Raw genomic sequence first — 114,532 nt, forward strand, 5'->3', positions numbered from 1 at the left:
ACTGCCTTTTGGGATTATCTCAGCCCAAGACGAGTTTCAGCGGAAAATCGACGAAGTGTACGAAGGCCTCGACGGAGTTGTGGCAATTGTGGACGACATCCTTGTCTATGGTCGAACCAAAGAGGAGCACGACCGAAACCTCCGCGTAATGCTGCAAAGGTCCCGCGAGAGAGGAGTCCGGCTCAACCCCGAGAAGAGCACAGTCGGCGCTACAGAGGTCAGCTACTTTGAACATCTTCTTACAGCGACTGGAATCAAGCCAGATCCACAGAAGATCTTAGCCATAAAAGAAATGGAGCCACCAAAGAACCGTGCAGAGCTGGAAACAGTGCTTGGCATGGTCAACTACTTAGCCAAGTTCGCACCCAGCCTCTCCAATGCTAATGCACCCCTGCGTCAACTGCTAAAGCAGTCCAGTGAGTTTGTCAGGGACAAGCAACACGACATTGCTTTCCAGAATGTGAAAAACTTGATCACGAGAGAACCAGGACTAATCCTTGCCTACTACGACCCTGACAAAGAGCTCAGACTCCAAGTGGACGCGTCGAAGTATGGACTAGGTGCAGTGCTACTGCAAGAAGGAAAGCCCATCGGCTACGCTTCCAAATCTCTCACAGACTGTGAAATCAACTACGCTCAAATCGAAAAGGAGCTCTACGCCATTCTGTTCGGATTTAAACGTTTCCATCAGTACATATATGGACGACAAGTCATTGTGGAATCCGACCACAAGCCCCTTGAGTCAATTATGAGGAAACCACTAGCCGCAGCCCCGCCAAGGCTACAGAGAATGATCCTTCAACTACAAAAATACGACTTCACAATCACTCACCGTCCAGGCAAAGACATCCCTGTCGCAGACACACTCTCCAGGAAGTTTCTTACCTATAAGGACAGCAGCCTCAGTGAAGGTATGGACATGTAAGTGCACACGGTGTACAGCAACTTACCAGTTAGTGACACAAAACTGAAGGAGGTCCAAGCAGAAACAGAAAAGGACTCGCAACTCGCACAGCTGAGGAAAGTCATACAGGATGGATGGCTGAGGAGAGGAGAAAATGCCCTCAGAGCGTCTCAGAATTCTGGAACCATCGTGATGAACTATCACAGATCAACGGAATAATTTTCAAAGGAGAGAAAATCATTATTCCTACCAGTCTCAGAGAAGAGATTTTGACAAAGATCCATGCTGGACACATGGGCATGGAAAAGTGCAAACAGAGAACACGGGACATTTTGTTTTGGCCCAGAATGTGCAAACAAATAGAGGACATTGTTGGTAAATGCGCCATATGTCTTGAACGACGCCCCTCAAACACCAAAGAGCCAATGTTACCTCACTGTATCCCAGACCGACCCTGGCAGGTCGTGGCAACCGATCTGTTTACCTGGAACAACGAGGACTACATCGTAACAGTGGACTCCTACAGCAGATACTTCGAACTCGACAAGCTTCACAGCAACACATCTGCAGCTGTGATACACAAGCTGAAAGCAGCCTTTGCCAGGCATGGCATTGTAGAGACTTTAATATCTGACAATGGGCCCTGTTACAAATCAAATGAGTTTGAATCCTTCACAAAAGCATGGGAGTTCACACATGTCACCACAAGCCCGCATTACCCTCAAAGTAATGGCCTTGCTGAAAAATCTGTGCAGATTGCTAAATCACTCATGGATAAAGCAAAAGCAGACAAGAGAGACCCCTACCTCAGTCTCCTTGAATACCGCAACACTCCAGTTGACAACATCAAATCACCAGCCCAGCTGTTGATGAGCCGCAGACTTCGCTCAATCCTTCCCAGCACCAACCAGCAGCTGCAACCTGAGGTCGTCAGCTACAAGGAAATGCATGGAAAACGTGCACAGAGACAACAACAACAAAAGCGATACTACGACAGGTCAGCTAGACCACTGCCACCACTGATCGACGGAGAGTCAGTTAGAATCCAAGAGCATGGCCTCTGGAAGCCAGCAGTAGTCATCCAGCCAGCTGACACTGAACGTTCATATCACGTCCGCACCGCAGAAGGAGCGGTGTACCGCCGCAATCATCGTCACCTACTGAACACAAAAGAACAACACACTGATGAGATGAACTGTTCCCCTGAAAGAGAACGTGATGGACTAAACACACACAGCACAACATACATCATACTTACCTGCAACACCACAAGAGATGTTGACTGACACAGAAGCATGCTCAGCATCATATCGCACAAGGTCAGGAAGAGAGTTCAAGCCCAGAGCTGTCCTAGACCTGTGAAATGTCAAAGGGTGTAGGCGGATCGCTGCCCTAAAAGAGTTCCAGACTGTAAACTTGTTATTGAAAGTTCACTTGAAATGCTTTGGTATTGTATTTGTTTGAAATGTTAAGATGTATTTCTACTGTGAAAGCTGAGTTGCTGAGAATCCCTTCTTTGAAAAGTAACAGTATGTTGGATCATTGTTTCAGAGTCTATGTTGATTCAGTTGGTGTAGTATGCAATATAAATGGTTGCTTACCTTGAGTTCAAACTGCAGAGCATATTTTCAAAAGAAACGCTGAGAATATGTAAACATTTTTCTTTTGTTTTAAAAGAAGGGGGATGTAATATTCATATGTGTAAACATACTGAATTATAATTGGATGCATTTTACCGCCGATGACTCTATGTACAGTACATAGGGCAGCAGTCTCTGAGGTGCAGGGTAGATTACTGGGTGGTAGCCGGCTAGTGATGACTGTTTAACAGTCTGATGGCCTGGAGATAGAAGCTGTCTCTCGGTCCCAGCTTTGATGCACCCTGTCTCCGCCTTCTAGATGGTAGCGGGGTGAACAGGCCATGGCTCGGGTGGCTAAAGGTCCTTGATGATCTTCTTAGCCTTCCTGTAACACCGGTGCTGTAGATGTCCTGGAGAGCAGGTAGGTTAAGGGCGGGCGGTGCAGTTCCCGTACCAGGCGGTGATACAGCCCGACAGAATACTCTTGATGGTGAATCTGTAGAAGGGTTTATCATAGTCCAAAACATGTATGCGTATGCACAGTAGTGTTCTAAAATATTGGACTGTTGGCTTTCATACTTTTCTCATTCTCAGTGCAGCTCAAGCAATTTCTCCAACTGGCAACACATTCAAATTAATAGAGAAAGCTTACTGGAGCAACACTGATTGGAAATATGCTTCTGTGCATCTCTGCTAAAATCTAGGTAAAAGATTGAAAGGAATGTGAGTCTTATTTAGTACATTTAGTTATTGCTTGCTTTTCTAAAGTCTACCAACCTTGCCAGCAGGCATGACAGCTAAAATAGTAATCCAAGCTAGCTACTCTAACTTGATTGTTAGCCTGAAATGGCTTCTTGGTAGATAGGTTCCCAATCTCTTAACCGCATAACTATCTGGGCTAGCTAGAGCCTACTTAATAAAATTGCTAGGTGGCTACTAGTAGTATTTATTACAGAGAAACAACAACAAAAGTTTTTTTTTTAATTTAACAGGACAAATCTGACAAGGTACATGCCCTTGTGCCCTCTATTGGCATGACGCCACTGTATCCAGGTGTTGTAAGGCCTGGGCAGAGGAACCCGCCCAAAGGCCTGGGCAGAGGAACAGGCACTCCTTCCATATAAAGTTGTTTTTGTCACGATTGTCATTATGAATGGACCAAGGTGCAGCGTGGTAGGCGTACATATTCTTTTAATAAATGAACACCGAACAAAAACAACAAACTACCAAACGAAACGTGAAGCTAATAATAGTGCTGACATGCAACTATCCATAGACAAGATCCCACAAAGCACAAAGGGGAAATGGTTGCCTAAATATGATCCCCAATCAGAGACAACGATAAACAGCTGCCTCTGATTGGGAACCATAACAGGCCAACATAGACACACAAACACCTAGATGACCCACCCTAGTCACACCCCGACCCAACCAACATAGAGAATAAAAAGCTCTCTATGGTCAGGGCGTGACAGTACCCCCCCCAAAGGTGCGGACTCCGACCGCAAAACCGACTCAATAGGGGAGGGTCCGGGTGGGCATCTACCATCGGGGGCGGCTCCGGTGCGAGGCGAAGTACCCACTCCGCTCGCAGATACGTCTTCCTCCATGGCGGCTCTGGTGCGGGGATCGTCGCCGGAAGCTCCGGACCATGGGTCGTCGCCGGAGGAACCGGACCGTGGGTCGTCACCGGAGGAACCGGACCGTGGGTCGTCGCCGTAGGAACCGGACCGTGGGTCGTCGCCGGATATTCCGGACCGAGGATCGTCGCCGGGGACTCCGGGCCACGGTCCGGAGCCTCCCGTCGCAGGAGGTTCCGGACTGGGAACTGTCGCCGGAAGCTCTGGACTGGGACCTGTCGCCGGAAGCTCTGGACTGGGACCTGTCGCCGGAAGCTCTGGACTGGGACCTGTCGCCATAAGCTCCGGACTGGGAACTGTCGCCGTAAGCTCTGGACTGGGAACTGTCGCCGTAAGCTCTGAACTGGGAACTGTCGCCGGAAGCTCTGGACTGGGAACTGTCGCCGGAAGCTCTGGACTGGGAACTGTCGCCGGAATCTCTGGACTGTGGAGGCGCACTGGGGGCCTGATGCGTGGGACCGGTACAGGTGGCACCGGGCTGATGACACGCACCTCAGGGCGAGTACGGGATGGAGGCACAGGACGTACTGGACTGTGGAGGCGCACTGGAGGCCTGATGCGTGGGACCGGTACAGGTGGCACCGGGCTGATGACACGCACCTCAGGGCGAGTGCGGGGAGGAGGCACAGGACATACTGGACTGTGGAGGCGCACTGGAGGCCTGATGCGTGGGACCGGTACAGGTGGCACCGGGCTGATGACACACACCTCAGGGCGAGTGCGGGGAGGAGGCACAGGACGTACTGGACTGTGGAGGCCCACTGGGGATACAGCGCGTAGAGCCGGCGCAGGATATCCTGGTCCGAGGAGGCGTACTGGAGACCAGGAGCGCTGAGCCGGCACAACCCGTCCTGGCTGGATGCTCATTTTTGCACGGCAAGTGCGGAGAGCTGACACCGAGCGCACAGGGCTGTGAATGCGCACTGGAGACACAGTGCGTATCACCGCATAACATGGTGCCTGAACGGTCACACGCTCCTTAAAGCGAGTGTGGGGAGTTGGCTCTGGTCTGAAACCTGGCTCTGCCAACCACCCCGTGTGCCTCCCCCCAAAAGTATTTTGGGGCTGCCTCTCGTGCTTGCGTCTTAGTTGCGAACCCCGGTGTCGTCGTTGTTCCTCCCTTGCTGCCTCCATCTGCTCCCATGGAAGGCGATCCTTTCCAGCCAGGATCTCCTCCCATGTCCAGGATCTCCTCCCATGTCCAGGATGTCTGCTCCTCCTGGCCACGCTGCTTGGTCCATTTGTGGTGGGATCTTCTGTCACGATCGTCATTATGAATGGACCAAGGTGCAGCGTGGTAGGCGTACATATTCCTTTAATAAATGAACACCGAACAAAAACAACAAACTACCAAACGAAACGTGAAGCTAATAATAGTGCTGACATGCAACTATCCATAGACAAGATCCCACAAAGCACAAAGGGGAAATGGCTGCCTAAATATGATCCCCAATCAGAGACAACGATAAACAGCTGCCTCTGATTGGGAACCATAACAGGCCAACATAGACACACAAACACCTAGATGACCCACCCTAGTCACACCCCGACCCAACCAACATAGAGAATAAAAAGCTCTCTATGGTCAGGGCGTGACAGTTTTTGACTAAAATGAAAACGTATCAGTTTGTCACTTTCACGAGGTGTGAGTAATAACATGTTCAGCTACTTAAGACATTGGCTCGAATCTAGGTTGTGCCTTTAGATTTCAAGAAAAAGTACAACTAAAGGAAGAATTTTACACTTCTCTCATTGGGTGTGTTTAAGTGGATCACTTTTGTCAAGTCCTTCAAAGTGTGTCAAATACAGGCTTCAGCTGAGACTGGAATGATACAGTTGGATCCGTTGGTTGGACCACTTCCCAATTCAGCATCTCTTTGGACGTGTTCGAGCGGATCACTTTTGTCAAGATGGTCATTGCCTTTAAATGTTTGTTTCATTATGGGGATACAAATTGTCCGGCTTGCGCAAACATGTTGACTGCATGAACTTGACAAAAGCCATGTGATCAAAGGTCATGAAGTTTTGACTGCAGCGACTGCAAGTTTCTGCAGTTGCTCTTCACCAACTTCATACTGCAGCTATCGTCTGCATAGTGTGAAGCGCTATTGTCAACCAATCATTAGTGTGTTTTTGTTAGACCTATGTGAAGGTGACCATATATATGACTGAAACAGGAACCAAATTTGTCGCGATTCATGTATATAGTGAATATATATACAAATTAATGTGACATTTGAGGCTCTGTCTCTCATTTTTCCTTGAAATGCACAAGTTCCTCTACTCTGACAATTAATCGACAGATAAAAGGGTAAACTGAGTTTGTTTCTAGTAATCTCTCCTCCTTCAGGCTTCTTCTTCTTCTTTGGACTTTATATGGCAGTTGGCAACCAACTTGAAGGTTCATTACCACAACCAACTGGACTGGAGTGTGGACCTCAGTTCATCTTTCAATCACCCACGTGGGTATATGCTCCTTAAAACCAATGAGGAGATGGGTGAGGCGGGACTTGCAGCTCGTCACAAATAGAACCAAGTTCTATGTTAGCGCCTGGCAACGCAGACGCTCGTTGACGCGCGTGAGCAGTGTGGGTGCAATGATTGAATAACGTATGTGTACATTTATTTTGCGACGCGAGCGGTGTGGTCAGCATGTTAGCCTTACCACTCAAACGTGCCCATATACTTCTCAAACCTTGATCTGGTCTACAGTCTGCTTCACAAGCGTTACCGGAAGTCTAGTGATGTTGGGCCTCGGTTTAGAACCGAAAGTCTAAACGGAATCCTTTGGACGTCCGAACTTTGATGTCACTCCCACTGAAGTTGGCATTTAAACGGTTAGGGTTAAGTATGGAACGCCGTTTGGACGTTCCAAGGATCTCGGATACCACTAACCGTTTAAAAACTCTTTGCCAAGATGGTGGAGTTACAGCAGAGCCAAAATGCTTGTTTGATTGGTAAGGCGAAAGCAACCGACCGTAGACGCAATTCGATGAGTGTGGGAGGTGGATCTGCGATAGCCGAAAGTCGGACACTGATCAGGTTTTCCAACAGCAAGGCTCAGTGCAAACTGCAGTGTTGCCATTGTTTATAAAAGTTGTTCTTTATCATGTTGAAATAACCATATCTTCAACCCGCATGTCATACACTCCCTCACAAACTTAAAATATATGTGTGTACATTGTACAGTCAATTGGTGAAAGAGAGACTCATATCATAATCATTTGGATCCAAGATAGCGTAGCAGCAGGACGTGTGTGTTTGTCTTTGTCTTATCCCGTGTAAATAGCCAGTCTTTTTTGTATATATCTTAATCTCACTTTCTATCTACGAACTAAATATACTTTCCTGCAACCCGCCTCACCCAATGTGGTACGGATCTGCTATTTTTATTCCTTATAACTGGAACTTCCACCAGAAGCTAGCCAGCTAACTAGCTACTAGTCTTTGTTAGCCACAGCTAGCGGTCTTCACCTTTTTCTCGGTCACCAGCCAGCCTTAGCTCGGACAACACCTGCCAGTCTGCTCTTTTGCTGCTCTTTTGAGCCTATGATCACTCGGCTACACAGCTGATGCCCCCTGGACTGTTTCAATAATACGGTACCTCATTTTGTTACCTGTCGGCCCCAGCCTCGAACTCAGGTCCTGTATGTACCTAACTGACCCGCTCTGCCCATTCATCGCCATTTACCAGTTGTTGTCTTGGCTCTCCTGATCAACACCTGTAATTGCTTTATGCCTCTCTCTAATGTCAATATGCCTTGTCTACTGCTGTCTTGGCTAGTTCTTATTGTTTTATTTCACTGTAGAGCCCTCAGTCCTGCTCAAAATGCCTTAGATAGCTCTTTTATCCCACCCCACACACATGCGGAGACCTCGCCTGGCTTAATTGGTGCCTCCAGAGACAAAACCTCTCTCATCGTCACTCAACGCCTAGGTTTACCTCCACTGTACTCACATCTTACCATACCATTGTCTGTACATTATGCACTGAATCTATTCTACCATGCCCAGCTCCTTTTATTCTCTGTCCTCAACGCACTAGACGACCAGTTATTTTAGCCTTTAGCCGTACCCTTATCCTACTCCTCCTCTGTTCCTCTGGTGATGTAGAGGTTAACCCAGGCCCTGTAGCCCCCAGTTCCACTCCTATTCCCCAGGCGCAATCATTTGTTGACTTCTGTAACCGTAAAAGCCTTGGTTTCAAGCCTCCCCCCTAAGTTTGTTTTATTCACTGCTTCAGCACACTCCGATAACCCTGATGTCCTAGCCGTGTCTGAATCCTGTCTTAGGATAGCCACCAAAAATTCGTAAATTTCCATCCCAACTACAACATTTTCCGCCGAGATAGAACTGCCAAAAGAGGCGGAGTTGCAATCTACTGCAGAGATAGCCTGCAGAGTTCTGTCATGCTATCCAGGTCTGTGCCCAAACAGTTCGAGCTTCTACTTTTAAAAATCCACCTTTCCAGAAACAAGTCTCTCACCGTTGCCGCTTGTTATAGACCCCCTCAGCCCTCAGCTGTGCCCTGGACACCATATGTGAATTAATTTCCCCCCATTTATCTTCAGAGTTTGTACAGTTAGGTGACCTAAACTGGCATATGCTTAACACCCCGGCCGTCCTACAATCTAAGCTAGATGTCCTCAATCTCACACAAATTATCAAGGAACCTATCAGGTACAACCCTAAATCTGTAAACACGGGCATCCTCATAGATGTCATCCTGACCAACCTGCCCTCTAAATACACCTCTGCTGTCTTCAATCAGGATCTCAGCAATCACTGCCTCATTGCCTGCGTCCGTAATGGGTCCGCGGTCAAACGACCACCCCTCATTACTGTGAAACGCTCCCTAAAACACTTCAGCGAGCAGGCCTTTCTAATCGACCTGGCCCGGATATCCTGGAAGGATATTGACCTCATTCCGTCAGTAGAGGATGCCTGGTTATTCTTTAAAAGTGTTTCCTCACCATCTTAAATAAGCATGCCCCATTCAAAAAATGTAGAACTAAGAACAGATTTAGCATTTGGTTCACTCCAGACTTGACTGCCCTTGACCAGCACAAAAACATCCTGTGGCGTACTGCATTAGCATCGAATAGCCCCCGCGATATGCAACTTTTCAGGGAAGTTAGCAACCACTATACACAGTCAGTTAGGAAAGCTAAGGCTAGCTTTTTCAAACAGAAATGTGCAACCTGTAGCACAAAAAGTTTTGGGACACTGTAAAGTCCATGGAGAATAAGAGCACCTCCTCCCAGCTGCCCACTGCACTGAGGCTAGGAAACACTGTCACCACCAATAAATCTACGACAATCGATAATTTCAATAAGCAGCTGGCCATGCTTTCTCACCTGGCTACCCCTACCCCGGTCAACAGCTCTGCACCCCCCACAGTAACTTGCCAAAGCCTCCCCCATTTCTCCTTCACCCAAATCTAGACAGCTGATGTTCTGAAAGACCTGTAAAATCTGGACCCCTACAAATCAGCTGGGCTAGACAATCTGGACCCTCTCTTTCTAAAATGATCTGAGATCCCTAAAGATTGGAAAGCTGCCGCGGTCATCCCCCTCTTCAAAGGGGGAGACACTCTAGACCCAAACTGTTACAGACCTATATGTATCCTACCCTGCCTTTCTAAAGTCTTCGAAAGCCAAGTTAACAAACAGATCACCGACCATTTCGAATCCCACCGTACCTTCTCTGCTATGCAATCTGGTTTCCGAGCTGGTCATGGGTGCACCTCAGCCACGCTCAAGGTCTTAAATGATATCATAACCGCCATCGATAAAAGACAAGACTGTGCAGCCGTCTTCATCGACCTGGCCAAGGCTTTCGACTCTGTCAATCAACGCATTCTTATCAGCAGACTCAATAGCCTTGGTTTCTCAAATGACTGCCTCGCCTGGTTCACCAACTACTTCTCAGATAGAGTTCAGTGTGTAAAATCGGAAGGCCTGTTGTCCGGACCTCTGGCAGTCTCTATTGGGGTGCCACAGGGTTCAATTCTTGGGCCAACTGTTTTCTCTGTATACATCAATGATGTCGCTCTTGCTGCTGGTGATTCTCTGATCCACCTCTACGTAGACGACACCATTCTGTATACTTCTGGCCCTTCTTTGGACACTGTGTTAACAAACCTCCAGACGAGCTTCAATGCCATACAACACTCCTTCCGTGGCCTCCAACTGCTCTTAAATGCAAGTGAAACTAAATACATGCTCTTCAACCGATCGCTGCCCGCACCTGCCCGCCCATCTAGCATCACTACTCTGCACGGTTCTGACTTAGAATATGTGGACAACTACAAATACCTAGGTGTCTGGTTAGACTGTAAACTCTCCTTCCAGACTCACATTAAGCATCTCCAATCCAAAATTAAATCTAGAATCGGCTTTCTATTTCGCAACAAAGCCTCCTTCACTGATGCTGCCAAACATACCCTCGTAAAACTGACTATCCTACCGATCCTTGACTTCGGCGATGTCATTTACAAAATAGCCTCCAACACTCTACTCAGCAAATTGGATGTAGTCTATCACAGTGCCATCCGTTTTGTCACCAAACCCCCATATACTACCCACCACTGCAACCTGTATGGTCTCGTTGGCTGGCCCTCACTTCATATTCGTTGCCAATGACTGCCGTTGGCTGGCCCTCGCTTCATACCACGCGCTCCAGCAGGTATATTTCACTGGTCATCCCCAAAGCCAACTCTTCCTTTGGCCGCCTTTCCTTCCAGTTCTTTGCTGTCAATGACTGGAACAAATTGCAAAAATCACTGAAGCTGGAGTCTTATATCTTCCTCACTAACTTTAAGCATCAGCTGTCAGAGCAGCTTACCGATCATTCAACATGTACACAGCCCATCTGTAAATAGCCCACCCAACCCATCCCCATATTGTTTTTTTCTCCTTTGCACCCCAGTATCTCTATTTCCACATTCATCTTCTGCACATCTATCACTTCAGTGTTTAATTTCTAAATTGGAATTATTTCACCACTATGGCCTATTTATTGCCTTACCTCCCTAATCTTACTACATTTGTACACACTGTAAATAGATTTTTCTATTGTGTTATTGACTGTACGTTTGTTTATCTCATGTGTAACTCGGTGTTGTTTGTGTCGCACGGCTTTGCTTAATCTTGGCCAGGTCGCAGTTGTAAATGAGAACTTGTTCTCAACTGGCCTACCTGGTTAAATAAAGGTGAAATAAAAAAATGTAAATACAATTTTGCACATATCCACTGCATACATGCCATGCGGCAAAGTTGGTTCCTGTTTCAGTCACATTTTTGGTCACGTTCGCGTAGGTCAAACAAAAACTCCATAATGATTGGTTGACAATAGATCCTCCCACACTGTAGGTAAATGGCTGCAGGATGCAGTTTGTTAAGAGCAACTGCAGAAACCTGCAGACGACTACAGTCAAAACTTCATGATCTTTGATCACAGACAATATCCCCATAATGCAACAAACTTTTAAAAGCGATGACCATCTTGACAAAAGTTATCCGTACGAACACGTCAAAAGAGATGCTGAATTGGGAAGTGGTCCAACCAACTGTATCATTCGTCTCAGCTGTAGCCTGTATTTGAGATCCCAACGATCTCGGGTAGCACTAACCGTTTAGAAACTCTGTGCCAAGATGGCAATGCACAGCCTGTGTGTGTGAGAGATAGAGAGATATATTTTCTTGAGGTGACACAACTATTCCTAGTTATGTTATTTGAATAACCTACATGGCATTCTGTTTGTTATTTTCTCATAGCTCTCAAGCTATCAATAAAAAAAACAGACTAAAAATGGATCATACAAAATAAAATTGCTATTCATATTGTTTGGGAACCTGACGACAGTGACACAAATATCATGCATAAATAAAAAAAAATATATGCAGAGATGTAGATAACTTCATTAACATTGTCCAGAGATTTTTCCTGCATTATTATTTTTGTGTATTTTATGCCACATGGTGACGCTGTTTCATCATTTTTAATTATTTTGGTGAAACGTGATCGAACTACTTCAACAGGAACTGACGTTTATCTGCGCGAGCGGGTGGATGGATGGAAAACAATTGCAGCTGCAGGAAAATGATTACAAACATCGTACCGCTCAAAGGTGAGAAATTATATTTATTTACCGAAAATATATGTATTTAAAAGTTAAGATACCGAGAGCTATTGGCAGATATCCGTAAGGTATTCGAGCCTTGCTCGTACTCAAAATCCTGCGTTTCTTCCTTCTTGTGTTTCACTTTGTTGGCAGGTCACTGAGTGCTTTAAATGATAGAACCAGTGATGCGCAAAGTTCTGTTCATCGAAAATAAACATTTGACGCCTCGAGCACATTATTCCAAGACAAATGGCACGTAGTTATGCCACGCGTGTCCACATTGATTCGACGTTGAAATATATAGATATATTTGAACTTATCCACTGAAGCCAAACTATGTTGACAACACTTTTATTCACTAATCAGTTCTAGCTAAGTTAGTCAACTTTCCCAAAAAATTATCTGACTAGTCTTCAATTTACATGTGTGTACAACAAAGTCAAAGCAGGGAAATTATTTGTGGTAGAGGAATTCAATTGAGAGCTAGTAGGCTTCAAAGTGAATTCAGCTCGAGTCCGGTGTGCCTTATTTTTTTAAGCACTGGTGGTATACACTTACCCCAATGTAGGCCCCTATGTGGATAGTTGAGATAAATATGTGATCTGTAGCCCAGACTGTTGGAGAATGAATTTGTGCCAACGGAATGAAGTGTCGATGTTTGTCTCAATCAAGTCGCAAATCCAAAGCCCTTTCAACATCAAATTAGAAGTTGCTGAAGTTATTTTGCACATTCCCCAGTGAAAATATAACTCAAACTTCTCACAGTCTGTAGTGTTGTTCTTTGCTATTGCTGACTGCCTGTTGCATCCTGCTTAGTTGTTATCATGGCTGCTGCTGATCAGGGGGTGAGCTTCCCAAAAACATGAATATACTTTTTAGAATTACGATCATCATTCCTCCATTGCCTATCAATTATTTTAGTGCCAAAGATGATCTTTGTTTTTGGGGAAACTTACTTCAGTATAGTTTGTAGTGTACTACAGAAAGACTCCTTTGAGTGGTCGATATCTATTTGCCCACTCCCAGAGGGAAAGGCTGGATGTCTGTGAGAGATTTTGCAACTGGTAACCATGAGCATGGAAGTGCATTTACCGGTATTGTATTGAGTTTATGACCTGACATTTGTAATGGGGAGTTAGCCTATCATCAATTGCCACTTTGTTTCCTACTTTTACTTCAAATTGCATTTACATGGACAAAATTTGACATAGTTGTGTTTAGGTTATTGGGACTCTACTGTCAAGCATGGACACTATGAAGTCTTGCCAGTTTCTTTTTATAGGCTAGATGTTAATAATATAGCAGACACCTTTATCCAAAGTGTGTGGGTGGCCCCTGGAATCGAACCCACAATCCTGGCATTTCAAGCACCATGGTCTACCGACTGAGCCATATGTTCTGTACAAGCTCTCTGTTCGACCCAAAGCAGCAGGAAGATCAGCATTTGAGATTTGTCCCAGTCATTGGCCATCATTGTACAAACTGAATCTATAAAAGCTATAAGCATGACTTGGTTACTTAGTCCTGTCTTAAAGATGTTATTTTGTACCTTGATCCGCTGCCCGGTATGTCTGCTTCAGATTGGTAGTGGCGGCCTGCTACTTGCATTTTTATTAGGCAATTTGTAAAGAGACCATTCTACTCAATCCAGTGAACAAATTATCTCTGAAAGTTCCAAACTGACCCCTGCATCCTTAAATTATTCCAGTCAAGCAGACATTTCCACTGGAGAAGAATGGTAGTAGCTAGCTCCCAGCATCGCCTGTCTTTTTAGCCCAAACTACTTTGAGGGGAAACTAACAATGTTCTCAGGTCCGTTTAGAAGTCGTTAGGGGAATTTGTCCAAAAATTGTTTACAGCACCATGGATATATATATATATATTTTTTTTTTACTTTGAGCTATTCCTATTCCTTTTCTCCAACTTTTTAATCTTTTTACCCATTGCCTTTTAAGGGCTTCTAAAACATGATGGCATCTCAGGTCAGGACCCTTTGTTCTGGGGATTAGGTTTAGTGGCTGAAGGTTTAGCCTGTCTTCCTGTAGCCACTCATAGTAATATGTAGGCTAAATGTAAGAGACATTTGGGTACATTAAGTTTTTAACTCTATTGGTGAGTCATGTCCACACATTTCTATGGCATAGGCCTACATTCTCTCTTTCTTCTTCAATGACCCTTCATTTGAATGGGATGGGTAGTTCAAAGCTTCAAGATGAAAAATGTATATAGGCCTGATTCCTCACTATATGTAGCCAAGCCTATAACATTTACAGATACCATTGTCCACTGCATCTACTCAGAGTAGGGTTTAAGCTACTGTTTGAAGGGAAGACTGAGGTCAAAACTTGACACGCTGCAAATTTGAGGCAGGGTTACATGATGATGAAGAATCCAAAAAATGAATCCAGTACCACTACAGTCTGCCTACCTCTTTCCTTTACCCAGATCAAACTCAGTTGACGTCTGTCTGGCAGAATGTGGCTTCACTAAGCTGCTAGACAAATGTTTGAGCGCTGCTGCCGTTGGTTTTCCACCACCGGAATCTCTGCCCAGGCTCTGATATTAGCACAGCTGATAAGACACCCTTGGGCCATAGAGTACACAATGCTACAGAGAGAGAGTGAGAGACCCGCCTGGCTGCCTTACATGCCAAATTCCTCACACACATTAGTGCTAGGCTAGCTAGAGAGAGCCCGGGCTCAGCTAGCCTTCACCACAATGGGAGGTGGGAGGGAAACTCAGGAGAGGCCTATGTCGCCTGATAGAAAGTATCTGACTGAGGGACTGGGTAGTGATATGAGTTTGTTTATTTAGTTTTAGATCTGTCGTTTGAGGAACTCGATAAATGCACACACATGTTGCCGGTTTCTGACAACACATAGTCCTGAAGATGTTCTACACCCACCCACCTGCACCATATTGCTTGGGGCGGCCTTGGGGCGGCAGGGTAGCCTAGTGGTTAGAGCGTTGGACTAGTAACCGAAAGGTTGCAAGTTCAAATCCCCGAGCTGACAAGGTACAAATCTGTCGTTCTGCCCCTGAACAGGCAGTTAACCCACTGTTCCTAGGCCGTCATTGAAAATAAGAATTTGTTCTTAACTGACTTGCCTAGTTAAATAAAGGTAAAATAAAATTGCTGAGATCTTTTACAGAAGAGAACAAACTGTATTTTGAAGAGCTTTTGTAGATAAGAAATAGGCTATATCCAATATTTTAAGAAAGTCTTTAAAAAAAATTCTAAGGCACTGGTGTCATGGTAATATAATTTAGCCTGTGTCAGTGAAGTTTCTCATACGACATCATTTCATTAACTACATACCCATATCATTATGTTTGTTTGATCATAAACTGTGATGTCAGTTTTCACAAGAAACAATGCCACTAATGACAAGGCCATTCCTTGCTGCTGTATGAGACAGACAATAATTTTCAATGAAAATGGCATGCAGTTGATGTGTGTTGGCCTACAGTGTGAACTGATTCTCGACTCATAACACACAGGCAAAATAAGTAGGACAAACGCAATACGCATAACAGTCAACCAATACATAGATCTGTATTGTAGCTACAGCCAGTCAAATCAATAAGGAGGAGGTTCTTATTTCGAAACACATTGTTCTGTAGTGTACAACCCATGTGACAGTCCTTGTGCTAGCCAGGCACACTAAACTTTAACAGGCCTTTTATGGACTCCCCTTTACCCTGACTGTGCATAATTTTGTAAGTGGGGTTGTCATGGATTTCTGAGGCAGCATGACTCAAGTAGATTTAAATTATTTTCCCTTTCCTCCCTGCTGTCGCTGGTCATTTCCATGTACAAGGACCCATTAGCAGAAACATGTGATATTTATAGGAGCATATCAAATTTGGTGTCAAATGAATGCCAATAGTGTATATTTTTGAGAAATAAAGGCATGATATGTTTTTCAACCATTTCCCACCCTAAAAATGTGTAATAAGCAAAGGCTTTGATTTCTGGTCACACAGATAGTCTTAAAAAAAAAAAGTCTTAAGGTATTAGAAATACACCAAAACACAATAATGTTGAAGTGAAGGCGCCTGCCAACTAATTTCAACAGCAAAGATACAGGTGTCCTTTCTAACTCAGTTGCAGCAGAGAAAGGAAACCACATGGATTTCACCATGAGGACAATGGTGACTTTAAACCAGTTACAGAGTTTAATGACTGTGATAGGAGAAAACTGAGGATGGATCAACAACATTGTAGTTCCTCCACAATACTAACCTAATTGACAGAGTGAAAAGAAGGAAGCCTGAGAAGAAGAAAAAATATTCCAAAACATGCATCCTGTTTGCAGCAAGGCACCAAAAAAAATCCAACACATCACTGAGTACCACGCTTCATATTTTTAATCATGGTGGTGGCTGCATCATGTTATGGGTGCGCTTGTCATTGGCAAGGACTAGGGGTAAAAATTACTTTAGGATAAAAAAATAAACGTCTGCTTTCCAACAGAGATTGGGAGACATTCACTTTTCAGCAGGACAATAACCTAAAACACAAGGCCAAATATACACTGGAGCTGCTGACCAAGATGACATTGAATGTTCCTGAGTGGCCGAGTTAGAATTCTTACTTAAATCATCTTGAAAGTCTATGGCAAGACTTGAAAACGCAAAATGGTTAGGCCTATATCGGTTATCGTGATATTTAGAGTAGCATATCATAGAAAAGGTCTCCCCATATATCACCCAACCCTATTAGTTATAGTATTTTTGCTGCTAACAATTTTGTTTATGATTAATGCAGCCCCCCGCACCTCTGATTCAGAGGGGTTGGGTTAAATGCAGAAGACGCATTTCAGTTGAATGCATTCAGTTGTACTGACTACGAGTCCCCCTTTCCCTTTTCTTTTCCAAAATCAGTAACAGAATGGCCAAAATCAGTAACAGAATGACTGCAATTGAATTGGCCACAATGGGAAATCAGTCACAAACCACAGTTGCAGTACAGTAAAGTACAGTAAAAGTAGAGTATCGTTCAGTACTGTACAACATATTGATTCTCCTTGACCTGAGTGCTGCTTTTGACACAGTGAGCCATCAGATCCTCCTCACCGGGCTTGAGGGTCTGGGTGTTGAGGGCACCGCACTCTCCTGGCTACAATCATACCTCACCAACTGGACACACTACATCTCTCTCAATGGCCACACCTCAGCTGCAGTTGTACAGGTTGTCCCCCAAGGCTCTGTGCTGGGTCCCTTACTCTTCATCATCTACATCCTCCCCCTTGGTCAGATCCTCCGTCACTTCAACCTTGACTTCCACTGCTATGCCGATGACACCCAGATATACCGTGGCACCAAATCCCTCCTCAACCTACCTCTGACCCACATTGAATCCTGCCTCTGCAATAAAAACATGGATACAACCAAACTTACTCAAGCTCAGCAGTGATAAAACGGAACTCCTCCTCATAGGCACCAAATCTAGAAACTTCACCCTCACTGTCTCTCCCTCCCTCCATGCACACAACCTTGGAGTCATCCTGGACTCCATACTCTCTTTTGACCATCACATAAGACAGACTGTCAAATCCTCATAATTCCACCTCTGCAACATTGCCAAAGTCAGGTCTTCCCTCTCCTGTCCTGCCGCTGAACCCCTCATACATGCGTTCATCTCCACCCGTCTTGACCACTGCAGTTCACTACTCTCCGGCATCAACTCAAGCTCCCTCCATAAGCTTCAAATGGTTCAAAACTCTACAGCCGGCTCCTCACCCACACTAAGTCCTGGTAGCACCCCCCCCCCCCCCCCCCGTCGTGAACTCCACTGGACCCCAAACCCCCACACACGCACTCCATTCCACCACAGCAGGCCACCTTGCCCCCACTTCATTATTATTAATAATAATAAAAAATTGTGTGTAGATCAGCTTTAATATTGCAGATAGATTGTGGCTTCTTTCAATGTAATTGTCTGCATTTCCAATCCACCATATATTTTTTTGTGTATGTATTTTATATATACACTGCTCAAAAAAATAAAGGGAACACTAAAATAACACATCCTAGATCTGAATGAATGAACTATTCTTATTAAATACTTTTTTCTTTACATAGTTGAATGTGCTGACAACAAAATCACACACAAATTATCAATGGAAATCAAATTTATCAACCCATGGAGGTCTGGATTTGGAGTCACACTCAAAATTAAAGTGGAAAACCACACTACAGGCTGATCCAACTTTGATGTAATGTCCTTAAAACAAGTCAAAATGAGGCTCAGTAGTGTGTGTGTGGCCTCCACGTGCCTGTATGACCTCCCTACAACGCCTGGGCATGCTCCTGATGAGGTGGCGGATGGTCTCCTGAGGGATCTCCTCCCAGACCTGGACTAAAGCATCCGCCAACTCCTGGACAGTCTGTGGTGCAACGTGGCGTTGGTGGATGGAGCGAGACATGATGTCCCAGATGTGCTCAATTGGATTCAGGTCTGGGGAACGGGCGGGCCAGTCCATAGCATCAATGCCTTCCTCCTGCAGGAACTGCTGACACACTCCAGCCACATGAGGTCTAGCATTGTCTTGCATTAGGAGGAACCCAGGGCCAACCGCACCAGCATATGGTCTCACAAGGGGTCTGAGGATCTCATCTCGGTACCTAATGGCAGTCAGGCTACCTCTGGCGAGCCCATGGAGGGCTGTGCGGCCCCCCAAAGAAATGCCACCCCACACCATGACTGACCCACTGCCAAACCAGTCATGCTGGAGGATGTTGCAGGCAGCAGAACGTTCTCCACGGCGTCTCCAGACTGTCACGTCTGTCACGTGCTCAGTGTGAACCTGCTTTCATCTGTGAAGAGCACAGGGCGCCAGTGGCGAATTTGCCAATCTTGGTGTTCTCTGGCAAATGCCAAACGTCCTGCACGGTGTTGGGCTGTAAGCACAACACCCACCTGTGGACGTCGGGCCCTCATACCACCCTCATGGAGTCTGTTTCTGACCGTTTGAGCAGACACATGCACATTTGTGGCCTGCTGGAGGTCATTTTGCAGGGCTCTGGCAGTGCTCCTCCTGCTCCTCCTTGCACAAAGGCGGAGGTAGCAGTCCTGCTGCTGGGTTGTTGCCCTCCTACGGCCTCCTCCACATCTCCTGATGTACTGGCCTGTCTCCTGGTAGCGCCTCCATGCTCTGGACACTACGCTGACAGACACAGCAAACCTTCTTGCCACAGCTCGCATTGATGTGCCATCCTGGATGAGCTGCACTACCTGAGCCACTTGTGTGGGTTGTAGACTCCGTCTCATGCTACCACTAGAGTGAAAGCACAGCCAGCATTCAAAAGTGACCAAAACATCAGCCAGGAAGCATAGGAACTGAGAAGTGGTCTGTGGTCACCACCTGCAGAACCACTCCTTTATTGGGGGTGTCTTGCTAATTGCCTATAATTTCCACCTGTTGTCTATTCCATTTGCACAACAGGATGTGAAATTTATTGTCCATCAGTGTTGCTTCCTAAGTGGACAGTTTGATTTCACAGAAGTGTGATTGACTTGGAGTTACATTGTGTTGTTTAAGTGTTCCCTTTATTTTTTTGAGCAGTGTATATATATTACAGATTTTTGCCTTGTCAGCTCGGGGATTCAATCTTGCAACCTTTCGGTTACTAGTCCAACGCTCTAATCACTAGGCTGCCTGCCGACCAGACCATGACGGACCCTCCACCTCCAAATCAATCCCGCTCCAGAGTACAGGCCTCGGTGTAACGCTCATTCCTTCGACGATAAACGCGAATCCGACCATCACCCCTGGTGAGACAAAACCGCGACTCGTCAGTGAAGAGCACTTTTTGCCAGTCCTGTCTGGTCCAGCGACGGTGGGTCTGTGCCCTTAGGTGACGTTATTTCCGGTAATGTCTGGTGAGGACCTGCCTTGCTACAGGCCTACAAGCCCTCAGTCCAGCCTCTATCAGCCTATTGTGGACAGTCTGAGCAATGATGGAGGGTTTGTGCGTTCCTGGTGTAACTCGGGCAATTGTTGTTGCCATCCTGTACCTGTCCCGCAGGTGTGATGTTCGGATGTACCGATCCTGTGCAGGTGTTGTTACAAGTGGTCTGCCACTGTGAGGAAGATCAGCTGTCCATCCTGTCTCCCTGTAGCGCTGTCTTAGGCATCTCGCAGTACGGACATTGCAATTTATTGCCCTGGCCACATCTGCAGTCCTCATGCCTCCTTGCAGCATGCCTAAGGCATGCTCACGCAGATGAGCAGGGACCCTGGGCATCTTTGGTGTTTTTCAGAGTCAGTTGAAAGGCCTCTTTAGTGTCCTAAGTTTTCATAACTGTGACCTTAATTGCCTACCGTCTGTAAGCTGTTAGTGTCTTAACGGCCGTTCCACAGGTGCATGTTCATTAATTGTTGATGGTTCATTGAACAAGCATGGGAAACAGTGTTTTTAAAGCCTTTACAAGGAAGATCTGTTTAGTTATTTGGATTTTTACGAATTATCTTTGAAAGACAGGGTCCTGAAAAGACAGGGTCCTTCTTTTTTTGTTGAGTTTATATAACGTAGGTACATGACGTAATAAAGCCGCGTAACATTTTGCGCTACACGTGCCTCACAGCATTAAGTGAAATAAATATTTTTTGATTATGTTTTACTGGTAATGGGGACATACGTAAATGCCAACAAAATAACTTTTTGATGTGTGTGTAACCTTTATTTAACTTGGCAAGTCAGTTAAGAACAAATTCTTATTTACAATGACGGCCTGGACGACGCTGGGACAATTGTGCGCCACCCTATGGGACTCCCAATCACAGCCGGATGTGATATAGCCTGGATTTGAACCAGGGACTGTAGTGACGCCTCTTGCACTGAGATGCAGTGCCTTAATCCGCTGCGTCCATGTGTGTGTGTTAACTATTTAACTGTACTAGAATGCTTACATTTTTAAATATCGGTTATCGGTATTGGCCAAGAATGTAATGTTGGTGCATCATACATACATACATACCGTTCAAAAGTTTGGGGTCACTTAGAAATGTCCTTGTTTTCCATGAAAACATACATGAAATGAGTTGCAAAAGTAATATGAAATATAGTCAAGACGTTGACAAGGTTATAAATAATGATTTTTAATTTAAATAATTGTGTCCTTCAAACTTAGCTTTTGTCAAAGAATCTTCCATTTGCAGCAATTACAGCCTTGCAGACCTTTGGCATTCTAGTTGTCAGTTTGTTGAGGTAATCTGAAGAGATTTCACCCCATGCTTCCTGAAGCACCTCCCACAAATTGGATTGGCTTGATGGGCACTTCTTACGTACCATATGGTCAAGCTGCTCCCACAATAGTTCAATGGGGTTGAGATCCGGTGACTGTGCTGGACAATCCATAATTGACAGAATACCAGCTGACTGCTTCTTCCCTAAATAGTTATGGCATAGTTTGGAGCTGTGCTTTGAGTCATTGTCCTGTTGTAGGAGGAAATTGGCTCCAATTAAGCGCCGTCCACAGGGTATGGCATGGCGTTGCAAAATGGAGTGATAGCCTTCCTTCTTCAAGATCCCTTTTACCCTGTACAAATCTCCCACTTTACCACCACCAAAGCACCCCCAGACCATCACATTGCCTCCACCATGCTTGACAGATGGTGTCAAGCACTCCTCCAGCGTCTTTTCATTTTTTCTGCATCTCACGAATGTTCTTCTTTGTGATCCGAACACCTCAATCTTAGATTTGTCTGTCAAAAACACTTTTTTCCAATCTTCCTCTGTCCAGTGTCTGTGTTCTTTTGCCCATCTTAATCGTTTCTTTTTATTGGCCAGTCTGAGATATGGCTTTTTCTTTGCAACTCTGCCAAGAAGGCCAGCATCCCGGAGTCGCTTCTTCACTGTTGACGTTGTGACTGATGTTTTGCGTGTACTATTTAATGAAGCTGCCAGTTGATGGGTCTGTTTCTCAAACTAGACTCTCATGTGCCTTTCCAAATCATGTCCAATCAATTGAATTTACCACAGGTGAACTCCAAGTTGTAGAACCATCTCAAGGATGATCAATGGAAACAGGATGTACCTGAGCTCAATTTCGAGTCTCATAGCAAAGGGTGCGAATACTTATGTAAATAAGGTATTTGTTTTTTATTTGTAATACATTTGCAAAAACTTTTAACTTTGATTATGGGGTATTGTGTGTAGATTGCTGAGGATTTTTTATTTTATTTAGTCTGTTTTAGAATAACGCTGTAACGTAACAAAATGTGGAAAAAGGGAAGGGGTCTGAATACTTTACAAATGCACTGTATACAATGTCGGTATCAAATGTCTTAGAGTGATGGACTGTGCCTTCCCCGTGGCCTCTGCGATGGATTAGTCCAAAGAGACAGGCACGAATCAGACAATTGTATTGTGCACCATAAGAAGAAAATAAGGATTGCGACTGCTTAAATAAAGAAATCTCAATCTCGGTCGACCAACAGCTTATCGACCAAACAAACGACCAGTCGACTAAATGGTGTCAGCCCTAACGTGTATGGTTTGTTAAACGGTGTCATGTTTTTTTGCTTGGCATACATTTGAAAGTGAAAAAGTGAGTCTCGGCGTCACTCTGTTACTGTGGAATTTCCCCCCCCCGTGTTAAAGGACGGTCATACTTCAGGATGTCAGTTGGTCTTGTGCTTGGATATTTGTACAAGCCACAGTCAAAGGTCCACTGGTGTTTAAAACACAGATATATCTTGGTAATAGATTTGAAACAGCCAAGCTGTAATTATATAGGGAGCAATACAAATGCATTAGTATCAGCTAGTTTTTAGTCGTGCAGACGTTGCCATTAGCTATGGACATCGCTCACTAAATGCAGAACAAATGCCTGTCAGACCACTTCATGGTTGTGCAATGTTCCTGGTGTTGTCTGTATTGTGACTTGTGGTCGTTTCCCATCCTCTCCCAGGTGTTTGAAGAAGCAGAACTCCTGTCTGACCTGTTGACACCAGAGCTGAACTACAAACTCTGCGTACATGGCACCCTCAAGTTGACACCATGGCCCAGATATCCAGTGGTAATGGGTTCAAGCTGGATGTGGCCCAGCCAAAGGGGGTTGTGGGTAAGGAGGAGGCCCTTCGTATGGAGGCGGAGGCCTTAGCGAAACTACAAATGGAGAAGAGACAGACGCTCCCGGCGACCTCCTCTTCCACCTCCTCTTCTGCTTCCTCACAAAACAAACTTCATCCTGCCGCCGCTCCCAGGCCTACTCCTGCCTCCAGCAACCGACCGGAGAAGGATCTCATCGTCTTCCCCGAGGCCAAGACGCAGGCAGAGAAGGACAAGTTCCGGGACATCGACATCGACAAGCTGACCAACCAGGAGCTAGAGAAGCTCCTGCTGGACGACAGCTTTGGGGCCAACAGCAGCAAGGCCTCGCGGCCCTCCTTGCTGCTGGGGTTCAACCTCAGCGCTTCTTACCCGGGGGGCTACGCCACCTGCAGCCCCTCGCCCTTCCACAGGGGCCAGTGGACGCCCTCCATGCTCTCCACGCCCTCCAGTTCGGGCGTGTCCACACCCACCCACCAGCAGGCTCCCATGTTCCCTTCTGCTCCGTTCCCTAACCCCGAAAACTTCTCCTTCCACAATGGCTTTTCACCGGCCATGCCGCCCTACATAGGCCTGCCCGGCCCGCAGACCTCATTCATGGCCTTCACTCCCATCCAGCAGCCCGGGGCCATGGTGTTCCAGCAGCCCACCGTCACCCTGGAGATGGCCAAGCTCTTCGACAAGATCCACAGTACCTCGGAATACTTGAAGAATGGCAGGTCGGCCAGCACTGACCTGGATTCTTCGTCGACCAGCGTCGCGTCCCTGGCGCCCAACCCACCACAACCTGCCGTGGAATCCCCTGCTTTCAGCCGCTTCGAGTGGCTGGACCTGGACCCACTCAACAAGCGCAAAGCCGAGGGCGAGGAGGGCTCCTCCCTGGCATCGCGCGGTACAGTAATGGTGGTGGGAGGGCCAGCTGGAGGGGACCCCTGGGATGCCGTGCTGCTCGACGAGACAGAGAGTGTGGCTGGTGGCAGCAGTCCACCCGTGGAGGTGACGGGTCAACTCGCGGGTCGCTCTCAGCCCCGGAGGTCGTCGACGGGGGCAGCGATCACCAGGAACCACTCCCTTACCATCCCAGCGTCCTCATCACAGCAAAAGCCAAACAATCAGGTACGTCTAGTCATCTAACGGTAAAAAAAATCGTACAATCTCTCTCCAAAGCAAATCTGTACACTACCACACCACAGCCTAAACAGGCAGTCATAACACAGCCAAAACAACCAAGTTCTACCATGGCTCATTCAAAATAACCCAACGTAATTAACGCCTAAACAACTGGGTACGATTGTAGCTGAACTAAAATATCAACGGGTTTATCAAAAGCCCAGCCAAAACAACCAGGTCAAGTCACACATCAATGACATCATACCGGCACTGCCAAAATATCCATTTTGGTTTCCAAAGCACATACCTTTAGCCAAGTAAACGTTCCACACCTCGCAATGCCCACACCTTGTGAGGGCGATTCTAAGCCAGCAGTAGCAGAAAATATTTTTGGTATTTCAAATTATTCTGGCAATTCTAACATATATAAAATGCTATAGGAGGAAGGTGTTTTATATTCGTTTAACATTTGTATCACAAACAATACAAATTAAAAAAATGCGATTAAAAATTTTAGGACCTTTTTAGACCTATACATGCCTCCTGTAAGACCCTATAATCCTTGAACCATACATGATACAGGCAACATCTTGGTGACATTATACCCCTTATATTGTGTGCTCTCCAATATGGAGTATGTTTAGATTCTAAAATAAAAATGTTCACGTTCATTTATACATCTCAAAACTGTTCTTTTATGGGGTTTTTTCATGACTGTCACAACCCTGTGTGTGTCCCCATGTGTGTCACCCAAGCCTGTCTGCCTCGCTGCCAGGCAGCAGTACTTGGTGTTGGTATAGCCTAAGCAGGGACAAGATCATACAGCTCCCCAACATGCCCCACGGCGGACTCATCTGACAAGCCCCAGAGCGACCCAGTGTTGCCATGGCAGCAGGCGCTCTCATTTAGACCGAGTGTGAGACTGAGTGTGGCCGGGCGAAGCACTACTCTCAACCAGCGGGGCCAGCACAGAGATACCTTCTACAGACCCAGTCACCCCTTATCGGTTTCCAGCCCCATAGTAATCTTTCATCAAACGTGTGTTTGTGGGCGGCTACAGTGCCTTCAGAAAGTATTCACACCCCTTGATTTTTTCCCCCACGCATGAGAGGAAGGAAACCGCTCAGGGATTTCACCATGAGGTCAATGGTGACTTTAAAACAGTTACAGAATTGAATGGCTGTGATAGGATGCATCAACAACATTGTAGTGACTCCACAATACTAACCTATATGACAGAGTAAAAAGAAGGAAGCCTGCACAGAATAAAAATATTCCAAAACATGCATCCTGTTTGCAATAAGGCACAAAAGTAAAACTGCAAACAAATATGCCAAAAATGAACTTTGTCCTGAATACAAAGCGTTATGTTTGGGGCAAACACAGCACATCACTGAGTACCACTCTTCATATTTTCAATCTGTATCATGTTATGGGTATGCTTGTAATGGGCAAGAAATCACAAGTTTTTTAGGATAAAAATAAACGGAATAGAGTTAAGCACAGGCAACATCCTAGAGGAAAACCTGGTTCAGTTTGCATTCCAACAGACACTGGGAGACAAATTCACCTTTCTGCAGGACAATAAGCTAAAACACAAGGCCAAGTATACACTGGAGTTGCTTACCAAGACAACATGTAATGTTCCTGAGTGGCCTAGTTACAGTTTTGACTTAAATCAGCTTGAAAATCTATGGCAAAACTTGAAATTGACTGTGATCCATAACCAAAAGAATAATGTGCAAATATTGTACAATCCAGGTGTGCAAAGCCCTTGGAGACTTACCCAGAAAGACTCTCCGCTGTAATCGCTGCCAAAGGTGATTCTAACATGTATTGACTCAAAGTTTCACCATATTAAAACGAGAGTTCAGTTCACGCGACAGGGTTTCCGTTAAAATGTGTTATAATGAAAGCAACAAAATAACAAAGGCTTTACAATGATGGTGAACACTTGGATACATCTTGGGGTTAAGTGGGTTAAAATCTTCAAGGATCTTACAGGGAGTGCACAGAAGGATGTCAAAATGCTGAATTTTGGCGCTTTATCAAGTCTTTTAATATTAAAAATCTGTTCTTTCATACACTCTGTGGTGGTGGATAGATAGGCCTACAGAGTGACATATATGGCTAAAAGTAAACTCAGTGACTCAAGTCACTTATCTCGGTCTTCTCCACCCCTTATCTTTCACCCTGTTTAGCCACAACAAACAGGAAGTGCCTTGTGGGTGGAAATTGTAGTTGAGAGCCAGACACTATCGGAATCCTCTGAATCAGCTGATTTAAGTCCTAGATGATAACAACAACCGCAACCTTTGTTGAAAAAGGACATTTCTATAATGTCACAGGGATTCCTCTGTCCTAACCTCCACTAACTTTCTGATTGAAAGAGGAAGTCAAACTTTACTTGGTTTACTGGTTCTCCTGATGTAGCTTATGCTAGAAAGTGTAAACCAGGAAGAATTAAATTAAATTGTTTTTCATATGCGCCGAATACAACAGGTGTAGACTTTACCATAAAATGCTTACTTACCTTCCTTTTCCCAACAATGCGGAGTTAAAAAGTAAGGGAAGTTGCTAATAAAAATAGAGAAATAATAACAGCATAACTAACAATAGTGAGGCTATATAGGAGTACCAGTACCAAATCAATGTGCAGGGGTACGAGGTAGTTGAGGTAATATGTACATGTAGGTAGGGGTAAAAGTGACTAGGCAATGAGTATAGATAACAGAGTAGCAACAGCGTACAGTGCTTTCGGGAAGTAGTCAGACCTCTTGGCTTTTTCCACATTTTGTTACGTTACTGCCTTATTCTAAATTGGATTAAATCGTTTTTTCCCCGTCATCAATCTACATACAATACCCAATAATGACAAAGTAAAAACAGGTTTGTAAAATAAAAAAACATACCTTATTTACTTAACCTGTCTGGCTCTGGCGTTCCGCCAGCGGAACTCCTCCCACATTCCACTGAAAAGGCAGAGCGCGAAGTTCAAAAGATATTTTTTTGAAATATTTAACTTTCACACATTAACAAGTCCAATACAGCAAATGAAAGATACACATCTTGTGAATCCAGTCAACATGTCTGATTTTTAAAATGTTTTACAGCGAAAACACCACATATATTTATGTTAGCTCACCACCAAATACAAAAAAGGACAGACATTTTTCACAGCACAGGTAGCATGCACAAAGCCAACCTAACTAACCAAGAACCAACCAAACTAACCAACAAACAACTTCATCAGATGACAGTCTTATAACATGTTATTCAATAAATCTATGTTTTGTTCGAAAAATGTGCATATTTCAGGTATAAATCATAGTTTACATTGCAGCTACAATCAGAAATTGCACCGAAAGCAGACAGAATAATTACAGACACCAACGTCAAATACCTAAATACTCATCATAAAACATTTCTGAAAAATCGATGGTGTACAGCAAATTAAAGACAAACATCTTGTGAATCCAGCCAATATTTCCGATTTTTTAAGTGTTTTACAGCGAAAACACAATATAGCATTATATTAGCTTACTACAATAGCCTACCACACTACCGCATTCATTCATCAAGGCACGTTAGCGATAGCAATAGGCACGTTAGCGATAGCAAATAAACCAGCAAGATATATAATTTTGACTAACCTTCATAAACCTTCATCAGATGACAGTCCTATAACATCAGGTTATACATACACTTATGTTTTGTTCGAAAATGTGCATATTTAGAGCTGAAATCAGTGGTTATACATTGTGCTAACGTTGTGCATCTTTTTCCCACAACGTCCGGATATTTTTCTGACTCTCACATATTCTGACCAAATAACTATTCATAAACATTACTAAAAAATACATGTTGTATAGGAAATGATAGATACACTAGTTCTTAATGCAATCGCAGTGTTAGAATTCTAAAAATAACTTCATTACGACATAAGGCTTACGTTATGGCGAGCGAGTGCCCAAAACCTGGGCGCAAAACTAATAGTACACAGTTCGACAGATATATGAAATAGCATCATAAAATGGGTCCTACTTTTGATGATCTTCCATCAGAATGTTGTACAAGAGGTCCTTTGTCAAGAACAATCGTTGTTTGGATTTAGAACGTCCTTTTTTTCCTCTTGAATTAGCAAGCGCACTAGCCAAGTGGCGCGAAGCTCTCCTTCCTGAACAAAGGCACACAGCGCAACACGCCTAACGTCCCGAATAAATTTCAATAATCTAATAAAACTATATTGAAAAAACATACTTTACGATGATATTGTCACATGTATCAAATAAAATCAAAGCCGGAGATAGTAGTCGCCTATAACGACAGCTTTTCAGAAGGCAATTCCAGGTCCATCCTCGCGCTTTCCAGAAAACAGGAAATGGGTGACACGTCATTCCAAGATGATTTATTCCACCTCAGACCAAGATAAACACTCCATTTCTTCTCTCACTGCCTCTTGACATCTAGGGGAAGGTGTATGACGTGCATATATACTAATACGTATCATGCCCATTTATAGGCAGGACCTAGAACAGAGCAACGTTTTCAGACTTTCCACTTCCTGATCAGGAAGTTTGTGCCAAATGAGTTCTGTTTTACTCACAGATATAATTCAAACGGTTTTAGAAACTAGAGAGTGTTTTCTATTCAATAGTAATAATAATATGCATATTGTACGAGCAAGAATTGAGTACGAGGCCGTTTAAATTGGGCACGATTTTCCCCCAAAGTGAAAACAGCGCCCTCTGTCCTCAACAGGTGTTAAGGCGGCAGGTAGCCTAGTGGTTAGAGCATTCCCCAAGCGGACAAGGTAAAAATCTGTTGTTCTGCCCCTGACAAAGGCAGTTATCACGCTGTTCCTAGGCCATCATTGTAAATATGAATTTGTTCTTAACTGACTTGCATAGTTAAATAAAATATATATATTTTTATTTTTATGTGAAAGTATTCAGTATTGAGATGTTTCTACAACTTGATTGGAGTCCACCTGTGGTAAATTCAATTGATTGGACATGATTTGGAAAGGCACACACCTGTCTATATAAAGTCCCACAGTTGACAGTGCATGTAAGAGCAAAAACCAAGCCATGAGGTCGAAGGAATTGTCTGTAGAGCGCCGAGACAGGATTGTGTTGAGGAACAGATCTGGGGAAGGGTACCATCATTTTTGGGCAGTATTGAAGGTCCCCAAGAACACAGTGTTCTCTTCATTCTTAAATGGAAAAATTTTGGAACCACCAAGACTCTTCCTAGAGCTGGCCACCCGGACAAACTGAGCAATCGGGGGAGAAGGGCCTTGGTCATCTCTGCAGCAATCCACCAATCAGGCCTTTATGGTCGAGTGGCCAGACGGAAGCCACTCCTAAGTAAAAGGCACACGACAGCCCGCTTGGAGTTTGCCAAAAGGCACCTAAAGGACTCTGACCATGAGAAACAAGACTCTCTGGTCTGATGAAACCAAGATTGAACTATTTGGCCTGAATGAGAAGTGTCACGTCTGTAGATAACCTTGCACCATCCCTATGGTGAAGAATGGTGGTGGCAGCATCATGCTGTGGGTATGGTTTTCAGCGGCAGGGACTGGGAGACTAGTCAAGAACGAGGCAAAGTTGAACGGAGCAAAGTACAGAGATCCTTCATAAAAACCTGCTCCAGAGCGCTCAGGACCTCAGACTGGGGCGAAGGTTCACCTTCAAACAGGACAACGACCCTAAGCACACAGCCAAGACAATGCAGGAGTGGCTTTGGCACAAGTCTCTGAATGTCCTTGACTGGCCCAGCCAGAGCCCGGACTGTGCAGTGACGCTCCCCTTGCAACCTGACAGAGCTTGAGAAGAATGGGAGAAACTCCCCAAATACAGGTGTGCCAAGCTTGTAGCTTCATACCCAAGAAGACTCAAGGCTGTAATCGCTGTAAAGTACTGAGTAAACGGTCTGAATACTTATGTAAATGTGATATTTCAGTTTGTTAAAAAAAAAAAAAATGCTGAAATTTCTTTAACGGTTTTTGCTTTGTCATTATGGGGTATTGTGTGTAGATTGAGGGGGGGAAATTATTTAATCAATTTTAGAATAAGGCTGTAATGTAACAAAATGTGGAAAAAGTCAAGGGGGGGGTCTGAATACTTTCCGAATGCACTGTATGTGGAGAGTGAAGTTGTGAGTGAGCATGTGGACTTGTTTAAAACACACTTTTTAGCTTTGCTTTTCCTTCGGGTGTTTTTTAGCCATTCAGTTTTTGTTTTTATTTTATCTTGATCCTCTTATGTAAGTTGTGTAGTAAATATTTCAGCTTTATTTAATAGTTTTTTTGTTTGTATTTTCCTGTAAAGCACATTGTTGTATTCCATGTCTTAAATGTGCTGTATAAATAACGCTTGATTTGATTTCTACTACCGGGACATTTTGTTAGTCCCCACAAGGTCAAATGCTATTTCTAGGGGGTTTAGGGATAAGGTAGAATTAAGGTTAGTTTTCGGGGTTAAGGTTAGGTTTTGGGGTTAGGGGGTTACCCAATAAGGTTACTTAAATGAGTGTGTGTGTTGGAGTGTGTGGGTAGAGTCCAGTGAGTGTGCATTGAGTCAGTGTAAGGTTGAGGAAAGTAGAATAGACTCATGTCAATGGAAGTCTACAGTATTAGCAAACCACTAAAAACCTGGGCCAGTGAAGTAGGTACCATTCTAGGACTGTATATACAGGCAGCAGACCGGCACAAGCCTTGGACCATGAAGTGGTGTATTGTACCAGTTTAAGACAGACCCAAGACAGAGGAGCTGTTAAGCAGACCGGACCTGACTCAGAACAGTAGGGTGACTAGACCAAAGCCAACCAGAACAGATGAATGACGTGAATGGTGTGAGTCACATGGGCCATACCCATCCCCTCAGGCTCCAGTACCCCCCCCCCCCACCACCCCCCCATTAAAAGCTGCTCAGAGGATGAAATGGAGAAAACAAAGACAGGCCTGTGTAACTGTACAGCCTGGTGTCTGTCCTGTGTGTGTGTGTGTGATCATCTCCGCCTCATTGGATTATCTCTGCGTGTTTGTTTTCGATGAAAGGATCTTGTCTCAAAACACGAACACAGCTAATGCCTCTCACTCTTTTCCTGCCAACTGGAGACCTGGCTAGCTGGGATGTACAAGTTTTCTCGGAGAGCGAGAGATTGCCATCTCAGCCGTGTCAGAGCTACAAACACACTGATTTGTAGATATGTATCAGTTTTGTGATATTTTATGTCAAAACAAGAATGTGTTCGTCTCTGTAAGGGTTCTCCGTAAAATGGGTCGTGTTGATTAGGCAACGCAATGGAAAACGTTTTAAAACGCTTTGCGATGGAAAACAACAAAAAATGAGCATTTTGTTATTGGACAAGTCCAGGTAGTCCCTCCATAGTTAAGTCCGTTTTCTTCCTTTTGGTGCCTAATGAACACAACCCTGATGCCTTTGCTTGTGGAGTGAAGTTTTTATAGGAACCGCTAAGCTGAGCAAAGTAGCTCATAAAATAATGCTAAATCTCCCGTCGTCGTTGTCTCTCTTTTTGTTCTGGCCACCAAAAATGACAAAACATAAAGAGGGCAAACTGATATGTTGCGATATATCATTAACGTTGTATTTCTCATGAAAGCAATTACAAATAGACGCAGTCATGACATCCTATTAACATAAAACATCTGTAAAGATGTGACTTTTTCTGAAAACAAAACTAACATTACATTTTTCCCCATGAAGTGTGTGTGTGTGTAGGCTGTGTCGATCAGTGGGTGTTAAAATGAGGTTGTGTGTGTTTTATTATTATTTTTTTTTAATATAAGGGTAGTTCCACGAAATGAGTCCCTTTAGGGTAGTGTAGCTTGTTGAACAAAAATGACCTGTGTTATTTCACAAAATGTTTACATTCTGTCATGATGAGCACATGTTCAACTTAATAAAAAAACATGTTTTCCTATCGCAAGAGGTTAAATAAATCAGTGTCTGTAGTAAGTGCCAAGTAAAGTAAGTGATCATCACAATATTGACGATTTCATCTTAAATCAGCCATGAGTCTCTTTGTGACAGTGGGAATGTAAGCTCATTGTGTGCAATAGGGAGGACAATTAAATGCCAGCTTCACCAAAACATGTACATTGTTAAAAGATTTCTAGCCTGTCTATTTATGGCTAATAGGGTTGACGTGTTATGCTCGACCCATTCAGTTTTTCACCACGAAACACCAGAAGTTTGGGAAAAAGAGTAGAACACATGAAGTGTGTGTAGATCATGTTTAGATGGCTGTATTTTGCATAAACCTCAGCGTACGAGTCACTGAAGTGTAGAATGGGTCAAGAAGTGCAGTTACTTTGACAGTGGTAGCTATGCTGTGCAGTATGCCCCGAAAAGCTGTGCTATGTTGGTGAAAAAGATGATTGATCACTTTTCATAAGTGCACTAGAAAGCACACATTTGTTTCATGCGTTTTTGTTTTCAAATGTCTGCAACAAGTAACAACACACGAAAGTTACTCTGCATACCAGGCATTTTTGTAACCCTTCCCTATTCCCTCAGAGCAGAATCAGTCTTCCTCTGTGTGCATCGTGATGTCATTGAATTCCAACGCCTGTGTGTGCTTTTCTGCTGACTCACAGCAGACCAGGGAGAAGAGGCGGGATTTTAACTAGTAATTTCCTGTTGCACAGGAAACACATTCTTAGCCCTAACTAGTTAGTCAAATTATGGGGCGTTCCTCCTGCCAGTTCCCGGCAGCTTTTTCACTGCATCCAGGAATCTCTGAACTCAATTCCTAGAGGGGCCCATTTAGTGTGTGTGCGTGTGTGTTTACCTTTTCCACAATAGGAAAAATTCACTTGATAGGATTCATTGCTTTCATATATCAAAATGTGTCTGTTATTTTAGGTGCCTGCATACACCTCACTTACTTAGCACAATGCACAGGACTAAATTAATCGAGACTCCGTCAGTTTGTATAATGTGTAAATGTACACTCACCGGACAGTTTTTATTAGGTGCACCCTTCTAATACCGGGTCGGACCCCTCCTTTGCCTCCAGAACAGCCTCAATTATTCGGGGCATGGATTCTTCAAGTCGAAAACATTCCACAGGTTAGTTGGTCCATGCTGATGCGATGGCATCACGCAGTTGCTGCAAATTGGATGGCGGTACACCACTGCCACCAGCATATACCGTTGACAGCAGGCAGGATGGGTCCATGGACTCATGATGCTTATGCCAAATCCTGACTCTGCCATCAGCATGACACAGCAGGAACCGGGATTTGTTGAACCAGTCTATGTTTTTCCACTCCTCAATTGTCCAGTGTTGGTGATCTTGTTTTTAACTGATAGGTGTGGAACCCGGTGTGGTCGTCTGCTGCAATAGCCCATCCGTGACAAGGATCGACGAGTTGTGCGTTCCGAGATGCCGATCTGCACTCCACTGTTGTACTGCGCTGTTATTTGTCTGTTTGTTGCCAGCCTATTAGCTTGCACGATTCTTGCCGTTCTCCTTCGATCTCTATCACTAACGAGCTGTTTTCGCCCCCAGGACTGCCGCTAACTGGATGTGTTTTGTTTGTCGCACCATTCTCTGTCAACCCTAGACACTGTCGTGCGTGAAAAGCCCAGTATGCCGGCCTTTTCTGGGATATTGGAACCAGCGCAACAGGCACCGGCGATCATACCACACTCAGTCACTTGTTTTGCCCATTCTAACGTTCAATCGAACAGTAACTGAATGCCTCGATGCCTGTCTGCCTGCTTTATACAGCAAGCCACGGCCTCGCGACTCACTGTCTGTAGGAGCGATCCATTTATGTGAATGGGGGGGCGGTGAGTGTATACGTGCGTAGGTCCAATTAGGTGTTAAGGTCTTACTGCAATTGTACTTTTTGTATTTAATGTGTACCTTCCTAAACGAATACCAATTTAATTCCAGTTCCATATTAATTTAACACCAGTAAACCTATACACTTCCTCAATTGAGGTTGGCTCATGCACCTACTTCTTCTTGTTTTGCTCACCATTTTGTCCCCTATGCTTTGTCTCATTGTCTCGCAGCACGATAAGGGAAGTGGGAAAGCACTGGCAAAGTACACCGCCCTGGAGGAAAAGGAAGCCCAGAACCTAGAAGTTGTAGCCTTCTGTGAAGACGTAGCAATGTAAGCTGTGTGTGTGTGTTCAGTATGTGTGTGTGTTCTGAGCACACACCTTAGTACTGTGTGAGTGTACGCAAAGGAGTGTGTGCACGCACAGTACTGTGTGTGTGCTGTAATTGCATGTTTGTGTGACTGGGTGTGTAGCCTCACTCCAGTCCTCTGGGTGGAGTGGTGATGTAGCTTTGCTCTGGAAATCGCTCTCCAGCATGGTGACATAACAACACCAACAAAGCAGTACACCATACACGCACACACAGTGTAAAAGCTGCCCCATATACCCCCATCCCTAATGGGAAAGCCATCGTTATAGACCACGAAGAGTCTTCACATGTAAATGAGAAGTATAGAGGCAATTGAGAGTAATCTCGATGACAGTTCAGTAAGCATCAATACATTAGTTCCTGAGTAATTATTCAATTCCATTCAGTAATGCTTTATTGGCAGAAAACACAGTACATGTGCAGCAAATATCACCAAAGCAGAAGAGTTTTAGAAGAACTTTAGATCCCATAAGGAAGTACGGGACGGGGGAAGTTAAGTAGGAGAACTAATCACAGGAATTGAGTCAGTCCGTTATCTATTAGTTTATGCATGTGTAATAGGCCAGCAAACTTCCAGATTTGCAAACTAAGGTAATAAAAAGTACAGAATCAATTCTATGTAAAGGTGACGTACTGGATTTCAATTGGCTGATTTTGTATTTTTTTTTCAGACTGAGGTCAAAGTTTGCCCACGATGACCTCCACACCAACCCGGGGTACGTGCTGAGCGCGGTGATCCCCCAGAGGGACGGGGGAGGGGACAACGGCTGCAGCGTCAAGGTGTCCATCGAGATCTCTGAGTCCCAGGAGCCTGTCACCTTCACCTGCGACGGTAAGGACATATCACAACACCCTTACTAGGCTTGCTAAATTCTGATACCTCGGTTGGAGAATTCCAGGATTCAGGACCGAACACGACCCTGGGTGTGCAGGCTGGTTGCTAAGATGCCTTTATAACCATAAAAGTAGGTTATTACTACATGCAATGACATCAAGGGGCCTCTTTAGAATGGAGCTCTCCCAGGTCTAATTAACCCAACTGCAAAAAAAAAGACAGAGCTCTTCAGATGACAGACAAGAATACTGGGCCAGAGGTCCAAAGGAGGAAGCAGCATTCGGGACAGAGTTTTTTTTTTCTTCTTTCCTTTTCTTTTTTTTGTGGAAACACGCCACATTCCCTCTCCTCACAAATAAAAGGTTGTGCCACTGCCCTGGAGCAGCTATGTCGGCCAAAGGGCTTCTCTATATTATGTTCACTCATTCGCCCACTGGGCTTTTGGTTTGATCTCTGGGGGTGCGTTGTCATTGGCTGACCCCAGGTTCGTAGCGCCGCCCCTGGATCCACCCCTCCAATGCCAGTCACTGATCTCTCTTGGCCTGGCCCCCTGTGACCAAGTTCTCTAATGGAGTCTGCTCTGAACTCCCTGGGTCCTGGCAGCGAATCAACACCAGCCTTTTGTGTGTGGATTCTATCTTTCCTTAATTGCTTTTTTATTTTAAAACCAAACTGGTATTGCTTACTCGTTCCTGTGTGTGTGTGGCCAGTCCCACTAACCCAGTCTCTCTGTAACCACACCAACTGGTCATGCTGCCTCTTCTTTCTCATGCACTGTACAGCCAGGCCTGATTCGCTGTACAGTACATATTCCCCCGATTGGCCACAATGGGAAAAGCCAGGGTTGTATGTCGGCACACAGGAACAATGGCCTTCTCTCCCTTTTAGGAGGGGGGGAAGTGTACGGGGGGGTACAAGAGCAGGCTGAAAATATATTTTCTTTCCCTCTTTCTTGTGTAATCTGTCGCGTTTCTCTCTCGGTCCTCAGGCAGGCCCCTCTGTTCCACTTCCACCCACATTCCACCAGCTTCCTAAATTTGGCGTGTGGAAAATTCTACCGGGGGTGAACAAAAACGCATTCCCAGATGACTCTTTCCCCAACTGCTACTGTTACAGCTTCTCTGCTCTGCTCTGACACTCTTACTGTATTTAACAGCCAGACAGAGACGAGCTAGCTTCTGTTACCGGGGAGAAAAAAAACAATTAGTTCTTTCTTAGGCTAGAATCTTCAACTGCACGATTTAGGTTAGAGATTCCTTGCATACCTTGGCGTGGGGAGAGAGGAAACCCAGGGAACTGGCTGAGGTGGATGTCTGGTGGCTTTGAGTGTGTTGGATGTCACCTTAGTCAAACCCCTCGTTTTTAGCTCTGTCTGCTGCAGTTCTCTGATCTGAAATGCCCCGCTCTCTTTGTCTTTTGATCTCTCTTGCCATCATACTCTCGCTCTCACTGTCTTGCTTTCCCTTATGTTCTCTCTCTTGCTATGTTGCTCTCTTTTTTTCTCTAAGTGCCTTTTTAAATCTGATGAAGAAGTAGACAGTAAAACGCAGAAATGGAGTTGTTTAAATTCCCTCTATTGATGATGAGAAATGCAGTTGTTCCTGTCCCCGTTGGTGCTGAGGTAATATGTCTGGGTTCTGCTTTGCCCTGGCAGGATCGCCCAGGACCTGGCCCCTTCCTGGCGGCTGATTGGATGTGAGCCCTCAATTGACGTCACTCATTGGCTGGGTATTCAAGTGCAAGCTAACGAGTTGCTAGAATCCTGCTGTGTTTCGAGACTAGTATTGTAATCATCGACACCAGTCCTGTCATAGACTGTTCTCCTTGCTACCGCAAGGCAAGCGGTACTGGAGCGCCAAGTCTAGGTCCAAGAGGCTTCAAAACAACTTCTACCCCCAAGCCATAAGACTACTGAACATCTAATCAAATGGCATCCCAGACTATTTGCATTGCCCCCCCCTCCCTCTTTTACACTGCTCCTACTCCTACTATTATCTGTCCATAAGTAACTTTAATAACTCTACCCACGTGTTTATATTACCCCAGTTACCTCGACTAACCGGTGCCCCCGCACGTTCTCTGTACCGCTGTATATAGTCTCGCTATTGTTATTTTACTGCTGCACTTTAATTATTTGTTACTTTATTTCTTATTTTTTTAGGTATTCTTCTTAAAACTGCATTGTTGGTTAGGGGCTTGTAAGTAAGCATTTCACTGTAAGGTCTACACCTGCTGTATTCGGAGCATGTGACTAATAACGTTTGATTCGATTCTCCCGCTTTAGACCAGACCCAGCCCCTAAGCACCTACGTTCGTGTGCGTGTGTGACCACGCAAGTCGCAAACATTCCAGCACCATGTGTGAGTTCGTAGCGACACGCAAGAGGGCTTTTTTTCAGCACACACTCTCTGGAATGCCAGCCTGGTCCCAGATCTGTTTCTGCTGTCTTGCATCCTCCAATGACCATAAGAGGCAAGACAGCACAAACAGATCTGGCAACATGCTCCCAAAATGCCCTCTCTTCGGTTGTTGACCAGTTAGCCTGACAGGGATCCTTAGAAAGCCACCTCACAGCACCCACCCACTACCAAGATGTGACCAATCATAACGCTCTCTAAATTCACCAATAGGCCTTCTAGTATTGTTTCCTTAATACTAAGTCCAGTCCATTCCTCTGTAGGGTGTGGGGTTGTTATTGCTGGAGAGCCCAGGGTGGTCTGTGTGTGTGTGCTGGCATCAAACGGAGGAGAAACCAAGAACCCCCCCCCCCCTTCTAGAAGTGGCAGAACAATCTGTTTTGTGTCAGGTTACACATGCGTACACACAGTCACATACACACGTTTCATTCTCCGCCAAATATTTCCCAGGAAACATGCCCATGTATACGAACATAAGGCTTTTCCAATAACACAGTATCGTAATGCAGCCTGAGATCATTCACTGAACCGTTTTAATTCGATTAAGATAGGGGAGATCAAATTAGCCTGGTCTCAGATCTGTTTGTGCCATCTTGCCAACTCATATACGCTCATTGTCACGCCAGTGACTAGGAGTGGGCGAGACGGCACATACAGATCTCGGACCAGGTTAGGTATGAATATAGTTTGACTTGAACCACCCACACTGTAATCCTATCTGAGAGGATCTTTGCGATATTGTTTTATGAAACTGCTATCTGGACAATTATTGACTCCTCCTTTTCCATCAGCGATAGTTTCTGACCGTTCCGTCGGGCCTCTTGGACTTGAAATCATCACTTTATTGGGTGGATCAGAAGCTCTTGATTCCTTGTTTATTGAGAATCTGGCTGCTGCTTCTTCTCCTACCTGTGGCCTAGAGGTGGACAAACGGCACCTTGCTTTATTAGTGTGGTGGTGTCCTTGTGTTCACCTGTCTAATCAATGATTCCTTCAAGGAATGGAGGAAGGAAGGATGCACTTTTAAAGAAATTGAACAGGAGACTTTGTATGCCATTGTGCTTGCTGTAACTCTCACTCACTCTCCCCACCTTTCTCCTCCTCCCTTAGTGAGTTCTCATGTAGAGCTCCTCATCATGCAAGCCCTGTGTTGGGTCCACGACGACCTCAACCAGGTGGATATCGGCAGCTACGTCCTCAAGGTCTGCGGCCAAGAGGAGGTGCTGCAAAAGTGAGCACACACACACACACACAAATGTAAAACCCTGGCCTCCACATTTCCCACAATCCTACACGCACACACACAACCACACACACACTGGCACACAACCCCACGCTGACACCTGCGTTTCCCACAATCCTGCCTCTAAGTGTCCTCTCGCCCTCGCAGAGAGAGGAGAAGAGGAGCGAGATTAAACAAGAATATCAACAAGCTCACTGCCAACATTCCTCAAGCAGGGAGCCATTTGTCTTTAATTGTGTAAGGAAAATGTTTCCTTTTGGCCATTTTGCCAGTTCTGTTGCAAAAGCAACAGTCAGGAGGGCAGGGGCTGCTTTTACTAATTAAGAACAGAGGGGTTGCGCAAAAGCAGGTTTTGTTTTAAAGACTTCTTTGGCATAAATACTCTTAGGTCAAGTGTGTGTGTTGGTGATGTGTCGGGTTGACTCATAACCCGCAGTTATATCCACTGGGCCGGGCAGGTTTAGGGTAGTGAAATATTGTGCGGCTGATGGGGTGCGTGGGTGACGGGCAGGTTGAATAAAGCGCAAACTGTATTATAAATGTGTCATTCTTGTGCAATTCATACCTAGGCTACATTGAGGTTTTTATTCCATTATTTATCTCTAGCGTTAGTGCGTAAGCCTAAACTTCAGGGCCTAACTGTATGCGTGCCAAATACATGGCTATTGCCAAGTGCTTTTGGGAACTTAGGCAGAAAATGTTGACTTCGATCCACTGAGGGGAAAAAAAGGACAATGTTGGATTTGAATTCAATTAAAAAAATTAAAAATACAAAAAAACGGGAAAATAGCGAGGTTGAAAATAAAGAGAAGGGAGGGCCAGAACAGTAGGCTAATGTTTGGGAAATATGTTGTGTGATTTGTGAGGTGCTATACAAATTCGACAGTCACAAGACGGGGACTTCAAGTATGGTACGTCAAGGGAACTGTACTGTTCAGATCGGTTAAATGGAATAGTAACTGAAGTCTATAACCTCTCACATAGCCTAATCTATTAACTTCGGCAGCATTAAGCAGTTTTTTTTTCAGTAAAATGATACACCAAATGTACATTTTCACTCGGGAACAGGAGTGGAGAAATATTATTTATTTATTTCAGCATCTTGAGAGAATGAATGTGTGGTTAGGGACCATCTGTAAAGTTGCTATCTTTATCAGCATCATAAAAGCTGATTTAGTATTACAACCACATAAAATATGCATACAAGCCAAACTGAAATCTTATCAGAAACATGTTGGGTCATTTTCACAGCTTTTAATTCCCTTAAAAACCGGTCAAACGGATGTTTGGATGGAAACTCATTACCATTCTTTTGTTTTATTGCATTTTCTCCACGGTCCTTCAACATCTTTGCTGCAGGAGAGAAGAAGAGATGAATGAGAAAATGACCAATGTCAACTAGATTGAAGCATGCGTTCTATCGATGTATGACATATTTTCTGGTGAGCAAGGGTTTATTTAGTATTCTAGGGCAACAAGTAATGAAAGAAGAGAAGCTGCATGTATCTAATTATAGACAAGTTAACTAACAAATAGTCTACCAAAGTGTTGAAAATTATAAGCAGAAAAATAGGCATATCTAAATTGAGCTTTTAAAAAATCCTGCACCCCGACAACAAAATAGTTTTTTATTTTATAAATGTTTTATTTTACCCCCTTTTCTCCCCAATTTTCGTGGTATCCAATTGCTAGTAATTACTATCTTGTCTCATCGCTACAACTCCCGTACGGGCTCGGGAGAGACGAAGGTCGAAAGCCATGCGTCCTCCGAAACACAACCCAACCAAGCCGCACTGCTTCTTAACACAGCGCGCCTCCAACCCGGAAGCCAGCCGCACCAATGTGTCGGAGGAAACACCGTGCACCTGGCTCCCTTGGTTAGCGCGCACTGCGCCCGGCCCGCCACAGGAGTAGCTGGTGCGCGATGAGACAAGGATATCCCTACCGGCCAAACCCTCCCTAACCCGGACAACGCTAGGCCAATTGTGCGTCGCCCCACTGACCTCCCGGTCGCGCCCGGCTGCGACAGAGCCTGGGCGCGAACCCAGAGTCTCTGGTGGCGCAGCTTGCGCTGCGATGCAGTGCCCTAGACCACTGCGCCACCCGGGAGGCCCTAGACAACAAAATAGTTTGGGTGCGGGCCTCAGGTTTTCACTTTATCACATATAGTCAGGCGGTTACGAATGGGTTATTAACAATTGCGGGAGGCTGCAGGTGATCAAATAGTTGACCTGCGTAGCATGTGTGTGTCTTTCTGTGTGTGTTGCTTGCATGCACTACATTTTTAGAGACTTTGGTCAGTTTCGCTTTGTGTCAAGCTACAAATTCCCCAGTGTGTTTATCTGTACTCTCCCGGCCTTGTCTGGTCTTGGCAAGCCCTCAGAAGGTCCTGGAATGTTTCCATTGCTCCCAGCCCCTGCTAAGCATAGCATCTCTCAGGTCAGGTCCCCCTCTGGCCCTTTAGATTCATTGGAACTCTTTAACTTTTAAGTGGGTTTTAAGTGTTTAGTTCTAAGTTACTCTTGGGTTTAATGTCCTTGTGTACACCAACGGCCTTAACCGATAAATCTGAATTACTATGGCCTAGTTCCATTTGGCCTACTTCCTCACCATTCAACACCATTGATTTGAAAGGTTAGATTAGGTGGAAACCAGATGACGGACTTTCCATCATAACCTATTGGAAGGCTAGTTGGAGCCACTACCATATTGCTGATTCGTCCCTTTTCCCATAATTTTACATCTATGAACACCAAAAGGAAAGGTGGTAAGGGCTTGGGGCTAAGTGCTGAAACGGAACTGGGCTCATTCCTCACAATGTTCCGAGCATAATGCTATAACTGCTGGGTGTTGTTCATTTGGGCACGCAACGGGAAACCTTTGTAAACTTCTTGAAATAAAAACAAACTTGTGCATTTCTTATTGGACCAAATCCAGGTTGTCCCTTTGTTTCCTTCTATTTGGTACCTAATGGACAAGACCCTGATATCATATTTGACCTTAGACCACCTGTGGCCCTGTGTCCTCTCCATAGTAAGCACAGCCTGGGCAGCCACGAGTACGTACAGAACTGCAGGAAGTGGGAGGCAGAGATCAAGCTCCAGCTGCTCTCCCAGAGCACCATGAGAAGGGATCTGGCACGAACGGTAAGACCCAAACCAACCTACAAATCAGTGATGTAGCACTTTGATGTGTGTTTAAAGCTCAAAAGTAGAATAAGACCAGCTAAAGGTCAAAGGCCTGGAGGAAAGTTAATGAAATAGACAGACAGATGTCCAGAAAAGAAAACTTCAAACTTGCAGGGAGACGGGCAGACTTGCAGGGAGACGGGCAGACTTGCAGGGAGACGGGCAGACTTGCAGGGAGACGGGCAGACAGGCTGGCTATCATAAATACCTCGTTAAAGCAAACATTCAAGAAATACTGACCTTATTGGTAAGACCGACACACGCCATTTGAAACCTAGCAGTGTCAGGCCTGTAAGTTCAAGGTTCTTCCTATATACTTCAAAAGCGTGTTCACTTCAACAGTGACGTCGTTCACGGTAAGATGCAATCATATTAAGACCTTTCATCAAAAGCTTGTCGAACTGCACTCCAGAAATGAGCCGACTTTGAAACCCTAGTGTGATTCGAGGGAGGCCGCAGTGAAATGTCATGGTTTGTTGTGTGCACGCAGGCGGAAGACGACACCTCTCAGGTGGACTTGGAGAGGCACTTGGGCCAAGTGGAGAGGCCGTTCAAGGAGAACGTCACCAGGTAGGAACATGCCTTTCTTTCTGCTCCTTATCGCGTCATCTTAGCCATTGTTTGAGGCCAAACATGGCCATCTAGAATTCCCGATAACGGCTGAGATTTCTGTGATTGGATAATTCTCTCTCTCTCTCTCAGACAAGGCCTGGCTGACTATCTGGAAGGCTATCACAATCAAGTCAACATCTGCCTGCAGAATGAGGTAGCTTATGAAGTTAATTCACATCTTTGACACTGCACTGAAGACCCTAAATGTTTCTGTGATAGCGGATGTCTGTGATGGTTGTGGTGTAAAATTGCTATCAGGCGTTGAGTAGTGGTTGTTCATCGTGTGTATAGTTCACACATGCTTGCGACAGGCCTATAAATTCCTGGATGACATGTGCTCTAGAAATGGCACATCTGTTTCAAGAATCACTTTTGAATTGTTGACTAACTGAACAGAGATTGTGTACGCACACACACACTTGACAATGACTTTGTTCCACCACAGAGCACCCAATATAAGACGGTGGATCGGGTGGTGCAGACAGTGAAGAACCTTTGCTGTGCCCTGGACGAGGTGGAGACGCAGGCCATCACCGAAGCAGTGAGAAGGGTTAAGCATTCTGTCAACCTCCCCAGGACACGCTCGCCAGAGGTGGGTCCAATGATGTCTAACCATCATGAATATATAAAGGCACAGTACCAGTCAAAAGTTTAGACACATCTACTCATTCCAGGGTTTTTCTTTATTTTTGCTTTTTTCTACATTGTAGAATAATAGTGAAGACATCAACACTATGAAATAACACAAATGGAATCATGTAGTAACCAAAAAAGTGTTAACTTCTCTAGGGTAGGGGGCAGCATTCGGAATTTTGGATGAAAAGCATGCCCAAATTAAACGGCCTGCTTCTCGGGCCCAGAAGATATGATATGCATATAACTGGTAGATTTGGATAGAAAACACTCTAAAGTTTCCAAAACTGTTAAAATAGTGTCTGTGTCTCTAAAATAGTGTCTAGTGTCTGTATAACAGAACTGATTTGGCAGGCGAAAACCTGAGAAAAATCCATTCGGGAAGTCGTTTTTTTTGTTGGTTTTGTAGTTTTCTATTCAATGCCATTACAGTATCCATTGACTTAGGACTCAAATTGCAGTTCCTATGCCTTCCACTAGATGTCAACAGTCTTTAGAAATTGTTTCAGGCTTGTATTCTGAAAAATGAGGAAGTAAGAGCAGTCTGAATGAGTGGACCCTAAAGTGTCACAGAGCTTTTTCATGCGCGCGACCGAGAGAATGCCTTTCTTGTTTACCTTTTTATATTGACGACGTTATTGTCCGGTTGAAATATTATCGATTATTTAGGTTAAAAACAACCTGAGGATTGAATATAGACATCGTTTGACATGTTTCTATGAACTTTACGGATACAATTTGGATTTTGTCTGCTTGTTTTGAATGCGTTTGAGCCTGTGGATTACTGAAGAAAACTGAGGTTTTTTGGATATAAAGAGACTTTATCGAACAAAAGGAACATTTATTGAGTAAATGAATGTCTGTTGAGTGCAACCATTTGAAGATCATCAAAGGTAAGGGATTCATTTTATCTCTATTTCTGACTTGTGTAACTCTTCTACTTGGCTGGTTACTGTTTGTAATGATTTGTCTTCTGGGCTATGTTCTCAAATAATCGTAAGGTATGCTTTCGCCGTAAAGCATTTTTAAAATCTGACACTGTGGTTGGATTCACAAGAAGTTAGTCTTTAAACCTATGTAAATATGTTTTGTTTTCTGAATTTTTATGAGTATTTCTGTATTTTAATTTGGCGCCCAGCAGTTTCACTGGCTGTTGAAGAGGTGGGACGCTAACGTCTCACGTACCCAAGAGAGGTTAAAAAAATCTAAATGTATTTTATATTTGAGTTACTTCAATTAGCCACCCTTTGCCTTTATTACAGCTTTGCACACTCTTGGCATTCTCTCAACCAGCTTCATGATGTAGTCACCTGGAATGCATTTCAATTAAAAGGTGTGCCTTGTTGAAGTTAATTTGTGGAATTTCCTTCTTAATGCATTTGAGCCATTTAGTTGTGTTGTGACAAGGTAGGGGTTGTATACAGAAGATAGCCCTATTTAGTTAACTTCTCTGGGATATGTGGGACGTTAGCGTCCCACTTGGCCAAAAGCCAGAAAAAATGTAGCATGCCAAATTCAAATATATTACTATAAAAATCAATCTTTCATGAAATCACACATGAAAGATACCAAATTAAAGCTACACATGTTGTGAATCCAGCCAACATGTCTGATTTCAAAAAGGATTTAGGAGGAAAGCACACCAAACAATTATGTTAGCTCAGTACATAGCCACAGAAAAACACAGCCATTTTCCCAGCAAAAGATAGTAGTCACAAAAAGCAGAAATAGAGATAAAATTAATCACTAACCTTTGATGATCTTCATCAGATGACACTCATAGGACATCATGTTACACAATACATTTATGTTTTGTTCGATAATGTGCATATTTATATCCACAAATCTCGGTTTACATTGGCGCCATGTTCAGAAATGCCTCCAAAATATCCAGAGAAATTGCAGAGAGCCACGTCAAATAACAGAAATACTCATAATAAACTTTGATGAAAGATAAATGTTTTACACAGAATTAAAGATACACTTGTTCTTAATGCAACCGCTGTCAGATTTAAAAAAAAAACTTTACGTAAAAAGCACACCATGCAATAATCTGAGACGGCGCTCAGATTTAACAACATTTCTCCGCCATGTTGGAGTCAACAGAAATACGAAATTACATCATAAATATTCCCTTACCTATGATTATCTTCATCAGAATGCACTGCCAGGAATCCTAGTTCCACAATAAATCGTTGTTTTGTTCGATAATGTCCATTACTTATGTCCAAGTAGCTACTTTTGCTAGCATGTGTAGTACACGTGTCCAAACGCTCGCGCAGATGCAGGCAAACGTCGGAGGAAAACTTCATAAAGTTATATTACAAGTCGAATAAACTGGTCAAAGTAAGTAGAGAATCAATCTTCAGGATGTTGTTATCATATATATCCAATAACGTTCCAACCGGAGCATTCCTTCATGTCTGTAGAAGTTATGGAACGCAAGGCGATATCATGAGGAAAGCGCATGACCAGGAACTGGCAATCTGCCAGACCACTGACTCATTCCTCTCTCATCCGGCCCCACAACACAGTATAAACTTCATTCAACGTTCTACCGACTGTTGACATCTAGTGGAAGGCATAGGAAGTGCAAACAGATCCATATATTACAGGGAATTGAATAGGCGATGAGTTTAACATGGACCAGCCTCAGAATTCTCTTTTCCTGTTTGGATTTTCTCTCAAGTTTTTGCCTGCCATATGAGTTCTGTTATACTCACAGACATCATTCAAACAGTTTTAGAAACTTCAGAGTGTTTTCTATCCAATAGTAATAATAATATGCATATATTAGCATCTGGGACAGTGTAGGAGGCTGTTCAATCTGGGCACGCTATTAATCCAAAAGTGAAAATGCTGCCCCCTATCATAAAGAAGTTAAAGACCAAGTCCATATTATGGCAAGAACAGCTCACATAAGCAAAGCGAAACGACTGTCCACCATTACTTTAAGACATGAAGGTCAGTCAATGTGGAAAATTTCAAGAACTTTGAACGTTTCTTCAAGTGCAGTTGCAAAAAACCATCAAGCACTATGATGAAACTGGCTCTCGTGAGGACCGCCACAGGAAAGGAAGACCCAGAGTTACCTCTGCTGCAGAGGATAAGTTCATTAGAGTTACCAGACTCAGAAATTGCAGCCCAGAGTTCAAGTAACAGACATATCTCAACATCAACTGTTCAGAGGAGGCTGCGTGAATCAGGCCTTCATGGTCGAATTGCTGCAAAGAAACCACTATTAAAGGACACCAATAAGAAGAGACTTGCTTGGGCCAAGAAACAATGGACATTAGACCGGTGGAAATCTGTCCTTTGGTCTAATGAGTCCAAATTTGAGATTTTTGGTTCCAACCGCCATGTCTTTGTGAGACGAAGAGTAGGTGAACGGATGATCTCTGCATGTGCGTTTCCCACCGTGAAGCATGGAGGAGGAGGTGTGATTGTGTGTGGGTGCTTTGCTTGTGACACTATCTGTGATTTATTTAGAATTCAAGGCACACTTAACCAGCATGACGACCACAGCATTCTGCAGCGATACTCCATCCCATCTGGTTTGCACTTAGTGGGATCATTTGTTTTTCCACAGCACAATGACCCAACTCACATCCAGGCTGTGTAAGGGCTATTTGACCAAGTAGGAGAGTGATTGAGTGCTACATCAGACGACCTGGCCTCCACAATCACCCGACCCCAACCCAATTGAGATGGTTTGGGATGAGTTGGACCGCAGAGTGAAGGAAAAGCAGCCAACAAGTGCTCAGCATATGTGGGAACTCCTTCAAGACTGTTGGAAAAGCATTCCTCATGAAGCTGGTTGAGAGAATGCCAAGAGTGTGCAAAGCTGTCATCAAGGCCAATGGTGGATACTTTGAGGAATCTTAAATATAAAATATTTATTTGGTTACTACATGATTCCATATGTGTTATTTCATAGTTTTGACATCTTCATACTTCATAGTTTCATAGTTTTGACATCTTTGACATCTTATTCTACAATGTAGAAAATAGTAAAAATTAAAAGAAACCCTGGAATGAGTAGGTGTGTCTGAACTTTTGACTGGTACTGTATGTCTATTGGTTGGTCACTTCTACCGATCACTCACTCACTCACTCACACAGACATATTGATATATAGCTGTCAGACATACACATCTGTCTCACTGCAGCGAAAGGGCGTAGGATAGTTTAACAGGAGATGGAATTCTAGCAGTTATCATATCTGTGTACTTTTCTATCTCAGGTGGGCTCCAAATCCTCAGCAAATGGTGAGTGCTACAACAACAAGTCACATTTTTCACACATCAAAAGTTTGACTCCGCAATATGACTTTGATCAGTCCATAATCACACAGTGGGGCAATTCCTGCTTCCAGAAATCAACAACAAAAACAGTTCAAATCCTTTGCGCTAACGTAACCCTCTGACCCATCCAGGTCACCTCAGCCCCGTGGAGGAATGCATGGGCTTCCTGACGGAAGCCGTCTACGACCTGGCCAAGCTTTACTTGCGCTCCTTCTGCCCCGCTGCCTCCTCTACCTCTTCCCCCGACCCCTCCTCCAACTCCCAGCATGTCGAGGGGGAGTCTGCTGCGGAGGGGCGTGGCAGCAAGGAGGCCTCGGGCACCACGGACCATCTGCAGTTCACCCTGTTCGCAATGCACGGCATCCCCGCCGTCTGGGTCAGCAGGTGTGTGTAACCCCAGTCCAATATACCATTTTACGTTTTCTGGATTGCAGTAAGTAAGATACCTGAGACTATAGTTTCCACCTTTTTAAGAAGGACTTGGCCTCAGAATTGATACTCTTGTTGTCTTGCTCCTCCGTTGTTTCTCTCCGTGTCTTATTTCCCCCGTCACGGTATCCAATTCCACCAAGGCTTTAATCTATTTATGGTGTCTTTCTGTCTGGAATAGACTTGAGCCAACCTTTCCATTCAGTGAGCATAATCTTACACGACTTGGGGACTTGGGGAGTGGCACATTTTGTGACTCTCACTCCAGGGTTGTGTTCAATATGGTTCACAACAGAAAGCGTTTTAAAATGTTTTGCAACGGAAAACAACAATGTGCGTTTCTTATTGGACAAGGCTAGGTAGTTCCTCCCTGTTTCAGTCACTTTTTTCCGTTTGGTGCCGAATGAAAAAAGACCCAGGCTTGATCCAGGTCCAAAATGCCACTGTAAAACGCCGTCCAGGACTCAAGTATTTTTATGGTAGGCAGACGACCGCTTCAAAAAGAGAGGATCTGGTTAATAACAGGCTGTTTCTTTCTGCCCGTCATCCATAGGGCCTCGTCCAAGAGCTATTTTTAGGAGATATGGGAAACATTTTTGAGCACCATACCAAAGGAGGTCTGAAAATATTTATCCCATAACACAAGGCCAGAAGTGTTCCCCTGAAAATGTTTAGTCCCGAACTAACAGCTACTCTGTGTTCCAAAATGATTGCATGGCTGGACTCGTCCCTCGTCATCATGGCTTGAGTGCTTTGCTCTTTTGTGGCTAGCGTCCTATGACAAACACACATGCAAACACACACACACCATCTGTAGGCACAGTGATGCATCATGTCACCAGCGACAGTGGAGGCACGCATACCATGCTGTGTCGAAGCACAAGACTCATGGCATTGAGCAATAAGAAATATTTTGGAATCCCAAATGGTTCACTGCCTGGTATTGTGCTCATAAAATGCAATGTCTTTCATAATGTGAAAGACATGGAACTGTTTAAATAAGAGGAGCCAATTTAACAAAATCTGCATTTGATAAATGGTTCTGAGAGCTCTGTTAGTAGTGTATTAAAGAATGCACTAGTGTGGCTTTATTAGGTACAGAGGACGACTGTGTTTTATGGACAAGAGTCTATTCTCTCTGTGTACATGGATGGGAGTTTAACTTGTTCATTCATAATTTGTTCATTTCTTCCTCCCTTCTTTTGCAGCTATGAGAAGTACTATCTGATGTGTGCTTTGACTCACAACGGCAGGAACCTGTTCAAGCCCATCCAGTCCAAGAAAGTGGCCACCTACAAGAGCTTCTTCTACCACATCAAATGGGACGAAATGTACTTGAAATACAATGGCTAGTTATAGTAGTGTTTATGTTGAATGATGTGCCTCTTTAGGATCAAAATGTAGACTAGGGTCAAATGTTCTTCGCTTCTGTCATGCAGGCTCCAACACAATGTACATAGCATGACAATAATACAAACTGATAGCCATGACATGATAACATTAAAGGCGAGGTCTGTTGTTACCCATAATCAGTGTGTCGTTCAGCCTATCACTGGATACAATTACTAGTAATAGATATCAGATTCCACTTGCAGACACTTTGATCCAAAGCATCTTGCAGGACAGTGAGGGATACTGTACTTGTTTTGTATGTGATCCTTGCGGGAATTGAGTCCTCATACCAACTGAGCCACAAACGGTATGATGATGATCTAAGAATATAGTCACAGGCTAGTGGGAATACAGACTCACAAGCTATGCACATTCATACTTATTCACTATTCTCACTCCAATCCCTCTCCATTTTCCACCACGATTCCCACTCCATTTTCCCCTCTTATTCTCACTCTGTTCCCTCTTTCCAGGATCAACTTTCCAATGGCGGTGGCCCTGCTTCCATTGGAGTCAATGCTGACTCTCTCCCTCTTTGGGGTCCTGAACCAGAACGCCAGCGGCTCCCCGGACTCCAACAAACAGCGCAAGGGACCAGAAGTGCTGGGCAAAGTCTCCCTGCCCCTATTTGACTTCCGACGGTGATGCTCAACACATTTAGTAGTGTGGTTGACTGTGCAATTGCTGTTTGTGTGTTTTGTTGTGTTGCATGGCATTTGAATGAGTGTATTTCAAGAGTTGATTGTGTAAATAGCTGTCTATTGGGGATTCAGAATGTTGGGGTGCTTTGTGTGTTGCTATGCATGTTAATGCTTACGCGTGTGTTTTTCCAGGGTGCTGGCGAGGGGAACCAAGCTGCTGTGTCTGTGGACCTCTTCTCAGGCTGCCTCTGCTGCAGCCGGGATCCGGAGGAAGAACCTGGCCGAGAGGATCATACTGCAGGTGACTCCACGACTCTACACAGCAATACTGTACCCATAGAAAATTACTAGAGCGCACTTTCCCGTCCAAGTCGATGTTCTGCGATTTTCTTATGTGTAGGTCCTGTTCAAATGCAAATCTTCCCTCCTTTTTCAAAGCAATCAGTGATTCAACACAATTGGACAGGTGAAGCCAAGCACCTGTTCAATCATGTTAGATCAGTTTTAACCTCAAGCAAATTGAAGAAAAAGCTTGTTTTCTTTTAAAAGTACTTCAAACAGGACCCAAAGTCTCTCTTACACTCCCCTATCTCAAACACATTTCCCATTTTGTGGTGTCCTAATGTGTGTGTACCCATGCACGTTTGTGTGTCTGCCTAACCATTCCATGACCCCCCCCCCCCCCTCCAGGTCGACTTCCCCAGCCCAGTGGCGGACGTGCTGTACGTGGGGCCCCAGGAGAGCCCCTGCCCTGACCCCAACACCCTGGAGGAGCTGGACCCTGACCTGCGCCGCCGGGTGGAGAAACTTTGCAGCCGAGCCTCTACCTTCGGGTACTGTGTCTGTCGTCATGATATAATACATGAGTTATGATGACACAAACTGTTATGAACCTTCCTTCATAAGGCCCTACATATCACGATCATAATTATGACACAGCAGTTGTCATAAACCGTCATGGCCGCAAGTCTCTCACGGTTTATGACATCTGCTATGTCATTGTGATCGTGATATGTAGGGCCTTATGAAGGAAGGTTCATAACAGTTTGTGTCATAACTTTGTCATAAGCTGACACCAGCTGCCATTATGACAACTGTTATGTCATTATTATAATGGTGTTATGTAGGGCCTTACGAAGGCTTTATCCCCAAATGACTCTCCAGTCCTCCCAGACCATAGATGGCTGTCTGTCCTCATTCCAGTGTCTGTTCCCCCAGACGTTTAACTGTGGGCATATAAATGCCCACTTAAACCCACCCCAGGCTGCCAGCCAGATTCATTACCCTTTTCCCAGCCTCCACAGAGAGCAATTTCTTCTAAAGCGCTAATCCCTTTTACTTTCTCTGAGCTTTCTCTCATTTACTCCGATTATAACCACATGGTTTTGCCTTCTGTTTTGTTAGGGTGTATTTCCGAGTCCTAAAGGTTATCTCAGAACAAGAGTGTAGCTAACCTGAAAGGCTGTCCACGGCATAGTCTGTAGATCAGGGGTTTCCCAAACTCGGTCCTGCCCCCCCCCCTGGGTGCACGTTTAGTTTTTTGCCCTAGCACTACACAGCTGATTCAAATAACCAAGTCATCATCACGCTTTGATTCTTTGAATCAGCTGTGTAGTGCTAGGGCAAAAACCATAACGTGGCACCCAGAGGTGTCCCCATGACCTATGCAGTAATATGCCATCAGAGGGGATGAGCATTATATGAGCTGTTGGTGGGATTTGTGGCAAGAGAGTGCTGCACTGCCGTCTATCGTATAGCGTTCATTTATAGTGTTCGTTACCACACCGTAGCAAAATGTTTTGCAACGGAAAACAAACACAAGCGCTTCTTACTTGTCAAGTATGGATAGTTCCAACCCATTTGACTTTGCTTCAGACCCTTTTTTTGGTTTTCGTGCCTAACTGAACATGACCCAGATGGTGATGACCATAAATTACGTATAGAATCTGAAGAAAGTGATTTCTAATAGGGTCTTTGTTGTGAGAACCCTGTCAGCGGTAGCAGTGGTCTATGTTCTGCCTCACCGTATCACCCCCCTCTCTCTCCTCCTCCCTCGCACCCCCAGGTTGACGCGGGCTGACCGCCAGCTGCTGTGGGACCAGCGGCACCACTGCCGGGCTCACACCCACAGCCTGCCCAAGGTGCTGGCCAGCGCCCCCAGCTGGGACTGGGGCAGCATAGCTGAGATTCACGCCCTACTCCACAACTGGCCCTCACTCCAACCCGTCTGTGCTCTGGAGCTGCTCGACTCTAAGTACGTGTGGTGTACACACACACACACACACACACACACACACACACACACACACACACACACACACACACACACACACACACACACACACAGAGGCAGACACACACACACACTCCTTAAGTTTGAGTGTGCAAAGCTAGAGTTTAAGCAGTGGTCAATAGAAACCTGCGGTAGATAAGTCGTATGTGTAAAGTGGGAGGTGTGCGAGTTGACGTTTACGTGAGTATGTAGGTTAAAGGTCACACAAGTTTGACCTGCTTGTCTTGGTCTCTCTGTCCTGCAGGTTTGCTGACACAGAGGTGAGGAGTGTGGCTGTCAGCTGGATCGAATCCAGCAGTGATGACGAGTTGGCCGACTACCTGCCTCAGCTAGTGCAGGTGAACAGTCTGTAGTACACACACACATACACAGGTAAACAATTTGTTAGTGACCCTGAATGCTTTTCTCAACCACTTATCCTTTTCCGTGTCCTTGTCGCTCTCTCAGGCACTGAAGTTTGAGTGTCACCTGAATAACGCCCTGGTGATATTCCTGCTGTCCAGAGCACAGGGCAACGTCAACATCACCCTTTACCTGTACTGGTGAGTCTCCACCGGGCCCTAAAATTAACACTGGCCACCAGCCAAATGCGGATCAATTTTTGGCATTGGCGGGTAAGAATGTAGAATTCACCAGCCTTCTTGGCAGGTGGTCACGCTCAGGGATATACAGTGCGAGCAGCTCATAAAAATAGTCAAGTATGGGCACAAGTGCAAGTTGTGATTTATAGCTAAATAAATGCTGCAGTAGCTGTTTTCAAAGTATTTCTGCCGTTTTGTTTCATATCTGGTAATGTACAAAGAAATCTGAATCCTAACGTTATAGCTATCCCACCATGCGAAGCAACACTGCCTGTCTGAGGGGCTGTGAGCACTGTGAGTGAAGTGCTGAAAAATGTGTTTTTGGAAGCAATGCGCACAGGCATATTAGTTGGTCTAATTTACCCGAAAGTGAGACTTTGTCTTTGTGTTTCTTGGCTATTTACATTATGTTCACAAGCTATGGTTGCTTGTCAATGTTTGAGTTTGCTTCCACTGCTAGCAAAAAGTGACTGTAGGCCTCTACTAGTGAGATTCTTACAGACACATTGACAACCGGAGTGGGTGGCCCTGTTACCAAGGTAACCTTAAAGGGACAGCTGAACATTTTTGTATGATATTTTGGTTTAACCTCTAATTCCTCCCAAACCCGGATCCGGGAGCACCCCCACCAGTAAAAAAGCTGACTAGCATAGCCTAGCATAGCGTCACAAGTAAATACTAGCATCTAAATATCATTAAATCACAAGTCCAAGACACCAGATGAAAGATACACTTCTTGTGAATCCAGCCATCATTTCTGATTTTTAAAATGTTTTACAGGGAAGACACAATATGTAAATCTATTAGCTAACCACGTTAGCAAAAGACGACACTTTTCTTACTCCACCATTTTTTTACTGCATCAGTAGCTATCACAAATTCGACCAAATAAAGATATAAATAGCCACTAACCAAGAAACAACTATCAGATGACAGTCTGATAACATATTTATTGTATAGCATATGTTTTGTTAGAAAAATGTGCATATTTCAGGTATAAATCATAGTTTACCATTGCAGCCACCATCACAACTCTCACCAAAGCGACTAGAATAACTACAGAGAGCAACGTGTATTACCTAATTACTCATCATAAAACATTTAAGTGTTTTACAGCGAAAACACAATATAGCGTTATATTAGCTTACCACAATAGCAAACCACACAACAGCATTGATTCCAGCCAAACATAGCGATAACGTATTCACCACCAAAATATATTAATTTTTTCACTAACCTTCTCAGAATTCTTCAGATGACAGTCCTGTAACATCATATTACACAATGCATATAGAGTTTGTTCGAAAATGTGCATATTTAGCGGCACAAATCGTGGTTATACAATGAGAAAAGTTGCCAAGCTGCCCAGAAAATGTCGGGCGCCATCTTGGAGAGGCACCTATTCTAATCAATAAATAATCATAAACTTGACTAAAAAATACAGGGTGGACAGCAAATGAAAGACAAATTAGTTCTTAATGCAATCGCTTTGTTACATTTTTAAAATTAACGTTATTGCGCAATACAGCGTGCGCTAAAGCAAGGCTACACTGAAATTAATGGCGGCTTATGCATTTAACATTTTTCAACAGAACAACGATTTATCAGCATAAATTGTTCTTACTTTTTGATGAACTCCCATCAGAATCTTGGGAAAGGTGTCCTTTGTCCAGAACAATCGTCTTTTGGTTGAAAGATGTCCTCTTGTCTTGTCGAAATAGCCGCTAACGTTCGGCATGTGCCGGAAAGGTGTCCAACTCTTGAAAGCGCGTCACAAAGAAATGCCAGAAAATCGCAATAAACTGATATAAATTGCTATAAGTCGGTTTAAATTAACTACCTTATGATGTCTTTAACAACTATAACGAATAAAAACATGACCGGAGATATAGAACTGGCAAAACGAAAGCTTGGCAGGAGGCCACTCTGATGTCCCTACTGCGCCAGGCGCACCGTTGAAAAGGACGGTACTTCCGCTCCACGGTCTTATATAAGGTCCCAGATTGCGCAATCCACTCCATTCAAATTCTCACCACTTACTGACATCTAGAGGAAGGCGTATGCAGTGTTTGTAGCCCCACAGCGTACATAGGGACTTATAAACTGACCCCAGAACAGGGACCTCGATTTCAGAAATCTCACTCCCTGACAGGAAATGTGCTGCAGAATGAGTCCTGTTTCACTCAGAGACATAATTCAAACGGTTTTAGAAACTAGAGTGTTTTCTATCCAATAGTAATAATAATATGCATATTGTACGAGCAAGAATTGAGTACGAGGCAGTTTAATTTGGGAACTCATTTTTCCAAAGTCGAAATAGCACCCCCCATAGGCTCAAGAGGTTAGACTCAGGTCACAGAGTATTTAAGTATTAAATCAAACAATATCACTTCTTACTAGTAATACATTTCTTGTTTTAGAAGCATGCTAATCCATATTTTTTTTAATATACCTGTCACAGTGGTTGATAGACTAAAAAGTTAGTTTTAAGCCCTGGTCTACACATACTGAGGAAACTAGTGGTATAGCATAGTATAAAGCAGGGACCTACTGAGGAAACTAGTGGTATAGCATAGTATAAAGCAGGGACCTACTGAGGAAACTAGTGGTATAGCATAGTATAAAGCAGGGACCTACTGAGGAAACTAGTGGCATAGTATAAAGCAGGGACCTACTGAGGAAACTAGGGGTATAGTATAAATCAGGGACCTACTGAGGAAACTAGTGGTATAGTATAAAGCAGGGACCTACTGAGGAAACTAGGGGTATAGTATAAAGCAGGGACCTACTGAGGAAACTAGGGGTATAGTATAAAGCAGGGACCTACTGAGGAAACTAGGGGCATAGTATAAAGCAGGGACCTACTGAGGAAACTAGTGGTATAGTATAAAGGAAACTAGTGGTATAGTATAAAGCAGGGACCTACTGAGGAAACTAGGGGCATAGTATAAAGCAGGGACCTACTGAGGAAACTAGGGGTATAGTATAAAGCAGGGATCATCAACTAGACCCAATTTTTTGGGGGGGAGCCGATGGTCAGGGGGCCAGAACATAATTACAAATAATTTGTAGACTGCAAATTGGCCGCAAGAAGCCCAAACAGATTTAACATTTGACTAAAACATTAAAACACATAATTTCAAACTTTGCTTACATTTGTATACAATCACATATCTATAATGTGTGGGAATAATTTGGAACAGATTTCCAAAATGAAAGTAACTTGGAGCTGTTTTCTTGGTGTTTTTACAGTCTTATGTACCAAGAAAATACAAATAAATAATTATTCAGAAAACTTGGTGGGGGGTAAATAAAATCACCACCAGTTGGAGATCTCTGGTATTTGATTTGAATTATTTATTAGTATCCCCATTCGGCGACGGCTAATCTTACTGGGGTCCGACACATAACGAAAAATACATTACAGACACACTTTACAATTTACATACACTGCTGTTCAAAAGTTTGGGGTCACTTAGAAATGTCCTTGTTTTTGAAAGAAAGACACATTTTTTCCCCCATAACAATAACATCAAATTGATCAGAAATACAGTGTTAATGTGGTAAATGACTATTGTAGCTGGAAACGACTGATTTGTTTAATGAAATATCTACATATGCGTACGGAGGCCCATTATCAGCAACCATCACTCCTGTGTTCCAATGGCACGTTGTGTTAGCTAATCGAAGTTTATTATTTTGAAAGGCTAATTGATCATTAGAAAACCCTTTTGCAATTATGTTAAAACACAGCTGAAAACAGTTGTTCTGATTAAAGAAGCAATACAACTGGCCTTCTTTAGACTAGTTGAGTATCTGGAGCATCAGCAATTGTGGGTTCGATTACAGGCTCAAAATGGCCAGAAAACGAATACCTTTCTTCTGAAACTCATCAGTCTATTCTCGTTCTGAGAAATTAAGGCTATTCCATTCGAGAAATTGCCAAGAAACTGAAGATCTCGTACAACGCTGTGCACTACTCCCTTCCCAGAACAGCGCAAACTGGCTCTAACCAGAGTAGAAAGAGGAGTAGGAGGCCCCGGTGCACAACCTAGCAAGAGAACAAGTACATTAGTGTCTAGTTTGAGAAACAGGCCTCAAGTCCTCAACTGGCAGCTTCATTAAATAGTACCCGCAAAACACCAGTTTCAACGTCAACAGTGAAGAGACGACCCCGGGATGCAGACCTTCTAGGTAGAGTTGCAAAGAAAAAGCCATATCTCAGACTGGCCAATAAAAATAAAAGATTAAGATGGGCAAAAGAACACAGACACTGGACAGAGAAACTCTGTCTAGAAGGCCAGCATCCTGGAGTTGCCGCTTCACTGTTGACATTGAGACTGTTTTGCGGGTGTGCCTTGAATTCTAAATAAAGCACAGACAGTGTCACCAGGAAAGCACCCACACACCATCACACCTCCTTCATGCTTCACGGTGGGAACCACACATGCAGAGATCATCCGTTCACCTACTCTGCGTCTCATAAAGACATGGGGTTGGAACCAAAAATCGCAAATTTGGTTTCATCAGACCAAGGACAGATTTTCACCGGTCTAATGTCCATTGCTATTGTTTCTTGGCCCAAGCAAGTCTCTTCTTGTTGTTGGTGTCCTTTAGTAGTGGTTCCTTTGCAGCAATTCGACCATGAAGGCCTGATTCACACAGTCTCCTCTGAGCAGTTGTTGAGATGTCTGGTACTTGAACTCTGTGACGCATTTATTTGGGCTGCGATATCTGATGCTGGTAACTCTAATGAACTTACCCTCTGCAACAGAGGTCACTCTGGGTCTTCCTTCCCTGTGGCAGACCTTGTGAGAGCCAGTTTCATCATAGCGTAACACTTTTTTTGGTTACTACATGATTTCATATGTGTTATTTCGTAGTTTTGATGTCGTCACTATTATTCTACAATGTGGAAAATAGTAAAAATAAAGAAAAACCCTGGAATGAGTAGGTGTCCAAATTTTTGACTGGTACTGTACATGTAATTTACAAGTCCAAAAATGGATGTAGCAACTACAGATAGTCCCTTTTTAAGTCTATCAGAGAAAGTGTTTGAGTATGTGTCCATTATTTATTTATCAGCATGAATTAGATTGAGCAATAGCCACTTTTATTCCATAGGCTGGGATCCGCACTATGCAGCTGTTGCCAGAGGGCATTTTTCACTGGCTGTCAACTGGTTTCCAAAAATAATGATTGATTGGCAGCTTAAACTTCTTGAATTCAAACATTTATTGGGTTCAAATACACATTTAGATTTGTGATCATTCATCCACAATCCGTAAGGCGCAAATAGCTAAATGAGCAGTGTGATTCACATCAATAATAAGTGATATCCATATCGCCGTAGTCTACAACACTGCTGTCATCCTTACCTCCAAGCGTTTATTCAAGGTGGATAATCTTTGGATGCCGACAGCAGTCGCACCATTGGAAGACATAGCTTGGACTGTAGCCTATAAAAGCCTATTCCTGCTCTTTTCCAGCGATCCATCAAACCCATTTGGTGTGTCATCATAGTAGTCTCTGATTTGTGGTCAGACTCGCTCAGGTGGAAGAAACTTAAACTTGCGCCTTTTTTCAATGCTGATTTGAATGTCATTGAGAAAACAATCATCTCAGTGCTAGAGGCGTCACTACAGACCCTGGTTCAATTCCAGGCTGTATCACAACCGGCCGTGATGGGGAGTCCCGTAGGGCGGCGCACAATTGGTCCAGCGCCATCCGGGTTAGGGTTTGGCCGGGGTAGACCGCCAGTGTAAATAAGAATTTGTTCTTAACTGATTTGCCTAGTTAAATAAAATAAAACCTGATGTCAGTATATACACACGACAAGTAGGTCACATGGGGGAGTGTCGTTGTGCCGTGAGGTGTTGCTTTATGTTTTTTTAAAACCACATTTGCTGTTCACTTGCGTTTTATAAGAGGGAAGGGAGTTCCATGCACTCATGGCTCTGTATAATACTGTACGTTTCCTTGAATTTCTTCTAGACCTGGGGACTGTGAAAGTAGTGTTCTAGTAGTGTGTGTGTGTGTGTGTGTGTGTGTGTGTGTTTATAAAGCATAGTATATAGAATAGCATAGTTTGTGCATAGATATACTACGGCCTCTGCTAAGTGGTATAATGTAGACTTTTATGGAACAGGAGGTACCCGAAACTGATTTTTAAATGGGTGTCTAGGCTGGGAAACTTCATCCTTGTACTCCATAAACGCAAGGTCGCTGGTTCCCTCAAATGCCGCAATAGGTAGTCAGAAATATGAACTGAGTCTTGTTCATTAGGGCACGGAATGGAAAACATTTGAAAGCATTTTGAAAAAGGGTTGTGTTCTTTCTTACAAGTCCGGGTAGTCCCTCCTGGTTTAAGTCCATTTTCTTCCGTTTTGTGCGTAATGAACACGACCCTGGTTTGTCCGATCCCATTATACTCCCCTCACTCTCCCCACCAGGCTACTGAGGGATGCGGTGCAGGACCCAGCGTTTGGCCGGAGGTACGACCAGGTGCTGGGGGCCCTGCTTTGTCTGTGTGGGGCCGGCCTCCGGGCCGAGCTGGACAAACAGACCCGCTTGGTCACTCTGCTGGGGGCGCTGGCCGAGAAGGTCCGGCAGGCCGGGGGCTACGCACGACAGGTGAGAGGGCCAGGAGGCATTCGAGCACACACCGACAGACACACACACACTACTAGAATACTATCTACTATATCTCACAAGCCTCTAAAAGGGCTTGATAACACTTTATTTTACAGTCTGCTGTTGGGGCGGCAGGTAGCCTAGTGGTTAGAGCGTTAGACTAGTAACCGAAAGGTTGTGAGATCGCATCCCCCAAGCTGACAAGGTAAAAATCAGTCGTTCTGCCCCTGAACAAGGCAGTTAACCCACTGTCCCTAGGCCGTCATCGAAAATAAGAATTTGTTCTTAACTGACTTGCCTAGTTAAATAAAGGTAAAATACAAATAAAATCTTGTTTTTAGTTATGGTCCGGATGTCTTGTTTAACTACATATGTTAAATTTGGTACCAGTTATTTACCAGTTATGTTTAAGTGCCCATTTTTTACGTCATAATTTCAACCGTGAAGGCTTGACATTAATTAAACTATTTGTGTGTAGGTGGTGCTCCAGGAAGGTCTGGAGAGGGTGCAGTCTTTCTTCCAGAGGAACAGCTGCAGACTGCCCCTCAGCCCCAGCCTGGAGGCCAAACAACTCAACATCAAGGTACGTCCATTGTCCAACAATGGAAACAGTGACCCAAAGCACGACCAGCCTGGTCCCACTTCTGTTTCCTATGGTCATTGTCATACAAGACGGCACAAACGGATCTGTTACCAGCTCAAAGTTTGACCATACACTCAGCAAATGCCCATTTGACCATGGGTTTACTTGTTTGGTCCGTCACTTACTGGAGGCTGACATTTCCTCCATTTCAACAACAAATGGCCATTTCACTATGACCCATACTGTAGTTGTCCAAGTGGCTGATCAAGCTGTCATAACCTCCACCATCCAAATGCTAACTGGCACTTAACCTACAGGTCACTTCAGTTACTTCCTAGTTACCCCCCCACCACCTCTTGTAAGAGGCCATTGACTAGAATACACGATCTAGGCCTGTACATCTACTGTAAGTGTGTAAGAATGCAGGCATGCTCTTCCCTGTCCTCGACAGCTCCCCTTTTCCTTTCTGACTGAGCGTTGTGCTCCGTCAGCACACCCCCGCCATGTTTCTCACAGCTGGGCAAGTGTGTGTGGGTGTGTGGATGCGTGTGTGCGTTTTGTATATGAGATGATCTGTATGTGTTGTTAGTGTGTGTTGTGCTCACCGGTGTATCTGACCCCAATCTCGTACCAGACAATCCAAGGCGATGCCCCCTCACTGAATAAAATCCTCCCCCCCTTTGTCTCCCAAAAGCAGGCCAGTGCTCCCATGGCCAAGGCAGGCTTGTATAACTAACCACAGGCACTCTCTCTTCTCTCTCCCCTTTCTATCCTCTCTCTCTATTTTTCTCTCTTTTTCTCTTTCTTTTTCTCTCCTTTTCTCTCTCTCCCTACTTTCTTTCTCCCCTCTCTCTCTACTCTTTCTCCCCTCTCTCGCTCCCTCTCTCTGTTTCTGTGTACAGTCGTGCTCCTTCTTCAACTCCAATGCGGTGCCCCTGAAGCTGGCCCTGGTGAACGCTGACCCTCTGGGAGAGGAGATCAATGTCATGTTCAAGGTGGGAGGCTGGGCTGGGAGTGCAGTTTGGCCTTTTAAATCATAATAAATAAGAGGGGGGACCTGATCCTAAATCAGCACTCCTAGACAGATTAGACTACTAGATTATTTTTCTGTGACGCCAGACTCAATGAAATATGCACTTCCAAGTTCCATGAACAAGCAATTTATCAGAGGTGTAATACTTAGTAGTCCTTGACATGTCACTGGAAATACCTCGACACATTTTCGAGCCGTTCTCTGCATGAATTAATGGACAGTTAGTCATTGTTTTGGGAGTGTTTGAAGCATGGTGGAATGCAGGAATACATTCTAAAGAGTTCCCTTGGTTTTGATTTGCTGCTTTAAGTGTAATTTTTTCCAACATAGAAAAGAGATCAGTTACTACACTCGTTTGCATCTTGTCTTTGGTTTCGTAGTTAAAACAGCACCACCTGGTGGAATGACAATAACACAACATAGGGCTCTGTCAATAGAATGTGTAGGGAAGCCTTTGCTTGACCAGACATTGACACACAGATGGAAAGAAACTCTGAATAAGAATAAAATATGTCTCTGTGGATGATAACTTAGGGGTGGCAGGTAGCTTAACGGTTAGAGTGTTAACCAAAAAGTCGCTAGTTCGAATCTCCGAGCTGACAAGGTTAAAATCTGTTGATGTGCCCTTGAGCAAGTCACTTAACCCTAATTGTTCCAGGGTCGCGTTGAGAATGGCAGACCCTGGCTGCAACAAACACATTTCCATGTCACACATGCATATTAATACACATGAATACACGCTTGTACATCTGGGAAATAGGACAAATATAAGCACCCACCTAATTATAAATATTCTAACTAACGTGAGTCTTGGTCTGTGTGGGCCTCCTGTGTGTGTGTGTGTGTGTGTCTGCCTGTGTGTGTGTGTGTGTGTCTGCCTGTGTGTGTGTGTCTGCCTGTGTGTGTGTGTGTGTGTGTGTGTGTGTGTGTGTGTGTCTGCCTGTGTGTGTGTGTGTCTGCCTGTGTGTGTGTGTGTCTGCCTGTGTGTGTCTGTGTCTGTGTCTGCCTGTGTGTCTGCCTGTGTGTGTCTGCCTGTGTGTGTGTGTGTGTGTGTCTGCCTGTGTGTGTGTGTGTGTCTGCGTGTGTGTGTGTGTGTGTCTGCCTGTGTGTGTGTGTGTGTGTCTGCCTGTGTGTGTGTGTGTGTGTCTGCCTGTGTGTGTGTGTGTGTGTCTGCCTGTGTGTGTGTGTGTGTGTGTCTGCCTGTGTGTGTGTGTGTGTGTGTCTGCCTGTGTGTGTGTGTGTGCGTGCCTGCGTGTCTGCCTGTGTGCGTGCCTGCGTGTCTGCCTGTGTGCGTGCGTGCGTGTCTGCCTGTGTGCGTGCGTGTCTGCCTGCCTGCGTGCGTGTCTGCCTGCCTACCTGCCTGCGTGTCTGCCTGCCTACCTGCCTGCGTGTCTATGTGTGTTAGGTGGGAGAGGACCTGCGGCAGGACATGCTGGCTCTGCAGATGATCCGGATTATGGACCGCATCTGGCTTCAGGAGGGACTGGACCTGCGCATAGTCAACTTCAAATGCATCTCCACTGGCAAAGACAAAGGCACTAATACACACTAGAATTCACAACACACACATCCGGTTTACTAATTGTAATTCAATGCGTACTCATGCCGTGCCTGTAGTTGTGACGGAGTGTGTGTGTGTGTATTGCCAGGTATGGTGGAGCTGGTGCCGTCCTCAGACACCCTGAGGAAGATCCAGGTGGAGTACGGCGTGACGGGCTCCTTCAAGGACAAACCCCTGGCAGAGTGGCTCCGCAAGTACAACCCTGCTGAGGATGAGTACGAGAAGGTAACTGTCTGACCTCTAAACTTGACCCTTTAATCTTTGGACCCAGACTCCGACAGAGGATGAGGTTGAGAAGATGAGCAAGTGGCGATATTATGATCTGTTTATTTCTCGTCTGCCTGCAATGTGCATGTTACACACAGGTTTTTCCTTTATCACTGCACTAATTGGCTGAGAAGTCCCAATTTCAGTATGCAGATCTCTAGTGATGATTCAGCTTATTAGAGGGAGAACCAAATACTGTAGGACTTTTTACACTGCACTGAATCGAGTCAAACTGAGCTGTACTGAGCCGGCCCGGTTACACATCCACCAGAGTTGCTGGAACCTTGCTGAAGAGGACAATGTTAAAAGAAAATATCCATGCCAGCGCAGTCTGGTTTGGGTCTGCACGATAGTGTGAAAATGGTATGTGTGTCTCACTCCTCTCTGCCCCTTGAGGCGTCGGAGAACTTCATCTACTCGTGTGCGGGCTGCTGCGTGGCCACCTACGTGCTGGGTATCTGCGACCGCCACAACGACAACATCATGCTGCGCTCCACCGGTCACATGTTCCACATCGACTTCGGCAAGTTCCTGGGCCACGCCCAGATGTTCGGCAGCTTCAAAAGGTAAGCGCTGTGGCCTGGGGTGGTCTAGCAGTCTAAACATCTGCCTCCAATGCTAGCATGGGTTCAAATCTGACCCACTGCTCCTCCAGCGCACTCTCTCCCCTACCTTTTAACTGTTTCTCGCTAACCTATTCCCTCTCTTTAGAAAAAGTCTAATGTTTCCTCACTATTAGGAGTAAAGCTTTATTGACATGTAACGAGAAAATGTAAAGATACCATTTGTGCACTGTGCTTGCGCTCCAGTGTCTGCTGGTTTTGGTCAAGTCTTTCAAATCAGTGTTCTGATTCAGACCTGTGCCAGACAACGTGTCATGTAGCCTGGTTACGCCAGACCGAACATAATTTTAACCAGGCTACATGACACGTGCGTTGTTGTTTTTTTAAATTCTCCGTCTCCCATGTTTTAGTAAGCTTTTCTCTTTCTCTCTCTCCCCTGCCCCTTCTCCCAGGGACCGTGCTCCATTCGTGCTGACCTCTGACATGGCCTACGTGATCAACGGGGGGGAGAGGCCCACCAGTCGCTTCCAGCTGTTTGTGGACCTGTGCTCCCAGGCCTACAACCTCATCCGTAAACACTCAGGCCTCTTCCTCAACCTGCTCTCACTGGTAAGATAAGGCTCTGCAGTCAAGTCCTGGTTCCAGATCAGTTTGTGCTATCGCTATGGTTGTTGTCATGGTAAACATTTAAACATGACCATAGGAGTGGGCAAGACGGCACAAACAGTTGACGTGGAATAACTGCATTGGCCTTTTCTAGGATTTCACCTGGCATTTAAGCTTGGCATCACAAATAATTCACAAAAATGGAAACCAAGGTGCACAGAACCACTTTCAGATAGATGGGGCACAAAGTGTGTTTCTAAATCGTTTTTTCCCCCTCAAAGTGTGACGTTACTTTGGTGTTGCCTGGGTAATGCCCTTTGTTAGGCCTTGGTGATGGCCCTCTTCTTGGTCTAAGGAATTTATTGAGTGTACCGTCGCGATTCAAATGCTCTATTCTAGCCTCGTGAATCAAAGCTCCCTTGTTACAGTATGACCTTCCCTAAGTCATCGGTTTCTAATAGTCTTTTGTTGGTAAGTCCTTTCGCTGTACATTAATGGATTGTAATTGTGTGTGTGTCTTTGCCTGTATGTGTGCGCGATTTGACAGATGACGTTGTCAGGCCTACCAGAGCTTACTGGAGCTCAGGACCTTAAGTACGTGTATGACGCGCTGCAACCCCAGACCACCGACGCTGAGGCCACCATCTTCTTCACCAGGTACTGTCTGTAAAAGTGTGTTGTTTTTCCACCAAGTCTTTTATGAATAGCTTTGAACATGGTGCACCGCTCCTCTCTGAGCCCCTGCCAGTCGTTATTCAGCCTCCCAATGCAAAAGGCACAAGAATACGTCCTCAAGCCTTACTATGTTTAGTAGCTTGAATGGCTTACGCTTGAACGACCGATGTGAAAAGGCGACCAGGAGCCACAAATGAAATATAACTTTTATTTTATTATTGCGTTTCAGCAGTGATAATGAATGCAGCGCTATACTTGATTTGCAACTACCGACTGCCCCACAATGCCCAGCTGGTGGCAGAACAATGTCATCACGAACGCCATAGAACTCCCAGTTGCAATCCTAAAACATTCATGTGAAATGCTACTATTTATCAATTTCTTCTTCTATTTACCTCCAGTCTCTTTTCAGTCATTTTCACAGAGGCAAAGCAGGAAACACAGCTAATAGTGTATCATTCAAAAAACATACTCCCTTTGTCTTCACTCTCCCGCCCTCCCTCCAGATTGATTGAGACCAGCCTGGGCAGCGTGGCCACCAAGTTCAACTTCTTCATCCACAACCTGGCCCAGATGCGCTTCTCAGGCCTGCCGTCCAACGGCGAGCCCATCCTCTCCTTCTCCCCCAAGACCTACACGCTGAAGCAGGAGGGACGCATCCGCGACGCCTCCATCTTCTCCTTCCAGAAGAGATACAACCCCGACAAGCACTACGTGAGTCTCCAACCATAGATGTACATGTGTTCATTGGTCTCACTGCTGCACTGACCGGGCAAAGCTGCCCTATAGGGATACCAGAAGAACACATATCTGGCATATCAAGAGTTTGAATAAATCTACATATCGAGAAGTCATAACATGAATGTCATTCTAAACAAGATAAGCTAAAATCCTATTTTTTTCCTCCCCCTCGTCTTCCTCCTCCTGTAGACGTATGTGGTGAGACTCCTGCGAGAGGGGCAGAGCGAGGCCCAGTTTCTCTTACGCACCTTCGACGAGTTCCAGGAGCTCCACAACAAACTGTGCATCCTCTTCCCTCTGTGGAAGCTGCCAGGGTACGCACACCTGTGCACACGCACATTTTGGGAGAACCCACATTTTGTAGGTGTTGCTCATAGTACCTGAAGCTGTTTGGAAGTGGCATAGCAGCACCCTGTTCCCAAAAACACTTTGAAAGTATGCCATATATGACCTTAGAAAGCCAAAGGTAACCTCAGATTTTACAACAACAGTAATAATATTGAGAACGATTAGCATTTTTTTTTGTGCTTTAACTCGAAGAGCCTTACATTGTATGTGGGTGAAGCTTCCCTTCCACCCCCAAAAGTGTATCCCACACTTCTACTACAAATGCACCTCTTCTTGTTAGTGCACTAAACTTTCCCCGTCCCCTCCCTAGCTTCCCTAATAGGATGGTGCTGGGCCGTACACACATCAAGGACGTGGCGGCCAAGAGGAAGATTGAGCTCAACAGCTATGTCCACAACCTGTTGAGGAGCTCCACAGAGGTCACCCAGGTGATTGACACACACACACACACACACACACACACACACACACACACACACACACACACAGTTATAAAAGCCCAACACACTCCATTTTCACTCATTATTTTGGTCACATTTTAGGGTAGTCCGGATAGTCCATTTGTATGTGCTCTACAGATGGTCCTACTATCCGTTTGATAAGAAATTGCTTCCTACGGTTAGGGTTAAGTTTAGGGTTAGGATAAGGGTTAAGGTGGGTTAGAGTTAGTAGAAAGGTTACTGATTAGTCTATTTGTAGATGCTCTACAGAGTATCCAAATAAAGGGTTCCCAATATTTTCTCTCTTTATCAGTGTGATCTTATCTATACATTCTTCCATCCGATCGCGAGAGACGACAAGACGGAAGGATTCGAGGCGATGTCCAAAGCACCAGGTAAATCTGAGTCCTATTGTGTATATGTCAAATCACATTTTATTTGTCAAATGCGCCGAATGTAGTAGACCTTACTGTGAAATTCTTCCTTACAAGCCCTTAACCGACAATGCAGTTAAGAAAATATTTACTAAATAAACGTGTGGGGTTACAGGTTAGTCAAAGTAATTGAGGTAATATGTACATGTAGGTAGAGGTAAAGTGACTATACATAGATAATAAACAGAGAGTTGCAGCAGCGTAAAAATAAATAAAGGGGGGGAGGGGGTAAATACAAAAATAGTCCGGGTAGCCATTTGATTTGATATGTATAGCCATTGTAGCCAGCTACAGTTTTGAAAGAGTTAATTGTCCTGCAGATGCGCCACCATTGAGTTCCACCTCAGGCAGAGTGGAGGGGGAGGTGAAGCTGTCTGTTTCCTACAGGAACAGCACACTCTTCATCATGGTCATGCACATCCGAGACCTGGTGAGTAGGGTGGCTCACAGGGCCCAATCCTAACTAGCGCACAACTCAAATTTTTGGAAGTATAATTAATTGATACCTGTATCCTTAGCCCTACATATCTCAAGGGCCATTGATTTGCCCCTGATGGGATAAATACAATTGTATGGATTGAATTACATATGTGAATCCTCAGTTTGGCCTTAGTTAATGCTCTACTAAGCATGCCCATGTCCATCTGCCTGCTTATAGGTATCTGAGGAGGGGACAGACCCTAACCCTTATGTGAAAACCTACCTGCTCCCAGACCCCCACAAAACCTCCAAGTGCAAAACAAAGATATCCAGGAAGACCAGGAACCCCACTTTCAACGAAATGGTGAGTGAAATCAGTGTGGCACATTTTCATTAGGCCACCGTAGAAAATTGTCATAGCTAACGGCTTTGTGTCCTGCCCGACTGTCACTTTGTAACTGTTCTCCTCATATGTCTTTGTGACGAATGCTAACTAATACAAATTGCTGCCAACTCGTGTTAACTGCTTTGACTACCTCCTCCTTAGCTGGTGTACAGTGGCTACAGCAAGGAGACCCTTGGGCTGCGGGAGCTGCAACTGAGCGTGCTTAGTGCCGAGTCGTTGAGAGAGAACTGCTACCTGGGCGGCGTCACGCTCAAACTCAAGGACTTCGACCTCAGCAAGGAGACGGTCAATTGGTACAAGCTGACCGCCGTGCCCTACTTCTAGACGACTCCACCTGGGAACAACTCCACTTCTCACCTCTTCAAAAACTCCAGAGATACACCCATATAAGGGCAACGGAACTGGCCACCCCCAGGGGGGGTGCTTCTAAACTCCACCCCCTTCCTCCTCAAGCTCACCTCATTCCCAACCTCTCTTTGACCCTGTCCAGAAACCCCTCCTACCCCCGAAGGCCGTTCATGTAGATCCTAAAGAATTATAAGCAATATGGTTGTAGCACCGACCTTTCAGATCTACACAAGTGCCTAAGGGATAGGGGCTAGGCTAGGGGTTGTTTCTGGGTGTGGGGCCTTTCTCTCTCTCTCTCTCTCATCATGGTTGTTTTCTCATCGTAGCAAACAATCTCCACTTATTTTGTTTGTTCCTAAACTATAACACGAGAGCTGTAATGTTTTGTACATTTTGACATTAGAGGACCAAAATGGCTTACTTTCAGAAGAGTATATATAGATTGACACATTTATTTTTTAAAAAGGGGCTCATTTTTACATTTAACTTTTTTCTACGTAGACAAATAGGAAGCGTCTGGTTTCCTGCTAAGCTAGCTGAGAATGTCTGGGGATGTGTCCGTCTCAAACCAGACTCCAGGAAAGAGAGTGATCTTGTGTTTCCCAATCACGTGCCAAAAGAACTGATGATGATGGCAAACCACTCTTCCAAAGGGGAACCGAACAGGGTGCCTTGTTTGTGTTCACAATCTCTACTACGCTCCACTTTAACCTTATCACAGTATATTTGATACAAATTGTGATACCCCAATTGAAAAAGAAATCTATTCTGTCAAATCATGTCAACAGTTCTTCCACTGTGAGCAGGGTTCAGGACTAGCATCAGAAGGTGTTGGAACGATCAGCTCCAACTTGTCTGCACACCACCATGTCTTTTTAATGGTAATTACTTGACTCCTTTTCGGGATTTGTATCACGAACACTCTTGTCGTGCATTTGATGGTGTAGGATAAGGTTGCCTCTAAACACTGATCTAAGGTCAGATGTTATATTGCCACCTATTTGTTTAAGGGTAGAATTTGGGGTGGGGTAAGCTGATCCTAGATCTGTGCTGTAGGGGTAACTTGACCTGGAGCCATATGGACAAAAAAAAGGGAAAGACATCCAGGGCAAGAGATACGCTGCTTCCTCTGAGCCAACTACAAAACTAAAGATGAAATAATGAATTTATCCTGGAGGGGTTTTAAAGAGAATATCAACAAAGACAAATAGTGACTTGATCCACTATTTTAATGACTGTAAAAATAAAATAAAAACATGCTGAGTTTGTATTATTAACATGGCCAGTTATTTATTCTTAATTGGTTACCTTAACCCGAATGAATCGGTGTGTACTGTAATCCCTTCTTTCCTAAAGCAAATTAAATGTTTTTTGAACAAAGACTGACGTTCATTGTGTTTTTTTGTTTATGTTGGCAAAGGGCCAATCGAATCAGTGATATTGACTGTCATTGATCATTGTATTTCTATGCACCTGATGGTCTCTTTTTCAAATCAAATGTCATTTGTCACTAAACCGGCGCTGAATACAACCGGTTTAGACCTAAAAGTGAAATGCTTTTTACAGCAATGCAGTTAAGAAAAATACGTGTTAAAGTATTTACTAAAATAAATCTTCAGTAGAAAATAGAGGGGAAAAAAAATAAGAATTAAGGAGCAACAATAAAATAACAGTAGCGAGGCTATATTACAGGGGGTACCGGTACAGAGTCAATGTGCGGGGGTACAGGTTAGTCGAGGTAAAGTGACTATTCATGGATAATAAACAGATAAGCAGCGTAAAAACGGGGGGAGAACAATGCAAATAGTCCGGGTAGCCATTTGATTAGATGTTCAGGAGTTTTATTTAGCTGGAAAAGTCAGTGAAAAGCATTCTTATGACATAGCCCCCCAAAAACAGTACCACACATTTGACCGAAAATATAAGGGTGTTTGAGAATGGTTGTTTCTCTAGCGCCATCGCTCACCTTTACAGCCAATCTAGTGGCGGGGCTGCAATTCAGTTGTCTGAAAACAGTGCGGGATTGTGGCTTTCTTCTACTCAAGCGCATCTGACGTAATTTCCCACGCAGGCGCAAAGTTGTTCTTTCAATCGCGTGGAGGCATTCATGTTCATTCCGAATATTTTCAAAGAGCCGGATTATTTTGCTCTGTTCACCTAAGAGTCGTTCATTTGGCTCCCAAACGGCTCTTCGTTCAGTAATGCTTAGAAATTGCCCTAAAACCATGAACAAATTCTAAATCTATAATTTAAAGCCTAAAACGTTGCTTACCGTTATATCAGATCGTGAAACGTGAGTTAAAATAAATGTTTACCTGATCAAATTATTAGATTGCCTGTAAAAAATAAAATAAAAACCACCTTCACCATATTGTTGCTGCACTGAGGAATTACCATCTTCAGACAATGTTTTTATAATTTATATCCAGATAATAGATATCTGGAGCTCAAAAATCAATATTAACAGCACAGAGTGAACAATGAGGTTTAGTTATAAAAATCTTTGATTAACAGTATGCAAATCAGTGAGCCAAATGAATGGCTCCCTCGGTTCCCAATGTTCACCAAAAGAGCTGTTCGTTCACGAACGACCCGCCATCCAAGGCTCTCTCTTTCTCTACTGCTATTATGGGTCGCATGCACGCTCCCGGGTAAGCTTTATTTTCACCGTACAAAACAGCTTTTTAAACATCAGTTATGAAATATATTTACAATTTATGCAATGAGAATATATTGTGTACACATGACATCAAAATTGAACCGTCTAAATTGCCCCAGTCCCAATAAATTAAGAGTTTGAACATTGCCCCATTTAGCAAGCTAACTTAGCCGGCAACAAGCTAGTTACAGCCAGTCGTATAACTCTGGTTACTGCTAGCTAACGTAAATTAGCCAACACACTTCCCTGCATTTCTGTGGGATGATGTAAAATCAGAAAGCTGAAGTATCCACCACACAAACACTTTATCACTAGCTTATAACGTTATTAGCTATCTAACTCCGTTTTTTCAATTTAGTCTTGTCTCAATGGTGCCATTTTAGCTAACGTTAGGGTGTTATAGTGGTAAAATAAACATTGCTTTTAGGGCTGAACGGAGCATACCAAATGACACAACAGACTCTCAGAAGCACAGTGTGGTCAGATTTTTTTTAATTTAACCAGGTAGGCCAGTTGAAAACAAGTTCTCATTTACAACTGCGACCTGGCCAAGATAAAGCAAAGCAGTGCGACAAACACAACAGTTACACAGAGTTACACATGGGATAGACAAACGTACAGTCAATAACACAATAACACAAATGTAAATACAGTGTGTGCAAATATAAGATTAGGGAGGTAAGGCAATAAATAAGCCATAGTGGCGAAATAATAACAATTTAGTATTAACACTGACTAGAGTGATAGATGTGCAAGCAGAGATACTGTGTTGCAAAAGAGCAAACAAAAAAATATGGGGACTAGGTAGTTGGGTGGACTATTTACAGATGGGCTGTGTACAGGTGCAGTGATCGGTAAGCTGCTTTGATAGCTGATGCTTATAGTTAGTGAGGGAGATATAAGTCTCCAGCTACAGTGACTTTTGCAGTTCGTTCCAGTCGTTGGCAGCGAGGAGTTGGCTTTGGGGATGACCAGTGAAATATACCTGCTGGAGTGTGTGCTACGGGTGGGTGTTGCTATGGTGACCAGTAAACTGAGAAGGCGGGGCTTTACTTGGCAAAGACTTCTAGATGACCTGGAGCCAGTGGTTTGGCAACTGATATGTAGCGAGGGCCAGCCACTGAGAGCATACAGGTCGCAGTGGTGGGTAGTATATGGAGCTTTAGAGTGACAAACGGATGGCACTGTGTTAGACTACGTCCAATTTGCTGAGTAGTGTTGGAGGCATAGGTCAATGGCAAAGCCTTTTCCAAAAATAGCACCAAAATGACAGACTGGACGGACTAACAAACATAAACTGGGTGTTTCAAGCCCTAGCTGAATGCTGATTGGCTGAAAGAACAGACTTTAGCCGTGGCATATTGGCCATAAACCACACCTCCTTCGGCCTTATAGCTTAATTATAATGGGTGGGTCTAATCCTGAATGCTGATAGGTTAAAAGTGCATTTCAGACAGTGTCTTTTCCACAAGTTAACACCGGCTAAATCTATGACGTTAAAATGCCTATTTATTCTGTTCCATCTGACTGCGCAATCCACTGTCTCATCAGCCCAGGCAGGGAAGTTGATCTCCACTATTATAAAAAGCATGTAGACATTCTCACATTAATTTTAGACTTAATATTTAGTTTTTGACAGCGGAAATTTGTATAAACTGTCTGTTTCCATATTCAAATTTGGTCTCCAACAAGCCGGTGTTTGGAGGATATATTGGCATTGTTTGCCGGCCCTCCACGAACAACACCCGTTTTTCTTCCAAACACCGGCTTCTCGGACATTATCACTTAATTATACCATGGAGTTGTTAGCCAATGCTCTCTGATTGGCTTTAAGAGTGTTCTAAAGCGTGCATTATTTCCATATAACGCTTGGTATATTTGCACGGTAGAATTCAATGGCTATAGTAAAAAAAAAAATTTTTTAAAGACTAAATTCGGTTAGCTAAACTAGCTTTGGTTAGCTAAACTAGCGTGTTTGTTTGGTTACCATGGCAACTACTATAGCTATCTAAACTTGCTAGCTACTTCAGTGGATGTTGAACCTATTTCTTCAAGCAAGTGAGTAAATTTCTGGTGGCAAATGTGTTAAATTACAGCCATGGTATAAAAGGGATAATCAACTCGGGGCTCTATGCGTTTTCTGGAAAATAATACAACTCCCCTGGGTGGAAGGTCAGTTCCACTCCGCTAGCGCGTTGTGGAACACACCTTCCACGTCGTTCATTATTTTCCATGGAACGCATCCCTTATGAAACTCATATCTCAAGAAAGGAATGTCCTATCAACATGACAGTTTCAGGGGTTATACAATAATATGAGCATGTTAAAATGGAATATAATGAAATACACATATGCAAATGTGATGTTAATTTATGCACATATTTAATGTTTGTATGCAATAAAATCATTGACAATTGCTAGGTTTCCATCTAATTGGTGACAGATTTTCATACGAATATTGTAAAACCTGCATAATGAAAATATACGCATTTCCCCACCAGTGTTTCCACCAAATGGACAAAATGTAATTTTTCACTCAAATTTACATTTCATTGCATTTTCAACTCCTCTGATAGTTTTGTCACAAAACTGTTGCATTAAATAGCAAATGTGCCTACTCTGGTCTTGGCACATGTTCTCTATCCAACAGCTCGCAGAACGTCTACATGATGAGAATATTATGGATAGGAGCAAGAATATCTTTATTTGTCAAATGGCAGTCAAGCATCGATCATCATGTCACCAGAATAAGACCCCCCTATTTATTGGAAAGGAGCATCAAGATCACCATGCCCTTTCACCACCCTGTGACGTTCATCCTAATTTATTTCATCTATAGCCTAATAAACTGCATGGTTTCTCGATTCATAGTTTCAATTGCTTCATATCAAATTATTCCTGAGATTTAAATTGATTAAAGTGAATTTTTGTTTCACCAAATCGTGCGAGAGAGGGAGTCTTGAGAAAACGGCCCACTCTCCCTCAGCTAATGTTAGCTAGCTAGCTAAACGGCTTGTTAGCCACCTACTCGCGGTAAACCTATGATCGTTTCAACAATTCAGAATGAAATCTTTATAGCAGCATATTAAAATGCTACCAAGAACCTGAGCTTTGTAGTGATAATACGTTTTTGTATATGGTCACAGTGTAGGTGAATGCTTGTTTGTTGCTTACATTCTCACTCAGCCGATTTTTGCGCTTGCTCCATAAAACTCCTTCCAGAAGTCAGTCAACGTCTTCGAGTTGATACTCTAATAGTTTGATTGAACAAGATAACACCTACAGAAATTGACGAATGTGAAAGCAGTATTTTCAGGAGAGCCCGAAAAGTGGTTGTCAGAAGCGTCAAACCGCTCTGACCACTCTGATTGAGGTAGCTCCCCCGAATCAGATGCTCACAAATGGTTTATCAGACAACACTGACATTTACACTATTTTGTTATTCACAACATATTAAGGAAGATTTTAGTGAAAAAATATTTATATTTAATTCAGTTAATAAAATGGTATTGTCTGAAGATAGCCTTGAATTATATACAGTATGCATATTCTCTAACTCTATCTTGGTTCGTGCAGGTGACTGACCTCCTCCTCAGTCAGACCAATTGGCAGAACTGCTAGAATATGTTCTGGAAGTTAAGATGGGAGACATTGCTCAGTTTCTTGGTTAACCAGTCACCTGCAGGAACCAACTCTATGAACAATGCCTATTTAGCTTTTTTATATAGCAGTATATAAGAGGACTGAAGGGACCGCCCTGGCGGAGCTTGTGACAGACTTGTACATGTGTTTGTTGCAACCTCTACAATTAACTGATAATAAATAGTGAGTCATTGAATATTGACTTCAGGTGTCCCTGGTGTTGAATTTCCACCACAATATCATGATTAATAAAGTGGGCACCAGAATCAAACCGTATTCCCGCTCAGCGTCCAGATTTTGTTACGTGAACTAACACCCTACTAACGTTAGTATTTGAGTCTTATCACCATCTCGGTCGGTTCATTGAATTTGTAGCCAACAATGAATTGCACCACACACACAAAAATTTCGACATGTTTGCTGCCAGTTTAGCTACTTAAAAATTGCCCAACTAATGTGAATGCCATTTCTGTTGCAGAAAGGGCTTGTCCCAGTCGGCGCTGCCTTACAGGCGAAGTGTCCCCACTGTAAGTACAACGGTTCATCAGTATTGTTGGGTCAATATTGGTCTGCTGTATACTATACGAGTGGATGTAGGCAGCTAGTGTCTACATAAGACTGGTAAGTAAGCCTTCAGTAAGAAGGTGAGTGGACAACTACCTGATGGTAGGGAAGTCAAATGAATGGGCTGCTGTAGATATGGGTGTTCTTTCTAGAGCGCCCGGTTAAATTGTGCATAAGAGCATTTTTGTAATCTCAAAATGGTTCCACTAGTGAGAAATGTGTGATTATTGAAAAAATCTTGCTTCATTTACTATCATCCTAAATTAAGATATTGAATTATTACGCTAGTTTCCAGCATGTGGACAGTATGTGTTACTGCAAGCTGACGTTTTGACCACATTGAATTGGGGAGAATTGCACATCCTTTTTACCTCAGATTGGTGATGTTAGTAAAAGGTTGTAGTCAACATGACACAAGATCAATTGCATAATCCATATCTTTGGTTTTGTACTGTTAATTTTGTCATATGCGCTGGAGATAGCAGGTCTTAGAACGCAGCTATCATTTTGTGTCTCAAATGGCACAGAGAATTCTGGGCGGTCTCTGTAAAAGTCGCTGACCGCACACCAATACACAAACTATCACTCAAACAGCTGACCCTTTTTATTGTAAATAAGAATATAATGTTTTTAAACACTTCTACATTCATGTGGATGCCACCATGATTGTGGATAATCCTGAATGAATCGTGAATAATGAGTGAGAAAGTTAGACTCACAAATATCATACCCCCCCAAAAATGATAACCTTCCTTGTTATTGTAATGGTGAGATGTTAGCATGTCTTGGGAGTTGTGATATTTGTGCGTCTTTAGCTTTTTACAGACGCACAACATTAATGTAGAAATGTTTAGAAACATATTATATTCTTATTTACAATAAAGGGGTTAGCTGTTATTTTTGTGATAGTTTGTGTATTGGTGTGCGGTCAGCGACTTTTATAGAGAGACCGCCCAGATAATATTCACATTTTTGGTGACTTCAGTATTTGCCTAGAAGAGACCACAGACCCACTCCAAAAGGCTTTCGGAGCCATCATCGACTCTGGGTTTTGTCCAACATGTGTCCGGACCTACGCATTGCCACAGTCAATCCCTGGATCTAGTTTTGTCCTGTGGAATAAATATTGGGGATCTAAATGTTTTTGCAATCGCAACAAATACTCTGCTCAGACCCCAACCAAGGATTATCAAACGCCACTATATAAATTCTCGGACAACCCAAAGATTCCTAGATTCCCTTCCAGACTCCCTCCACCTACCCAAGGATGTCGGAGTAAAAAAATCAGTTAACCACCGAACCGAGGATCTAAATTTAACCTTCCTAATACAACGGGTGGGTCTAATCCTTAATGCTGATTGATTAAAACCGCATTCCACAAGTTAGCACCGGCTAAATATCTGACATTAAAATGCCTATTTACTCTGTTCCATCTGACTGCGCACAGAGTAAATCGCGCCTCATTAGCTCATTGTTATGGATGTATCCAAATAAATGTCACTAGAGAACAGAGTAAACAAATGCAAATGCGGCTACTTTGCTGTTATTCTGGCTGCAGAACGTGACTAAGTTAGCCATAGTTGGCTAGCTAGCAAGCAAGGGATAAGAACGTTGCCAGCCAGTATGGCAATGGAACATCTAGAACAAACGACTGGGTCGCGTCCATAGATACAGAACAAAATGACTGAACCGATAGAACGAACGAAGCCGGTGTTAGGAGGATATATTGGCACGGTTTGCCAGCCCTCGACTAACAACACCTGTGCCAATATATCCTCCAAACACCGGCTTCACGGGCATTATCACTTAAGAAATACCCTAGATGCAGTCGCACCTCTAAAAACAAAAATAATTTGTCACAAGAAATTAGCTCCCTGCTATACAGAAAATACCCGAGCACTGAAGCAAGCTTCCAGAAAATTGGAACGGAAGAGGCGCTCCACCAAACTGGAAGTCTTCTGACTATCTTGGAAAGACAGTGCCGTGCAATATCAAAGAGCCCTCACTGCTGCTTAATCAGCCTACTTTTCCAACCTAATTGAGTAGAATAAAAACAATCAAAAATGTATTTTTGATATGATCACAAAGCTAACTAAAAAGCAGTATTTCCCAAGAGAGGATGGCCTTCACTTCAGCAGTGTTCAATTCATGAACTTCTTAGACGAAAAGATAATTAGAAAGCAAATTATGGACTCCTCTTTGAATCTGCGTATTTCTCCAAAACTCAATTGCCCGAGTCTGCCAAGAACTGCCAGGACCTAAGATCAATGGAGACAATCAAGTTTTTTAATCACGTATCTCTCAATACATTCACAAACATAGTCATGGCCTCTAAACCTTCCAGCTGCATACTGGACCCTATTTCAAGTAAACTACTGAAAGAGCTACTTCCTGTGCTTGGCCCTCCTATGTTGAACATAATAAACAGCTCCCTTTCCTCCGGATGTATACCAAACTCACAAAAAGTGGCAGTAATAAAGCCTCTCCTCGAAATGCCAAACCTTGACATGGATTTTTTTTTTTAACTATCAGCCTATATGGAATCTCCCATTCCTCTCAAAAAAAAACATAAAAAAGCTGGCCTTCCTGAAGACAAATAATGTATACGAAAGGTTGCTGGTTCAAATCCCAGAGGAGGCAAGGTGGAAAAATCAGCCGTTCTGCCCTTGAGCAAGGCAGTTAACCCCCACCTGTTCCCCGGGCAGAATGACACCCACCTGTCTTGATCAATGAGATGATTTTGGGAAAAATTATGGCAGCATGTATATTATTTGATTTGTGCATATTGGAAAAAATAAATTAAACAACTCCACATTTTCTGATTGCCTGGTTTCATGGGCAACTAGCCACAGGAGTTTATAAGCCACCGGAGCCTTCTGAAATTATTAAGGAAGTACTGCTACATTTAGTTTGGTGGAAATTTTTCTGCAATTGGTGAGTATGGAGCCAATAATTAACTCCGTACGGAAGCTTCACACACCGGGTTACAGAATGTGGCTAGGTGTTACACTGGTTGGAGCTTAGATTGCTCATTTCCTGGTCTGCTCGCTGAACCCAGACTCCAAGTGTATATGAAAAGGTTTGTCAATCCAGGCATGGATGATGTCAGTGTACTCCTTATAATCGGGAGTAGCTATCCTTCCAAGCCTGGATTAAGGTACATTTTCATATCCATTTGCGGTCTGGGTTCTGTGAGGTGATCATCGGATGAAAAGTCAGCCCTCCTCATCATGCTCCGGCCTTCAATGGCATAACACTCTTATGGTGTTCTCTTCCAGTGGCTGAAGCTGACATCTGATGATGTCAAGGAACAGATCTTCAAGCTGGCCAAGAAGGGATTGACCCCATCTCAGATTGGTAAGTGCAACAATAGCAAATACCAGCTGACGGTCCATGAATGAGATAGCTTTATCTATTCATTGTTGTTGAATTGTCATCTTTGGGTGAGTTCTGAATAAAGCTGGATTTAGGCTAACAGGGGTGCCTGTCTGTTTTCTCATGGGCAAACTGCTTTGGTGTCATGCCAAACAGACTGGTATCCAACCATGATTAAGGTAATTTCTCTTGACTGTCCAGTTGACTCTGTGTCCCTTCCTTCCTCCCCCCTCTCTGTCCAGGTGTCATTCTGAGGGACTCCCACGGTGTGGCCCAGGTGCGGTTTGTCACCGGCAACAAGATTCTGAGGATCCTCAAGACCAAAGGCCTGGCTCCAGATCTTCCTGAGGACCTGTACCACCTCATCAAGAAGGCTGTGGCTGTCAGGAAGCATCTGGAGAGGAACAGAAAGGTGAGCAGGCTCACATAACATGGGCCCTGATGGGACACTTTGAAAATACATCCTTCCTTGAGTTAGGCTAATGACTGATCTAATATGGCTTGATGGGTGAAATCTAGTTGTGACATTTCAGTGTTTACTTCAAGGCAGGGAGGAAGGTATTTTCATAAGCTGTATTTTATTCAGAACGCTGTCCCTTTAAGTGAGGTAGCAACCTTTCGGTTACCGTACTTGCCCAACGCTCTAACCACTAGGCTACCTGCCGCCCGTCCAAGATAATCCATCCACCTTACAGGTGTGACATATCAAGAAGCTGATTAAACAGCATGAACATTACACAGGTGCACCGTGTGCTGGGGACAATAAAAGGCTATTCTAAAATGTTCAGTTTGTCACACAATACAATGCCACAGATGTCTCAAGTTTTGAGGGAGTGTGCAATTGGTATGCTGACTGCAGGAATGTCCATCATAGCTGTTGCCAGAGAATTGAATGTTTAATTCTCTACCATAAGCCTCGTCCAACCTCAGTACAACCTACCGGCCTCACAATCACAGACCACCTGTATCGTGTAGGCGAGCGGTTTGCTGATGTCAACGTTGTGAACAGAGTGCCCCATGGTGGCGATGGGGTTATGGTATGGGCAGGCATAAGCTACGGACAACGGACAAAATTGCATTTTATCGATGGCAATTTGAATAAACGGATACCGTGATGAGATCCTGAGGCCCATTGTCGTCCTATTCATCCGCCGCCATCACCTTATGTTTCAGCATGATAATGCACAGCCCCATGTCGCAAGTCTCTGTTCCCAATTCCAGGAAGCTGAAAATGACGTAGTTCTTCCATGGCCTGTGTACTCACCAGACATGTCACCCACTGAGCATGTTTAGGATGCTCTGGATCAATGTGTACGACAGCGTGTTCCAGTTCCCACCAATATCCAGGAACTTGGCACAGACATTGAAGAGGAGTGGGACAATATTCCATAGGCCACAATCAACAGCCCGGTCAACTCTATGCAAAGGAGATGTGTCGCGCTGCATGAGGCAACTGGTGGTCACACCAGATACTGACTGGTTTTCTGATCCACGCCCCTAGCTTTTTTAAGGTATCTGTGACCAGCAGATGCATATCTGTATTCCCAGTCATGTGAAATCAATAGATTAGGGCCTAATGAATTCATTTCAATTGACTGATTTCCTCATATGAACTGTTACTCAATAAAATCAATGAAATTGTTGCATGTTGCGTTTTATATTTGTGTTCAGTATATTTACATCTGATGGCCGAAGTGACCCCCATCGCACAATCGTCAAAAGTAGGCCGACCGATGTAAACACGTTTTTGTCTCTCACAAGATGTGTTAAGCTTTGAGCCATATCAGGGACAGCCCTCCCCTGTCTGGGTCTGGTGTTTTTGTACTGCATGTGGGGATGAGTCATGTGTGCACTCTTTAAGAATAGCTTGTTAAGCTACTTTGTTTCTAGAGATGCTAATGTCTGTACCCCTGTTTTTTTGCAGGACAAAGATGCCAAGTTCCGCCTGATTCTCACCGAGAGCAGGATCCACAGACTGGCCCGTTACTACAAGACCAAGAGAGTACTTGCTCCCAACTGGAAGTAGTATGTACCAGTAAAGACAATTACTGCTCTTTTGTATGGCAAACATAGTCTGCCATACTTAATTAAGCTCAAATTGCTTCATAACATGTCCATTATATTACTGTACCAGACCTCTGTCTATGCCATTTAATTTGGTCGCTATGACTCCTGCACAATTCTATGTCCTGCTCTTTATCCTGTAAGAGCTGAGATATTTCTGTTGTGCCAGAGGAATGCTGGAGGTCAATTATCAGAGTGGCTGCACTGCCAACTCTGCCAGTCCCCTTCATATAGCACTGTATTATACACTCTAACCATGGTTTATTTCCGGGTTGTCTGATCTTGGGTCAAATATAACCAATTAGAATGTGAGTCATTATTTAAATAAATAAAATGTTGAAGTGAGGTGCCCTGATTTGTGTTGTAAATTGAAATGCAAAGCAGTTATTTGTATTCTCTTCATGCTTGGTTTGGTGGTTCACTTTTGGTTTGTGAGAGTATTATTGCGTTTTCCTGTCTCTAATCATTTCCTTTATGTTTCTTCTACAGCGAGTCCTCGACAGCTTCTGCTTTGGTGGCATAATCATCATCACGCTTTGGATAAATAAATAATTGGGATTCAAATATTTATTTGTCTTGTATTTATTTAATGAGGACATTTTTGAGAAGAATTTGTATGTCTTTATCCGTCTCAATGAATTACATGTCGGCATAATATGGACATGTAGTGGGAGCTTTTATTTGTGTTATTGTGACGTCATACGTTTATTTTAAACTGAACTAAAGACGAAACCAAGGGGAATTTACTGGAACTTTCCATGCGTCACTGAAACACGTGAGTGGAGGGAGCGTTTACAATGAGGAGGAGGTACTTGGATGTGACTGACGCTTACCGTGTCCAATCACAGCATGATATGACGACGCGAACTTGATTATTTAAGGCTAGTGTCGTCGCAATCGTTCCACATTCACTCTACTACAACATCACAACTGAAAATATGCCTGCACTACTAGTGAACATTTGAGATATTTTATATACGTAGAAAGTAATACTTAAGGGGGAAATGAAGCCTTTTCATACAGTACGACAACTGACGAGGGAGATTAATCTAGTTGTTTTCGACGAGCGATATCAGAATACGTGAGGATAATTCTTCGAATCATAGACATGGCTCGAGTTAAAATGGCATCAAGTGGCATCAATTCTTCTACGACTAGTTCTCATCGAACTGCGATGGAGAGGTTTGGCGACGGTGGTATGGCACTCCTACCGTGGATCATGCATATACTGACCGTACTGTGGGAACAACTACGGTTGTTGGTCCATGTCATTTACTACAGTTTCTTGTCAGGTACAGTAACGTTCATTTCCATGTGTAACTCTGTGTTGTATGTGTCGAACTGCTTTGCTTTATCTTGGCCAGGTCGCAGTTGCAAATGAGAACTTGTTTGTCAACTAGCCTACCTGGCGGAAGAAAAAAAAAATTGATACAGAAAGCTCACTTCCTTTTGTATGTGTGGGGAAATGTGACCCTGGTCGCACGGATTGTAACTTGTTTTGACCTGGTACCGTAAAACAGGCGACAGTAACAATATAACAAGTTCATTAATGACCTTGTTTTATAAAAAATTTGGAGGGGAGAATGGGTTGGTAGGCTAGTTATTGTCCAAATAACAATACCGGACAAAGAACCACTTACCATATTTGGTATGACATGTCAACAATTTGTTTGTACATTGTTTAATCCATACAGTCTATGGGTTAATCAGGCAAAAAGAGGGACGTTTTGGCAAATTATATAGGTAGCCTAACCTATTTTTTTTTTTTTCTTCAACAGGTTTCCATATGTTCAGGTTTGAAGTTCACCTAAGAATCAACTCTGTTTCTGGAAATTCCCACACAGGGGCCTTTCTGTCCAGCCTACAGGCTGAGGCGATGTACTGCAGTTTGGTGGACGACTTTGTGTCCCATGCCAGGATGGATAGCGATTATGGACTTTACCTTGGACACCACCCCAGCTGGAAACTGGGCTTTCCAGGTGACTGTAACCTGTTAGTGAGCAGCACTGATTGTAGCTCCAGCTTGGATGAAATGTCTCGCAACAACAAGAAGAAAGCGTTTGACTTCAAAACCAAACATGACACCACCGAAGATGATCTGAGTGTTTACTGGGGTAAAGAGGATGACCGAAACATGGGAGCATTTGACAGTGAGGACAGTAAAGCACTTTGCGAGTCCCTGGCCATCTCCAGCGACCCTTACAAGCCCTTCTCTTTCCCCCTCTGCAATTCAAGCTGCTCCAATATGGGGGAAACAAAAAATGAAGATCAAGTTGGCGGCGGCCTCGACTGTAACTTGTCCAGCCGGCCGGGTGAAGAACTTCAAGAGACCCTCGGTGGCTTGAACATCTGGACCAGTCGTTCAGATAGCGAAAGCAGCTGGGGGAGTTCTGATGGTTCGTGCGCAGACCTGGACGAAGAGGAGAGCGAGAGGCTCTGGGAGCTCTTCACCAGCCCCGTCGACCCATACAACCCCCTGTGTTTCACGGCATCTGTAGCCAGCTCAGCCCCTCACACAGACAAAACACTTACACACTCCCAGGAGGCTGAAAGGGCCTCAGTCCTGACCTCATGTTCTTCTGACATCGTTGACAGTGAGACCCCTGGCCCTTCCTCCTCTGAGGATGACACAGAGGAGCAGCTATGGAGGTCCTGCTCCCAAAATGAAGACCCTTACCACCCTCTGAACTTCCGTGCCTGCCTCCAGAGCTCCCCTACAACCACAGAGCCACCTGCCTTCAGCACTGGAGACCCACTCACCCCACAGACCTGTCCCACACAGACACCACCTGGCCAGGGTAAGCAGAGGGACGTTGTGGCCAAAAGCTTCCAAACAACCAGGCACACAAAGCCTTGTCTACCCAAGAGACAGTTAAATCAGCATTACCACCCAGCTACTACACGAGTGCCCTGGAGGAGACCTGAAGCTAAAGTAACAGGAGGACAAGGACAACCTCAGGAGGAGAAGTTCAACCACCCTCTGAAAAAGGTTATTAGTTTTCCATGTTCTACATCTCTGTCTATAGTTCTAGTTTTACCACCTTAAAAATGATACATGGCCATCACGTCGCCCATATAAACATTTGCAACCAAACATTATGTACTATTAACAGCTCAAGTTTACATATTGGCTAAACACGAACAAACAAGACATGCAGTTCATAATACTTGAATATTAGAAATGTAATATTAGTAAGGGGGAACCACTTATTTACTCAGAAATACCAAACAAATATATAAAAAAAGGTAATTGGTGATTCCACACTAGCGGGAGCGCAAATATTTTTTCGATATTCTAGATTGTTTTGGCAATTTTCACAAACTTAATTGGGTGAGAAAGGATGTTTGATATGCTTCTTCCATTTGTATCACAAACTGTTTTTGAGAGAATCATGAATGGCCATTTTAGGCCCTTTTTAGACTTATACATGCCTCCTTTAAGACCCGTGAACCGACAACAACTTGGTGTCATTTATACTCCTTATAGTGAGCTCTCGAATATGGATTATGTCTAGATTCTGAAAAGAGAAAAATCACATTTTTTCTACATTAAATATGAATATCTCAAAGCTACACTATTTTGATTTAGCTGACTTTTGACATTGTTTAGAACAATATTCTCTTTAAACATGTCACATTTCCAGAGTGGGCTCTCTGGTACTTAATGTTATAATACATTTTATACATAGAAAGTGAAGTTATAGGTCATTAACCAATCACAGCCCTCCTTTAGGATTGTGAATTCAGCAAATCACCAGCAGATGGAGTTCACTTTGAATCCATTTACCACTCACTGTGTTTGTTGGTGATGCTCATGAAATGTATCATAACTTCAGCATTAGCAGAGAGCCCCTTCTGGAAATGTGATGTACTTGTAGAGTATATTGTTCCAAACGATGTCTTAAAATGAACAAAATAAAAGGGGTGGTTTTGAGATTAATATTTTTAATGTTGAATAAATGTAAATAATTTCAGAATCCAGACATACTCCATGTTTTAGAGCACACTATAAGGAGTATAATGCCACCACGATGTCTGTATTATGTACAGATTGTTTGGGATACAAATGTAAAAAGCATGTTAAACAGCCTTCCTCCCAATGAAGTTTCCATGTGAGAATTGCCAGAACAATCTGAGTTACCAAAAATATATTTCCTGCTCCCGTTAGTTTGGAATCGCCCTAATGTAACTTGTAGTATAGTTGATGGTGAGGTCAGTCAATGACTTATCTACCTCGTACACAGCATAGGCTTACTTATGTGCTAACCCAAGCCCTTGTTTATTGTTGTTAAGCAACAGAGGTTGTAATGACAACCTGTCATGTGATACGAGAGTCATGAGTCAGTGGAGAGTTCACTTCCAGTTAATGTTGCGTGACTGTCTCCCAACACTGCAGTCAAATGCTCTCCTCTGACAAGTGTGTACCTGTTTGTGTATTTTAGGTGCGGTTCTCACCACTTGTCCAGGTCCATGTGATGCATACTTGGCCCTTTGCCCGGCAGATGTCTCGCAAAGGACCCTGGGAGGAACTAGCCCGCGATAGAGACCGGTTCCGAAAGAGGATCCAGGAAACGGAGCAGGCCATTGGTTACTGCTTCAGTAAATCACACAGACACGATTCGGGCAAATTTGCTAAGCACTTCAACATCAGCCCATTCAATACCAGTCCCTGAGCTCTAAATGTTTTACCATACCTTCCTAATGAGAACTTTTGATTGGTTGCGATGCAACATATGGTTTTAGGTCAATTATAATGAAAAGATGGTGGTCCTAGGCCAATAGGATTTGGCATCAAATTCTACCTGCACTGTACCTCAACACTGTTGCACTGATTTTTATATTGGATATAGTTATTAACCTCATCATGAATGTATGTAATGTTCTTTTGTATGCCTTACAATGTAATTTATTAATGCCCTATTGTGCTTGTTTGAATTTGTACCATTTTGAAATGTTCATCTTTATCCAGATAAGTGGTGTATTTAGGACTAAAATAATTCATTAACAGATGGTATTTGTGATCATACTGTAGTTAATAAACAACCTGTTTGACACCATAACTATAATGGTCTGTAATTCATCTTTGGATTTGGAATTTTCAAAAGCATACAAATGTGAGATTGGGACTTTGGAAAGCCCATAACTAAATGTCTACTTCTTAAAATTGAAATAACTTGAATCAGAATTAAACTTCAGTTGGTGTGATTATTTTAGTGGGAGGTATACTTTGACCCTCCTGTGTGAGGTCAACCAAACCTACATCTCTGTCACTATAGCTACACAGAAGTCGGATCGTGTCAATAACTTGAATGAATGTGTCACATCTATATTTAATGCCTTTTGTGGGCACGGCCGTTCCATGTAAAGGTAAAAGGCTTTCGGTCTCAGATTGTAGTGACGTGCCTACAAAGCAGGGAGGGTGTGGTCACTTGGGGAGTGTTCAGTGGAGTGAAAGTTCACAACGCTGCAGATAGAAATGTAATGTATAGAGCTGACATGAGTCCATTAATCTCCACAATACCAGGCTGTCAGTATTTTCTGTATAATCTTGCAGAAAAGTCCCTTCATTCACTTCAATATTCACCTATTCTCCACATATCTAGTTGCCTACCTATTTTCACACTATGCCCCATAGGCTGTGTTTACACAGGCAGTCCATTTCTGATCTTTTTTCTACTAATTGGTCATTTGATCATTTGCTCATTGAACATCTCATTCCAAAATCATGGGCATTCATTTGGAGTTGGTCCCCTCCTTTGCTCCTATAACAGCCTCCACTCTTCTGGGAAGGCTTTCCACTAGATGTTGGAACATTGCTGTGGGGACTTGCTTCTATTCAGCCACAAGAGCATTAGTGAAGTTGGGCACTGATGTTGGGCGATTAGGCCTGGCTCGCAGTCGGCGTTCCAATTCCTCCCAAAGCTGTGCAATGGGGCTGAGGCTTTGTGCAGGCCAGTCAAGTTCTTCTAAACCGATCTTGACAAACCATTTCTGTATGGACCTCGCTTTGTGCATGGGGGCATTGACATGCTGAAACAGGAAAGGGCCTTCCCCAAACTGTTGCCACAAAGTTGGAAGCACAGAATCATCTAGAACAGGTATTCCCAAACTGGGGTACGCAATGCCGTTGGGGTTATGCCAAATAAAAATGTGATTCACATTTTTTTATTTTTTATATAGATATTTATACCCTACCGTTCAAAAGTTTGGGATCACTTTGAAGTGTCCTTGTTTTTGAAAGAAAAGCATTTTTTGTCCATTAAAATAACATCAAATTGATCCGAAATACATTATAGACATTGTTAATGTTGTAAATGACTATTGTAGCTGATTTTTAATGGAATATCTACATAGACGTACAGAGGCCCATTATCAGCAACCATCCCTCCTGTGTTCCAATGGCACGTTGTGTTAGCTAATCCAGGTTTTTCATTTTAAAAAGGCTAATTGATCATTAGAAAACCCTTTTGTAATTATGTTAGCACAGCTGAAAACGGTTGTTCTGATTAAAGAAGCAATGAAACTGGCCTTCTTTAGACAGGTGTGTGCCTTTCCAAGTCATGTCCAATCAATTGAATTTACAACAGGTGGACTCCAATCAAGTTGTAGAAACATCACAAGGGAGATCAATGGAAACATGATGCACCTGAGCTCAATTTCGAGCCTCATAGCAAAGCGTCTGAGTACTTATGTAAATAAGATATTTCTGTTTTTATTTTGAATATATTAGCAAAAAATTCTAAAACTTGTTTTCACTTTGTCATTATGGGGTATTGTGTGTAGATTGCTGAGGATAATTTAAAAAAAATCCATTTTAGAATAAGGCTGTAATGTAACAAAATGTGGAAAAAGGGAAGGGGTCTGAACTTTCCGAATGCACTGTATGTCTGTCTGGCGTTGCAAAATTCCGGGAACTTTCAATAAATTCCAATTTTTTTACGGAATCAGAAGGGAAAAAGCAGGAAATCTGGAATTCTCCAACCAGATTTTCTGGGAAACCACAGAATTTATTGAAAGTTTTTTGCAACTCATGAGCAGCCAGAATAGATCCATCTTCCTGTAGAAAGGTGATCTTCTCCTTGCGCATTTCCTTTCTTTTGAACACTGTTCCCCTGAGTGACCAGATCATACTACATGCATGCGGTGTATTTTCCGATAGCATTAGGAGAGTTTTACTTATGGGGTTAAAGAGGCCTGAGTCTACTGGTGGAATCAAGGGCTTTGACAGATACATGGTTGAGCCCAAACATTTCTGGGGGTCTGATTGAGACATGGACCGGAGGCCTAAGAGAGTCATGAGGTCCGGAGGAGGATTAATATTGTCCTTGGTCCTCCTGTGTGTATATCCTATCCTTAGGCTGCAAATTCTGAGTATGGGACAGGAGCTTGGGTTTTGTTTCAGTGTTAGCCATTGAGGCCTGAGGTTTTTTGTTGAGTCCATCCTAGTGGGAGCTTTCATGTCGCTCCTCTCCTCACTGCTTTTAAACATTGAGGGCACTAGTTTGGCTAGATCTTTGATGTCCAGTTCAAGCTGCCTACTTTTCTTCTGTTTTCGCTCTCTTATTCCTTCAACAAAAGTTTATCTTCCAAGAGCAGGAACATGTACAGAAAGAGTGGCCATCCCTGCCTTAGTCATTGTGAGTGCAGAGACTTTTGATGATGAAGATAAGTAGAATTTGACGCACTGCCATCACAACCAATGTCACTGCTACACAGAAAGTAGACTGGCAAAATGGCTTTTACAAAGTACACCAACGGTCGGTTAGTTACAATAGTTTGGCCCAGGTGGTGACCGTCTTTCCCGGTCAGGGTTCTGCTGAGGTCCTGCTCCCAGTCTGCTCTCTGACCAATACAGCATTCTATCGCTCATCACCTTTGTGTGCATAAGACATGCTTTGTGTTATGTCCTGATTCTCTACCTCAGGGGTTCAGCTCGAGACCCAAATTAGGAATGAACTGTCTTCCAACAACCCAAATTAAGAAGAAACAGTATTTATTATATGTGATTATAAATGTATAACTTGCGACCCACCTCTCACATACCCAGGGCCCACTTTTGGGTCCTGACCCATAGTTTAAGAAACCTTGCTCTACCCTGCTCTGTGCACCAATAGCACCCCTCATTTAAGCATTGGATTGAGTCGTTTTATTTTTCCATTCTGGTTTTGATTTAAAACCCAGCAAATGCATATGATTTCTGATGTTTCTGGTTAAAAAAAGCACTGAACATTGTTTTTTTCAGTTTTTTATACATATATGTTTAAATACCAAGGAACTACCAATGCACAACGCTAAACTTTTGGGAAGGACACAATATCCTTAAGAACCTTAACAGTATTTAACTAATTAAGAACTCTTTGTTTGTTTTACAGGTTACAGAGTGGGTTGTGTAGGAGTGAGCCCTTGTATCATGTATCATGTATCATAGACGGTGTTCAGACAAGACAGTTGTGTAATCCTGTGTGTGTGTGTGTGTTTGTGCCAATCAGCAGATTTCTGAAATGCTGACAAATTATAAATGTGTTAACTGTTAAAATATATATATAGTGGCAGACCAGGGGGTTGGGTCAAAACGTTTACACAGATCAGACCTGGACAGAGTAGGATTAGCTCGGTTTCAAAGGTGTTTATTAAAATAATAAATCAAAAAGAAAAGGATAGGTCTCCCCCATGAGACCCTCTCCGGGATACCGTCTTCTGGGCTCTGGGTCTTGCTGTATCCTGTCGGGATCAAAACTGCCTCCAACTATACGGGAGTCCTTTCTTCCCCCACTCTCTCTTCTGTGTGCTGCCCTTCTGGCAGCTTTATGGGACTTATACAGCTGGTAAGCAAATCAGCCCTTGATTATTCACCAACTCCCCATCAGCCCCAACTAGTCCTGGCCGGAGACCCCGTCGAGACCTGGCACGTCCAGCAGATGGAGCCATCGCCTCGTGATGTAGGTCAGATCCGTCTGTCACCAGGCCTCGACGAGTCTCCCCCTGGTGGCTATATATATATATATATTACCAGTCAAAAGTTTGGACACACCCACTCATTCACAGGTTTTTCTTTATTTTACAATTTTCTACATTGTAGAATAACAGTGAAGACATCAAAACTATGAAATAACACATTTGGAATCATATAGTAACCAAAAAGTGTTTAAACAAATCAAAATATATATGTTATATTTGAAATTCTTCAAAGTAGCCACCCTTTGCCTTGATGACAGCTTTGCACACTCTTTGAATTCTCTCAACCAGCTTCATCTTGAATGCTTTTCCAACAATCTTGAGTAGGGTTGTCCAAACTTTTGACTGGTACTATATTTATATTTATATATATTATATATTTCTTTATAATCTAAAACAATAAATAAGGGGAACACTCTCCTTTTCACCCCCTCACCCCTGTTCTTCTCTCTTCTTCTCTGCTGTCCTCTCCTCTCTTCTGTTTCCTCACATACCCCTCTCTTTTTCTCACCATCCCCTCCCAATATCAGTCAATCATGGATCTGAACTATGATAAAGGTTGACTGAGCGAAATGAAGTTGCCACAAGCAACACCGCAGATATTGCGATGAGCGAGATGCAAGACATCTGCGCATGCGCACATATTCGATTCACGCTTTCACAACGTGCGAGCCGACTAAAACAGCGGAGACGTTAACCCGGTAGGTCACTGTAAAAGGTTTTCTCCATATATAAAGTGGAACAGATTTTCTGTGCGCTCTACTTTGCTGGTGTTTTACAGTGCAGCGCTGTAGCAATACTGCTCTCTAGTGTACATTCAAGAACATGGTTCAAACTTAGTTTGGAAACAACAAAAACAAACAAACTCTTAATTTAACCAAAATGAGCCACAGAAAGTATTGTAGCCGCCATTGTAGTAGTCTTATTGACACTGTATAGTGTTTTCAGAGTTTATCCAATGTTTGTAGAGTTTGTGAAAGAAGTCAACTTAGCCATAGCTGTGTGATGGTGTGTCTTTATTGTGTTGACAGCTCACTCATGTCAGGACATGAAGTGAAAGCAGAAGCATAACTTTCTCTCCGGCTGACCAGGCAGGATCCATTTTGAGACGGCAGAGAGGTAATGGAAAACATTGAAAGCTAGCCATAGAGAAGACAACACCGTAAGTAAAATTATTTAGTTGATAGAAACAATAAACATTTAACTGATCACTGTTCGACGGAGTAGGCTTCCGGGAGTAAAGGCAGTATGGTGTCACGATTATTAGAAGTGATTTCTCTGGATAATTTTTTTACATAGTCATGATGTGGTTGTGTGAACATTTCTGTTTATTATAATCTCCTTAAAGGTTAACTTAAAAGTCCTGAACAGTCAAAATCATGGATGATATTACGATGAAACCAGATTAAAAAATGGATGACCACAGTATGGAAAATTTCTTATTGCGTAATGCTTATTGGGAATCGATGTGACATCACATTTAGCCACACATTTTAAGAGTATTAATACACCAATGGAAATCTCAGAAACCCATAACTAAAATCTTGCATAATTGCGTCAGATGCTCGATTAAAGTGATAGTTCACCCATATTACAAAATGACATTCCAAGCTTAATTACACCCATCACATACCTTCCTCCTACAGATAACCATTAACTTCTGATGTAGACCCTCAGCTATGGCACCCCTCATGTCTCTGCATAACTGATGTTTAATAATATTCAATGTTTAGAAATCCGAACCCCTCATGTCCCTCTGATATTTTAGGTAGAAATTGTACACCAATATTGAATTGTAAAAGCCTGTTATATGAAATTAATTGCCCTTTAATATAGACCAGATGGAGAATTCAATAAATCAGATTTTTTTTATATATGAATAAAGACTTGCTAAAGTTCCAAAATTCAGCATTTTGACATGTCTCTCTGTCAACCCTGTGTCACTTCTAGGAAGATTTTAACACATTTAATCCCCAAAATTGTTCAAATTTCACCATCATTGTTAAGCCCTAGTTATTTTGTTGCTTTGACAAAGTAATTTCTAAAGATTTTTCTTTATTTAATGTGATTAGTGATTCATTTACATCTGTTCCTAATTTTAAGGTCAACACTGTTAAGTAAACTGAACTCTCCTTTTAATATGGTGAAACTATTCCTTAAAAAAAAAAAAATCCATATAAACATCAAACATCTAATAGCCAAATCATAGTGTAAAAGCAGGTGAGCTGGTTTTACTCTTTTTGGCCATTTTCTGGTGTAAAACTGAGTGGGTCGAGCATGCCACGTCAACCCTGATACCCATAGATAGACAGGCCAGTAGTGTTTTAACAATTTGTAAAAAATGATGCATTCAATTGCCACTCCCTGTTTGTTGCACACAACAAGATCCATTCTCTCTGTCACAAGGTGATTTATGGCTGATTTAAGATTAAATCGTCAAACTTGTTACGGTCAACCCTGTTACTTTATTTGGCATTTAAAAGGTACTTACTATAGTATTTTTTTTTTTAAATTTAACTTAGAGACAGAAAAACTTTTTATGAAGTTGAACATGTGCTCTTTATGACAAAATGTTAAAATGACGTGAAATCAAAAGTTTTCTTTGACCAAGTTACACTTCTCAAAAGGCACCGAATTGGTGGAACGACCCGGCTAGCTTGATAAAACAGTGCTGATAATTTCATTTTGGCTAGCTAACTAAATTGTACAGCCAGCATTTTGTCAATGTTGATGCTTTTACAATAACCAAACAGTTTGATTTAAAAAAAAATTGTTGAAGTTTGTGAAACTATATGATGTAATGTATGACAGGGTTGGATGTTGCGTACAATTTTAATCTTGTTTGCGTTGCTTTGTGTATCAACACATTTGCTTGAGATGATCAAGACATTGCGTCCAAGTTGCTTGACATAAACGTTTCAAATAACGGCCAATCCTTTAGCTCCCCGCCAACTCAGACTGATCCTTCAGCCTAACTGAAAGTTAGAGATGAGAGAAAGGGCCATTTTCTCAAATTCCGAGCAATTTCATCTGGAAAAAATATTATGGGTGATGTTTTGGTCACTCAAAGTGCTATTTTACTTGGGAAATAGGAAAACTGTGCAGGACCTTTAACATTGTTCATTTGTGTCTGTATGTATCATGGTAGTTATTTGACACAGCCTGTGTTTGCCACTAACTGTGTGGTGTGTGTATAATGTATGATGTCTGTGTTCGTTCACAGGTCAGCTGATATGGTCAGAAGTTAGTCCTGGACGGACTTGGTCTGTCCCATAGGAAAGGGGGCATGGCTTGCAAAACAAGTCTCTCTGGGGAGAGAGAGAGAGAGGAGGCCTCCACCTCCAAAATGAGTGTCCTTACAGACCACCCCACACCTATTGAAGCTAAGAGGTTAGAGAAGAATGTTTGTGCATGTACTTTTTTGGCATATTCACATGACACATACACTGTATGTTGACACTACAGAGATTGATAAGGGGGTGCACTTGCAAAAAATCCTGTTTTAGCATGGGCAGTGTTATTGAAGGCTTACACCATTTTAAAGTAGTCAACATGGTGGGATTTCCTATGGGTAAATCACAGAATTCCATCCAGGTCAGCAGGAGGGATCAGCCAATGAATTCTACTCTTGAGCAAACATTTCAGCACTGCAGGTGGCAGTAAATCACAAACTTGGCTTTATCTGTGTTCAGACTATACACACACTCCAGCACAGTAGGTAGCATATGTATCCTCAATGGTGCTCCCCATGCTGTCACAGAATCGATAAATGGCAAAGGTAGGAGGTGGGCTCTCTTTCAATCTCTATAGTAGATACTCACACACATTTCAGACAGCCCTACGTCATCTGCATTGCTGTCATTGAGATGCACTGTTTTTTACAGGTTGAAGCAGCAGCGAGAAGAGATAAGATCAGTCTCACCTGTGCCCAGCTGTGTGTCCATGAAGAGTGATCGGTCTATGACGCAACCAATGAAGTTCTGTGATGAAGCGTTTACAGATCAAAGGTGAGATGCTAGCTTTATAGTTACCCTCAATTCTTCTAATTAAGCACAAATGATAACATACACAAAACCCATATCTGAGAAGATCTATGTGTACACTTCCAGATAACCCTTGTTTAGTTTATTTCTTCATGATAACTTCCTGCAATTCTACACATTTTACAATGGGACAGAGAGACAAATGTGCAGTTTTATAGCTAAGCTCATGCTATTTTACACATTTTGCCATGAGGCTGCAAAACGTTAGCTAATTAAAGCTAAAATAAAGGTGTGTTAACTGTGATAAAGGCATTGGATTATGAGCCGTCTTATTTGATAAATGAACACTTGTAGTAGTCAGTGGCATGGTGCGTATAGCCATCGAAGCACAGTGACATTATGCCTCAATGCGGTCATATTTGTGGCTTATTGGGGATGTGGCTTTCATTTCTTTTTGGCCACCCATCCCATCAGAATGAATGTCATTCCAGCGCACTGCTTGCTATGAATTCTAACTGATAGTGTTTGCATGTTTTGGGTAAAAAGACAAACACACACATACAGTGGGGAGAACAAGTATTTGATACACTGCCGATTTTGCAGGTTTTCCTACTTACAAAGCATGTAGAGGTCTGTAATTTTTATCATAGGTACACTTCAACTGTGAGAGACGGAATCTAAAACAAAAATCCAGAAAATCACATTGTATGATTTTTAAGTAATTAATTTGCATTTTATTGCATGACATAAGTATTTGATACATCAGAAAAGCAGAACTTAATATTTGGTACAGAAACCTGTGTTTGCAATTACAGAGATCATACGTTTCCTGTAGTTCTTGACCAGGTTTGCACACACTGCAGCAGGGATTTTGGCCCACTCCTCTATACAGACCTTCTCCAAATCCTTCAGGTTTCGGGGCTGTCGCTGGGCAATACGGACTTTCAGCTCCCTCCAAAGATTTTCTATTGGGTTCAGGTCTGGAGACTGGCTAGGCCACTCCAGGACCTTGAGATGCTTCTTACGGAGCCACTCCTTAGTTGCCCTGGCTGTGTGTTTCGGGTCGTTGTCATGCTGGAAGACCCAGCCACGACCCATCTTCAATGCTCTTACTGAGGGAAGGAGGTTGTTGGCCAAGATCTCGCGATACATGGCCCCATCCATCCTCCCCTCAATACGGTGCAGTCGTCCTTTGCAGAAAAGCATCCCCAAAGAATGATGTTTCCACCTCCATGCTTCACGGTTGGGATGGTGTTCTTGGGGTTGTACTCATCCTTCTTCTTCCTCCAAACACGGCGAGTGGAGTTTAGACCAAAAAGCTCTATTTTTGTCTCATCAGACCACATGACCTTCTTCCATTCCTCCTCTGGATCATCCAGATGGTCATTGGAAAACTTCAGACGGGCCTGGACATGCGCTGGCTTGAGCAGGGGGACCTTGCGTGCGCTGCAGGATTTTAATCCATGACGGCGTAGTGTGTTACTAATGGTTTTCTTTGAGACTGTGGTCCCAGCTCTCTTCAGGTCATTGACCAGGTCCTGCCGTGTAGTTCTGGGCTGATCCCTCACCTTCCTCATGATCATTGATGCCCCACAAGGTGAGATCTTGCATGGAGCCCCAGACCGAGGGTGATTGACCGTCATCTTGAACTTCTTCCATTTTCTAATAATTGCGCCAACAGTTGTTGCCTTCTCACCAAGCTGCTTGCCTATTGTCCTGTAGCCCATCCCAGCCTTGTGCAGGTCTACAATTTTATCCCTAATGTCCTTACACAGCTCTCTGGTCTTGGCCATTGTGGAGAGGTTGGAGTCTGTTTGATTGAGTGTGTGGACAGGTGTCTTTTATACACGTAACGAGTTCAAACAGGTGCAGTTAATACAGGTAATGAGTGGAGAACAGGAGGGCTTCTTAAAGAAAAACTAACAGGTCTGTGAGAGCCGGAATTCTTACTGGTTGGTAGGTGATCAAATACTTATGTCATGCAATAAAATGCAAATGAATTACTTAAAAATCATACAATGTGATTATCTGGATTTTTGTTTTAGATTCCGTCTCTCACAGTTGAAGTGTACCTATGATAAAAAATTACAGACCTCGACATGCTTTGTAAGTAGGAAAACCTGCAAAATCGGCAGTGTTTCAAATACTTGTTCTCCCCACTGTATATAGTATCAGTCAAAAGTTGACACACCTACTCATTCAAGGGTTTTTCTGTATTTTACTATTTTCTACATTGCAGAATAATAGTGAAGACATCAGAACTATGAAATAACACATATTACTACACAATCATGTAGTAACCAAAAAAGTGTTAAACAAATCAAAATATATTTTATATTTGAGATTCTTCAAAGTAGCCACCCTTTGCCTTGATAGCTTTGCACACGCTTGGCATTCTCTCAACCAGCTTCATGAGGTAGTCACCTGGAATGCATTTCAATTAACAGGCGTGCCTGAAGTTAATTTGTGAAATTTCTTTCCTTCTTAATGCGTTTGAGCCAATCAATTGTGTTGTGACATGGTAGGGGTGGTATGCAGAAGATAGCTCTATTTGGTAAAGGACCAAGTCCATATTATAGTAAGAACAGCCCAAATAAGAAAAGAGAAACGACAGTCCATCATTACTTTAAGACATGAAGGTCAGTCAATATGGAACATTTGAAGAACTTTGAACGTTTCTTCAAGTGCAGTCACAAAAACCATCAAGCGCAATGGTGCTCCCCATGTTGTCACAGAATCGATAAATGGCAAAGATAGGAGGTGGGCTCTCTTTCAATCTCTATAGTAGATACTCACACACGTTTCAGACAGCCCTACATCATCTGCATTGCTGTCATTAAAATGTACCGTTTCTTATAGGTTGAAGCAGCAGCGAGAAGAGATAAGATCAGTCTCACCTGTGCCCAGCTGTGTGTCCATGAAGAGTGATCGGTCTATGACGCAACCAATGAAGTTCTGTGATGAAGCGTTTACAGATCAAAGGTGAGATGCTAGCTTTATAGTTACCCTCAATTCTTCTAATTAAGCACAAATGATAACATACACAAAACCCATATCTGAGAAGATCTATGTGTACACTTCCAGATAACCCTTGTTTAGTTTATTTCTTCATGATAACTTCCTGCAATTCTACACATTTTACAATGGGACAGAGAGACAAATGTGCAGTTTTATAGCTAAGCTCATGCTATTTTACACATTTTGCCATGAGGCTGCAAAACGTTAGCTAATTAAAGCTAAAATAAAGGTGTGTTAACTGTGATAAAGGCATTGGATTATGAGCCGTCTTATTTGATAAATGAACACTTGTAGTAGTCAGTGGCATGGTGCGTATAGCCATCGAAGCACAGTGACATTATGCCTCAATGCGGTCATATTTGTGGCTTATTGGGGATGTGGCTTTCATTTCTTTTTGGCCACCCATCCCATCAGAATGAATGTCATTCCAGCGCACTGCTTGCTATGAATTCTAACTGATAGTGTTTGCATGTTTTGGGTAAAAAGACAAACACACACATACAGTGGGGAGAACAAGTATTTGATACACTGCCGATTTTGCAGGTTTTCCTACTTACAAAGCATGTAGAGGTCTGTAATTTTTATCATAGGTACACTTCAACTGTGAGAGACGGAATCTAAAACAAAAATCCAGAAAATCACATTGTATGATTTTTAAGTAATTAATTTGCATTTTATTGCATGACATAAGTATTTGATACATCAGAAAAGCAGAACTTAATATTTGGTACAGAAACCTGTGTTTGCAATTACAGAGATCATACGTTTCCTGTAGTTCTTGACCAGGTTTGCACACACTGCAGCAGGGATTTTGGCCCACTCCTCTATACAGACCTTCTCCAAATCCTTCAGGTTTCGGGGCTGTCGCTGGGCAATACGGACTTTCAGCTCCCTCCAAAGATTTTCTATTGGGTTCAGGTCTGGAGACTGGCTAGGCCACTCCAGGACCTTGAGATGCTTCTTACGGAGCCACTCCTTAGTTGCCCTGGCTGTGTGTTTCGGGTCGTTGTCATGCTGGAAGACCCAGCCACGACCCATCTTCAATGCTCTTACTGAGGGAAGGAGGTTGTTGGCCAAGATCTCGCGATACATGGCCCCATCCATCCTCCCCTCAATACGGTGCAGTCGTCCTTTGCAGAAAAGCATCCCCAAAGAATGATGTTTCCACCTCCATGCTTCACGGTTGGGATGGTGTTCTTGGGGTTGTACTCATCCTTCTTCTTCCTCCAAACACGGCGAGTGGAGTTTAGACCAAAAAGCTCTATTTTTGTCTCATCAGACCACATGACCTTCTTCCATTCCTCCTCTGGATCATCCAGATGGTCATTGGAAAACTTCAGACGGGCCTGGACATGCGCTGGCTTGAGCAGGGGGACCTTGCGTGCGCTGCAGGATTTTAATCCATGACGGCGTAGTGTGTTACTAATGGTTTTCTTTGAGACTGTGGTCCCAGCTCTCTTCAGGTCATTGACCAGGTCCTGCCGTGTAGTTCTGGGCTGATCCCTCACCTTCCTCATGATCATTGATGCCCCACAAGGTGAGATCTTGCATGGAGCCCCAGACCGAGGGTGATTGACCGTCATCTTGAACTTCTTCCATTTTCTAATAATTGCGCCAACAGTTGTTGCCTTCTCACCAAGCTGCTTGCCTATTGTCCTGTAGCCCATCCCAGCCTTGTGCAGGTCTACAATTTTATCCCTAATGTCCTTACACAGCTCTCTGGTCTTGGCCATTGTGGAGAGGTTGGAGTCTGTTTGATTGAGTGTGTGGACAGGTGTCTTTTATACACGTAACGAGTTCAAACAGGTGCAGTTAATACAGGTAATGAGTGGAGAACAGGAGGGCTTCTTAAAGAAAAACTAACAGGTCTGTGAGAGCCGGAATTCTTACTGGTTGGTAGGTGATCAAATACTTATGTCATGCAATAAAATGCAAATGAATTACTTAAAAATCATACAATGTGATTATCTGGATTTTTGTTTTAGATTCCGTCTCTCACAGTTGAAGTGTACCTATGATAAAAAATTACAGACCTCGACATGCTTTGTAAGTAGGAAAACCTGCAAAATCGGCAGTGTTTCAAATACTTGTTCTCCCCACTGTATATAGTATCAGTCAAAAGTTGACACACCTACTCATTCAAGGGTTTTTCTGTATTTTACTATTTTCTACATTGCAGAATAATAGTGAAGACATCAGAACTATGAAATAACACATATTACTACACAATCATGTAGTAACCAAAAAAGTGTTAAACAAATCAAAATATATTTTATATTTGAGATTCTTCAAAGTAGCCACCCTTTGCCTTGATAGCTTTGCACACGCTTGGCATTCTCTCAACCAGCTTCATGAGGTAGTCACCTGGAATGCATTTCAATTAACAGGCGTGCCTGAAGTTAATTTGTGAAATTTCTTTCCTTCTTAATGCGTTTGAGCCAATCAATTGTGTTGTGACATGGTAGGGGTGGTATGCAGAAGATAGCTCTATTTGGTAAAGGACCAAGTCCATATTATAGTAAGAACAGCCCAAATAAGAAAAGAGAAACGACAGTCCATCATTACTTTAAGACATGAAGGTCAGTCAATATGGAACATTTGAAGAACTTTGAACGTTTCTTCAAGTGCAGTCACAAAAACCATCAAGCGCAATGGTGCTCCCCATGTTGTCACAGAATCGATAAATGGCAAAGATAGGAGGTGGGCTCTCTTTCAATCTCTATAGTAGATACTCACACACGTTTCAGACAGCCCTACATCATCTGCATTGCTGTCATTAAAATGTACCGTTTCTTATAGGTTGAAGCAGCAGCGAGAAGAGATAAGATCAGTCTCACCTGTGCCCAGCTGTGTGTCCATGAAGAGTGATCGGTCTATGACGCAACCAATGAAGTTCTGTGATGAAGCGTTTACAGATCAAAGGTGAGATGCTAGCTTTATAGTTACCCTCAATTCTTCTAATTAAGCACAAATGATAACATACTGATTAAGGAATTTGTTTCCTATATGTTCATTAACCAATTTAATTATAATAAAGCAAACACTCTGTCCATTTCTAAGAATTTAGAAATTTAGAAATTAATCAATAGTGTTTATTCTCGAGAGAGCTCTGACGTGCATATACAAAACCGTTCTTTTTATCCCTTCTATTACTAACGCACATACATACTAATCTGGATTATCTCCTGAAGTCTCACCACAGTTTATTACCACTTAGCTGACAGTTCCAGTCCCCCCCCAGATACGGAAAACCTAGAGGGGTTTTTGCTGTCTTTCCTTATCTCCACAGAGTTATAGCTTAGTCGGTTCAAACATAGGTTAATGATCCATTTAGTTTTCTTTAGGTACACACAGACATTCCTTTCTCCCCCTGTACATGCTACATAACCTCTAATCCTAATGGTTAAATTTCTGGGTAGAATTATTTAATCATTTATCTTAAACATTGATAAAATATCTTAACACATACACAAAACCCATATCTGACAAGATCTATGTGTACACTTCCAGGTAACCCTTGTTTAGTTTATTTCTTCATGATAACTTCCTGCAATACATTTTATGGGACAGAGAGACAAATGTGCAGTTTTATAGCTAAGCTCATGCTATTTTACACATTTTGCCATGAGGCTGCAAAACGTTAGCTAATTAAAGCTAAAATAAAGGTGTGTTGACTGTGATAAAGGCATTGGATTATGAGCCGTCTTATTTGATAAATGAACACTTGCAGTAGTCAGTGGCATGGTGCGTATAGCCATCGAAGCACAGTGACATTATGCCTCAATGCGGTCATATTTGTGATGTGGCTTTCATTTCTTTTTGGCCACCCATCCCATCAGAATGAATGTCATTCCAGCACACTGCTTGCTATGAATTCTAACTGATAGTGTTTGCATGTTTTGGGTAAAAAGACAAACACACATATATAGTATCAGTCAAAAGTTGACACACCTACTCATTCAAGGGTTTTTATGTATTTTACTATTTTCTACATTGCAGAATAATAGTGAAGACATCAGAACTATGAAATAACACATTTTACTACACAATCATGTAGTAATCAAAAAAGTGTTAAACAAATCAAAATATATTTTATATTTGAGATTCTTCAAAGTAGCCACCCTTTGCCTTGATGACAGCTTCGCACACTCTTGGCATTCACTCAACCAGCTTCATGAGGTAGTCACCTGGAATGCATTTCAATTAACAGGTGTGCCTTAAGTTAATTTGTGGAATTTCTTTCCTTCTTAATGCGTTTGAGCCAATCAATTGTATTGTGACAAGGTAGGGGTGGTATACAGAAGATAGTCCTATTTGGTAAAGGACTAAGTCCATATTATAGCAAGAATAGCCCAAATAAGCAAAGGGAAACGACAGTCCATCATTACTTTAAGACATGAAGGTCAGTCAATACGTTTCTTCAAGTGCGGTCACAAAAAGCATCAAGCACCATGATGAAACTGGCTCTCATGAGGACCGCCACAGGAAAGGAAGACCCAGAGTTACCTCTGCTGCAGAGGATAAGTTCATTAGAGTTTACTGCACCTCAGATTGCAGCCCAAATAAATGTTTCACAGAGTTCAAGTAACAGGCACATCTCAATATCAACTGTTTAGAGGAGAATCAGGCCTTCATGGTCGAATTGCTGCACAGAAACCACTACTAAAGCACACCAATAAGAAGACGATACTTGCTTGGGCCAAGAAACACGAGCAATGGACATTAGACCGGTGGAAATCTGTCCTTTGGTCTGATGAGTTCAAATTTGATATTTTTGGTTCCAACCACTGTGTCTTTGTGAGACGCAGAGTAGGTGAACGGATGATCTCCGCATGTGTGGTTCCCACCGTGAAGCTTGGAGGAGGAGCTGAGATGGTGTGGGGGTGCTTTGCTGGTGACACTGTCTGTGATTTATTTAGAATTCAAGGCACACTTAACCAGCATGGCTACCACAGCATTCTGCACCGATACACCATACCATCTGGTTTGCACTTAGCGGGACAATATATATTTTTCAAAAGCACAATGACCCAACATGCCTCCAGGCTATGTAAGGGCTATTTGACCAAGAAGGAGAGGGATTGAGTGCTGCATCAGATGACCTGGCCTCCACAATCACCCGACCTCAACCCAATTGACATGGTTTGGAATAAGTTGGACTGCAGAGTGAAGGAAAAGCAGCCAACAAGTGCTCAGCATATTTTAAATGTTTTTTTAATTTAACTAGGCAAGCCAGTTAAGAACAAATTCTTATTTACAATAACGGCCTACCCCGGCCAAACCCTCCCCTAACCCGGACGACGCTGTGCCAATTGTGTGCTGCCCTATGGGACTCCCGATCACGGCCAATTGTGATACAGCCCGGGATCGAACCAGGGTCTGTAGTGACGCCTCTAGCACTGAGATGCAGTGCCTTAGACCGCTGCACCACTCGGGAACTCCTTCAAGACGGTTGGAAAAGCATTCCAGGTGAAGCTGGTTGAGAGAATGGCAAGAGTGTGTAAAGCTGTCATCAAGGCAAAGGGTGGCTACTCTGAAGAATCTCAAATACATTTAGATTTGTTTAAAACTTTTTTGGTTACTGTAACGTCTGCTTCCAACTCACACTCTCAAACACATATATCCCCTGAACGCAGCTCACTCTCCAGATCCCAATCACCTGAATTCTAATCACCTATTCACACACCTGTATGTCATTATCACACACTATTTAGTTCAGTTCTTTGCACCACATCACTGTGAGGTATTGTTTGTTTTGTGACACACATCTTTCTGGGTTTCCAGTGATCTACTCCTCACGTGTATATGATAGTTTTTGCCTGCCTCACTAACGATGCCTTTTTGCCTATTCCCTGCCTGTACTTTCGGATTTCCTGTTATCAACCTAATGCCTGATCTCCCTGACTACGTTACTAGACTTTTCCCTGCCTATACTGTTGCCCTTTTGGACCCCTGTGTATGACCTTCTGCCTGCCCCTGGACCCAGCTACCTGCCTCCTCCTGTGGTCCTTCGCAATAAACACCTGCTGCGCCCTGCGCTTGAAACCAGCTCTGTCTCCCCTCGTGTTCATTACAGTTACTACATGATACCATATATGTTATTTCATAGTTTTGCTGTCTTCACTATTATTCTACAATGTAGAAAATAGTAAAAATTAATAAAAACCCTTGAATGAGTAGGTTTGTCAACTTTTGACTGGTACTGTATGTAAATTAGATTTCTGTATTTCATTTTCAATACATTTGGAAAAGAAATCCTAAACGATGTTTTCACTTTGTCATTATGGGCTATTGTGTAGAAAAAAAAGATATGAATCAATTTTGAATTCAGGCTGTAACACAACAAAATGTGGAATAAGTCAAGGGGTATGAATAATTTCTGAAGGCACTGTAAATACATAACGTTTCACGCCCGCCGATGGACAGGGTGTATAGTAGGCTGCTGTTGTTAATAGCCTACATTAGCTCGTTTTCATCCAATACAGCATGTCAGATTGAGCATTGAGCTTTGCTAGACATGCTTTGTGCCCGGCCCGTGTGATCCGTGATTTCCGTAATCAAGACACACACAGAACCTGCAGCACTCCGATGTGAATGGCTGATAAATTGTGCGCGAGTGTAGAAATCATGAGGCAAATCAGCCTTAAAAAAAAACGTACTTTGTCCCTCTTTTTAATGCTTTTGCATTAATATTTTTTATTTAAAACTACATCTAAAGTGGTGGGGTGCTGCCGCACCTGATAGAAAAGCCTTGGGGCAAATGGTATTTGTTATTTTATTAGGATCCCCATTAGCTGTTGCAAAAGCAGCAGCTACTCGTCCTGGGGTCCACACAAAACATAACATAATACCGAATGACAGAATACAGAACATCAATAGACAAGAATAGAACTACATAAAAAACAAAATTAAAGGCACACGTAGCCTACATTTTAATGCATACACACAAACTATCTAGGTCAAATAGGGGAGAGGTGTTGTGCCGCGAGGTGTTGCTTTATCTGTTTTTTGAAACCAGGTTCGCTGTCTATTTGAGCAATATGAGATGGAAGGAAGTTCCATGCAATAAGGGCTCTATATAACACTGTACGCTTTCCTGAATTTGTTCTGGATTTGCCAGCTTGCAACATGTTTGCCGGCGGCCCTGCCACCACTACATTCTGAGTCAGGCATCTTAGGCATACAGACAGGTGTATATTTTTTCAGAGGAACCAATTGCTGTTTATTCCAGCTGAAAACAGTGTTTTCTATTTTTGCCTTTGACAGGCTTCAACAGGAGAGATCAGAGTCTCCTGTCCTCAGCTGTGGGTCTATGGCAGAAATCGACGACAGGCTCAAATCCAAGCTGAAGAGAACGTTTCAGTGTGTGTTTGAGGGGACAGCACAGCAAGGAAACCCTACACTTCTCAATGAGATCTATACAGAGCTTTACATCACAGAAGGTGGAAGCGGAGAGGTCAACAATGAACATGAGGTGAGACAGATTGATACACTATCCAGGCGACTAGCAACACAAGAGACACCTATCAAATGCAATGACATCTTTAAACTCTTACCGGGACAAGACAAACATGTCAGAACTGTTCTGACAAAAGGAGTTGCGGGGATCGGAAAAACTGTCTCTGTGCAGAAGTTCATTCTAGACTGGGCCGAGGGAAAAGCTAATCAGGACATCCAGTTGATATTCCCTCTTCCTTTTAGGGAGCTGAATTTGATGGAGGGGAAAAAACACAGTTTGGTAGAACTTCTTCATTGTTTTTTCAAGGATACAAAAGAATCCGAAATATTAATTAATGATGACTTCAAAGTTCTCTTTATCTTTGATGGTCTGGATGAATGTCGACTTCCTTTAGACTTCCAGAACAATAACAGTCTGAGGGATGTCACAGAGACAACCTCAGTGGATGTGCTGCTGACAAACCTCATCGAGGGGAATCTGCTTCCTAATGCTCTCCTCTGGATAACATCCCGACCTGCAGCAGCCAATCGTATTTCTCCCGACTGTGTTGACCAGGTGACAGAGGTACGAGGGTTCAATGACCCACAGAAGGAGGAATACTTCAGGAAGAGAATCCATTCTCCGAACCTGGCTAGCAGAATCATCACGCACATGAAATCATCAAGGAGCCTCTACATCATGTGCCACATACCAGTCTTCTGTTGGATTGCAGCAACTGTTCTAGAGAGGCTGTTGGGTGGTGCAGAGAGTGGAGAGATCCCCAAGACGCTGACACAAATGAACCTTCACTTTCTGATCTTTCAGACGAGGTTAAGAAACAAGAAATATCCTGGGAGAAGTGGGACAGATCCAGAGTGGAACACGGATAAAGAGATGATTCTGAAACTGGGCAAACTGGCCTTTGAACAGCTGGAAAAGGGCAATCTAATCTTCTATGAGGAAGACCTGAGAGAGTGTGGCATTGATGTCAAAGAAGCATCAGTGTACTCAGGAGTGTGCACACGAGTCTTCAGGGAGGAGTGTGGGCTGAACAAGGGGAAGGTATACTGCTTTGTGCATCTTAGCATTCAGGAGTTTCTCGCTGCTTTATACGTGTTTCTCTCTTTTGTGAACAACAACAGAAATCTAATGTTGAAACAGCAATCCAAGTCCACACCTACAATCGACCTCTACAAGAGTGCCGTGGATCAAGCCATTCAGAGTGCCAATGGACACCTGGACCTGTTTCTCCGCTTCCTTCTCGGCCTTTCACTGAAGTCCAATCAGACTCTCTTAAGAGGCCTACTGGTACAGACAGGAAGCAGCTCTCGCACCAATGAGGAAACGGTTGAGTACATCAAGGAGAAGATCAGGGAGAATCCCTCATTGGAGAGATGCATTAACTTGTTCCACTGTCTAAACGAGCTGAATGACCATTCTCTAGTGGAGGAGATCCAAAGCTACCTGAGCTCAGGAAGTCTCTCTGAAGATCTCTCTCCAGCACAGTTGTCAGCTTTGGTTGTTGTGGTGTTGACTTCAGAAGAGGAGCTGGATGTGTTTGAGCTGAGAAAATACTCCAGATCAGATGAGGGTCTTCTGAGGATGCTACCGGTGGTCAAAGCCTCCAGAACAGCTGTGTGAGTACTGCCATACAGTACCGCTCATCATACATAGATCAGTAATAACCAAATAAAGATGCACTCACAGATCAGTTGGGAAAATAAGACCATTTGCATAGAGCAGCTTGAGAAAGCCTTATTAGTGATATTGCATGTAGTCATATTTTCAAACATAATATAGTATGGACATTTCCATAATAATTTTATACATTTAGTTTCTAGCTGCTCTAGAAACAATACTAATATGAAGCTATACTAATTTGAGTATTATCATTTTTCCTCAGGCTAACTTACTGCTACCTCACTGAGAGATGCTGCAAAGCCCTAGCCTCAACTCTCAGCTCGACCTCATCGGGTCTGAGAGAGTTGGACCTGAGTAAAAATGACCTGAAGGATTCCGGAGTGGCACTGCTCTCCATTGGACTGGGGAGTCCACAATGTAAACTTGAGTCACTGAGGTAAAGTCATTTTTGTCATTCACTGCTTCGTCTTATTTGGGACATTATATTCTTACACACTTTAACCGCAATTTCCACTCTCAGTTCCTTGCGCTGGATCAGTGTATTTAAAAAAGGGGGGGGGGGGCTGAACTGATTTAGCCTCCATTTCAATCCTACTTATTAGGAAATGCTACAGAACGAGATTTGGGTCTTGGAGGCGTGCTTTGATGTGGGTGGCTCCTGTGTGTGTGTTGGCACATGGGAAGCGTTTGTACATCACTTGGCCAAAACAGTACACAGTTACGGTCACTCACCCTTCTAGACAACCTGAAACAGTCTAACCAGATCTTGTGTCTCGAAGTAGCCTAGGCCAACTTCTTTTGCCAATTAGCTTCAGCCGGCTGGTGTGTGACTGTGGCAAAATTGGTTAGACTTTGGATAGCCAATCTGTGGGGCTAGTTAGGGACCGTCGATACATTTCACAATGTAAATGGGACAATATTTTCATGTTGCACGCCTTTTAGTTCTCTTTAAATGCTTTCAATATTTGCATATGAATTTCTTCAATTTATAGTTGGTTTGAGGTTTTTAAGTCATTGAAACTTGGAGCTATTGAAGTTTGTAAATATTGGTGATTACTTGGATGCTGCCAGCATGTGGGCAGGATTGAGATAAACCCAACCCAAGGAAAACCGTTTTACGCTTCATTTTGCAAATCTCTGTTTTGCACTAGACTGGCTTTATGACCAAAACAATTATATTTACACTTTGTAGTCAATTTTGACACTAGAATAAATGTTTGATATTGATGCCACATATGCTGTTTTCAACCAAAGAAGTTGGTTTTTCAATTGTCACTCTTTAACTATTTATCTGTGCAGGCTCTCCGGTTGTAGAGTCACTGGGAAAAGCTGTGCTTCTCTGGCTTCAGCTCTGAAGTCAAACCCCTCCCACCTGAGAGAGTTGGATCTGAGTGGGAGTAATCCAGGAGACACAGGCGTGAGCCTGCTCTCTGCTGCACTAGAGGATCCACTCTGTAAACTGGAGACACTGAGGTGAGTGTTGGTCCCATTACAGCTCAATGATACTCAACACACAATGGTCAATCTTTTGACAATAAGGAACCTCTTGAGACATGATATAATGTCATTCCTCAGAAAGTGACACACAGGGCCTCCCGGGTGGCGCACTGGATCACTGTGCCACCAGAGACTCTGGGTTCGAGCCCAGGCTCTGTCGCAGCCGGCCGCGACCGGGAGGTCCATGGGGCGACAAACAATTGGCCTAGCGTCGTCCGGGTTAGGGAGGGTTTGGTCGGTAGGGATATCCTTGTCTCATCGCGCACTAGCGACTCCTGTGGCGGGCCGGGCGCAGTGCACGCTGACCAGGTCGCTAGGTGTACGGTGTTTCCTCCGACACATTGGTGCGGCTGGCTTCCGGGTTGGATGCGCGCTGTGTTAAGAAGCAGTGCGGCTTGGTTGGGTTGTGTTTCGGAGGACGCACGGCTCTCGACCTTCGTCTCTCCCGAGCCCATACGGGAGTTGTAGCGATGAGACAAGACAGTAACTACTAACAATTGGATACCACGAAATTGGGGAGAAAAAGAGGGTAAAAAAATTAATAATAATAATTTTTAAAAAGTGACACACATAGCAGACACAAAGCGCTATCCTCCTCCTCCCTGCAGGCTATCACGTTGTAGTGTCACAGAGGAAGGCTGTGCTTCTCTGGCTTCAGCTCTGAGGTCAAACCCCGCGAACCTGAGAGAGCTGGACCTGAGCTGCAATTATCCAGGTGACTCAGGAGTGAAACTGATCTCTGCTTTACTGGAGGAGCCACACAAACTGAAGACTCTGAGGTGAGTGTTGGGGCCATAATAGCACAACTGTGCTATTCCCGGGTGGCGCAGTGGTCTAGGGCACTGCATCGCAGTGCTAGCTGCGCCACCAGAGTCTCTGGGTTCGCGCCCAGGCTGGGCTGGGTTCGCGCCCAGGCTCTGTCGCAGCCGGCCGCAACCGGGAGGTCCGTGGGGCGACGCACAATTGGCATAGCGTCGTCCGGGTTAGGGAGGGAGGGTTTGGCCGGTAGGGATATCCTTGTCTCAGTATGTAAAAATGTAATAAAAATGTATGCACTCTACTGTAAGTCGCTCTGGATAAGAGCGTCTGCTAAATGACTAAAATGTAAATGTAAACTGTGAATAACTGTAGAAAATCATAGGTGATTGTGTGTGCCCTGCCTTCCTTCTGTAGCGCAATGTTGAAATGTATTACTCTCTCCCCCCCCCCCCCCCCCCCCCCCACCCCCCACAAGGCTGAATACCTGTAAACTTACTGAGAACTGCTGCCAAGCTCTGGCTTCAGCTCTCAGCTCAAACTCCTCTAGTCTGAGGGAGCTTGACCTGAGTAAGAATAAGCTGCAGGATTCAGGAATGACGCTGCTCTGTGCTGGACTGGGGAATCCACACTGTAAACTGGGGATGCTAAAGTAAGGTCTCCTGTCAGAGTTATCCGCCTTGGTTCTTAATACAGCAGCTATTCACAATAGACCACAAACGTCCCTATTTTGTATCTTATGATGGACACCTCAAGTACAAACCTATGTGATAATAAAACATGTTTTGATGTAAACTTGCAAAGAAGAAAATATATGCTATATTTCTCTGTGTGGCCTGAACTGAAGAATGAAAGGATCATTTTATTTTAGGCTGTCGGAGTGTGGATTCACAGACAAAGGCTGTGCTTCTCTGGCTTCAGCTCTGAGGTCAAACCCTTCACATCTGAGAGAACTGAATATGAGCTGGAACTACCCAGGTGAATCAGGAGTGAAGCTGATCTCTGCTTTACTGGAGGATCCGTGCTGCAAACTGAAGACACTGAGGTGAGCGCTTTGAGTTCTCACCCGGCCACTGTGAAGAGGGTCTGTCTGGGTGACATTCCCTCAGACCTTTGTTGGCATTACAGTTGAAGTCGGAAGTTTACATACACCTTAGCCAAATACATTTAAACTCAGTTTTTCATCATTCCTGACATTTAATCCAAGTAAAAATTCCCTGTCTTAGGTCAGTTAGGATCACCACTTTATTTTAAGAATGTGAAATGTCAGAATAATAGTAGAGAGAATGATTTATTTAAGCTTTTATTTCTTTCATCACATTCCCAGTGGGTCAGAAGTTTACATACACTCAAAGAGTATTTGGTAGCATTGCCTTTACATTTTTTAACTTGGGTCAAATGTTTCGGGTAGCCTTCCTCAAGCTTCCCACAATAAGTTGGGTGAATTTTGGCCCATTCCTCCTGACAGAGCTAGTGTAACTGAGTCAGGTTTGTAGGCCTCCTTGCTTGCACACGCTTTTTCAGATCTGCCAACACATTTTCTATAGGATTGAGGTCAGGGCTTTGTGATGGCCCCTCCAATACCTTGACTTTGTGGTCCTTAAGCCATTTAGCCACAACTTTGGAAGTATGCTTGGGGTCATTGTCCATTTGGAAGACCCATTTGCGACCAAGCTTTAACTTCCTGACTGATGTCTTGAGATGTTGCTTCAATATATCCACATAATTATCCATCCTCATGAGCCATCTATTTTGTGAAGTGCACCAGTCCCTCCAGCAGCAAAGCACCCCCACAACATGATGCTGCCACCCCCGTGCTTCACGGTTGGGATGGTGTTCTTCGGCTTGCAAGCATCCCCCTTTTTCCTCCAAACATAACGATGATCATTATGGCCAAACAGTTCTATTTTTGTTTCATCAGACCAGAGGACATTTCCACAAAAAGTACGATCTTTGTCCCCATGTGCAGTTCCTAACCAGTCTGACTTTTTTAATGGTGGTTTTGGAGCAGTGGCTTCTTCCTTGCTGAGCGGCCTTTCAGGTTATGTCGTTATAGGATTAGTTTTACTTTGGATATAGATACTTTTGTACCTGTTTCCTCCAGCATCTTCACAAGGTCCTTTGCTGTTGTTCTGGGATTGATTTGCACTTTTCGCACGCAAACTTAGTGTATGTAAACTTCTGACCCACTGGAATTGTAATACAGTGAAATAATCTGTCTGTAAACAATTGTTGGAAAGATTACTTGTGTCATGCACAAAGTAGATGTCCTAACCGACTTGCCAAAACTATAGTTTGTTAACACGAAATTTGTGGAGTGGTTGAAAAACGAGTTTTAATGACTCCAACCTAAGTGTATGTAAACTTCCGACTTCAACTGTATATTTCAGTCAGTGGGTCTGTATTGTTTTCCCACTGTTCCTCTGTTTACTCCATTAGATTAAGTCCATGGGCCAGAGACTGGTGACAGAACTGGAGGTTGGAAGGGCATCCCAGCCAAGCAGAGCGGATGTCTAGTTACTGTTATTGGTTAACTTGCTTTTCAGAGCCGGAAAGCTGCTTTCACTGTCCAAACAGGAGGAAACAAAATAGCCTGTATGGATCTCAGTGGCAGATGTCCTGAATATCACATCCCTATTCTAATAGTATGTACTTAGGTGGGACCAAGTCATTGTTTTGTAAGACTCAAGTCCCAAGTCAAGTCTCAAGTCAAGACCGTCAAGTCTCAAGTCCTAAACTTTGAGTTTCGAGTCCTAAACAAGTCATAATGTGCTCTTCACCAAATGTAATACCATTTCATATTTTGAACAAGAGTAATAGTTAGTATATTACATTTACGCAAATCATGAATGCTTTTAAAAATATATTTATTACTTTCCAAATAAACGTTATATTTCCATGGAAATACATGGGTAGCCATAAGAAAGACCCCCCCCCAATAGCGATCGACTATCGAGGATCGCTATGGGGCGCAATCGGGCGATGTAGGCTTGTACACAATCGCCCAACCTTAACACACGCAGTGTGTGTGGTTACAGTAGGCTAACATATGTCAATGGCTTTGGAACAGCAGTAACATCAGGCAGGATTTAGGCTACCAACTGCCTAGCCAGTTGTAGCTCAATCTTGGGTGCAATGATCACGTTCCCGCACTGACTGACTGTGTGGAGGCTCAGCAGAAATTTGCATCCTGTAGCTCTAACTCCAAAAAGTTCTGGGACACTGTAAAGTCCATGGAGAACAAGAGCACCTCCTCCCAGCTGCCCACTGCACTGAGGCTAGGTAACACGGTCACCACCGATAAATCCGTGATAATCGAAAACTTCAACAAGCATTTCTCAACGGCTGGCCATGCCTTCCTCCTGGCTACTCCAACCTTGGCCAACAGCTCCGCCCCCCCCCCCCCCCCGCTGCTACTTGCCCAAGCCTCCCCAGCTTCTCCTTTACCCAAATCCAGATAGCAGATGTTCTGAAAGAGCTGCAAAACCTGGACCCATACAAATCAGCTGGGCTTGATAATCTGGACCCTCTATTTCTGAAACTGTCCGCCGCCATTGTCGCAGCCCCTATTACCAGCCTGTTCAACCTCTCCTTCGTATCATCTGAGATCCCCAAGGATTGGAAAGCTGCCGCGGTCATCCCCCTCTTCAAAGGGGGAGACACCCTGGACCCAAACTGTTACAGATCTATATCCATCCTGCCCTGCCTATCTAAGGTCTTCGAAAGCCAAGTCAACAAACAGATCACTGACCATCTCGAATCCCACCGTACCTTCTCCGCTGTGCAATCCGGTTTCCGAGCCGGTCACGGGTGCACCTCAGCCACACTCAAGGTACTAAACGATATCATAACCGCCATCGATAAAAGACAGTACTGTGCAGCCGTCTTCATCGACCTGGCCAAGGCTTTCGACTCTGTCAATCACCATATTCTTATCGGCAGATTCAGTAGCCTCGGTTTTTCTAATGACTGCCTTGCCTGGTTCACCAACTACTTTGCAGACAGAGTTCAGTGTGTCAAATCGGAGGGCATGTTGTCCGGTCCTCTGGCAGTCTCTATGGGGGTACCACAGGGTTCAATTCTCGGGCCGACTCTTTTCTCTGTATATATCAATGATGTTGCTCTTGCTGCGGGTGATTCCCTGATCCACCTCAACGCAGACGACACCATTCTGTATACTTCTGGCCCTTCCTTGGACACTGTGCTATCTAACCTCCAAACGAGCTTCAATGCCATACAACACTCCTTCCGTGGCCTCCAACTGCTCTTAAACGCTAGTAAAACCAAATGCATGCTTTTCAACCGTTCGCCCGACTAGCATCACCACCCTGGATGGTTCCGACCTAGAATATGTGGACATCTATAAGTACCTAGGTGTCTGGCTAGACTGCAAACTCTCCTTCCAGACTCATATCAAACATCTCCAATCCAAAATCAAATCTAGAGTCGGCTTTCTATTTCGCAACAAAGCCTCCTTCACTCACGCCGCCAAACTTACCCTAGTAAAACTGACTATCCTACCGATCCTCGACTTCGGCGATGTCATCTACAAAATAGCTTCCAATACTCTACTCAGCAAACTGGATGCAGTTTATCACAGTGCCATCCGTTTTGTTACTAAAGCACCTTATACCACCCACCACTGCGACCTGTTTGCTCTAGTCGGCTGGCCCTCGCTACATGTTCGTCGTCAGACCCACTGGCTCCAGGTCATCTACAAGGCTATGCTAGGTAAAGCGCCGCCTTATCTCAGTTCACTGGTCACGATGGCAACACCCACCCGTAGCACGCGCTCCAGCAGGTGTATCTCACTGATCATCCCTAAAGCCAAAACCTCATTTGGCCGCCTTTCCTTCCAGTTCTCTGCTGCCTGCGACTGGAACGAATTGCAAAAATCTCTGAAGTTGGAGACTTTTATCTCCCTCAACAACTTTAAACATCTGCTATCTGAGCAGCTAACCGATCGCTGCAGCTGTACATAGTCCATCGGTATATAGCCCACCCAATTTACCTACCTCATCCCCATACTGTTTTTATTTATTTACTTTTCTGCTATTTTGCACATCTGATGATTTATCACTCCAGTGTTAATCTGTAATTAAATTACAGATTAAATTGTAATTAAATTGTAAAATTGCTAAATTGTAATTATTCGCTCCTATGGCCTATTTATTGCCTACCTCCTCATGCCTTTTGCACACATTGTATATAGATTCTCTTTTTTTAAATTTTCTACTATGTTATTGACTTGTTTATTGTTTACTCCATGTGTAACTCTGTGTTGTTGTCTGTTCACACTGCTATGCTTTGTCTTGGCCAGGTCGCAGTTGCAAATGAGAACTTGTTCTCAACTAGCCTACCTGGTTAAATAAAGGTGAAAAAATAAAAAAATAAAAATAATTTGATTTAACGTTACGTTAGCCAACATGCTACACTGGCAAAGTTATGAATGATATAGCTGTCGGCTATATTAGCCACGACTTACCGTTCTTTGTGCAGCTTCAAATGTCGAACAAAGTTGGAAGTTGGTGCGCCTCCGTCTGTCATTTTCTTCCCGCATGTTCTGCAAGTTGCAATCTGTTTTTTGTTGATACAGCGTAGTCTTTATATCCGAAAATAATAATTTGGGGTATCATCTTTCCAAGGGCTCCATCTGAATTCACTCGCCGACGTTCCTCTGCACTGCCACGCGCAACCTTTTCTCAGCTGGCACAATTTGATTGGCTGCTGTCCGATTCAAACTGTAATCTGTTAAATTAAGAGTTGATGCGCTGCACACTTTTTTTAATAGCATAATTTTTAATATTTGGGCTTGGGGAGGGTATCAAGTCAGTTCTGAGTCAAAAGGCTCAAGTCCAAGTTAAGTCACGAGTCATTGGTGTTAAAGTCAAAGTCGAGTTGCAAGTCATCATATTTGTGACTCGAGTCTGACTCGAGTCCACACCTCTGGTACTTAGCCTGGGGAAGTACACACTACTCCTACTAGTACTCTGAGACACTTTATGAATACTGGCCCGGATCCTCCTCGGCTTCATCCATCTTCTAAAGTAATGAGGATTCAACAACAACACAATATAACAAACACTCACCCATTGGTCATATGACCCATTGTATACTGTAAAATACAGAGTGTACAAGAACATTAGGAAAACCTGCTCTTTCCATGACATCGATAGACTGACCAGGTGATTGACGTCACTTGTTAAATCCACTTCAAAATCAGTGTAGATGAAGGGCAGGAGACAAGTTAAAGAAGGCTTTTTAAGCCTTGAGACATGGATTGTGTGCCATTCAGAGGTCGAATGGGCAAGACAAAAGATTTAAGTGCCTTTCAACGGGGTTTGGTAGTAGGTGCAAGGCACACTAGTTTGAGTGTGTCAAGAACTGTCGGGTTTTTCCATGCTCAACAGTTTCTTGTGTGTATCAAGAATGGTCCACCACAACAAAGGACATCCGGCCAACTTGACACAACTGTCGGAAACATTGGAGTCAACACCTTGTAGAGTCCATGTTGAGGGCAAAATGGGGTGCAACTCAGTATTAATAAAGTGTTCCGGATTTGTTGTACACAATGTATATAATGTGTTTAAAAAATGACTCGTGTTATTATGTATTTTTGTATGGTCAAGCTTGTGCAATACAAATTGAATCTATTTCAATGTACACCTATCCTTTAAGTTTCAATCCCTTTTCTATCCAC

General features: G+C 43.5%; 4 protein-coding genes and 1 non-coding gene across 7 annotated transcripts; all 5 read left to right on the forward strand.

Annotated features, from left to right (window-relative positions):
* Positions 1–11,650: 11,650 nt before the first annotated feature.
* Positions 11,651–69,622, forward strand: LOC120066096 (phosphatidylinositol 4-phosphate 3-kinase C2 domain-containing subunit alpha-like). Its single transcript, XM_039017201.1, has 33 exons — positions 11,651–12,255; positions 23,171–24,426; positions 34,476–34,576; positions 35,286–35,446; positions 38,977–39,097; positions 42,144–42,255; positions 42,788–42,867; positions 43,000–43,063; positions 43,355–43,501; positions 47,786–47,810; positions 47,978–48,230; positions 49,484–49,606; positions 50,141–50,308; positions 50,501–50,609; positions 50,999–51,141; positions 52,374–52,562; positions 52,846–52,939; positions 53,049–53,143; positions 59,635–59,815; positions 60,294–60,398; positions 61,301–61,393; positions 62,837–62,966; positions 63,081–63,217; positions 63,656–63,825; positions 64,275–64,431; positions 64,976–65,085; positions 65,610–65,817; positions 66,034–66,158; positions 66,503–66,620; positions 66,946–67,027; positions 67,387–67,496; positions 67,725–67,850; positions 68,034–69,622. The coding sequence occupies exons 2-33, from the start codon at positions 23,260–23,262 to the stop codon at positions 68,214–68,216; spliced, it is 5,187 nt and encodes a 1,728-aa protein (XP_038873129.1). The 5' UTR covers positions 11,651–12,255; positions 23,171–23,259; the 3' UTR covers positions 68,217–69,622.
* A 1,194-nt stretch (positions 69,623–70,816) lies between these two features.
* On the forward strand, positions 70,817–81,110 carry LOC120066099 (40S ribosomal protein S13). The gene is made up of 6 exons (XM_039017204.1): positions 70,817–70,891; positions 75,020–75,068; positions 78,384–78,462; positions 78,723–78,892; positions 80,405–80,505; positions 81,034–81,110. Exons 1-6 carry the CDS (start codon positions 70,869–70,871, stop codon positions 81,065–81,067), a joined length of 456 nt encoding a protein of 151 aa, XP_038873132.1. The 5' UTR covers positions 70,817–70,868; the 3' UTR covers positions 81,068–81,110.
* Positions 80,653–80,780, forward strand: LOC120066877. Its single transcript, XR_005478856.1, has one exon. It is a non-coding gene; the product is annotated as a small nucleolar RNA SNORA19 (small nucleolar RNA).
* A 328-nt stretch (positions 81,111–81,438) lies between the features above and the next one.
* On the forward strand, positions 81,439–85,604 carry LOC120066098 (protein phosphatase 1 regulatory subunit 15B-like). Of its 2 annotated transcripts, none has more exons than XM_039017202.1 (3): positions 81,439–81,836; positions 82,323–83,533; positions 84,987–85,604. In XM_039017202.1, the coding sequence occupies exons 1-3, from the start codon at positions 81,653–81,655 to the stop codon at positions 85,215–85,217; spliced, it is 1,626 nt and encodes a 541-aa protein (XP_038873130.1). In that variant the 5' UTR covers positions 81,439–81,652; the 3' UTR covers positions 85,218–85,604. The 2 variants fall into 2 exon arrangements, with proteins under 2 accessions (XP_038873130.1, XP_038873131.1); XM_039017203.1 differs by having other exon boundaries at positions 82,389–83,533.
* Positions 85,605–90,370: 4,766 nt separating this feature from the next.
* On the forward strand, positions 90,371–110,579 carry LOC120066101 (NACHT, LRR and PYD domains-containing protein 12-like). Of its 2 annotated transcripts, none has more exons than XM_039017212.1 (12): positions 90,371–90,661; positions 92,723–92,889; positions 93,384–93,506; positions 96,342–96,464; positions 99,300–99,422; positions 103,767–105,575; positions 105,842–106,015; positions 106,879–107,052; positions 107,685–107,855; positions 108,311–108,484; positions 108,704–108,877; positions 110,272–110,579. In XM_039017212.1, exons 2-12 carry the CDS (start codon positions 92,786–92,788, stop codon positions 110,297–110,299), a joined length of 3,177 nt encoding a protein of 1,058 aa, XP_038873140.1. In that variant the 5' UTR covers positions 90,371–90,661; positions 92,723–92,785; the 3' UTR covers positions 110,300–110,579. The 2 variants fall into 2 exon arrangements, with proteins under 2 accessions (XP_038873140.1, XP_038873141.1); XM_039017213.1 differs by having other exon boundaries at positions 90,371–90,618.
* Positions 110,580–114,532: the final 3,953 nt, after the last annotated feature.

This window comes from Salvelinus namaycush, chromosome 21 (assembly GCF_016432855.1).
Source record: "Salvelinus namaycush isolate Seneca chromosome 21, SaNama_1.0, whole genome shotgun sequence".
Lineage (NCBI taxonomy): Eukaryota > Metazoa > Chordata > Actinopteri > Salmoniformes > Salmonidae > Salvelinus > Salvelinus namaycush.

What these genes read in the sequence shown, in the direction of transcription:
- LOC120066098 (XM_039017202.1), top strand. Translation starts at nt 81,653, where the DNA reads ATGGCTCGAGTTAAAATGGCATCAAGTGGCATCAATTCTTCTACGACT. An exon ending in TTACTACAGTTTCTTGTCAG is followed by an intron (nt 81,837 to 82,322) that starts GTACAGTAACGT and finishes TTTCTTCAACAG; the next exon opens with GTTTCCATATGTTCAGGTTT. An exon ending in TCAACCACCCTCTGAAAAAG is followed by an intron (nt 83,534 to 84,986) that starts GTTATTAGTTTT and finishes TGTGTATTTTAG; the next exon opens with GTGCGGTTCTCACCACTTGT.
- LOC120066101 (XM_039017212.1), top strand. Translation starts at nt 92,786, where the DNA reads ATGGCTTGCAAAACAAGTCTCTCTGGGGAGAGAGAGAGAGAGGAGGCC. An exon ending in GAAGCGTTTACAGATCAAAG is followed by an intron (nt 96,465 to 99,299) that starts GTGAGATGCTAG and finishes CGTTTCTTATAG; the next exon opens with GTTGAAGCAGCAGCGAGAAG. An exon ending in TGTAAACTGGGGATGCTAAA is followed by an intron (nt 108,485 to 108,703) that starts GTAAGGTCTCCT and finishes ATTTTATTTTAG; the next exon opens with GCTGTCGGAGTGTGGATTCA.
- LOC120066096 (XM_039017201.1), top strand. Translation starts at nt 23,260, where the DNA reads ATGGCCCAGATATCCAGTGGTAATGGGTTCAAGCTGGATGTGGCCCAG. An exon ending in CCGGGGGCTACGCACGACAG is followed by an intron (nt 59,816 to 60,293) that starts GTGAGAGGGCCA and finishes ATTTGTGTGTAG; the next exon opens with GTGGTGCTCCAGGAAGGTCT. An exon ending in CCTCTGTGGAAGCTGCCAGG is followed by an intron (nt 66,159 to 66,502) that starts GTACGCACACCT and finishes TCCCCTCCCTAG; the next exon opens with CTTCCCTAATAGGATGGTGC.
- LOC120066099 (XM_039017204.1), top strand. Translation starts at nt 70,869, where the DNA reads ATGGGTCGCATGCACGCTCCCGG. An exon ending in GGTCGCATGCACGCTCCCGG is followed by an intron (nt 70,892 to 75,019) that starts GTAAGCTTTATT and finishes TTTCTGTTGCAG; the next exon opens with AAAGGGCTTGTCCCAGTCGG. An exon ending in ACAGGCGAAGTGTCCCCACT is followed by an intron (nt 75,069 to 78,383) that starts GTAAGTACAACG and finishes GTTCTCTTCCAG; the next exon opens with TGGCTGAAGCTGACATCTGA.